Source organism: Pleurodeles waltl, chromosome 11 (genome assembly GCF_031143425.1).
Source record: "Pleurodeles waltl isolate 20211129_DDA chromosome 11, aPleWal1.hap1.20221129, whole genome shotgun sequence".
In the NCBI taxonomy this organism is placed as follows: Eukaryota; Metazoa; Chordata; class Amphibia; order Caudata; family Salamandridae; genus Pleurodeles; species Pleurodeles waltl.
The window spans coordinates 451190269-451334447 of NC_090450.1; positions in this window are offsets into that span (position 1 = coordinate 451190269).

The following is a 144179-nucleotide window of genomic DNA, read 5'->3' on the forward strand; positions in this document are numbered from 1 at the left end:
GGCAACGACGTGAGCTGTGGCTGGAAAAAGGGGCCACAGCGAGCCCCACAGTGGGAAAAACGGACCACGGCTCCAACTGAGGTCCGAACCAGTTCCTCTGCCCGGGCATGACAAGTCCAGGTGCTGTTGTAGAGTTGCTGGAAGGCTTTGATGTCCCTGAGACTTCTGAACAGAAAGCATGCAGACAAGCCATTGGAGTTACTCTGGGTTCAAGTGGTGTAGGTCCAGTCCTTCTCTCTCATGCACAGAGGGCAGCAGGCAGGTCAGCACAGCAGAAAAGCAATTCTTCCAGAATAGCAGTCCATCAGTGTAGCAGTCCTTCAGCAGGACATCAGTCCTTCTTCCTGACAGAGCATCCACAGGTCGAGAAGTGTGCTGGTTTTGTAGGGTCAGATGTCCAGGTCTATAGCCAGTGTTGCCTATGAAGTGGGTGTGATTTCGAAGAGGGATATTTGAAGTGCACAGAGATCCTCCCTTCCTGTCCTGGCTCCACACTCACTAGAGGGGGTTAAGCAGTCCTTTGTGTGGGAGCACAGCACTGCCTATTCAACTGTAAGTGTCAACTTCTTCCTCCCATCCTTCCCAGGATGACTCATCAACATGCAGATGGCCACTCAGTCACAACTATCCTTCCTTTGTGTGAGTCTCTCTAGAAGTAATGTAAGAAATCAAGGGGCATATTTATGAAAAGTGGTGCTGCATCTAATACAGCACTACATTTCTTGGGCCCTTTAACGCCTCCCTACCACCACCATGTGTGCCCTGTATTTAATATACTACTAATACCATGGCTGTAGTTAGTGAACTAGTGTCAGAATTTTTGTCACTAGTTCGGCGCTTTGCAGGATTAGCATAAAGGATGTTGACGCTAACCCTGCAAAGCACCCAGAGGCCCATTGAAACCAAAGGGAGCCTCCTTTAAAGCCTGCTCTGAACATACATTATAAATCCCAGAAATCTTTGTGTCATTTTTATGGCCTCCCCTAATGGGGGAATGCCCCTTTTGCATACATTATGCCTGGCACAGGCATAATGTAGCGCAAAGGATTACAAAGTGGCGCAATGCATGCATTGTGCCACTTTCTAAATATGGCATGGCAATTTTGGCCTCGCTGGACGACATTAGCGTAAAAAAAAATGAAGCTCTTCTTCCAAACGTTCTTTTAAGGTTCTTTTGAGGTCCACAGTTCACCCCAAGGATCCAGAAGCTCTGAGATGCTCCTTGGGAGGTGTGGACTACAGCTCCCAGAATGCACCTAGCACAAACTCCTTTTTGGCCACTGGACAGTGATCAGCTGGTTGGTTTCTTCAGGAGCTGGTGCAGGGGACTCTGGATAGCAATTTTTCACATGTAGCAAACAGGGAGTCCCTTCTTAAACCAGTTGAAGTCAGGCAAAGTCCTTTTTGTGGTGAAGCCCAAGTGTGCAGCTGATGCAGTCCTCCAGAGTGCAGTGTCCAGGTGCAGGTCAGGGATCCAGCAGGGCAGTCCTTCTTCTTCTTTAGTTCTTCCTGGTAGGGATCTGGTAGAGAACTGAGATGTGGGTGCAGGTCTGCCAGTTTTATCCCTGTTCCTGGGTGAAACAGAGGGTGTCCTTGTTCTCCAATCAGGGGCAGGGTCCTTCCCCATGTGATGACCACCTCTTGGGAAGTGTGGCAAAAATCAATCCCAGGGAGCAACATTCCTCAAAAATCCATCATGGCTGAAAATGATTTTTGGTGGTTACATCTGGCTGAGCCCACCCACTGGTGTGGCTAAAAATCATAAACACACCCCTCTCCTGCCCTCTCCTACTCTAATCAAGGGGGCAACTAATTGTCTGGGTTTGCAGGATGTGAGGGTGTTACTGGGTTGCTCCAAATGTCCTTTCCTGCCTTTGAAGACCAGTTTGGCAGCACTCCCCCTTCCTTCTTCCCCATCTGCTGAGGGGAGATGTCCTCCCCCCAGGCACATCTATTTGTGTGGAGCCAGGCTACTTCAAACCTCATCAAGGCAGCCTGGCCAGGCAGCCAGAGGCTGGCCAATCAGAGCAAAGCAGCAAAAACACTGCAAGGCTGAAGTTGGCAGCTTTTCAGGTAAAGTTTAAAACTCTTTACCTGAACAAGTTATATAAAACCCCACAACTGGAAGTTGTGGGATTTATTATAACAATTAATTTGATGCCAAACTTGTAGTATCTGTTACTTAAGGAGAATTTTAAAATTAAAATAAAGTCTCCCCATTCTAGCCTATGGAGGCCATTCACTACAATGAGGGAAAAACCTCACCAATGCTTATAAAACTGTTTTATAAGGTCCCTGCTTATAGTTACATGGCACCCAGCCCTAGGGGCACATAGGGCACACGTTAGGAGTGACTTATATGTAAAAATAAGGTCGTTTAAGACTTTGGAACTACTTTTAATTCCAAAGTCGAATTTGCATGTAACTTGAATTTAAAAAGTGCCAGCAAGACAGGCCTGACTTTAAAATAACACTGGGCACCTCAGCAGTGCACCTATGGGTGCACTACCTACGCTAGGGTCCCTAAACCTACATGCACTACCATATACTAGGGACTTATAGGTAGGTTGACTCAGCCAATAATAATCAACCTAATTTGCATACTGATTTTACACAGAGCACAGGCCCTGGGACTGGATAGCAGTATCCTGGGCACCATCAGAGTCAGGAAAACACCAGCCAAAAGTGAAAAATGGAGGCAAAAAGTTAGGGGGCCTCTGCAATCATCACACAGGTGTGAGTTTGTAAATTCTTCATTAGATAAAGGAATAACACATAAGTTTATTAGTTAATTAAAACCATAAAACTTTTCTTTCCGCATATAAGTTTAACAGAACAATATTAGTGCAAAAGGCATTTACAGATCTTAATGAAAAAAAATATATGTATATATATATATAAAATTGCATTCAACGTAAAATTCTTTTTTTTTTTTTTTTCTTTAAAAAGAACTTACCAATGCTATATGACATTAATATTGATAGGGCAACAAAACAAACTTAGGGGGTCATTCTGACCTCGGCGGTAAAAGGCGCTTACCGCCAGTCAGAAGACCTCCATAACCCCGCCGCGGCCGCGGTAAACCGCCACGGTCATTCTGACCCGCAACAGCCAAACCGCCGAAAACCCGACATCCTCAATAATCCGCCACACCAAAGGTCAGCGAAAAAATGGCGATGACCAAACCTCCACCGTCACGCCAACAGAAATACGCCCATACCATTCCGACCCACAAATCCACGCGGCGGTCTTTCAAACGCGGTATTCCATTGGTGGTACACACCGCCGCGGTCAAAATACACACACACAGTGAAAACTCAGCAACATTGGTCACTTCGAAATACACACACCTGATACACATACTAACACCACTCCCACACACCCAACACAATATAAAACACACACCCACATCACCCACAAGCCCCTACCACCCGAAATCATTGACGAAGGCTAGAGACAGAGCACAGAATAGAGAATCCCACAACACAGAGGCACACAACACCATCACCCACACAGAATCCACGCACCAAACACCACACACCACCACATGCACCACACTCATCACCACAAACGCCACCCACACCTCAACCACACCACCCCATGGCACCCCAAAGACACCCCAGGTTCAGTGACGCAGAACTCAGGGTCATGGTGGAGGAAATAGTCCGTGTAGAGCCCCAGCTCTTCGGGGCACAGGTGCAGCACACCACAATTGCCAGGAAGATGGAGCTATGGCAAAGGATAGTGGACAGGGTCAACGCGGTGGGACAGCATCCACGCAATCGGGACGACATCAGGAAGAGATGGAACGACCTACGGGGGAAGGTGCGTTCCATGGTATCAAGGCACAACATAGCGGTGCAGAAGACTGGCGGCGGACCCCATCTACTCCCCCAGAATTTACCGCGTGGGAGGAGGAAGTCATGCACATCCTGCATCCTGAGGGCCTCGCTGGAGTAGGCGGAGGAATGGACTCTGGTAAGGCAAATCTTCACTACTGCTTCCCACCCCCACCCCACCTGAATGCCAAATCATACCCCCACCCTCACCCCCTCCCCCATCACACCAACCCCTAGCAAAAGCCTCACCATCACAACCCACCCATCCCAACACCAAGCCCTGCATGCGACCCCAAAGCATGGACACCCATCACCAAAGCATGCCCACTGCACACACACATCACCCCCACAAGCCACCCTCACAAAAGCCCCCACAAGGTAATGCCTGCACATTGGTACACGGACACCCACCCATCACACGAAATCCCACACACAGAAGCAATAACCATACCTTTATACCCCTGCAGGACCCGAACGCTACCACACCGCCACGGAGGGTCCAGAGATGTCCATCCCACCCCCAGAAGAGGCCCCCAGCGATGACAGCAGCTCTGTCTCCCTGGAGACAGACGACCAGCCCGGCCCATCGGGGACCTCTGGACAGTCGGTTCCCCACAGACAGCCACAGGCTACACCAGACCCAACCCCCTCTGGGAACACCAGCACAGCTCCCACCCAGCAGCCCCATGCCTCTGTCTCCAGGGCACGTCAATCAGCGGTGTGTCCACCACTACAGGGCACGCAGGTTGACCCACCACCCCAACAACAACAGGGACCTGGGGGCAGTGGTAGTGGGCACACCGGCCAGGGGACAGAGGCCCAGGGACACAGGGGAACTGGGAGGGCTGCTGAGCGACAGGGGGGGGACAGGCCCGGGGAACCGACTCTGCAAGAGGCCCTCTCCACCATCATGGGAGCATACCACCGCTCCCAGGAGACGATGGCGACGGTACTGGCCCGGTTCCAGGAGATCCAGGAACTGCAGGAGGAACGGTACATGGGGTTCAGGGAGGAACTGAGGAACATCGGTTCCGCAATGGGGACCATCATCCTGGCCCTTACCCAGATCGTCACCACATTGCGGGACCATGTGGCACCCCAAAGGGCCCCTGCCACTAGCCCAGGCCAGGAACAGCCTACCACCTCCGCGGGCGCCAGTGGACAGGAGGCCCCCACACAACGACAGGCCACCAGAACCCCACCTCCTGCAGAAGAAGAACCACCCCGCAAGCGGAACCTGAGATCTCACAAGAAGACAGAGTAGGATTGCAAGACCCCCGCCAGCCTAAGATACCCCCTGATGTCATCCCACTGTCCCACATTGTCACCCTGTCCAACCTTGAACTGCCCCTGCTCCATCCTTCCCCAGGCATATGGACAATGCACCTGTGCAACCGAGAACTGGACTCTGCCATGGACATTACTCCACCCCCACCCATCTCCGATTCCCAATCATTTACCTCTATCTAGCACTTTAAATAAATCACTTATTCCACTTAAATAAACAGGAGTCTGCTTGTATTCTTAACAAATGTATTACACATAACGGTTCAATAATCTCCAGTTACTTTGTGATGACAACATACCAATTTCAAAAAGCTTTAGTCCATGGGCAAACAAAGCTGAAGTCAGGCAGTGGGTCATACAGCTCTGAAAAGGAAAGGGAAAGTGACAAATCAGTTAACAGGAACTGGGGGGGAAACACAGACAGTGGAGACGCATGAGGCCTCAAGTAAATGTAAATTGGGGTGGCTGTTTCTTACCTGTGTGCTACTGAAAGTATTGTTGTATGACTGTATCCCTGTTGTCCGTGTCGTCCCCGTCCTCTTCCTCTTCTTCACTCTCCACAGGCTCCACAGCTGCAACAACACCACCACCTGGACCATCCTCCTGCAGAAAAGGCACCTGGCGTCGCAATGCAAGATTGTGAAGCATACAGCAGGCCACGATGATCTGGCACACCTTCTTTGGTGAGTACATGAGGGATCCCCCTGTCATATGCAGGCACCTAAACCTGGCCTTCAGGACCCCGAAGGTCCTTTCTATGATCCTCCTAGTTCGCCCATGGGCCTCATTGTAGCGTTCCTCTGCCCTTGTCCTGGGATTCCTCACTGGGGTCAGTAGCCACGACAGGTTGGGGTAACCAGAGTCACCAATTAGCCACACACGGTGTCTCTGTAGCTGTTCCATCACATAAGGGATGCTGCTATTTTGCATGACATACGCGTCATGCACTGACCCAAGGAACTTGGCATTTACATGGGAGATGTACTGGTCAGCCAAACAGACCACCTGGACATTCATCGAATGAAAACTCTTTCTGTTCCTGTATACCTGCTCACTGTCTTTGGGGGTAACCAAAGCCACATGGGTCCCATCAATGGCACCAATGATGTTGGGGATATGTCCAAGGGCATAGAAATCACCCTTCACTGTAGCCAATTCGCCCACCTCAGGGAAAATAATGTATCTCTGCATGTATTTCATCAGGGCAGACAACACTCTGGACAAAACCTTAGAAAACATAGGCTGAGACATCCCAGATGATATGGCCACTGTTGTCTGAAACGACCCACTTGCCAAAAAATGGAGTACTGACAGAACCAGCACCAGAGGGGGAATCCCTGTGGGTTGGCGGATGGGGTCATCAGGTCTGGCTCCAGCTGGGCACATAGTTCATGTATAGTTGCTCTGTCAAGCCGGTATGTAAGTATGATATGTCGTTCTTCCATTGTCGACAGGTCCACCAGCAGTCGGTACACAGGAGGATTCATCCTTCTCCTCGTTAGTCCCAGCGGACGGTGCCTAGGAAGGACAACATGGAGCACAGAGTCAAGCAACCCACAGGTTCGTTCACACAGCTTGCACAGTACACGAATCGCTATGCATGGAACGGCTTGTATGAGTGGCAATGCAAGGCCTAGGCCTGTGTGATGCAGTAGAAATCATGCCATGAGGGCCCTGGAAATGGCGGCTGCCTGACCTGTGAAGTGTGACAGTGGGATGTGAGGTCACTGCGCTGGCGTGGCACACCGTGGCGGTAGGCAGTCGAAGACCGCGGCGCAAAGCAGCATTGGTTAACATTGAACCCTATGGGTCTCAGGAGCCAATGACGATGTGCGCCGGCGGTCGCGGTACGCACCGCCGCGGGCGTGACCGCCATTTTCTATCTGATTAATCACTCGAGACCTGATCATCCACAGGAGAGGACCTATACTGCAAGTGCTGCTGTGACCTCGGTCTGGTAGATACAATGGCTGCTGCGACTGGGGAAAGGGCCCCTGCCTTCATTTCCGAAGAATTGGAGAAACTTGTTGATGGGGTCCTCCCCCAGTATGCGCTACTCTACGGTCCTCCAGACCAACAGGTTAGTACACAGGGTGCACGCTGAATGGGCTATGCCTGTGTTGAGTGGGGTGTATGTAAGATGGTGGGGAGGGGAGCGAATGAGGAGTGCAACGCACAACAGATGGGAACATGTGCCACATGGCAAGGTTGGGGAGGGGGGGCCACTCACATCTACCATGCTGAAAAGTGATGATATTTCCTTTCCCACCCTGTACATGTCAAATAGGTCAGCGCCCATCAGTAGGTCGACATTTGGCGTGCCATCGCCAAGGACGTCCGGGCCCTGGGGGTCCACCACAGACGGGGCACCCACTGCCGAAAGAGGTGGGAGGACATCCGCCGCGGGACCAGAAAGACCGCCGAGTCTCTGCTGGGGATGGCCTCCCAACGCAGGAGGGGTGCCAGCCGCCAATTGACCACCCTGATGTCCCGGATCCTGGCGGTGGCCTACCCCGATTTGGATGGGCGCGTGAGGACATCACAGCAGACACAAGGGGGTGAGTATCAGCACATTCTGCTATCTTTGCGCGCAGTGGAGGTGTCTGGGTGGGGGAGGAGGGCTGTGGGTAACTCAAGGCAAGGGCGCTTTCTGTAGGCTAGTCCCCTCCGTTAGCCATGGCCCTGTGTCTCCGCCCCCCACCTCTGTAGGGTGCCAAGTACAGCTATCCATGGTCCTGCATCACCCATGTGTGCATTTGTCGTCCATAGACCTGTAGGCCTAGTCACAAGAACTGAGTAGTGTACCCCGATTGCGCAGCGTAGTTCAGGGGGCTTCTGTGTCTGTCCTCTCCGCCAACGGTGTTGCCAATGCATGCACTCAACCTGTCTTCATTTTTCCCCCCCACCCATTTTCTTTTTCTTCCTGTGCATGTGTGCATTAGCATCATCAGGCGGAGGAGAAGTGGCATCGGCGCACGAGGGAGCTGCATCTCACATGGCCCCGGAGGGCCATGGAACGGACTCCGAGTTCACCAGTGAGACGGAGGGCGAGGGGAGCTCCACAACGGGGACCCGTGGAGACTTCAGAAACACCGACACGTCCTCGGAAGGGAGCTCCCTTGCGGTGGCGGCAACATCCGTGCCCACCGCAACTACAGGTACAGCCGCCACCCAGCGCACCAGCTCCGCCCTCCAAGCAGCCCCTCAGCGTTCACCCGGTGCCCACTCGCACACCAAGGCGGGCATCTCCTTCGCCCCAGGCACCTCAGGCCCTGCCCCAGTTACCCCTGCTGCCCTCAGTGAGGAGGTCATTGACCTCCTCCGGACGCTCATTGTTGGGCAGTCTACCCTTTTGAATGCCATCCAGGGGATGGAAAGGGAGGTGCATCTGAGCAATGCATACCTGGAGGGCATTCATTCGGGTCAGGCTGCCCATCAGCGATCGTTCAACGCTCTGGCCTCAGCACTGATGGCAGCCATTGTCCCTGTCTCCAGCCTCCCTCTTCTAACTCCCTCCACCCAGTCCCAGTCTCCTGTTCCTCAGCCTATCCCATCCACACCATCAGACCAGCCTGCACACACCTCAACACCCAAGGGCAGCTCATCCAGACATAAGCACCACAGATCCCACAAGCATTCACACAAACAACATCCAGATGCAGACATGCCAACAGTCACTACCACCTCTGTGTCCCCCTCCTCCTCGTCTCCCTCCTCCCTCCCTGTGACGTCTCCACTCACACCTGCATGCACACCACCATCAGCCAGTACTTACATCACCAGCACATCCTCAATTACAGTCAGCACACGTGCAGTCACCACCCCCACTGCCATTTACACGTCCCCTGTGTCCTCTCCCACTGTGTCTGTCACCCCCTCTTCCAAAGCACACAAACGCAGGCAGCCACCCACCCAACAGCCATCCACCTCACGACAGCCTCCAGCCCAAGCACCTGCACCCAAAGACAGCACACTTGACTCTCCTACAACCACATCCTCTTCCTCCACTCCCATACCCACTGCACCTACACGTTCCATCGCTCCTAAAAAACTTTTCCTCTCCAAAATTGACCTCTTTGCATCACCTGACCCACCCCCGCCATCTGGTAAGAGTCCAAAGAGCACCTCAGCCACCACCAGCCCTGCATCTAGTATCACCATAGTGCCGGGCTACTAGAGTCCACCAGCTCCTAGGGAAGGAACATCGGCCAGCAGCAAGGGGACAGCCAGCCCACCCCCTGGGAAGAGGACAAGAAAACTTAAGGGCCGGCGCAAAAAGCCTGAGACGGCTGCCACCATGGAGAGTGGCCTTGCCACGTCACCTGCCACATCATCTAAGGGAGGCAAGGGCCCGAGAGCTGCAGCGAAGGAGGGCAAGGGCAGCAGGGCGGAGAAGACATGCAGCAGCCGAGCGCACCAGGAGGGCCCCACCAGCCCCATACCGGGTGTGACGGACGACTCCCACGGGCACAAGACTCCATCACAGGAGGGCCCCGCTACCGCAAGGTCGGAGGGCGACTAAGCGGGGAGTCTTGGCCAGGTCTGGCTCCCTTGAAATACAGGACAAGCACCGCTGAAGAGGGCCCCGCCAAGACAGGCACCGCTGAACAGGGCCCCGCCGTGAGGAGCACCGCTGAAGAGGGCCCGCCAAGACAGGCACCGCTGAACAGGGCCCGCCGTGAAGAGCACCGCTGAACAGGGCCCCGCCAAGACAGGCACCGCTGAACAGGGCCCCGCCGTGAGGAGCACCACTGAAGAGGGCCCCGCCAAGACAGGCACCGCTTAAGAGGGCCCCGCCGTGAAGAGCACTGCTGAACAGGGCCCCGCCAAGACAGGCACCGCTGAACAGGGCCCCACCGTGAGGAGCACCGCTGAACAGGGCCCCGCCGTGAGGAGCACCGCTGAAGAGGGCCCCGCCAAGACAGGCACCGCTGAAGAGGGCCCCGCCAAGACAGGCACCGCTGAAGAGGGCCTCGCCGTGAAGAGCACCGCTGAACAGGGCCCCGCCGTCTCAAGCATCGCTCCGCTGGGCCCCTCCTGTCAAGCACCGCTCCGCTGGGCCCTTCATCTCAAGCACCGCTCCGCTGTGCCCTTCCTGTCAAGCACCGCTCCGCTGAGCCCTTCATCTCAAGCACCGCTCCGCTGGGCCCTTCCTGTCAAGCACCGCTCCGCTGGGCCCTTCCTGTCGAGCACCGCTCCGCTGGGCCCTTCCTGTCAAGCACCGCTCCACTGGGCACCGCCGTCTCAAGCACCGCTCCGCTGGGCCCTTCATCTCAAGCACCGCTCCGCTGGCCCCTTCCTGTCAAGCACCGCTCTGCTGGGCCCTTCCTGTCAAGCACCGCTCCGCTGGGCCCTTCCTGTCAAGCACCGCTCCGCTGGGCCCTTCCTGTCAAGCACCGCTCCGCTGGGCACCGCCGTCTCAAGCACCGCTCCGCTGGGCCGTTCCTGTCAAGCACCGCTCCGCTTGGCCCTTCATCTCAAGCACCGCTCCGCTGGGCCCTTCATCTCAAGCACCGCTCCGCTGGGCCCTTCCTGTCAAGCACCGCTCCGCTGGGCCCTTCCTGTCAAGCACCGCTCCGCTGGGTCCTTCATCTCAAGCACTGGGCCCTTCATCTCAAGCACCGCTCCACTGGGCACCGCCGTCTCAAGCACCACTCCGCTGGGCCCTTCCTGTCAAGCACCGCTCCGCTGGGCACCGCCGTCTCAAGCACCACTCCGCTGTGCCCTTCTTGTCAAGCACCGCTCCGCTGGGCCCTTACTGTCAAGCACCGCTCCGCTGGGCCCTTCATCTCAAGCACCGCTCCGCTGGGCAACGCCGTCTCAAGCACCGCTCCGCTGGGCCCTTCCTGTCAAGCACCGCTCCGCTGGGCCCTTCCTGTCAAGCACCGCTCCGCTGGGCACCGCCGTCTCAAGCACCGCTCCGCTGGGCACCGCCGTCTCAAGCACCGCTGGTCCATTGACAGTGCCTGTTCTGTGTCGATCAGGTGTTCACGAAGCACTCTGGGCACCATGCCTCCTCCAATACCAGTGGAGTCGGTTATCCATCTGATAGACTGTGGCTTTGCACTCCCCAGGATGGTACAGTGGGCATGGAGGCCCCTCGTGGATCTGGTGTCGTGGACTCATGTGGCTGAGGTGCCCCCCTTTCCCTTCCCCCTGAGGTGCCTGTTGTTTTCTCATCTGATGCCCCAGCAGTGTTCTCTCCAATGGTTTCCGGTCTCCTGTGTGGGCTTTGCCCATGTGTTTGTACACATTGGCCCACGGACTATGGATATTGAACAGACTGTGCAGGACTTATTGACTATGTTTATACTTTGCACTATGTTCATTATTTATTTTGTATATTTCATATGACATATTTACCATGACTTAAATGAACCTATTTTATACATAAATTTTAAACTTCATTTGTATTATGTCTTTGCATTCTTCCGGGAGGTTTGGGGGGTGTCACTCTGACTTGTTGCTCTGCATTGGTGTGTAGGTATTGGGGGGGTGGGTTGGGGGGGTGGGTGTATCGCGTATGTGTGTGCCCGTAAGCTTTCCTCCTTCCCCCTCCCCTGTGTCGTAGGTGCAGTACTCACCGTTGTCGTCTGCGCCGGCGTTCGTACTCCTGGTAGATGAGCAGGTAGACAATAGCCGGTAGGATGTGTAATTCGGGCTCCATGCTGTCCTCCTTCCTCGTGGAGTGTGTATAGGTGAGTGTTTTCCCGTTCGTAGTCTGTTTCCGCCGTGTTTTTATCGGCGGGGCTCCCGCCCCGGAAAAGGTGGCGGATTGGTGAGTTGTGATAGGGTGGGCGGTACATTGTCTGCCGTCCGCCTGTTGGCGGTGACCGCCGCGCTGTTTGTCGGTCCCGCCGTGGCGGTCGGAGTGTTAATGTGGCGGGCTGTGTTGGCGGTTCCCGCCAGGGTCAGAATTCCATTTTTTGGACCGCCTGCCTGTTGGCGGGGTGGCCGCCGCTTTATCACCGACCACCAGGGTTGGAATGACCCCCTTAGTATAGTAAAGGCAAATATAACTTTAAAAGGTCCTGTGTTTAAATGAAATTATATATGAAAATGTTCTTCTACATTGAAATGTAGAAGAGAATAGAAATAGACCAATGAGACATTTTTGTAAAAAATTTGACAAATTGGGAAGAGATCTTCTGTTGATTATGTTTGCCCCTACTTAAGTCTAATTGTTAGTACCAGACTTTATTACCAACCTGCTCAGCAACCCGAATCAACTACCTCAAAGCCTTCCTTTCTTTTATATATTCCAAGTGGGCTATAGGAATTTTGCTATCGTTTCTACCCTCCCTATGGCTTGGTTATTTCGAGAGGCTGTGATTTTGAGAGAGAAAATTTCCAAAAATTGAACCAGCCTAATGTTCAATATTGTGTTTTGGGGGTTAAAAGCTGCAATTAATGCTTATCTGCAGGATCTAATTCTTAAGCTGTTTAGTTCTTTTTTCAGCAAGAGTCTCCTTTCAACCGCGAACGCTGGACACTTGCAGACCACATGCACCAAGTTTTCTTCTGATAGATGACAGAGACAGCACTCCTGGAGGCCTACTTGCCGCTCCTTCTTCCATTTTGGCAATAGGTCTAGTGTTGGGACTTCACCCAGCCTAAGTCAGAGAAAGGAATGCTTTATTTTCCGTGAGTAGGAGCCAGCCATAAGTAGTGATTCTTTAAACATTTTGTAGGAGTTAAGGATCAACCAACTATGCTCCCTTTTGGTCCGTAAGTCCCTATCTTCTAGCCAGCTCTGTAGTTTGCTTGCTTTATTCACGGCTTTATTGAATGCAGTGATGGGTTGAGACCGATCCCATACCTCGTCTAAGTTCAAAAGACTCTTACTTTTTTCTAGATGCCTTATGTAGTTGCCACTCCCTCTTTCTAGGATAATTTCCTGCCAGACTAGATAGGCTAAGGACCCTTTTAATGCACAACTCAGTTTGTAGCAGCATTTAATGTATGCCGTGGGTCGGGCTAATGACTGTTTGACCAGCATGAATTCCAGTCTGACCTGGGCTGGCGAGGCCCGCCCGGGGAGCCGAAAAACACGCTTATAGGTCTTTATCAGAAGCTTATCCAGTAGACCTACTTCCATCCCCCTCATTATTTCGGTCCCATAGGTGATAGTTGGAAGTAGTTTCGCTCTCATTACGGCTGTTAATGAGTTCAGAGCCTGACCGCAGGTTGAATTGGCTAGCTTACAAAAGGCATAAGTGAGGGCCTGCGTCTTACTTTTTATTGCTTCTTTTTGTGGTGAGTAATTACCTCTGGCGTCCACCACAAATCCTAGGTATCTATATGATGTTACTTTCTCTAGGGTTTTCCCATTCATATGCCATTTACTTCGGCTGGTTGGCCTGAGGTTTAAGATAATCATTTTAGACTTTTTATCATTGATTTCTAAATCATTAGATCCTGAGTATTCTTCTAATGCCTTTAACAATTTCTGCATGACTATTCTGGAATTGCTGATTAGTAGTAGGTCGTCTGCATATAGCAGATTGGAAATTTGTTGACCGCCCAGTGAGGGAGAGTGGGAGGAATGACCATTTAACTTAGTGGGGAGAACTGCTATGCCCAGGTTGGACAGTGTTGGGGCCAATACACAGCCTTGCTTCACACCCAATGTTGTTTTGACTGCACTGGATAGGTGAGAGCCTTCCCCCAATTTCACCTTCACCCAAGTATCAGAGTATATCATTTTGATGGCATTTAAAATCGAATGTGACAGCCCCTACAGTAGTAATTTAGCCCACAATTTACTGCGGGAGACACAGTCAAAAGCAGCTTTAAAGTCCACAAAACATAAATAGGTTGGAGTCCCTTTTGCTTTTGCTCTATTTATGATCAGACCTAGCCCCTTAAGGTTTGTTATTGTTCCTTGGTGCTTACTGAAGCTGGTTTGGTTAAGGGGTAAAATTTTGTTACCTGTGATCCAGGCTTCCAGGTGAGTTAGCACACAGCAGGAAAAGTACTTGAGGTCAATGTCTAAAAGGCTGATTAGTCTGTATTTACTTGGGGAGAGCGCGCTCCCACCCTTATATATGGGGTGGATTATTGAACCTTTCCAAGATGCCGGGACGTTGCCTGTTGTGAGCACCTCGTTGAACATTGCAGTCAGGAAATTGGTCCACCTTTCCGTTTCTTGTTTGAATAATGCTTGGGGTAAGCCATTAGGGCCGGGGGCGCAGTCCGTTTGTGACTTTCCAATGATTTTTAACAGTTCTGGTGCTGTGAATTTCAAAGGATCAGGGATATTGGATTCCCAGCCAATCTTGTGCCCCTGCATTTGAGGGCCTTCTTCGATGGGCGGTTCTTTTAGATGGGACTTTAAATGGGATGCCCATACTTCCTCTGCTATATTTGCATTATTGCCTGCTTTTGCGCCATTGTCTATTGTGTTGATGATTTTTCAAAATCTTTTGGAGTCTGAGGTTTTGATCGCAAAATGTAGTTGGGCCCACAGGGCCTCCTGTTGGCCTTTTTAAAGGTCTATAGATCCCTTTTGTACCATTTCCTTTGCTCTCTCAACGCGGTCAATATTGATCCGTTATCTGGACTTTTATGCAGTGACCTTAACAGTTTACCTACCGCTGCTTTCCTTTTACGCACTGACAGCGGTAAGAGTGAACTTTGGAGGTGTTTCAATGGTGCTCCCTTTCTCGTGTTTTTTCAGGAATCTTTTTTTACGAGGTCGGTGGCAAAAGACTCCCATACTGTTGTCAGCTTTGCCCCACTTGTTGGTATTGACTCTAGCTTCATTAGATAAAGGAGTATTGTGTATCATATATAGAAAGGCCTGAGAGGAGGAATCTTGGCAACAAAGGAGTGATTTAATGAGCAGAAGAAGCCTCCTATTCATCGCGTATCAAGAACAAAGGTGCTCAAGGTTAACTTGGTCCTTCGAGCTCTGTGAGATGGGAAATTCATTGAATTTTGCAAATGCGCCTGATAGGAAAGATAAATAATTAGGGTTTTTGGTGACACATTTAGAGATATGAATGCTCCTGGATCTTTCAATTTTAGGTTATTGTTCACACTGTTAGAATAATGGCAGATGGCTTTGGATTTGGAGAGGTACAGACCTCTCCGCATTCCTTTACCCTTTCAGTGTGTAGCTTTATGCTAACACTGATTTCCTTTTTCAGAAGACTTCTACTAGAGGCTTCATTATGCTGATTGCTACCTTGTTTTATTCCTCAATCATTTGAAACCTTGTCCTGTACTTCCCAAAGTTAGCTTAGAACCTGAATTAGATGAGCCCAGATTTGTATATGTTTAGGAGTGTTCCATTAAGGAATATCAATTACTGTTTCTTAGTGTCTGTACTGCTGTGACAGTATTCTTTATATGCCTTATACAATTGAGACTGATTTTATTCTGGCATTTCAATTTTCTGGTTCTGATTTTGTATTTTTATAATTTGATTCTGATATGCACCTATATTGGATTGATTATTAATTTGTAATAAACCTACTAAACCTCCCATAGTGATTCCATGTCCTCATTTTGTGGCCAACTGGGCTTCATGAAATTTCAAATTTTAAATTTGTTGTTAACTTCCTTGCCTCCCAGTCAGTTACGACATCCATTGGATGAAGATAACCTTCTGCTTCCATGTGCACTCTTGCAGCCACTAGTAGCATTTAGGGGCATATTTATACTCCGTTTGCGCCGAATGTGCGTCAAAAATTTTGACGCACTTTCAGCGCAAACGTTGCCCCATATTTAAACCCTGACGCCCGATCCGGCGCACCAGGAAAATGGCACTATGTGCGCCAGTTTTTGGAAGCGGCACCCCGCCCTGCGTTAATGACATGCAGGGTAGGCGTTCCCGTCCAAAAACAGACGCACATAGCGGTGCGTGGTATTTATGCTCCAGGGCAAAAATCACTTCCGCGCGGCAGGCGGCGCAAAAAAATGGCGCAAAGCACGAATAGCGTGAAATTTTAACGCCTGGGTCAGGGCAGGCGTTAAAATGGGGCAAACACACCTGTACTTAATCAGAACACACAGAACAAACAACAGAGCAGCAGAGCAGCAACAGGGAGACATGGAGGTGCTTTTTCTTCAACGTGCACGTAGACGCAGAGCCCTGCAGCAACAACAGCAGCCACAACAACAACAGCAGGGACCCCAAAGACAGCGCAGAAGGCAGGAGAGGATATTCCGCCCACGAACAACCCTGCATGGCCTCAGGGAACGAGACATCATCCAGAGGTACCGGTTGAACTGGCAGGCCATTCAGCAGCTGCTGACAAATATTGAACAGCAATTGGCCCCCACTTTAGTGACTCCACGCACTATGCCAACCGAAACAAAGCTGCTTGCTGTACTTCACCTGCTGGCAAGTGGCTCCTTTCAGACAACTGGTGCCCTGGTTGGTGGAATCTCACAACCATCTTTCTCCGCATTCCTGCCTAAAGTACTGGATGCCATCATTGGACTGACACCCCGCCACATCTGCTTCCCTAACACAGTGCAGAAGCAGCAGGAAACAAAACAGGGGTTATACGCCATCAGTGGCTTTCCGCACGTCCTTGGTGCAATCGACTGCACACACGTACGCCTTGTGCCACCTGCTGCGAGTGAACACCTCTACCGCAACAGGAAGCACACACATTCCATCAACGTGCAGGCCATAGTCGATCACCAAGGACTGATCAGCAACATTGTGGCTAAATATCCTGGGAGTGTACATGACGCATTCATCTTCCGTCACTGCACCATCAACCAACACTTCCAGGATGGACGGTATGGCAATGGACTACTTGTTGGTAAGGACAAAAATCTACTTATATACTCACTGCACAGAAACCCTCTAGGATAAACAACACATACACCACAATAGCAACACCTAGACAGGAACACACTGAGGTACTCACATCACTAGCCATGTGTCACAAGTCACCATTGAACCTCTCACACATTTGAATTTACTCCACAGCTTAGTGTGAAGACATTCATGACTGTGGTTGCCTAAATGTCACCTTGCAAATTGGAAGTCTCACAATAACCTGTACACTAATACAATGCATAACTTTTAAGGGATGGGATGGCCTGGCTATGTTCATATGAACGTTTCTAATACCCTTTCATGTTTCAACTCTGCATGGAACTATCATCACACCCCCAGTGAGGACACACGGACACCTGTGTCACAAGTCACAATGCAAGGGAGGGCACACTGTACTTGAGAAACCAATACATCCTGCTGACAAACAGTTAGACAACAAACACTTGCTCAGCCAAGGGAAAAAAACAATGCCAAAGTTTCCATCAACAACCATAGGTTGTCACATTAGTACACAAAATAGTCACAGACAACACAACACAACTACTGCCATCAAAGATACGTACAACAGTGACTCCTACATCTAATTGATACCATTCTGTGTTTCTCTTTCAGCTGATCAGGGGTATGGCATCCAGCCTTGGCTAATGACACCATATGGGAACCCAAATACTGCTGCTGAGCGGGCATACAATGACGCCCACAAGAGGACCTGCAGCATTGTGGAGAGGACCTTTGGGATCCTAAAGTCAAGGTTCCGCTGCCTTGACATCACTGGCGGAAGCCTACTCTACTCCCCAGAGATGGTCTGCAAAATCATACTCACTTGTGCCATATTACACAATATTTGTGTACAAAGGAACATTCCCCTCCTTGAACCGGACCCAGACATGCCTGAGGATGATGATGAGGAGGATGCTGGCCTGCAACAGGAGGGGGAACAACCTAACACCGCAGCAGGAGTGCGTAGGCGCCAACAGCTTGTGAACAATTTTTTTACTTAAGTTATTATAATCACTTGTATTCCACACTTGTAAATAAACACAGATAACAAACACCACATCATGCTTTGGCCTATTCATTTCTGACCACCTTTAGTTTGAAATAGCTGAAGATGAATGTCGTCTCATTGATCAAGAATGCCATTAAAATTCATCACACCAAAAATAAACATCACAACTGTATGCACAGAGGGTAGGATGTGACATGTTACATTACCATACATAGAGCCCAACAAGAGTACAAATGTGACAATTACACATGCCGGATCCAAACAACTGAAACAGTCTCTCATCCAGCCCAAAATTGGAGATCATTTGAAAGTCACATCACACGTGTTCAGAGACAGGATGGGACCATCCATGTGTACGTGAACATGTCATCAATGGCTTCTCTCAAGTGTATGATGTGAGCAATACACAATTGCAACAACATCAGCTGCCAGTAACTCAGGAGGAGACCTTGAAGTTACAGTGACAACATACACACAGACAGGTCATACTGGATCCACATTCCCACACACATGTACACATATGTCATACAACCAACCTAATATTTGAAAGTAGACCATCACAGTTGTGTCCCAGTTTGAACCTAGCAGGAAGATTGTAACATGACACTAAACCAGTTTATGCAGAAAGGGACACAGACAAGCAAAACAATCTTCGCATTATCACATCGTGAACGCTGAGAGTCTTGCAAACTTAGGGGGTCATTCTGACCCTGGCGGTAATTACCGCCATGGCGGAGGTCGGCGGTAGCACCGCCAACAGGCTGGCGGTGCACCGATGGGCATTCTGACCGCGGCGATTCAGCCGCGGCCAGAAACGGGAAGTCGGCGGTGTACCGCCGACTTCCCGCTGCCCTTGAGAATCCGCCATGGTGGCGGAGCGCGCTCCGCCGCCATGGGGACTCTGACACCCCCTACCGCCATCCTGTTCCTGGCGGGTCTCCCGCCAGGAACAGGATGGCGGTAGGGGGTGCCGCGGGGCCCCTGGGGAACCCCTGCAGTGCCCATGCCAATGGCATGGGCACTGCAGGGGCCCCCGTAAGAGGGCCCCACAAAGAATTTCAGTGTCTGCTTTGCAGACACTGAAATTCGCGACAGGTGCAACTGCACCCGTCGCACCTTCCCACTCCGCCGGCTCCATTCTGAGCCGGCTTCCTCGTGGGAAGGGTGTTTCCCGCTGGGCTGGCGGGCGGACTTTTGGCGGTCGCCCGCCAGCCCAGTGGGAAAGCCAGAATGACCGCCGCGGTCTTTCGGCGGGAACCGCTTGGCGGGCGGCGACTGCCGACCTCCGCGGTCAGAATGACCCCCTTAGTCATATGAAAATGGTATGCAACTTAGCTCCAAATCATCATTACTGCAAACGTCAAATGGGCTAATGAGATGAATGAATGGTCAACAGTCATTCATACCATATGGCCTTACATTCGCCCGCTGCTGCAGGTTTGCCAGGATATGATAAAAATACTCCATGGATACAGTAGCTATTCTGGATGGTCAAATCCTAGGGTGCTGGGGGCCTAACTCCACCTCTACCACCCCCAAAACATACAAGAATCATGTACTTGTGAACTAAACACATGCATAAGGCACATGTGTGGCCTCCATGTCCCAAGTCCTACACAAATATGAAACACAAAATCATAATGGGACATGGTCAGCCCCATAAAAACTGAAAGTGACTCTCCCACTCCCTGTTAGGACTACAGATAAAAGCATCCCTATCATAAAGGTGGGGACATTTTGGAGACGGAATACATAATGGTATCAAAAACATCATTTCAAAATAGCCATCAGCAATTACACCAAATATGTTGTCAAATATGGTCAATACATTAGTTAACGTATCCCAAACATCACAGTGTGAAGGCCGTCTATTCATAAAAGTACGGACATTTGTCATATACAAACACAAATGTGTCTCACATCGCACCGTTTGACCATGACAAATCACCTTTCCAAAGCTAAACACATGAAGACATTTGGATAAATTTGCTCCATATTCTACGCATACAGCATGGCCGTCATAATTTGTTCACGTACATGAGTGCACACAATGCAGAGTCAGATACAAATGTATCCAAAAGTGTCTTGATATTTCACCTTCAAATTATTATTTACATCCACAATATTTTTGACTCTGCATCATGTGCACTACTGTACGTGTAAAAAAAACACGCCCATGATGTATGCGTGGTGAAATTGACGCTACATGCACAATATGTTGGTCATTTCATGTACAGTATTAATTATTAATATTCATATCATATTTTTTCACTCCGCATCATGTGCACCACTGTACGTGTAAAGAAAACGACGCCCATGATGTATGCGTGGTGAAATTGACGCTACATGCACAATATGTTGGTCATTTCATGTACAGTATTAATTATTAATATTCATATCATATTTTTTCACTCCGCATCATGTGCACCACTGTACGTGTAAAAAAAACGACGCCCATGATGTATGCGTGGTGAAAATGACGCTACATGCACAATATGTTGGTCATTTCATGTACAGTATTAATTATTAATATTCATATCATATTTTTTCACTCCGCATCATGTGCACCACTGTACGTGTAAAAAAAACGACGCCCATGATGTATGCGTGGTGAAATTGACGCTACATGCACAATATGTTGGTCATTTCATGTACAGTATTAATTATTAATATTCATATCATATTTTTTCACTCCGCATCATGTGCACTACTGTACGTGTAAAAAAAACGACGCCCATGATGTATGCGTGGTGAAATTGACGCTGCATGCACAATATATTGGTCATTTCATGTACAGTATTAATTATTAATATTCATATTTTTTCACTCCGCATCATGTGCACTGTAATGCGTCATAAAAAATTGACGCACAACTGTGTATGCGTGAAAATATGACGCATAACGGGAAAATAAAAACGGCGGCCATTTTATGCAGGAAGTGATGTAATAGGATATCCTGTTTACAAAATCTGTACTGGGAGGTAACTTTCACTTTCACTTTGCAGTCTCAGATTTCTCTAGACTGTGTGGTTGTGTGAAAGGTGTTGTCCTGTGTTTTACTGCTCTAGTGTCCTGTGTGCCTTGTATTTTGTCTTAGTGTCAATCTATTATTGTTGTATCACATTGTCTCAGTCTGTTTAGTGTTATTTTGTCTATACCTGTGATAGTTTGTATTGTCTGTGGGAGTCTGTTGTGGGTAGCATAGTTTGGGGGGTTAGTTGGGCTATTTTTCTACTTCTCCTTTTTCTTTCACACCTCTACCTTTCCCCATTTCCCCCTTTATATTTTATATTTTGTTGGTACATTCTTATCCCTCTCAATATGTCAGGTAGGCCTCGCCTGTCCAGGATGGGGGAAGACGAATTGGGGGGGTTCATATGGCTCGTAAGCCATTTCCTCCCACTAATACTGGAAGCTGGGGGCCGTGTGATACAGGGGTATCACACGGAGGCCAGGAAAATCCGGGGGGAGAAGGTGCGCCATCACCTGGTCCGGGTCTATGGGAGTCTCAGGAATGTACACCAACTCAAGCACCACTGGGCAGATCTGATCACCAGGGAACAGGACCTGCTGGACCACCTGGGACTCCAGATTGGTGGCCATGTTGGTGAGTAAAAAACAATTACATGGGAATGACAGAAATCGGTGTGTGAACATGTGATGATTGTTAGCGAATCTGCAAAATAAGTAGCTGAGTGTGTGTAATGCCAGGGAAACCTAGGCCCATGGTTATACACATTAATCCCCATTCTTGCAACACATGTACACGCAATGACAGCTTTATAAATTCAACATCTATTTGTATTATGCTAAGTCGCCCCCTCTCTGCGTCCCAAAATGTTTCAAATGCTGCGCTACAAAGGTATACATATGTGTCCTAATGTGTATTTGTTGCAGAATGTGTATGAAGACCTATGCTACCAGTCCGATGGATCATTTTTGCAACACATACCAGATGCCTGTAGCTGCATGTAATGTAGTGTTGCCTTTGTGTCAGAAATGCAACACGTGAACGGCTCCATTTGTACTCCACTGGTCATAATGGCCAGTGAGTACGTCATGTAGAAACAACATACCTACAGATGCAGACGCCATAGCTAGACAGAAAATTGGAAACACATGATGATGCTATACATGTGTGTTGCCGTCACGTCACATGAAGTCAGTCATGTTGTTCACACATATGTCACATGTGTGTCTGGTTGCTGTCTGTTGACCCTGTCCAAATAGCCTGTTTTATTGTGAGTGGTCATGCAGTCCTCATGGAACCAGTTTTGGAATGTCTCTCGGGGATGCACATGCTGAGATGTATGGATAACATTATTGTTGGGGCATACTAATGGAGGATTAACTTGGACGACACCTGACTGTCCTGACCACTGCATGAGTGTAGTAGGGTGTGACACTGGAGCAGGAGACTCATCCAATGTTAATGTTGAATACAAAGTGATCCATGCAGGATGAGCATGTGTGAAAGTCTATCATTACCATGTCATTTTCACACAGTGTCATTGTAACAGAAATCTTTTGTCCGTTCACCCAGTCTGAGTATAATCTTTGTTTCATGCTTTACAGGTGGACCAGCCCCGTACACCGTGGGAGAGGTGGCCCATTTTGACGACCCCGATACCTACAGTGAGTGTCGCCTGAGTGCTATTTACATTGTTTGGTAATGACTCATGATGGATTACTGTGTGTTCAAGAGAATTCATGATTTGATGTGCTGGCCGTTCATTTGCTTTGTTCTTTTAGTGTGATATCAAATTAGAATTATGTTTCTGCCAAGCAATACGTAGTCATCTCTCAGATTGAGGGGCTGTAGCCCATTCAATTAGGGCGGCAATTGGGAATGGTATGACTCATTTCGAATAGACTGGTCAATGTTAGATTTGGTCAGGGACTTGCCATGAACTGAGTCTGCATATCAGACTGACAGTCTCCCAGATAGCTTAGGCACATGGCATTGATGACAAGTGCTTCTTCCTAGTTGAGGATGGACTGTGTACACTGTAGGTTGGATCTTCCATGGGCATGTACTTCCACAAGGTGAACTCGAAGTGTGTGTGACTTGAGTGCAATGCCCTAGGTGTTCAGTTGAATCATGTGAATGGGTGTACTACCTCCCCTGTGTGTGTTGTTAAACATGCCTCACTAATAGTATGTTATGTTGGGCTAAGTCATAACATTTTGACATGTGTGGACCTGGGATGTGACAAGGTTGGGCTGACTACAACGTGTTGCTAGCCCTTCATAGGTGTTGTGTGTGAAGGCACATAATTGTTGCACTTTCTGTACACTCCTGGGTGTGCATTGAACATGGGATTGTTGGTTGTTCTTCCCACACCACCCACAAAGACTGGGATGTTACTGTGAAACAGGGTACCTAGGACTGTAGCAACCAGTATGTTACACGTACTTAACACCTTTTGTGACTTGAGTTAGTACCTTGGGCCAGAGTGAGAAAAATGTCTACACGTTGCAAATGGCATAAATATCTGTGTGGGATTTGCAAACGTCTGTTTCCTAATCCAAAATGTCTTTGGTGGTCATGTACATATGAGTAAAATGCTTTTCAAAATTGATATAATGAAGAGTTTTACCAGACCTACTTGCAAATCACAGTGGTAGGCAATCCCATTTGCAACCGAGTACGTGGTTGCAAAGTGAGTAGCTGTTATCATCCACTTGAAGTGGATGGTAACCACCTTGCTGACTGGAAGGGGTCCTCATTGTAAAGCTTCAGCCTTTGTGAGTGGACTAAAAGAATCATGCGCAAAAAAGCCAGTGGTCTAAGGGACAAATAATTACAGTGAAAATTTCCAAGTACAATTGTTGTGATTTAAAAATAATTGCTGCTCATTTTTCTTTCCGGTAAACGGCCTACACTTGGGGAGAAATAACTTGCTTAATTTAAAACAGTCACGTCTATGGAGTTCTGCTGGTCCCAGCAGGCCACCATCCCCGTGAGTGCCCATGTTGCTAAGGTGGGGCAACCTGGAACCCACATCATTGATGTTCATGAGGTGGGTTTTATGGACCCCATAGCGACTCGCAGACGGTGTCAGAGACACCGTTCTGCTTTGCAATTTGCTAGTTGATTTTCCTAATTTCCTACATCTGACACCTAGTGTGGACACATGATTCTGGGCCAGGGGTTCAATCTTAGCACACAACTAATTAAAAATGCTATTGAGTGAGGAGTGTGAGTGTAATCACATAGAATGACATATGTACTGAAGTCAGTATGCGGAAGAGCTGGTGCCATAATGTCAAATGCCTTAGGTATGATTTGGATGAGTAGTTTAGGGTGATGTCATCCATCATGTAGAGACATGGATATGCTAGGTGTGATATGACCTTAGGGATGCATGATTCACATGTACTTCCTCTGAGCATTTCCGTGAACTATGTTGTAACAATTGCTGCATACAATATATTTCTAGTAATGGACAAATGAGCCATTGTGGGATTCAACCCACTGTAAATTCAATGCTCAATATTTCCCTTTTCTCTTCACAGCTGCAAACCTGAGTGCCGCAGAGCGCAACAATTTTGAGCACAGGGCAATGAGGTACAGGCACATCCTGCAGGTGCAGTGTGGGTATCGGAGGATGGCCCGCAGATACAATTCCGATCGGGCCTCCGGGGCGTGGTATGCCACACCACAGGCTCCACCAACAGTGCCACCTACAACCACCAGGTCTGCCCAAGGGGACCCAGCGACGGACCAGCCATCTTCCTCAAGACCTGGACCCAGCCGTGTGTTGGGAGCAGGGCTGTCCCGTGGCCACTCCACTCCAGCGACAATCTCCACCTCCACCGGCACGCAGACCAGCAGTGACCCTCCAATTGACCCTGCAGCCTTCCAGGCATTGTCTAGGAAACTGGACAGGTTAATTCAAAAGGTGGACAACCTGACGGAGGACATGGCGGAGGTTAAAAAGAAGGTGCACTCCATCCGGCGCACACTTCAGAGGGCAAATCTTTAGTTCTTTTGCCCTCCTGAACTTTTACCCCTCCCCTCTCCCCTCTTTCCTCTTTTCATACTGTTAGTTGGGTTTGGGGGGTTAGTTATAGGATAAGTATAGGTAATTAGCTTAGTTAGTGTTAGGTAAGAGGGTGGGGGGTCCTTATACTTTCTATCTAATATTTTTGTGTGGGTGGGTGGGTGGGGGCAATGTTGGGATTCCTGTTTAATAAAAAAAAATAAAAAAATAAAAAAATATATAAAAAATAAAAAATAAAAAAAAATATATGTTTGTTTAGGATAGTATAGTATGTGTGTAGGTTAGTAAGTGTTGTCCTGCATGTGTCTTGTCTCTTAATGGTGGGTGGGGGGTTGATGTTTAGATCGTTTTGTTACATGTGTAGAGTAAGTTTAGCTTAGGTTAGTTAGGAACAGTTGTGGGTTAGTAGTAGTCAGGTTAGATTAGTGTAGGTTTACCTTTCCCTTAGTTGCCTCTTTTATTACTACTTTTAAATAAAAAATTTGTTAACCCTTTACCTGATGCGTTAGGTGCTACCTTTTCATGGCCTTGACATCAGTGTAGCAGAAATGTTAAGTATGACATTTGTGTTCCATGCTCCCTATCCCCAGGCTTATGAGGTTTAACATGCCAGCTACCCGTGTGCTAACTTGGTAAGTATCCACCATGTTGGAGAGCCACCATTGGTAGTGGGCATTGATCATCAAGGTTTGGGGTTGGTATGTATCCTACTTCACAAAGAGTGCTTCCAGTCTTGTTATTGTAGGTAAATAGATAGGTCGGACAGCATTGTGAAGTTCAGGGAGAGCTTTATAGATGATGATTTGTTCACACTCTTGTCTTGTTGCTATCATTGCTGACCTACATCATGTGTGTACTGATTCAGCATGACTTTCCTTCATGGAAGTATACGCCGTAAGGGTGATTGATGCAGTGTAATTTGTTTATCATTCCTTTCATTCTACAGCATAATTTCAAATTTTAGTATTGCATGGTGCCTACATTTCTCAGCCACCATTAGTTGTGTAGAATAGCTATAGATGGTGCATCATTCTGTCCAACACAGCATGATTGTGTGTGCTTAGTCCCTTCATCAGTTATTTTCCTCAGTATAGTAAAGCTATGATGCAATCCTGGCCACTGCACAGATGATTCAGTATACATGTAATCAGGACAGTAGTATAGAGAATCAACATGGTTTCCACACAGCCACTTTGGAGTTATCTACTGCACAGTTGAATTTTGAAATGACACAGAGACACAATAGGTGTGCAAGTGATATTTATTTATAAGTGGTGTTGTGCAAAATGTCCATTCACCATGTTTGCTGACTCCTTTCTGGTGCATTATTACATGGTGATCCTACAGAAGGGGTGTGGATGATGCTCCTGACATGCTGGGGTGATGTCACAGACAGTGCAGAGGAACATGAAATGCCAAATGGTAGGAGAGAAACATTCACTGGCAAGGTGGACAAGTCAGACCGTGGATTGCCGAACAGTCATTGAGGTTAGTTGTAGTGAGACTGGCATGTGTCAAAACGTAGGACCTTGGTCAGAGTAGGGCATGGTGCAGGGACTAGGGCTTCCGGGTACTCTTGCGTGTGAATGTTATCTGTTCCATGTCTTCTTCTTCTGATGTGTGTGTTGCCTGGTGTGTCCTTGTTGTTGTTGGTTGTGAAGGGGCAACACACACCTCAGTGTTAGAAGACATGGAGGCAGACATCCCGGGGGCTGATCCCTGTTGAGTAAGGAAGGGCAGTACTGCAGCAAGGAGGGCCTGCTGGTTTTTCAGAATGGCAGCCACATCCCGATTGTAGGCAGCCAGGTCGGCCCTGAGGGGTTCTATGTTGCATTCGTGCACACGTTGAGTGGCTTGCAGTTTGAGTTGTTGTGTCAACTGGATGACAGCTGTGCCAATTTCCTTCAGTGTTTTTGAAATGTCCTCCAAGAGAAAATTTCTGGCTTGCATTGCAGCTGCCTGATCAGCAGTTGACAACATGCACGAACGCACCCCCTCAAGGCTGGCTGCCATATTTTGCATCCCCACCCGCACCTCCTTGGCCAGCTCCCACTGGACCCCAACGACAGTTCTTTCGAAGCTGGTGCCAGTGTCGTCAGAGTCCTCAGCTGTGTTGGAGCTGGCAGGTCTTACAATTGGGGTGGCGGGTGGTTCTACTGTGGTGGCTGCTTCTTCTGTGCTCCTCCTTGTGACTGAAGGTGGGGTTTGGAGGCTTTCAAGGACCATGTCAATGGTCTCTTGTGGGAGGTTGATGGTGTCGTCATCCATGTCATCAGGGAACTCATGGACAGGCAGATCAGCAGGAGATCCGTGTTCCTCTGCAATGAAACAGGGTACAATTAGTGTGTCTGTGTTGTGACAATTTTGCAGCAAGATACAAGCCTTTGGATGCCTTAACATTGTACTCTGTGTTTGTCTAGGTATCTGCTGTACGTCATAGGTCATTGTTGTAGGCCTATGGCCCACCTGTGTGTCACATGTTTGATATGGATCTTTCAGACATGTCTGCCAGGTCGCCTCTAGGTGTTGCTTTGTAATTATTTAGGAATAGGTGTTTTTTTCTCCAACTCCTCACTCGGTGTTTCACTATTGTTATGGAGGGACATTTTGTAGGGTGGGCTCTCATTATCCAACATGTGATTCTTGGCTTTCTAGGCAGCAGGATAGCTAATGGTGTGGGGGACTAAGTTTGACCCACTTGAAAATAACTCTGTCACCCAGATATTCAATTTAGCTAAGACTAACTAGCAGTGCCTCTGGTCTCCCACATCAAAGGAATGTTTAGACATCCGAGCGCATGACATCTTTGGAACTTCTCAGGGAAGTGGTGGTTACTCAGGTCCTACACATTTGTATCTTTTCCGGTAGGTTCCCATACACAAATGACATAGACAGTATTAGTTTGATATGAAGTTTCATTGTACAACTGACTTGTAGGAATTTAGGTGTGAGCCCCATTTACACAAACAATACACACTGTTAGAATTGAAATAGTCCGCAGGAGAGTAATACATTAGTACACAGCTTTCATGGTGCCTAACTGTTTCTACTCTCCCCCTGCATGTTCTATGTATAGCACAGCTTGTTAGGTTTGGAGGTTGCCTGTCAGAATCACAGGGGAGACATCATCCCTCATATCAGAGGAATGGGCTAGGATCTGGTTGTGCATCAGCAGCAAGGCAGGCAGCATCTAGTTGTTATTTTCTGTTTGGAAACTCCCCCATGCGTGTCTTGGGACAAGGGAGTGAATGTAAAAGACATATGTCATGGTGATGACAAAGTTTCCATAAGCAGGAATGCCAAACCTTGACCCCTACCACATCTATCAGCAACGTACCAGACGGTATCCTTGACTGGGGCACAGAGTGAATATGTTCTGGCAAACTCCAGTGCAGAAGTAGGCAAAACAGTGTGATTTGACTAATTGACAACACCTTAGGACTGACTATTTGCTACATTAACTGATAGGAAGGGCAATGAGAATCATTTAGTGCAAATTGCTCTGAGGCACTTAGATGTGAGCAAATGAGTATAAGTACATTCAGGGTAAGATGCACAAAGGCCTCCAGCCTGAGGCTAATGCGCAAAGTATACGTTTCACTTGCCACACTACACTTTGACTGACTGTGGGTGTTGTGACTGCCCTGCCAGAACACTTGCCTCTCAGGCCCTGCCCCATACACTTTTTATTCACATTGCATGATCTGTACATGTAACGTGGCATTACCTATGCATGTCAATGTTAGGATGTGGTATGGATGTAAACATTCTTGATGTTTTGAGATGGTGTTGGGTGATGTGTTTTGAATTGGATTGGCCTGTTTATCGTATGAAGGTCCTATTTGTTTGTCCGACTTTGCAGGTGTGTTTCAGTGACCAGTTGCCTGTGTCCCCTCCTCAATGTTGTTGTCTGAGCAGTATGACATTAGTGATGTAGCCTTGTTAGCCAGACACGTGAGGGACCCTGACGTATGCAGCATGTGTGTATTGTTAGTGCTGTGTGGCTCCTATTGCTGTTTACTTAGGCTTATGTATGTGTCAGTTATGGACATTCGGCATTTGAGTGTACTGGTACCTTTGTCTTATTTCTAGGAGTAATTGCAGATGTCACCCTCACCCCCTAATTTAGGTATGTATGTTCCAGGGTGGGGTTTCTGCCATTTGGTACTATAGCTGCACAGAGATGAGAGGTGTTATTGTCAACTGTGTTTGCAGTTAGGTTACAGTTGTTGTATTTGCTACTGCATTACAGATAGGGACCTAGTTGATGTAGAATAGATTTTGCAATACAAGTGCCTGGATGTGGATTTGAGGTAGTGTCCTTCCCACCTGTCACTGCTTTCCCTTGGCTCTCTTGTTGTAATTACAGGATGTCCCCGTGGGACTGTTGTGGTTGCTGTATTTTGTCGTGCCCCAGCTTCGGTCAGTACTGGGCATGCCCCCCTGCCGTGCCCCTTTCCCCATGCCACTTCATATATGTGCTGACTTACATGCATTGTGTAGTATGTATCCCCCCCCTGCTTACAGTCCCCATTATTGTATTATGATTCCCCATGCGACTTACCCTGCATGTGCGTAGTGTCGTGGTAGTTTGCGCTGTCCAGTCCTTGAATCCCTGTGACGATCTCCTCCGGGATGACGGCTGCGACCATCTCCTCCATGTGGTCCAGGGCCTCCTGTTGTGCTGGACTCCCCCCTCCAGTCTGCATTGCTGCCTTCCTGTTCCTGGCCATTTTCCCTTTGGTCCTACGTTTGCAGTCATGCCAGCGTTTCTTACACTCAGTGACTGTCCGGCGTTCTTCAGCCACACTGTTAATCTTGTCCACAATTTGTTTCCAGATGGCCTCTCTCCTACTGAGTGGCAATTTTGAGGAGATGAAAAGTTGGTGCTGGTGTTCCGTCACCTCTTTCACCAGGATTTCCTGCTCCTCTGCACTGAAGCGACACTTTCTTTTTTTTTTTTAAATGTCCTGGGTCCTGTATGCTTCCTCCTGGCTGGTTCCTGGTCTGCTCTCATCCTCCTGGGGTCTGTTGGGGCATCTAGGATCCATTTTGGGTCTCCTCTCCTGAAAGGGCAGTTTTCGCGCAAAAATGTGACGCTATTGCGTGAAAAAACCCAGCGTTTTCACGATTGCACTGTCGTAAATCGACCCACAGTGATGTGCGTTGCATTTACGTTGGTTTCCTTTACGACAGACCGACGCTGTGTGCGTCACGAAATAATGACTCCCACCTGTTGGTTGCGCCGCCGTACGTCAAAGTATAAATTTGACGCCCGCATGGCGCATCCAAATGGCGTTAGACGGCGCAAATGTTTTTGACGCAAAATTGCGTTAGCGCAATTTTGCGTCAAAAAGTATAAATATGGCCCTTAATTTATATGTCTTGGGCAAATACAGTGCACTTTTCTTGAGACTTATAAGTAAATTATATATGCCTATTGTGGACGCACCAATGTTATCATGTGTTCATAGGCATGAGCACATGCAATTTAGCACTGGTTAGCAGTGGTAACGTGCCCAGAATCTTATGGCTGTAGGTCTAACAACAGATATATCAACATGACTAAAATACATTTAGTTTTGGATGAATACATCGTAAAATAACTTAATCTAGCAACTGACAGTACTCTAAATGGTAATCGTTCGTTGGAATGGTCTTTAGAACTAGGAGCAGCTCAATCTCCAGGTCAGACATTAAAAAGTGTTAGGGTATGGTTCAACCAAGAGCTCTCCACTGCATAACAAATCGCAAATGTTAAAACATCAAAGATCACATGATAATGCTCAGCTAACTATGGACACTGATTGCCACGTTTCATAGCGACCCCAGAAAACATTTCCACATTTCACAGGGACCCATAAAATCTTTTCCATTATAAACCCGACCTTTGGGGATTATCTTGATTCATTTTGTGTAATGTGTGAATTTTGAGTTACAAAAATATTGAAAGGGGAAATATGTAGTATTCGTGTAGATGTGCAGAACATAATATCCTATTTATCACCCATGTAGGCTATTGGAAGGGACTATGATTCATTTTAGACAAAGCCTCAAGAGGGGGACAATGTCCCTCCCTTCGCTCAATAAGGGAAAAACATTGCCTATTACACCATGCATCTGTATTTGTTTCTTAATAAAGATATTTAAATAAATCATGGACACTAAGGATTAAATTTGTTCAATGAGGTAAAATTATAATGAAGAGGCTTCATGACTATCAGGAGAGTTGCTTCTCTTTATAAATTAATTGTACCATGTAATATGACTCACAAAACAATGTTTTTTTTTGGTGTAGCATTCACTGGACTGTGTAGTATAAAACACGTGAATGTGTTTATTGTATATTACCTAGTGCTAGACACCACAAGGTAGTTATAATTTGGTCTACTTTTCCATAGAGACAGTGTTTTTTAGTTTACTAGTAATTTTGGCCTCTATTAACGAATCTTCACGGAACGTTCCAAATAAAAAGTTCATCCACCTCAGCTCCTCCTGGAACGTTTTGGGGTGATCCAACAAGTGTGTACACCCAACACACTAAGGGGGTCATTCTGACCCTGGCGGCCGGTGACTGCCAGGGTCACCGACCACGGGAGCACCGCCAACAGGCTGGCGGTGCTCCCAAGGGCATTCTGACCGCGGCGGTTCAGCCACGGCCAGAAAGGGTAAACCGGCGGTCTCCCGCCGGTTTACCACTGCCCTACAGAATCCTCCATGGCGGCGGAGCGCGCTCCGCCGCCATGGGGATTCTGACACCCCCTACCGCCATCCTGTTCCTGGCGGGTCTCCCGCCAGGAACAGGATGGCGGTAGGGGGTGCCGCGGGGCCCCTGGGGGCCCCTGCAGTGCCCATGCCAATGGCATGGGCACCGCAGGGGCCCCCGTAAGAGGGCCCCACAAAGTATTTCAGTGTCTGCAAAGCAGACACTGAAATACGCGACGGGTGCAACTGCACCCGTTGCACCTTCCCACTACGCCGGCTCCATTCGGAGCCGGCGTCCTCGTGGGAAGGTAGATTTGCCCTGGGCTGGCGGGCGGCCTTTTGGCAGCCGCCCGCCAGCCCAGGGCAAATCTCAAAATACCCTCAGCGGTCTTGTGACCGCGGAGCGGTATTTTGACGGGGGAACATTGGTGGGCGGCGGAGAATCACCCCCTAAATCTGGGAGAAGTTTCTCTCCTAACTAAGTGGTCAAATGACAGCCTTTGTATACTGAATTTTATTAGAAATTGGAATTTCTGACATAAGTTGAGAGATGTCTGACACAGATTATGTGTGTCAAGGAGTGCGTCACAGGCATTTCACTATGGACCTATGTCAGACCTGTCAGCCTTAGGCTTGTCTTCCCACAAACATTTTGCCTGCTTGCCTTCCATTTTTTCTGATTACTTTTCTTTGACCTTAGGACTCTGAGCACTTTATCATTGCTGACGTGTGCTAAAGAGCATGTGCTCTCTCCCCTAAACATGGTTTGTTTGGTACATCCACAATTGGCATACTAAATTCACTTATAAGTCCCTAGTAAAGTACACTACATGCGCCCAGGGCCTGTAAATTAAATACTACTAGTGGGACTGCAGCCTTGGGGCTGGACTGTTCCCATGGAGAAATGGGTCAAGACTGATTTGCAACTGGCTGGTTCCAAACTGGGTGGCATAGTGGGCAAAACAAACGATGGATTAAACCCAGATATTTGTGACTGGGGGTGAATGTTTGCACTTTACAGTATTCCGTCCACCATCTGTCCTTTTTTTACTTTTGTTGCCCTAAGTGGGAAGGATGTGCCCAGCTGTGGGTTCCATGCTCACTGCGCCACTGGATTCAAGCTAGTCTGGCTGATGAGAGGTGAAACCTCGAAACTGGTCCCAGAATGCTTGCATCTAGTCTAGGGAGGACCTAGCCTGGCAGTTCGGGCTGGACTGTTCCCTTGGGGAACAAGGTCAAGACTTATTTGCAAATAGCTGGGTCCATACTGGGGTGGCGTGGTGGGCAAAAAACAATGGATTAAACCCAGATCTCTGTGACTGCGGGTAAATGTTTGCATTGTTCAGCATTTCGTCCATCATCTGTTCTTTTTGCTTTTGTTGCCATAAGTGGGAAGGGTATGCCCACACATGGGTTCTGTGCTCACTGCACCACTGGATTCAAGCTATCATGGCTGATGAGGGGTGAAACCCGAAACCAGTCCCAGAATGTTTGATTCTGATCCAGGGAGGACCTGGCCTGGCAGTTTGGCTGGGCTGTTCCCATAGGGGACAGGGTCAAGACTAATTTGGATATGGCTGGGTCCAAACTGGGGTGGCATGATGGGCAACAAAATGATAGCTTAAACCCAGATCTCTGTGATTGGGGGTGAATATTTGCATTGTTCAGCATTCTGTCCATCATCTGTTCTTTTTGCTTTTGTTGCCCTAGGTGGCAAGGGTATCCCAGATGTGGGTCTCATGCTCACTGCACCTCTGAATTCAAGCAGGCCTGGCTGAAACCCCGAAACTGGTCCTAGGATGCTTGATTCCGGTCCAGGGAGGATCTAGACTGGAAGTTCAGGCTGGACTGTTCTCATGGGGAACAGTGTCAAGACTGATTTCTATATGGCTGGATCCAAACTGGGTTGGTGTGGTGGGCAAAAAAATAATGGATTAAATCCTGATCTTTGTGACTGGGGGTGAATGTTTGCATTGTTCAGCTTTCTGTCCCTCATCTATTCTTTTTGCTTTTGTTGCCCTAAGTGGGAAGGGTATGCCCAGGCATGGGTCCTGTGTGTGCTGTGCAACTGGATTCAATCTAGCCTCGCTAATGAGGGTTGAAACCCTGAAACTGGTTTCAGGATTCTTGAGTCCAGTCCCGGAAGGACCTGATCTGGCAGTTCGGTCTGGACTGTTCCCATTGGGAACAGGGTCAAGACTGATTTGCATATGGCTGGGTCCACACTGGGGTGGCGTAGTAGGAAAGAAAAAACGATGGATTATTGTGACTAGGGGTGAATGTTTGCATTGTTCAGCGTCTGTTCATCATCTGTTCTTTTTACTATTGGTGCATTACTTGCGGTACCCACTGAAGAAGCCCTTAAACATGTCTCAGGCCTGCCATTGCAGTGCTTGTATGTGCAGTTACACCGCCATGTTGACTTGGCATTTAAAACGCTGTGCCAAGCCTTAAACTCTACTTTTATTACACATAATTCACCCTTACTGTAAGCCCTGGGTAGTCCATAGGGCAGGAAGCTATGTGATTAAAAAGCAGGACATATACTTCAAGTTTTACATGCCCTGGTACTGAAAAACTCTCAAATTTGTTTTTCACTACTGTGAGGCCCACCCATCTCATAGGGTAGCAGTGGGGATTCCTCAATACATTCAATGAGTTGTTTTTCCCAGTTGAGGAAGCCCTGTGTGCCTGGAGCCTGTCTCCAATACACGTCTTGTGTGGGGTGACTGTTGGACGCATGTATTCCCTCTGGATAGCCACACACAAAGGCAGGTTAGGAGTACCTGATGGGTCATCATCATTCTGATGGGCCATCCTGGATAGGATGGGATGGAGGGGTTGACACTTATATAAGAATTGGCAGTGTCCTCACCTCACACAAAGGGTTGCATAGCCCTCTGTAATGACCCTCGAGCTAAGGCAGGAAGGGAGGTCCTCTGTGCACTTCAAAGCCCTTCTTTGAGGTCTCCTCCACTTCAAAGGCACCACTAGGTATAAGAACTGGACTTTTGACCCTGCTATCTCAGTACGTTTGGAACTGTAGATACAATCCCAGGAAGAAGGACTGCTGTGCTGCTACAAGGACTGCTACTCTGGAAGAACTGCTTTCTTGCTGTGCTGATCTGCTGCTGCTTCCCTCCTTGCCTGGGTGAGCAGGACTGGACATACAACACTTGGACCCAGAACCAGAGTGACTTCAAGGGCTTGCTGGCTTACCTCTTGTTCTTCTGAATTCTCAGGGACACAAAATACTTCCAACTCATCACCTACATCACCGGGCCTTTGCTTGCTGTAAGTCTTGCCCTGCCAAGTGGTGCCAATCCAGTCCTGGACCCTTGGAAGTGGGCATAAAGTGCTGCTCCAGTACAGTTCCATGCATCAATTCTGATGCACTGCTTGGAACTGGTGAATCTCAATCGACTCCATCACTGCTGCTGCGAGGATCGCAGACACCACAACACTGTCAACGACGGTGCATCACTGCTGCTGTGAGGATCAAGATTTGGGGTTGATGCCAGCTCATTGCCTCCCTTGCTCTTTGTATCTCGTTTTTGACATTGACGCAACTCCGTACAAAGATACTGTTTAATCAGGCCAAGGCTGGTCCCTGTATCTGACCCGTGCTCCATCGTGGTCTGCCTAACTTTTCAGGTTTGATCCTGTCTAGCATGAACAATTAGCCCCGGTTGGTGCTTTACACTTCTAAGCACTACAGCTCTGTTTATTCTTTAAAAAATTATATCTCAAGTTCTGCTAATTGGATTGTTTCTTTTTTGGTCTTGTTATGTTGATTTAATTAGGATCTAATTTCCTAACCTGGCATAGTATGTTTTTGTGTAGTGCTTTCACTGTTTTACTGTCTGAAGTCAATTTACTGTACAACACTCCACTCTAAGCTATTCCACTGTATGCCACTCCACGATATGCATCTCCATTCTATGTCAGTTCAGTGTAGATCACTCCACTGTACACCACTCCATTCTCTGTTAGCTCATTGGATACCATTCCACCCAATGCCACTCCACTATATGCTATTTCACTCTACCCCAATTTACTGTACACCATTCCAGTCTACATCACCCCACTGTACACCACTCCACTCTACACTATTCTATTATACACCATTCCACTCTACGCTATTACACTGTACACAACTTCAATCTTTGTCCCTCTACTGTATTGTATTCCACTCTACCCCAATCCACTTTAAGCTACTCCACTCCATGCAATTACACATTACCACACCCCACAATACACCGCTCCAGTCTACACCACTTCACTGCAATCCACTCCACTGTGCACTAACATACTATACACTGTTACACTTTATGCCACTTCACTGTATGCCACTCCTTTCTATGGCACTCCAGTGTACTCTCCTCCACTCTAAATAACTCACTTCAACAAAATTCCACTACACTCTACTAGGCTGTACTCCACTCTATCCGTGTACACTCCACTGTACAAATATGCATTTGACTCTGAGCAAATATGCATTTGACTCTGAGCAAATATGCATTTGACTCTGAGCCTACTCTACTCTACAACAGTTTCCTTGGAACTTCACTATGCCACTTCAATGTGTACTACCCTTACTCTATGCTAATCCACTGTATTCACCTTCACTCTATGCCACTCCACTGTACAGCACTTCACTCTATGATATTCCACTCCACTCATCTACACTACACTGTATGCAATTCCACTATATGCTACTCCACTTAATGGTTATCTACTCTAAGGCACTAAAGTGCTGCCACTCTACTCTATGCTGCTCCATCATATGACACTCTCTCCTATTCTATATATCTCCACTCTCTAAAAGTCCACCACACTTCATGGGAGTCTATGACATTCTACTCCACACTATCCATGTACACTCCACTTTCCAACTCTATACTCCACTCTATGCCCATACAGTCCAATGTACAACTCTCCACTCTACTTGAACAAGACCCCACTCCAATTTATAACAGTTTACTACCTATGCTATGCCAGTACACTCCACTCCATGCCATTCTACTCTACGACACATCAATACACTCTAATGTACTTTACTCCACACTATTGTATACCACTCCACTTAGCTCTACTCCACTGTATAAAATTTACCTCACTCTACGCTATACACAATCCTGTATACACAGCTCTGCTGTTTCACACACTTCTGTACTCTTTGCAACTCCACTCTACAACACTCTGCTACACTGTATGCCACTAACAGATACCTTCTTCCTGTCTATACCCATTCACTTCACTGTATAACACTGTACTATACTGTATGGCACTGTACAACACTTTACACTACTCTACGATATTCTAGTCCCCTATAAGACAATCTATGCAACTCTTTCAATGCCACTGCACCTCACTTCATTTCACTCTGCTCTGACATAGTACTACACTCTATTCCACTATTCCACTGAATGCCACTCCACTCTACGCCACTCTATACCTGTGTACTCTATAACACTGTATGCCAATCCTCTCTACCACACTCTACAACACTGCAGTGTACTGTAGAGCACTCCACTCTAGAAAAAATAACTACATTGTATGCCACTCTACTGTAGTCTACATCACTTTCCAATAATGTACAACATTCAACTAAACTGTTCTGTAGAACACGGTACTCCAGTTTATGACACTTTACTTGACGATATGCTATGCCACTCCACTGTGCTGCACTCAATGCCACTTTAATCTATGACACGTCATCCGCCCTATGACACTTAACTCCACTTTACAGTATCTCACTCCAATGTCCTCCACTCCACTATACTCCACTCTACTACACTTTATCCCACTCTACACCACTGTACTGTACTCGGCTACGCAACTCCACTCTACAGCACTATACTACACTCTATGCAACTCTATGACACTCTACTCCACTCTCTTCCCATCCGTCATATGCCTATGTACTTAGCTGTGTGACACTTGACAACACACCACTCAACTACTTATAACGATACACCACTCAACTATATGACGAGGTACTCCACTCTACAACACTCTCCTCCACTGTACTCTATGACACTCCACTTGATGATACTCCACTCTTTGACACTCTACTTCACCCTGCTCCACTCTAAATCATTCTACTCCACTCTATGAAAGCCTCAACACCCTACTCTACTGTTGAACCCACCATTCCACTGTGTAACTCACTGCTCTAGTGTACAATACTTGACTCCACTATATAAGACACCATGCCACTACACTACATAACACTTTGCTACACTGTACGATACACTACTACATTCTACTCCTCTCAATTCCAATCTACAAAACCTCAAGTCTATGAGAATACACTTTACAACACTCTCACCACTATAAATAGTACAACAGTTCGCAGAACAACTTTCAACCTGTGACCATGTACTCTTGATTTCAAACACATCTTATTGAAATTCAAAGAAAAAACTAAGTATAGTTAGGAAAACGTATTTTCAACATATAAACCAAGTTTAAAATACAGAAACTTTAAAAATTCTAAAGCTATAGTTGTAACTTTGATTTACAATGTGTCCACCACCTTCAAATTATTATAAGTAGCTGACCTTGTTACACATTCTTTTCAGCTCACTGAAACATTCTACTAAATAAAACTAAGCTTTAACCTTTGTTATTTTAATTGTTACAGTTAATTCATTTAACTGTAACTGGTGAATTTCAGTGAGTTTTTAGTTTACAATGTTACATTTTAAATGACATTTCCACCTACCATCACCTTAACCTTTGTTTTTTCAGTGAATTTCTGAACTTTTTTTATTTTAAAGAAAGATGTAATTACCGTAGTATTACCGTAGTATTACCATGCGTGAGTCTAACATCACTTTAACTTGATTTTTTCCAGTAAATTTCTGAGTTTTTTAAATGTGAAGTAACACGATAAAGGCATCTATGTAAGGTGAGTTTTGTCAGTAGTCAAACATATAAAAGAAAAGCCTATTGGCTCTATTATGGGCTCAGCACATCAAGACACATAAACATACATAAACCAGACTTTGTCAATGAATCATCACAATATTTTCTCGACAGTTATAAACCAATGTATACCAAAGTGCATACATGGCAATGATTATTCTTTCTTATGAATGTAATTTAAATAAAGCGTTTTGCTCAAACGTCATCCCCATATTCAGGTGAAGAACACACACCTCCAGCTCGGAGTGCTTTAAAAATATAGCAAACTCACCATGGGGTCGTGTTCTCAAGGACCCAAGAGTCTTACTGCAACTTATTTTCAGATGTTCCTCAGGGGCTGCTGTACTATGTGCAGCCCCTCCAATATCAAAAACATATTTTGGTAGGGCCCCTGTCCCTTCTTGGACACCTGGAGAGTAAAATTATTAAACTTTATAGCCCTTACAGGGCATTATGGGGCACTACCTCGCAGGAGCAGTCAGTATGAAATGAGTCGCTACTCCGCTCATTTCACACATTTCCTGCCTTTTTTCAAATAATGTTTTATATTTAGGCACTGTTAGAAATTGGCCTTTAGTTTGCAGAGGTATACACCCTTGTCCAAGTAGGGACCACAATCCCAGGCCAGGTAAGTCACAGCACAACCCAAATTATCCTATGCTCATTCTCTGGTACCTTGGCACAGAGCATTCAAGCTTAATTTATAAGGCAATATGTAAAGTATTTGTGCAATAACTCTTAAGGTAGCACAGTAAGAACACCACCCACTTTTAGAAAAATAGATAATATTCATCTGAATAAAATAAGATCAAAACAATGAAGATACAATGTATACAAGTGAAGGCATGGATTTTTAAAGATTAAATCCGACTAAAGCACTTAGAAACTCAATAGCTCCAACTGGGGCTATCACGCCGTCATTGACAAAGTCGTTCCCAATAATCAGATGCCACAGGCGCTGGCCACGGAGTCACATGGACCCCCAGGCACAGTATCTTTGAAAATAAATAAACAAAGACATTGCACTGATTCGTGGAGATGAAGCATCACTGGAGCCACTGCAGTGTCAGTCCCTTATGGCATCCCCAGTTGAGGAGTCAGTTCCGTATTGCGAGACAGGGGAGATGAGGCGTCAGTTCTATCTGGTTGCAGAGAGAGCTGGTGCGGCATGGGTGGCCTACTGACCCGGCGGGGTCGATGAATCCAGTAGGTCAGGATGTGATGAGAAAAGTTTGCAGTGTCGCAATTTCACTGCTTGCCATCAGGGTGTTGCGGCGACGCCAGACTTGCATTGTGGAACGCAGTTGTTGCGTACAGCGAGGCCCACAGAGCAGGCGGTGTTACGTATCAGGCAGCAACAGCGGTGCTGGAGTCACCAAATTCAATGCTGAAGTCACTGAAGTCAAAAAGAAAACTACCTAGAAGCTAGTAGGTGAAGTCTTTGTTGGCCCTGAGACTTCAGAACAGGAGGCAAGCTCAATGTTGCATTGACATCTTCTGCCCATTGACTGTGTATGGACACCCACTGGCTCTGTACATCTTTTGGGGTTGCGTTCCTAAGGACTATTCCTGTGAACATCCTAATTATCTGAATATGTAAATAAAAGCACTTAGTGCAACCTGTGTGTTCTATGTGTGTTTGAGTTAAGTCTAAGTTGAACATGGTGTGTTGTGTGAGGAAGGGACACCTTCCTGCACATAAACAATCATCCATGGCATTTTGCTTCTTCTATGTGTGCTCCTGAATGCAGCATACCTAGAAAAAGCAAAAAAAGTGGGGGAATGAAAGCATTCCTCATCGTTTTGTCATGCAGATGCCACCCCGGGGTGGAGTTAGTTTTTGTCGCTGCCACAGTTTTAAAATTTCTCGTAAATCTGAGGCAGCGTCAAAAGTAATGGGTATTGCGGTGGAATACCCACTGCAACACCCATTGCATGCCCCTCTGATGCAGAAAACTGGGTCGGAGGGGCCCATCTTTACAAAAAGTAGTGTTACACCGCCTAGTAAATATGGAGCAGTGGTTAGCGCCACTGGAGCATCACAAAAAGTGATCCTCTGGTGGTGCTAAGGGCTCTTAAATATGCCCCATAGTCTTTCCGTCATTACTGTGGTGTAATTCTCTCCCTCCCGTTTGGAGTAGTCACACACATCGGACAGAGATTGCAATGTGAGCAACAACAGTAGATCTGAAATGCACTAGTTAGGTATCCCATACCCAGAAATGTTCACCTATGAATACACCACCACATATGTTCATAGACTATGGCATTTTTGGCATTGCTGTTCGGTCAGACCATCAATCATGGGGTCCCTCAGTGAGAGAAATTATATCCACCTAGACATTAGTCAGAGGCGACTGCAAAACAAGAAAAAGTCCCCAGAGGAAATGACAATCAATCAACACACCCTTTCAATCCAATGACTATTCACCAATACACCACCTTAACTGTACTATGTCACCCAATCACTCGCTCCAATGATTGGTCTCAGATAAAGGAATCAGTAAAATTATTAAATTTAATTAAATAATCTCTTAAAACTCCAAGGTCCCTCGAAAATAAAAAAATTCCCCAAAATGAATAAAAACATAAAAATGTTAAAAAAGCTCAACATATAAAAACCATCACATGGGAGAAACAAAAAGACAGAGCATCCGTTTTCATCTATTGTCTTCCAGCTGTCCCAATTTTGGTATGTACAGGCCAATTGATTCTTGTACAGAATCCCTATTTGAAATTATGCCCATTCCAATCGGTTCAGCAGTCCAATTAGCGTCAACGCGTTTCGGTGGTCATATAGAAATTCTTCCACCACCTTCTTCAGGACAAATGAATATACTCCCAACGTATACTGTTCAGGTCTGCATGCCAACATAAATCAAACAGATCACTGCTGATAAAACACAACAAGACCACCTCCTTCTTCAAGTCTTGCTTTTTGCTCCATATTATTCAAGGAAATAGATAGTAAATAGTATCAAGGAATCCCCTTGTCTGTCCAGCCTCCTTCGATTGATATATAGGGACCAGTATCATTCAATTGAATATCTGTCCCTAATCCAAATCGCGAGCCTCTGTACTCGTCCTTTTCTTTTTTTCTTTCTTTGGACAGACAAGGGGATTCCCTGATACTATTTACTATCTATCAACAATGATACCCCTAAAGACGTACACCCGACCAAACAGCACAAAACAATACAATATACAATTACAAAGGACAATGTACGCTTTAGGAACACTACAGGAACAGCAGACAATACAACAAACTCCAAAAACACACTCCTCACTCCAGCACAACCAAACCACACCCGCTCTCTAGCCCAGACAATTGGGCTGTGAATAAAAGAGAAAATGAAAGTTACTTTACAGTTCCTGTTTTGCAGCATGGCTGATCCATTGCATCACTTCCTGTGTTGATGTGTCACGTTTTAAGCTGGTGTGTTATATTTTTCTTACACTTCCAGCCAATACGTGGTTTTAATAAAAGGCCTGACAAAGCACCATGCTGTAGTTCAGACATGTTGGATGGGATGCGTCATTTTCAGCTTATGCAACGGCTATAAAAACATGCATTAGGCAAATGCTTCTTTATTTTTGACAAAATGATGCAAATGTGTGTTTTTCTAAATAATGTGATGTACCAAGCATATCAACATTTACAGGGATTGCTATGTCTCCTATGAATTGCTGAGGTGACCTGCTTACTGTCTTTGCATGTGTGTATTGTGTGTGTTGACAGTGTACATATATGAGAGTGCATACATTATTGGGATCATACTATGGATAGGGCCCAATCCTTCTAGTTCAATGGTACACCTTACAAGAGGTGCCCCATGTGCCTAATAAGTAATGACACCCGAATACAATGCACTAGCTACCCCTAGGGAGGCTGCAACCTTGCCCTGGCATGGGGCCAGCACACCTACATCTAAGATAGTGCTGCCTTCTGCCAATCTGTGTCATGTACCAAAGTGCAGGTAGCAGGCTGTGGGACAACTTGGTGGGGGGATTACAATTCCCCTTGCAGGCAAGTGCTGTGATTGCCTGGACCTTCCTGGAAGAGATTGTAGGGATGGGGCCATTTGCCCCCATTCTACCCTCGAGGGGATTCACATCAGAGTACGCACTGCCAGTGCACCTCCATAGAGTGACTTTGCCTCTAGTACCACAACTTACATATGGTGTACAGTCCGCATCAGAGTGATTTGGACATTAACATGGGTCCATGCACCCATGCGCAGGAGGGTGCACCCTCTGTTGATGCCACAGCTAGTTTAAGTGCCCCTATCCCACAGCTTTGTCATGAATATTGGCACAAGCATGTGCAGCACCTGCAGGCATTTTCAGGGAACACAGGGGACCACAAAGTGTGTTCAAAAGCCCATTGTGCACCTGCAGCATTTCTAACAAACAGCTCTTGGTGTGAATACTGTGCCACTTAAAGTGTCATTTTCAGATTGACTAGCATGTGAAAGTGCCCATGGTAGTCACATTTTTATCACTTAATGGGCACATGATTCTCACTCATGCTCATGATGCAATGCTAGACCACCATGCATGCCCTGGCATGACCTCCCAAATATTGAGGACTGCAAGGCAGTGTACATCCCACCATTATTGCACTCTGCATCAAAGTGGTGTTGCTTGTGCGTAGTTGTGGGTGTTCACATGCAACATCCATGTAGTTTGACACTGTGATAGGTAACAAGACTCACGTGGACCTAGCACAGTCCCAAAATTGTCAGACATCCCTAGTAGAGCCTAAACAATGATGTACACATTGATGTGACCTTGGCTCATCTGTTACCATATGTCCTGCATTCTGTTGCTCAGCATTGGCCATGTAGGATTAATCTATGAATGGTTTATGTGCAGGAAACTGCTGAGAGAACTGTTATGCAAGTTGACAGCAGATTGGGTAAAGGTGTAGACGTTTTCTACAGCCCCATATTGCCATGCATAAGTTTACATGAGTCACCCTTATTATCCGTGGAGATTGCCATGCAATAATGCACCAGCAAGATCCCTGCAAAACACCTGTTACACAGAGTAACACTAGGGAGCCTCTTGGAATGTGTTCATTTACTACACAGCTATGAGTCCAGGATGAACCACATGGCTAGACTTTGCATGGCCTCATGGATATTGTTGAGAGGCTTGTGCCACCAGATGGGCCAAGAATGGTGTGACACCAGTGTCACTAGCCTGTGGTACCTAGACCCATATATGTATAACTTGCTATCCTAGGATGCCTTGTGGTTGTAGTATACCCACTCAGGGAGGGACCGACATTGTGTGTTTCAGCCACTCTAAAGTGTAAATGGCAAGCAGGTCCCAAACTGTCTCTCTACATTTGCTATGTATGTGAGGTGGCATTAATAACACATGTTGATATCTACATACCAACAGTTATCAGGGAGCCTTCAAAAACACATACCTTAACATGTTGTACTACACAAACATCGGCTAAATGGCCTTGTGTTTTGGAGGATATATGATGCACATTTACATTGCCACAGGCCTACTCTATGATTTGTGAATCAGGAGGCCAGCTTGTCTAGCCACACCTAGTTAGGTGCAGTCCAATCATAAATATGTTAGGCATTGGCATCTATCACCATGTGTGTCTATAATGTTTGATTACTTGTGGTTTTGTGACCCTTGACCCTGCTTCAGGCAGGTCGCTCCTCTTTCACCGCTGCCTCTGCTTCAGTTGCCCAGGTTTTGGTTTTAATTACTTTCATTTTTGTTCCCGCTCCCCCGGCCCATGCCGCTGCATCCCTGCGGTCCCGCCCCCCTCCCTCCACTTAGGTTGTTCCTTTTCCTGCCGCTGCGTCCCTGCGGCCCCACCCCTGCTCTCCCATTCGCTGTCTCCCCTTCCTCCTCCCTGTTGCCACTCCCTCCCACCTCCCCTCATATGGCAGTCGCGACGCGGAAGGGAGAGCGACCCTTGACCCTGCTTCAGGCAGGTCACTCCCCTTTCACCGCTGCCTTTAGTCCAGGTGCCCAGGTTTTGGTTTTAATTACTTTCTTTTTTGTTCCTGCTCCCCCGGCCCTTGCCGCTGAGTCCCCGCGGCCCCACCCCCCCTCTCCACTTCAGTTTTTCCTTTTCCCACCGCTGTGTCCCTGTGGCCCGACCACCTGCTCTCCCATTCGCTGTCTCCCCTCCCTTCTCCCTGCTGCCACTCCCTCCCACCTCCCCTCATATGGCAGCCGCGGCACGGACGTGCAGCAGATGCGTGCAGTGGGTGCACCGCTGGCGCGCCAAAGGCGCGCCTAAGGCAAGCCCGTCTGCGCCCGTCCGCGCCCAGCACCAGTCCCCCTGGCTCACGCGCTCCCTGCACCACCAATCACCGCTACACAGCCAATGACCTCCACGCCCTCAATCCAGGACGCTCCTCCATCTACTTCCAGTCCACTCCGAAGCACACCAAAGGACCCTTCTCCTGCAGAGCCTGCAAGTTCACCTGCACCCTAACCACCAAGCTCCGACACAGAGCCACAGACAACCACCTCAGCTGCATTCTGCTCAACACCGGCTCCGTCCACAAGCACGCAATCAAACTATGGGACCTACTGACCTCATCATCACCCGACGTCGCATTTCTCACCGAAACCTGGATGAATTTGGCCTCGGAATCAGACATAGCTATAGCCATACCTGACGGCTACAAGATCACTAGAAGAGACCACACCAACAAACCAGGAGGAGGAGTCGCCATAGTCCACAAAAGCACCATCAGAGTATCCACCAGCTCCCACGACACCATCAACTCCGCCGAGCACCTCCATTTCAAAATCCACATCAACGCCAACACCACCCTCTGAGGAACACTGGTCTACAGACCGCTGGGCCCCCGACCTCACTTCTGCGATGACATCGCCGACATCATCGGCGCCCAAGCCCTCACCTGACTACATCCTCCTTGGTGACCTGAACTTCCACCTAGAAAACAACAAAGATATCAACACCACCAACCTACTTGACAACCTCGCCAACCTCGGCCTCAAACAACTCGTCACATCGCCCACCCACACCGCAGGACACACACTCAACCCCATCTTCTCAGCCAGCAACCACGTCTCCTTCAGCCACACCACCGAACTCCACTGGACCGACCATCGCTGCATCCATTTCTCATTTCAGAAGCAGGTCACTCACCACCTCACCACTCAACCCCCCCTCCACTATTGGATCAGAATCTCAACAGAACAGCTGATCTCCACCCTCACCCAACCACCTCAGATGCCACCAACCTGCATCAATGGATAGACGACTGTGCCAACACCCTCGCGCCACTCAAGCAACCCTCGGACATCCACCACAGAGCCAAGGCCAGCTGGTTCACCCCCAACCTACAGGCCTCCAAACAGGAATGCCAAAAAATTGAGAAGACCTGGCGCCTTGTACCTACCAAATCCAACCACATCGCCCCTAAGACCGCCATCCGCACGCATCACCAGCTGATCCGCACCACCAAAAGAACCTACTACAAAAGCCGCATAGAAACCAACGCTCACAACAACAGAGAGCTCTTCGGCATCATCAAAGAACTCTCCAACCCCAGGCCCTGCTCCTACGAACCCCCGCCGTCACAGGAGCTCTGCAACTTCCTCACCACTTACTTTCATTGGAAGATTGAAGACATCCACAACAGCTTCAAACCCTCTATGCGCCTAGACCCACGTCAACAATGAAGACACCATCAACACCATGGCCTCCATCCACTCCGGCTCCCCCTCGGACCCCTGCCCACACCAGATCTTCAACAAAGCCAGCGACATCATCGCCCCCCCATCTCTGCACTATCATCAACAGCTCCTTCGAGACAGCCACCTTTCCGGAGAGCTGGAAACACGCCCACGGCAACGCCCTGTTGAAGAAACCCAAGGCTGACCCAGATGACCCCATCTCCCTCCTCTCCATTCCCAGCGAAGGTCATTGAGAAAATCGTGAACAGCCAACTATCCCGCTTCCTGGAAGACAGCAAAGCGCTCGATACCTCCCAGTCCGGATTTAGCAAGAACCACAGCACTGAGACCGCACTCATTGCTGCTACAGATGACATGAGGACCATGCTCGACAAAGGCGAAACCGCAGCGTTCATCCTCCTGGACCTCTCCGCAGCCTTTGACACCGTTTGTCACCACACCCTTCGAACACGCCTCCACAATGCCAGGATCCACGGCAAGGCCCTTGAATGGATCTCCTCATTCCTCTCCGGCAGAACCCAGGGAGTCCACCTTCTGCCTTACCTTTCCGAATCCTCCAAAACCATCTGTGGCGATCCTCCCTCAGCCCAACACTTTTCAACGTTTACATGGCTCCTCTCGCCAACATTGCAAGATCCCACCACATCAACATAGAATCCTACGCAGACGACACCCAGCTGATCATCTCCCTCATGAAAGACCTTACAACAGCACAAAACAACCTCCACAATGGACTACATGCCATCGCCAACTTGATGGAATCAAGCCGCCTCAAGTTAAACACAGACAAAACAGAAATCCTCATCTTCAGAAGCAACCCCTCTGCTTGGAATGATTCCTGTTGGCCTACCTCCCTATGAGCCGCACCCACAACCCACCACCCAAGTACGAAACCTGGGAATCATCTTGGACTCAGCACTTAGCATGACTCAGCAGGTCAACGCAGTCTCCTCTTTCTGCTACAACACCCTTCGCGTGCTCTGCAAGATTTTCAAGTGGATTCCCATTGAAACAAGAAAGACTGTCACCTACGCCCTGGTCAGCAGCCGACTGGACTACAGCAACGCACTCTATGCAGGAACCACGGGCAAACTACAAAAGTAAATGCAACGTATCGAAAACGCCTCTGCCCGATTCATCCTAAACGTCCGCATGCTGCGACCACATCTCTGCCCACCTCAGAGACCTACACTGGCTGCCCGTATCGAAGAGGATTACCTTCAAACTACTCACCTACACACTCAAAGCCCTCCACAACTCAGGCCCGGCCTACCTCAACGACAGACTCACCTTCCACACTCCCATCTGCCAGCTCCGCTCCGCCAGCCTCGCCCTCGCCTCCGTCCCCCGCATTCGCCGCACCACCGCCGGAGGAAAATCCTTCTCTCACCTCGCCGCCAAGACCTGGAACTCCCTACCGCTCCACCTACGCCAGACCCAGGACCTTCTGACTTTCAGGAAATGCCTCAAAACATGACTATTCGACCAGTAGCTCCCCACGTGCCTTGAGACCCTAATGGGTGAGTAGGGCGCTTTATAAATTACGTGATTGATTGATTGATTGATTGATTGATTGATGGGTATACATTCAGACACAATGTTCACCTGCGAATTGCTATCCACATTCAAACACCATATCTTGGGATGTATCAGTGCCTGGCACCTGGGGTGGATGAACTTCGATTTTTGTGATTTCTTATGGACAATTGTATGTGGATCACTTCACAGTTACCATACCATGAGTAAACTCTGCCATTCTCCCCAAGTATGAGGCCGTACAAATGGCTAGCTGTACAAGAGACACACACAGTAACTGCATACTATCTAAGTTACCACACCATGATCTTTGTGTTTGGCAATGGAGGACTATTTGGTACAGTTTGTTGTCATGCACACTATTTTGGATGTACCAGATGTTGTTTAGTGCTGTTTGTCGCACATAGCTACATACCTCTTCTGTGTGGCAAATACTAGCAGATGTGATGTGAGTGTTCAGATGTTTACTGTGACTATGAAGTTAAGTTGCTTACACACTAATAGTGCTTATAGGTTTATTTTCATTTTGGTACACCATTTCATTTAGTCATAATTTTGTGAAATTGTGAAAGTCATTCATGCATTTGTGAAATATTTGTATAATATAATAATATATAATAATCCATGCTGTTGCTACTGATGAGACATTTAGGGGCTGCTCCTCATCTTCCCCATCGTCCAGAACTTCCTGAACCTCATTGTCATCAGGCTACGGCACATGTGTCTGTGTACAAATATTATGCAATATGCAGCACACTAGTATTATTTGAAAAACCATCAGTGGCAAAAAGAGTAATTGGCCCCTAGACATATACAGTGTCCTGAAGTGGACTTGAGGATTTCAAAAGTCCTCTCTACGATGGTCCTGCTTAGGGCCAAATGTAAGCTCTACTGGGCTTCTGTATTGTGGTGTTCATGAGGAGTCATCACCCATGGCTGAAGACAATATCCTTGGTCAGCTGCAACAGCAAGGAGGGGTAAAAGTAGTAAATAGTCATGACAGATTATGGCCCCACATTGATATACATTCTGTTGTGTCCTGATTGACTCATACACTTCGCCATCAGAATGAGAGATTGTTTGCCATACACGCAAGTTGATTTAAGACTTTAACGACACTGTACTACACCTACAGGTCTACTGTTCTCTGTGGTACATTTACTATTTGTCATAATTATGAGTGTGAATGCCATGAAGGTGGTGATTTGTCACCAGTAAGAAGAGTCAGTTAGCCATTAAGGAGTCAAATCTCTCACACTCAACTATTGTCTCTATAACTAATATTTTCATACAAAAGCCTCAGGTTTTGGCCTTAAATTATTTATTTTTACTCAAGCAACAGGATTACAGGGATGTCATCACTTTTCAGACAAAAGCATCACATTTGGGTCTAAGGCATCATTTTTTTGACTCAAACAACTGGATTACAGGGATGGCATCACTTTTCTTTCAAAAACATCACGTTTGGGCCTAAAGCATAATTTCTTTGCCTCAAGCAACAGGATTACAGGAGTGGCATCAATCTTCATACAAAGCATCACATTTGGGACTAAAGCATAATTTTGTGACTCAAGCAACAGTATAACAGGGATGGCGTCACCTTTTTTACATAATCACCACATTTGGGCCCAAGGCATCACTTTTTTGACACAATCAACAGGTTTACTGGGATGCATCACCGTTCATACAAAAGTGACACATTTGGACCCAAAGCATCATCTAATGGACCATGGAAGTCGCATGGGCACACCCCCACAATGGACATGGATTACCTCCCTTGCACACATTGATGATAGCCAAAATTCTGCCTGCCATGCATTGCTCTGTGCCTTTACACATGCAACATCTGTAAAAGTAGCTTTAGATGTATTCACATGTATGGCTGGGGAATTTGCAATGATATGTAAAATGAGGCATGGTGCATGTATGTGGAACAGCGCTCATGCTGAAGTTCCTATCTGTGTAGGCAGACACTGAGATGTGTATTGTGTCACTCATTTCTAAATGTTAATGGGTCTGTTAGGTACTTGAGTTTTGCTTACTTACAAATAGGCCATTCCCATATTGTCTATTGTGGAATCAATCAAGGGGATTTTGCCACCACATTTTTGAATAACCCAAAATGGGCAACAATGGTCTGGACATTGATGGAGTGGGTGTCATTCCTGTTGCAATAAAGGTGGGCAGTTGCAGCAGGAGGAGCCTATTGCACATGCTTGCAGTACATCGCACCCAGCACATGAGGGAACCCAGTGATGGCATAAAGTCCTTGTTTGATCTCCCGCTGCAGTTGCTGAGTTTTGGGGAAGAGGATGTAGTGGGTTGTCAGACAGATGGTGGCATACAGGACAGAGAGTAGGAACGAGAAGAATGATGGTTGAGAGATTCTCCCCATTTGAGCTGCTGTTGTCTGAAAGGATTCTAAGGCCAGCCTGTGAAATACACCTATAAGCTTTGTCTGTGGACGGATGTTGGTAACCCTGTCTGCTGTAGCCTGGAGGCTTGGCACAATCAGATGTAGCAGCTGTATCATAGCAGCTGTATTATGGACTCTCTCCTTAGATGGTAATGGGAAATTACCTCTTCCTCCCTGAGTCTAATTAGTGATGTACACTGTTGATATATGCATTCCCTTTTCCCTTGCTGTCTCCATGGTGCAGGTGGTGGTGATAGTGGTGGTGATGGTGGAGGTGATGATGCCCCTGGTGCCCAGTTTGTGCTCAGAAATGGCACAAGCTGGTGCTAAACTTTTTGGTGCAAAACTGCGTTATTGCAGCTTTGCATCAAAAAGTATTAATATGCCACTTGGTGTCAGCAAAATAAACCGGGACAAATTCAGCTTATTTCACGGATGCTGCCCCCTATCCCAGATCCAGATCAATATTAGCTGCTAGTGATCCCCATCATTTTCTGCACTGATTACCTGAAATGAGTACAGAAGGAGAAAGTGGAAACTGATAATGAAGAGGTAAGAGATGTCATTTGATGTATGGAAATGGAGTATTTCAGGTGTGGAGTTCAAGGGGGTTCGACACGCCTAGCCTCACCTCTCCCAGAAGGGCTTGCAAAACTCATCATAACCCAGCATCCTGCTGCACGCATGTAGTGCTGCTGTCTTTTGTTATTCGCATATATGTGACCATCGATCTGTGTGCTCTGGAGACAGGCCAAGGATTGCATGTGCATTTAGACTGAACTCCTTAATGACATAATGGAAAGCACTGCGAGAAACCTGTACCACTTTCAGCTCAATGTTGTCATGACTGCAGTAATATCTGGGGTAATTAGCAGTGCATGGCAAGGGAGCGAGTCATAATTTCCTTAGAGCTTGTGCTACAGTTACTTGAAATAACTCTAAGTATAACAGCTGAATTTCTAAGATTTTGTGCAAATAAATTCAGAGCCTAACTATAACGTCCCTGTAGCCTTTGGTTTTTAAGTGAATCTCTATCTATCTATCTATCTATCTATCTATCTATCTATCTATCTATCTATCTATCTATCTATCTATCTATCTATCTATCTATCTATCTATCTATCTATCCATCTATCTATCTATCGATCTATCTATCTAACTATGTATCTATCTATCTTTCTATATTTATAGAGAGAGAGAGAGAGAGAGAGAGAGAGAGAGTGAGGGAGATATCAGGATATAGATATAGAACAAAAGTTAAAGAGACATTATACTTATGTGAAAATGGCATTATAAACCCAAAAAAAAACCACTGAATTGCACCAGTTATAGTTCAGCGCACTAACTATATCTTGAAACTCCCCGGTGCTTGGCTTATGTCCTTAGGAACTCACATATTATATCACTTATGGCATGTTCAATTAGATCATTTGTGATATCACTCATGGCATCTCACATCACATCATTGATGACATTACTGATAACATTATTCAATGACTCTGAGAGTTTGCTATACTGTTGAATATATTTAGTAAAGCACTTCTATGTCACATTTCATATGTATTTTCTAGTGCTAATGAGTGTACATTTTTGTAACAAGCTTGCCCACCTAATGAGGCTTGGGTGTCTGGAAGGAGTGGGCTTTCCGTGAAGAGTAGTGTACTGAGTGAAGGGTGTGTATAATAGTGGCTTTGCTAAGTATTGAGGCTTGGGTGTCTAGAGAGAGTGGGATCTCTGTGAACAACTGTGCACAGGGCAAAGGCTGTATGCAATGTTGGCTTTGCCACTGAATGTGGCTTTGCTATCTGGAGGAAGTTGGTCTTCTGGAGGTGTTGAGCACAGGCCAAAAACTGTGCATAGTAGGAGTTTCGCTATCTAATAGGGCTTGGGCGCATCTCAAAGAAGTTTTGGGCTGTATGGGTTAAGGACTTGGCTACCTAAAGGGACTTGGGGATTGTGAGGGAGGAAGCTCTGTGTGAAGTGTTGTGCACCGGGGGACGATTGTTTGTAGTATAAATTTGGCCACCTATCTGGAGAAAGTGAATTCCCGTGTAGAGCTGTGTACATAGCAAAGCCTGTACATAGCAGGGTCTTGGTCTGCTATTGTGGCTTAGGTGGCTTGAGGGAATGGCCCACTGTGAAGAACTGTACTGGTTTGTAGAGTAAATTGCATAGGAGTTGGATAGATAATGTGATCAGTAATGTCATCCAGGATTGCATCAATGATGCAATTTGGAATGTCATCAGTAATGTCATCAATTATCTTGTTGAACATGTCATGAGTGATATAATGTGTAAGGTCATAAGCAGTGCACGGCAGGGTCACAGGTTATAGTTAGCACATGGAATTATAGCAGGTGAATTTTAAGTTTGAGCCTAGTGCTTTTCTAATTTGGTTTAATAAACAGGAGAGCTTGAGTCTTTTTCTGTAAAATTTGTTTCGATTTTAAGTTTCATGACCCTACAGAAGTACTGCAGGTGTATCGGTAGACCTGTCAGACACACATTAATCAAATCTGATTGGCTGAAATCACTGTCTTGCTCCATTTACATGTAGCTCCCACCCTTTCCTCTTCATTTGGAAGAGCACTTTGGTGTTACAACAACTGATGCTGGGCCCATGTGCTTCTATTGCATTTTTTGCAATCTTTTTGATGATCAAACAATGGTTTTAGGGTCAGAGAGGAAGATTTTTCAGAGCTGTAAATTAAGGCAACTGAAGCCACCATGGAAACTCTTCTGTGGAAATGTTTTGAAATTCTGCCCAGAGAGAAGAAATTCTCCTCAAAATGTGTGACCTGTAAAATCTGAAAGAAGCAGTTCTCCTGGGGGACTCTGGAGAAATATAGTTAAGAAATGTATAGTTTGTGGAAGCACATGTGTTCCATACATCCATCTCAAAGTTGGCTAGAGCTGAGCACCAGAGACATCTGGAAGAGGTGTCCACCTCATCATCTGAACTTTCCATAGTACTTGGTAATGCTGTGCCCATCATAGTCGTTCAGGACTAGTCAAACCATAATCTTGCTTATGAGTCCTACACATCACCTAAAGCAGGAGGTACAGGAAGATAGTTTATGCAGGAGAGCAGAGCCAGTCTGTCAGGGACAAGTTGGTGTCGGAACATCAGAGTTCCAAAATGAAGCACTTTCCTTTGGTTCCTCTCCAAGTTCTGAGGTCCTGTTTTTAAGTTGAATGCACAAAAAATTGAAAAATGGCAACAAAACATAAAAGCACAAAAAAATAAAAATGTTTGTTTACAAAACCAACTATTCCAGATTAAAAATAGAACATTCTTATATTATTTTTCATGTGTATCTTTGTATGTTGGTATCTCATAATAAGTCTGTTGTGGCAGTCTATGGATATTAATTAAAGGTAAGTCTACTTATATAAGTGTAACTACAACCAAACACTTATACCAATAAGTTTATCTTACATTCATAAAGGTTTTTGCCTCAGGCTTGAATGAAGTAAAATACTATTTGATTGGCTCATAACCAACACTAATTCACATCTCACATTAATTTGCATCCAGGGAGTGATTCATTGATGTTGAATGATGATTGCCATGCATTCACTCATAGATTGTAATACAAACCCATATTTACAGTGACTTGTAAACATGGACTTGTGTCTAGGTCCTGCACCTCGCTGAGGCTATCATGAGAAAGAGAAGTATTTGTGGTTCCCTTTATTTTAAACCCTACGGTGCCTGGGGCGAGGTGGCCTCGTCCTCGCACACGGTTCCCATGTGCCGGGGATGAGACCAGCTCATCCTGCACCAGGCCTACTGGGGTGATCTAGCGCTCCCCCCTTCGGCCTCCCTCTCACATCCCCCAGTCGGGGATGTAAGGGGAATCGCTTCCCCTTCCACCCCTGACCCCCACCTCAGCAATCTGATAACGTCAGCACGCTCCTGCTGCTGGAGACACGCTGGAAGTGATGCTTGGCTGGCGGTGTGCGTAGAGTGGCGCTTGGCTGGTGGTGTGCATGAGGTGGCACTTGGCTGGCTGTGTGCATGGAGTGGCGCTTGGCTGGCAGTGCCAGCCAAACGCCAGTCCACACACTCCCATCAGCTGGTGTGCTTCTTTTATCAGGCATGTGGGCGTATGTAAGTGATAGGCCTTTGAGTGGCGCTGTCTGTCGGTTCAAGTGTTGTAATGTGCTGGGCCTGTGGCTGGCGGCGTGAATGGTCTTGTGCATTTCATGTATGAAAGATGTGTGATTGGACTGTAAAGCGGTTGGTGCCTCGTTGTGGCTTTACAGCTCACGAGTTGTGAGTCATTGTTTCAGTTTCTTGGCCTTTCAGTTATTAACAGTGCATTTCAATGTTGTGAAATCTCGTTAATAAAATTTGATCTGATGAACCATCACTCACCCTCGTGCCAAAGCCAACCAGTATGTGTGGGAAAAATGACAAAACCTGCTCTGCTGTAATCAGGCGTTGCAGCACACCCCTGGCACGCTGGGTATCTTGGGTGGGACCCCGATGATAAAGCATGCCACCAACTTGGTTGGTGGGTGAGGGGCCTTTTCAACATAACCTAAGTGCATTTCTTTTCACAATTTTAGTGTTTGGAACATCACAGAAGTACGTGGACACATCAAAATGATCTATTAAAAAACAACATGTGTTTGGGGGGGGGGCCTATGTTTTTTGTCCCGGTTGAAGCCTTCATCTAGGGAAACCTACCAACGCCAGACATCTTTTCAAACTAGAAACCCCAGGGAATCCAGGGAGTTGTAGCTTGTGTGGATCCCCCAAAATTTTCTTGCACAGACTCCTTTGCAAACCTCATAATTTGCCTAAAAAAGCATATGTTCCTCACTTTTCTTTGTTGGATCACCGGTCCGGCACAAACTTCCTACCACCTAGTGTTCCCCTCAGTCTCCCAGGTGAAATGATACCTCACTTGTGCGGGTCTCCAAAGCAGAGTCAGCCTAAAGATGTATAAAAGAAAAAGATGTGCTTATCAACTCGCTGTGCTATCCACTCAATTTCTACAGAAATGTTTGGGTTTGGCAGGTTTCCCTATATGGCTACTGAGCTCAGGACCAAAAACACAGGTGCCCCCCGCAAAAACAGGTAGTTTTGTATTTGATAATTTTGATGTGTCCACATGGTGTTTTGGGGCATTTCCTTTCGCAGGCACTAGGCCTACCCACTGAAGTGAGGTACCATTTTTAACGGGAGACTTGGGAGAAAAATTTGTGGAAGGAAATTTGTAGCTCCTTTCAGAGTCCAGAACTTTCTGTCACCGCAATGTAAGGAAAAAATATTTTTTTGCCAAATGTTGAGGTTTGCAAAGGATTCTGGGTAACAGAACCTGGTGGGAGCCCCATAAGTAACCCCATCTTGGATTCCCCTTGGTGTCTAGTTTTCAGAAATGCACAGGGTTTGTGGGTTTCCCTAGGTGCCGGCTGAGCTAGAGGCTAATATACACAGCTGGGCACTTTGCAAAAAACAGCTCCGTTTGCTTCAGGAAAATTTGATGTGTCCATGATGTGTTTTCTTGGCATTTCTTGTCATGGTCACTAGGCCTACCCACACAAGTGAGGCACCATTTTTATCGGGAGACTTGGGAGAATGCTGGGTTCTAGTAAATGTGTGGCTCCTCTCAGATTCTAGAACTTTCTGTCACCGAAATGTGAGGAAAAAGTGTTTTTTTGCAAACTTTTGAGGTTTGCAAAGGATTCTGGGTAACAGAACCTGGTGATAGCCCCACAAGTCACCCCATCCTGGATTCCCCTAGGTGTCTAGTTTGAAAAAATAAACAGGTTTGGTAGGTTTCCCTAGGTGCCAGCCGTGCAAGAGGCCAAAATCCACAGCTAGGCATTTTGCAAAAAAAAGGTTTGTTTTCTTTGGGAAAATGTTATGTGTCCACACTGTGTTTTGGGGCATTTCCTTTCGCAGGCACTAGGCCTACCCACACAAGTGCGTTACCATTTTTATTGGGAGACTCAGGGGAATGATGGGTGGAAGGAAATTTGTTGCTCCTCTCAGATTCCGGACCTTTCAGTCAGCGAAATGTGATGAGAAAGTGTTTTTTGGGCCAAATTTTGAGGTTTGCAAAGGATTCTGGATAACACAACATGCTGAGAGCCCCACAAGTCACCCCATCTTAGATTCCTCTTGGCCTCTAGTTTTGAAACATGCACAGGTTTGGTAGGTTTCCCTAGGTGCCGGCTGAGCAAGAGGCCAAAATTCACAGCTAAGCACTTTGCAAATAACAACTATTTTTTCTTTGTGAAAATGTGATGTGTCCACGCTGTGTTTTGGGGCATTTCTTGTCGCAGGCACTAGGCCTATCCACACAACTGAGGGACCATTTTTATTGGGAGACTTCTAGGAACGCTGGGTGGAAGGAAATTTGTGGCTCCTCTCAGATTCCAGAACTTTCTGTCACTGAAATGTGAGGAAAAAGTGTTTTTGTTGCCAAATTTTAAGGTTTGCAAAGGATTCTGGGTAACAAAACCTGGTGAGAGCCCCATAAGTCACCCCATCTTGGATTCCCCTTGGTGTCTAGTTGGTTTTCCTAGGTGATGGCTGAGCTAGAGGCCAAAATCCACAGCTAGGCACTTTGCAAAAATCAGCTCTGTTTTCTTTGGGAAAATATGATGTGTCCATGCTGTGTTTTGGGGCATTTCCTCCCACGGGCACTAGGCCTATCCACACAAGTGAGGTACCATTTTTATCAGGTGACTTGGGAGAATGCTGGGTGGAAGGAAATGTGTTTCTCCTCTCAGATTGCAGAAGTTTCTGTCACCGAAATTTGATGAAAAAGTGTCTTTTGCCAAAATTTGAGGTTTGCAAACGATTCTGGGTAATAGAACCTAGTGAGAGCCCCACAAGTCACCACATCCTGGATTCCCCTAGGTGTCTAGTTTTAAAAAATAAACAGTTTTTGTAGGTTTCCCTAGGTGCCGGCTGTTCAAGAGGCCAAAATCCACAGCTCGGCATTTTGCAAAAAACAGGTCTGTTTTCTTTGGGAAAATGTGATGTGTCCACGTTGTGTTTTGGGGCATTTCCTTTCTTGGGCAGTATGCTTACCCACACAAGTGATGTACCATGTTTATCAGGAGACTTGGAGGAATGCTGGGTGGAAGTAAATTTGTGGCTCCTCTCAGATTCCAGAACTTTCTGTCACCGAAATGTGAGGAAAAAGTGTTTATTTTGCCAAACTTTGAGGTTTGCAAAGGATTCTGGATAACAGAACCTGGTGAGAGCCCCATAAGTCACCCCCATCCTGGATTCCCCTAGGTGTCTAGTTTTAAAAAATGCACAGGTTTTTTAGGTTTCCCTAGGTGCTGGCTGAGCAAGAGGCCAAAATCCAAAGCTAGGCATTTTGCAAAAAACAGGTCTGTTTTCTTTGGGAAAGTGTGATGTGTCCATGTTGTGTTTTGGGGCATTTCCTGTCACGGGCACTTGGCCTACCCACACAAGTGATGTACCATTTTTATTGGGAGACTCGGGGAATGATGGGTGGAAGGAAAATTGTTGCTCCTCTCAGATTCCAGAACTTTCTGTCAGCGAAATGTGATGACAAAGTATTTTTTTGCCACATTTTGAGGTTTGCAAAGGATTCTGGGTCACACAACATGCTGAGAGCCCCACGAGTCACCCTATCTTAGATTCCCCTTGGCGTCTAATTTTCAAACATGCACAGGTTTGGTAGGTTTCCCTGGGTGCCGGCTGAGCTAGAGGCCAAAATCCACAGCTAAGCACTTTGCAAAAAAACAACCCTGTTTTCTTTGTGAAACTTTAATGTGTCCACACTGTGTTTTGGGGCATTTCTTGTGGCAGACACTAGGCCTACCCACACAAGGGAGGTACCATTTTTATCGGGAGACTTCTAGGAACGATGGGTGGAAGGACATTTGTGGCTCCTCTCTGATTCTGGAACTTTCGTTCACCGAAATGTGAGGAAAAAGTGTTTTTTGGCCAAATGTTGAGGTTTGCAAAGGATTCTGGGTAACAGAACCTGGTGAGAGCCCCATAAGTCACCCCATCCTGGATTCCCCTTGGTGTCTAGTTTTAAAAAATAAACAGGTTTGGTAGTTTTCCCTATGTGCCGGCTGAGCAAGAGTCCAAAATCCACAGCTAGGCACTTTGCAAAAAAAAGCTCTGTTTCTTTTGGGAAAATATGGTGTGTCCACGCTGTGTTTTGGGGCATTTCCTGTCATGGGCACTAGGCCTACCCACACATGTGAGGTATCATTTTTATTGGGAGAGTCGAGGGAATGATGGATGGAAGGAAATGTGTTGCTCCTCTCAGATTCCAGAACTTTCTGTCAGCCAAATGGGATGAAAAACTGTTTTCTTTTTCCAAATTGAGAGGTTTGCAAGAAATTCTAGGTAACACAACATGCTGAGAGCCCCACAAGTCATCCCATCTTGGATTCCCCTTGGTGTCTAGTTGTCAAACATCCACAGGTTTGGTTGGTTTCCCAAGGTGCCGGCTGAGCTAGAGCTCAAAATCCACAGCTAGGCACTTTGCAAAAAACAGCTCGTTTTTTGGGGGGAAAATGTGATGTATCCACGCTGTGTTTTGGGGCATTTCCTGTTGCGGGCACTACATCTACCCACACAAGTGAGGTATCATTTTTAACAGGAGATTTGGGAGGATGCTGGGTGGAAGGAAATTAGTGTCTCCTCTCAGATTCGAGAACTTTCTGTCACCGAAATGTGAGGAAAAGGTGTGTTTTTAAGCCAAATTATGAGGTTTGCAAAGGATTCTGGGTAACAGAACCTGGTGATAGCCCCACAAGTCACCTCATCTTGGATTGCTGTTAGTGTCTAGTTTTAAAAAATGCACAACTTTGGTAGGTTTCCCTAGGTGCTGGCTGAGCTAGAGGCCAAAATCCACAGCTAGGCACTATGCAAAAAACAGTTCTTTTTTTTGGGGGGGGGAATGTGATTTGTCCACGTTGTATTTAGTGGCATTTCCTGTCACGGGCAGTATGCCTAACCACATAAGTGAGGTACCATTTTTATCAGGAGACTTGGAGGAATGCTGGGGTGGAAGGAAATTTGTGGCTCCTTGTGAGCGGGTAGTTGGATATAAAGCACTCGAAAACCGCAGTAAGCTGAAGAAAGGTTTATGTTTATTGAAAGTTGAAGATGTAGGAGAAACCAGGTGAGTATTTGGTTGTATGACTTGAGGGTGGGGATCTTCTTGTTATTCTATCTTCACTCTTCGTTTCTGTCTCTTTGGTTCACAGGCCATTACCGGGAAGTGCATGTGGAGAGAAGAGGAGACAGCGGTAAGTGTACATGCCACCGACTCAGTTTAGTTTTAGTCCTTTCTTTTCCCCTAACTCTCTGCACCTCTTATTACAAATATTTAGTGAAAAATCACAAAAGTTGTCTTTCTTCAGTATTTTTACTTTTATCCTTCCTACTTTCCTAGTATGTGGACCTAAACATGGATTTGCCGGCCTTAGATTTGTATTGTCTATATGGACTCGGGTATGTATTATAATCGTTTCCTTCCCCGCCTTTTCTCTGATCTTTGTCTGCTTCCTCTTTTCCAGCCCCCCCTCCTTTCTTCCTCCGTTTTCGTATGGGTTAAGTGTTCTCGTTTTGTTTTTCTTTTCCACCCATTATTCCACACCTTCCGTCCTCCCTCCTTCCCTTCGTTTTCGTATTGATTATGAGTCCTCGGTTTGTTTTCCTTCCCCTCCCGCCGTTCCACACTTTCCGACCTCCCTCCTTGTACCCCCTGTCTCTCATTCGCACACTCGTTCAGGGACGTAGTCCCACGCACCTGGATGGCCACGCTTCTCCTGAAGCGTGGCGGGATGCAGCCACTCATCTCCCCGGTTGCCTGGCTCGGGTTCTCCGGACGCTCGTCTTTCTTCTGCAGCTTCATGGCGTGTAGGAGACCGCCGTCTCCTACTCCTTGGCGACTTACGATCCTGGTCCTTCACCTTCACGTCTCGGTCGCTGGGTGTGTCTTCATTTACGAAAGGGTTCACCGTGCTCCCCTCCTCACCTGGGAGTACCTCCAAGGCTTGTGTGTCCGTGAAAGTCTGCCGCGGTAGTTTTGAAGTGTCAGCGCACCGCCACTGCCGGTTCTTCCACCAATCACGATCAGGGAACCTCAGAGCACCAGGGGCAGAGTCAGCCCAAGCAGACGCGGTGTGTGGGCGATCCGAGACCAGCCCGTCACATACACTCCCCCTAGAGAGCGGCCTGTCGACACGCTTGGAGACCAGATAGCGGGAAAGGAAATCAGCGGTCACCAACTGTTTCCCCGGAAGATGCTGTATCCGAAAGGAATAAGGCTGTAGGGAAAGGAACCAGAGGAGAACACGAGAATTTGAGTCCTTATGATGGGCAAGCTAAGTCAGAGGAGCGTGATCAGTAATCAAAGTAAATGTCCTGCCCGACAGATAATAACAGAGGGATTCAATAGCCCACTTAATCGCCAAACATTCCTTCTCTATAGTCGGATAATGTACTTCCCGTGGTAGAAGCTTCCTGCTGATAAACAGAATGGGATGGAGGGTATCATCATCCTGCGGTTGGGCCAACACCGCTCCCAAACCAATGTCAGAGGCATCAGTCATTAAGACAAAGGGCTTACAGAAATCAGGACAGCAAAGGACAGGTTCAGACATGAGGGCTGTTTTTAACTGAGCAAAGCTCTGCAAGGCAGAATCTGAGGGAGGACCAACGGTATTGGGATATGAGTTTTTGAGCAGTTCAGTAAGGGGTTCCACTACTGTGGAGAAATTGGGAATAAAACGTCTATAATACCTAATCAAACCCAGGAATGCTCTGATATCTTTTTTTCTCTTCGGGAAGGACATTCGTGAGATGGCGTCAATTTTTTCTACTTGAGGTCTAATTAGACCATTCCCCACAATATACCCAGGTATTTGATACTAGTCAGTTCAAGTCTACATTTCTCGGGATTGGCAGTTAACTGGGCCTTACGTAGTGTTTGTAATATAGTATTGAGGTGTGTCAAGTGTTCCTCCCAACTGTTGCTATAAATAACAATGTCATTGAGATAGGCAGCAGCGTACTGCTTAAAGGGCCATAAGATTTCGTCCATGAGTCTTTGGAAGGTGGCAGGGGCCCCATGTAGTCCACAAGGGAGGACAGTAAACTGATATAAACCAGAGGAGGTGGCAAATGCTGTTTTTTCTTTATCTTCCTTTCTTAAGGTTATTTGCCAATACCCCTTGGTGAGATCCAAAGTGGAGAGGAATTTAGCTTGGCCTAATCTTTCAATAAGCTCGACTATCCTAGGCATAGAATATGCATCCAAATAGGTTAAGTCGTTAACTGCCCTGTAATCTACACAAAATCGGTGCTGCCATCTGGCTTGGGTACCAATACGACTGGCGAGCACCATGGGCTGACTGATGGTTCTATTATACCGGCTGCCAGCATGGCTTGGACTACCTCTTCAATGACCTTTTGCTTGGCTTCTGGTATACAGTAGGGACGTTGTCGTGAGACAGTGTTCATTTTGAGTCTAATGGGATGTTGGACTAGGGTGGTTCTGCCGGGATATTTAGAGAAGACATCTTGATTGTGCTGTACTATATGAGTTAGTTGTTTGTGATACTCTCTTTCAAGAGTGGAATTGATCCATGGTTGTGCCTGACAAGACAGGCCCTGGTGAGGTAACATGGGATAGGGAATGTCCTCAGTAACCTCCGTGTTAATAAAGTGAATGGAAGTACCTCCTGTGGGTTCTAACCATTTTTTTAGTAGGTTAATGTGATAGATCTGTTCCCGTCCATTTCCTTGGGGAATGGCCAACTTATAGGTGGTGGGATTTATCTGCGCTATTACTTCAAATGGTCCTTGCCATTTGGCCAGTAATTTATTCTCAGTGCTAGGGAGTAAAACTAGAGCTTTGTCTCCTACAGCTAAGGTGCGCACTGCGCTTCTGGTGTCATAATTTTGCTTTTGTTTATTTTGAGCTTCCTGTAGGGTAGCATGAGCCTCCTCCCATACTGTATGAAGGTTCTCCCTTAATTCCTGTGTATAGGTCAAGAGGTCTTTTACCTCTTCCTCCGTGTCCTCCCACTGTTCGGCTAACATATCTAACAAGGTGCGTGGCTGACGACCGAACAGCATTTAAAAAGGGCTGTGATCTAAAGAGGCTTGTACATGAGTACGTATAGCATACAGAACCAGAGGTAGTTTTTTCTCCCAATCCTTGCCAGCCTCAGATATACTCTTTCGGAGCAAGGATTTAATGGTTTTGTTGTATCGTTCCTCTAACCCATCGGTTTGAGGATGATACACCGATGTACGAATTTGCTTTACTCAAAGCAAACGACATACTTCAGCCATTAACCGAGACATAAAAGGAGTTCCTTGGTCCGTCAATATTTCTTTTGGAAAACCCACCCATGAAAAGAACTCTATCATTGCCTGGGAGATAGCTTTAGTGTGCATACTGGAAAGGGGTATGGCCTCTGGATATCGTGTGGCATAGTCCACTAGGACTAGAACATATTGTCTACCTCGAGTGGAAGGGGTGAGGGGCCCGATAAGGTCCATTCCAACCCTGGTAAAGGGAATGTCAATAATCGGAAGAGGTTGTAGGGGTGCGGGTTTTTGTGGAGAGGGGTTATACAACTGGCATTTGGGACACTCTAAAAAATGCTTCCTTATTTCACTATAAACCCCTGGCCAATAAAATCGTCTAAGGATAGCTTCCTCAGTTTTTTCTCTCCCTAAATGCCCTTCTCCGTTATCCCCATGGACTAATTGTAACACTTGTTGGCGGTGACTTTTAGGCACTACTAACTGCAGGGCGTTCCCTCTAGAGGGGTTGGGATTTCTATATAACAGGTTATTACGAATCAAGAACCTGGGACCTACCCCTGTTGCTGCACCAGCCTCGGCCTGTTGCCATGCATGTTTTAAAGTGGGGTCTTCATTCTGATACTGTTGAAAATCCCCAGTGATCGAGTAAATCTTTCCCCTTGGAGCAGGATTGTCTACTGATGTATAGTGCTGTATATACGCCCGTCGTTGCTCTCTTTTTTCTCTCCTGATGAGGATATTCGTTTCCCGTGTGGGTTCTTCAGTGGTGATATCACTAGGTGCCTCCGCCCACCAACCCCTCAGAAGGTGTTCTTGCCCGGCTTTCTCTAATAATGAAGGGAAATCCTCATAATCAGTCCCAAGGATTATGTCTTTGTCTAGGGTGGAGAGTACCCCGACTCGAAGATTCTCGATTTGTTCTCTCCATTTAACGTGTACGGTGGCAAGGGGATAGTAACGTTGATCCCCATGTACACAGGTGATGAGAACCTGGGACCCGGGTTCTTCCTGCCCTGGCAACACTAAATCCTTACGGATCACGCTCTGACTACACCCGGAGTCGATGAGAGCCCATCTTTCTATGTTATTAACAAAGATAGGGAGAGTATATTTTGGTTTTTCTCCTCCAGTCCAGATCACTCTCCCCTTTGTCAGCCCTATCTCCATGGGTTCCTCAACATCTTTTTTTTGGGGGCAATATCGGGCTATATGGCCCCATTCTGAGCAATTGTAGCATTGAGGACCAGAGCCTCTATATCCAGAGGGTCTGGGGCTCCCTGGTTGTGCTCTTTCCGGTCCATGGACTCCGGCTGTCCGAGATTGTTGTTGTCTAGGAAGGACTGGTCGGATCGTAGAAGGAGGAGTCCTGCTAACTGTAGCCCGGAAATCAGAACCTCTATGGTACGAACAGGCAAGATCTACTGCTGTTTCATTTGTAAGTCCAGGATGCTGGCGTACCCAGTTCCGAGTGGTAGGAGGTATAGCATCCAAGTACTGTTCTAATACTATTATATCAAACATTTCTTCTCTGGTCCTCTCTGTAGGTTGCAACCATCTTCCAGCTGAATGCTGGACTCTAAAGTACAAGGTACGGGGATTTTCCTGGTGTTGCCATTTTAATTGCCTAAACTTCGTGCGATAACTCTCACTGTCCAAACCCACTCTTTCTAGGATAGTTTTCTTTATGTCTTTATATGGCAAGTTCCCACTCGGATTTATAGCTTGATACGTTGTTTGCAGGTGGCCGGTGAGTAGGGGAGCGATATATTGACCCCATTTATCTTCAGGCCAATTAGCAGTACTGGCCACTCTTTCAAAGTTAGTGAAGAAAGAGTCGGGGTCTTCCGAGTCCTGGTATCGTTGTAGCACACTACTTGGAACTGTGGGGTGCACTTTTGTGTGGGTGATGGTGTCGGTAAGCTTACCCAATGCCGTTTTGTGTACCAGTTGATTATTAGCCATAATCGTCGCCTGGCTTTTTAGCGCTGTTTGTAATGCCTCCCGTTCCTCCTTGGCTGCTTTCATTTGTTGTTCCCATATCAACTGAAGATGTCTTTGCCCCTCAGCCAATTGGGCTATGACATCTGCCGTAGTTGCCTTCTCTTCCATAGTTGTGGACTCCTTTCCTATGTTTGGAAATCCCACTTCTGACACCACTTGTGAGCGGGTAGTTGGATATAAAGCACTCGAAAACTGCAGTAAGCTGAAGAAAGGTTTATGTTTATTGAAAGTTGAAGATGTAGGGTAACCAGGTGAGTATTTGGTTGTATGACTTGAGGGTGGGGATCTTCTTGTTATTCTATCTTCACTCTTCGTTTCTGTCTCTTTGGTTCACAGGCCATTCCCGGGAAATGCATGTGGAGAGAAGAGGAGACAGCGTTAAGTGTACATGCCACCCGACTCAGTTTAGTTTTATTCCTTTCTTTTCCCCTAACTCTCTGCGCCTCTTATTACAAACGTTTAGTGAAAAATCACAAAAGTTGTCTTTCTTCAGTATTTTTACTTTTATCCTTCCTACTTTCCTAGTATGTGGACCTAAACATGGATTTGCCGGCCTTCGATTTGGATTGTCTATATGGACTCGGGTATGTATTATAATAGTTTCCTTCCCCGCCTTTCCTCTGATCTTTGTCTGCTTCCTCTTTTCCAGCCCCTCCCGCTCCTTTCTTCCATTTTCGTATGGGTTAAGTGTTCTCGTTTTGTTTTCCTTTTCCACCCGTTATTCCACACCTTCCATCCTCCCTCCTTCCCTTCGTTTTCGTATTGATTATGAGTCCTCGGTTTGTTTTCCTTCCCCTCCTGCCGTTCCACACTTTCCGACCTCCCTCCTTGTACTCCCTGTCTCTCATTCGCACACTCGTTCAGGGACGTAGTCCCACGCACCTGGACAGCCACACTTCTCCTGAAGCGTGGCGGGATGCAGCCACTCGTCTCCCCGTTGCCTGGCTCGGGTTCTCCAGATGCTCGTCTTTCTTCTGCAGCTTCAGGGCGTGTAGGAGACCGCCGTCTCCTACTCCTTGGCGACTTCCGATCCTGGCCCTTCACCTTCACGTCTCGGTCGCTGGGTGTGTCTTCATTTACGAAAGGGTTCACCGCACTCCCCTCCTCACCTGGGAGTACCTCCAAGGCTTGTGTGTCCGTGTAAGTCTGCCGCGGTAGTTTTGAAGTGTCAGCGCACCGCCACTGCCGGTTCTTCCACCAATCACGATCAGGGAACCTCAGGGCACCAGGGGCAGAGTCAGCCCAAGCAGAAACGGAGTGTGGGCGATCTGAGACTAACTCGTCACACTCCTCTCAGATTTAAGAACTTTCTGTGAGCAAAATGTGAGGAAGATGTGATTTTTTGCCAAATGTTGAGGTTTGCAAAGGATTCTGGGTAACAGACCCTTGTGAGAACCCCACCAGTCACACCATTGTGGATTCCCCTTGGTGTCTAGTTTTAAAAAATGCACAGGTTTATTTTGTTTCCCTAGATGCCAGCTGAGCTAGAGGCCACAATCCACAGCTAGGCAGTTTGCAAAAAAAACCTCTGTTTTCTTTGGGAAAATGTGATGTGTCCACAGTGTGCTTTTGGGCATTTCCTGTCGTGAGCACTACACCTACCCACACAAGTGAGGTATGATTTCATCAGAAGACTTAGGAGAATGCTATGTGGAAGGACAAGTGTGGCTTCTCTCAGATTCCAGAACTTTCTGTAACCGAAATGTGAGGAAAAAGTGTTTTTTTGCCAAATTGTGAGGTTTGCAAGGGATTCTGGGTAACAGAACCTGGTGAGAGCCCCACAAGTCACCCCATCCTGGATTCCCCTAGGTGTCTAGTTTGGAAAAATAAACAGGTTTGGTAGGTTTCCCTAGGTGCCAGCTGTGCAAGAGGCCAAAATCCACAGCCAGGCATTTTGCAAAAAACAGGTCTGTTTTCTATGGGAAAATGAGATGTATCCACGTTGTGTTTTAGGGCATTTCCTGTCGCTGACACTAGGCCTACCCACACAAGAGAGGTATCATGTTTACTGGAAGGCTCGGGGGAATGATGGGTGGAAGGAAATGTATTGCTCCTCTCAGATTCCAGAACTTTCTGTCAGCGAAATTTGATGAAAAACTGTTTTTTTTTTGTCCAAATTGTGAGGTTTGTAAAGGATTCTGGGTAACACAACATGCTGAGAGCCCCACAAGTCACCCCATCTTAGATTTCCCTTGACGTCTAATTTTCAAACATGCACAGGTTTGGTAGGTTTCCCTAGGTGCCGGCAGAGCTAGAGGCCAAAATCCACAGCTAGGCACTTTGCAAAAAACAGTTCTTTTTTGGGGGGGGAAATGTGATGTGTCCACGTTGTGTTTGGGGTCATTTATTGTCACGGGCAGTATGCCTACCCTCAGAAGTGAGGTACTATTTTTATAAGGAGACTTGGGGAAATTCTGAGTGGAAGGAAATGTGTGGCTCTTCTCAGATTGCCAAAGTTTCTGTCACTGAAATGTGAGGAAGAATTGTTTTTTTGGCCAAATTGTGAGATATGCAAAGGATTCTGGGTAATAGAACCTGGTGAGAGCCCCACAAGTCACCCCACCCTGGATTCCCCTAGGTGTCTAGTTTGAAAAAATAAACAGGTTTGGTAGGTTTCCCTAGGTGCCGGCCGTGCAAGAGGCCAAAATCCAAAGCCAGGCATTTTGCAAAAAACAGGTCTGTTTTCTATGGGAAAATGTGATGTGTCCACGTTGTGTTTTGGGGCATTTCCTGTCGCGGGCACTAGGCCTACCCACACAGGTGAGGTACCATTTTTACTGGGAGGCTCGGGAGAATGATGGGTGGAAGGAAATTTGTTGCACCTCTCAGATTCCAGAACGTTCTGTCAGCGAAATGTGCTGAAAAACTGCTTTTTTTGTCCAAAGTGTGAGGTTTGCAAAGGATTCTGGTTAACACAACATGCTGAGAGCCCCACAAGTCACCCCATCTTAGATTTCCCTTGGCGTCTAATTTTCAAACATGCACAGTTTTGGTAGGTTTCCCTAGGTGCCAGCTGAACTAGAGGCCAAAATCCAAAGAAAAACACCTTGCAAAAAACAACTCTGTTTTCTTAGTGAAAATGTGATGTGTCCACGCTGTGTTTTGGGGCATTTCTTGTCACGGGCACGAGGCCTACCCACACAACTGAGGTACCATTTTTATTGGGAAACTTCTAGTAACGCTGGGTGGAAGGAGATTGTGGCTCATCTCAGATTCCAGAACTTTCTGTCATCGAAATGTGGGAAAAAAGTGTTTTTTTTGCCACATTTTGAGGTTTGCAAAGGATTCTGGGTAACAGAATCTGGTAAGAGATCCACAAGTCACCCCATCTTGGATTCCCCTTGGTGTCTAGTTGGCAAAAATCCACAGGTTTGGTTGGTTTTCCTAGGTGCCGGCTGAGCTAGAGTTCAAAATCCACAGCTAGGCACTTTGCAAAAAACAGCTCTGTTTTCTTTGGGAAAATATGATGTATCCACGCTGTGTTTTTGGGCATTTCCTGTTGCGGGCACTAGGCATACCCACACAAGTGAGGTATCATTTTTATCAGGAGATTTGGGAGGATGCTAGCTGGAAGGAAATTAGTGGCTCCTCTCAGATTCCAGAACTTTCTGTAACCGAAATGTGAGGAAAAGGTGTGTTTATAAGCCAAATTCTGAGGCTTGCAAAGGATTCTGGGTAACAGAACCTGGTGATAGCCCCACAAGTCACCCCATCTTGGATTGCTGTTAGTGTCTAGTTTTAAAAAATGCACAGGTTTGGTATGTTTCCCCAGGTGCTGGCTGAGCTAGAGGCCAAAATCCACAGCTAGGCACTATGCAAAAAACAGTTCTTTTTTTTGGGGGGGGGGGGGAGTGTGATTTGTCCACGTTGTATTTAGGGGTATTTCCTGTCACGGGCAGTATGCCTACACACACAGGTGAGGTACCATTTTTATCAGGAGACTTGGAGGAACGCTGGGTGGAAGGACATTTGTGGCTCCTCTCAGATTCCAGAACTTTCTGTCAGCAAAATGTGAGGAAGAAGTGATTTTTTGCCAAATGTTGAGGTTTGCAAAGTACTCTGGGTAACAGAACCTGCCGAGAGCCCCACAAGTCACACCATCGTGGATTCCCCTTGGTGTCTAGTTTTCAAAAATGCACAGGTTTATTTTGTTTCCCTAGATGCCAGCTGAGCTAGAGGCCACAATCAACAGCTAGGCAGTTTGCAAAAAAAACCTCTGTTTTCTTTGGGAAAATGTGATGTGTCCACAGTGTGCTTTTGGGCATTTCCTGTCGTGAGCACTACGCCTACCCACACAAGTGAGGTATGATTTCATCAGGAGACTTAGGAGAATGCTGGGTGGAAGGACAAGTGTGGCTGCTCTCAGATTCCAGAACTTTCTGTAACCGAAATGTGAGGAAAAAATTGTTTTTTTTGCCAAATTGTGAGGTTTGCAAGGGATTCTGGGAAACAGAACCTGGTGAGAGTCCCACAAGTCACCCCATCCTTGATTCCCCTAGGTGTCTAGTTTGGAAAAATAAACAGGTTTGGTAGGTTTCCCTAGGTGCCAGCTGTGCAAGAGGCCAAAATCCACAGCCAGGCATTTTGCTAAAAACAGGTCTGTTTTCTATGGGTAAATGAGATGTATCCACGTTGTGTTTTAGGGCATTTCCTGTCGCTGACACTAGGCCTACCAACACAAGTGAGGTATCATTTTTACTGGAAGGCTCGGGGGAATGATGGGTGGAAGGAAATGTGTTGCTCCTCTCAGATTCCAGAACTTTCTGTCAGCGAAATGTGATGAAAAACTGTTTTTTTTTTGTCCAAATTGTGAGGTTGCAAAGGATTCTGGGTAACACAACATGCTGAGAGCCCCACAAGTCACCCCATCTTAGATTTCCCTTGGCGTCTAATTTTCAAACATGCACAGTTTTGGTAGGTTTCCCTAGGTGCCAGCTGAACTAGAGGCCAAAATCCAAAGAAAAGCACCTTGCAAAAAACAACTCTGTTTTCTTTGTGAAAATGTGATGTGTCCACGCTGTGTTTTGGGGCATTTCTTGTCACGGGCACGAGGTCTACCCACACAACTGAGGTACCATTTTTATTGGGAAACTTCTAGGAACGCTGGGTGGAAGGAGATTGTGGCTCATCTCAGATTCCAGAACTTTCTGTCATCGAAATGTGGGGAAAAAGTGTTTTTTTTTTGCCACATTTTGAGGTTTGCAAAGGATTCTGGGTAACAGAATCTGGTAAGAGATCCACAAGTCACCCCATCTTGGATTCCCCTTGGTGTCTAGTTGGCAAAAATCCACAGGTTTGGTTGGTTTTCCTACGTGCCGGCTGAGCTAGAGTTCAAAATCCACAGCTAGGCACTTTGCAAAAAACAGCTCTGTTTTCTTTGGGAAAATATGATGTATCCACGCTGTGTTTTGGGGCATTTTCTGTTGCGGGCACTAGGCATACCCACACAAGTGAGGTATCATTTTTATCAGGAGATTTGGGAGGATGCTGGCTGGAAGGAAATTAGTGGCTCCTCTCAGATTCCAGAACTTTCTGTCACCGAAATGTGAGGAAAAGGTGTGTTTTTAAGCCAAATTATGAGGTTTGCAAAGGATTCTGGGTACCAGAACCTGGTGATAGCCCCACAAGTCACCCCATCTTGGATTGCTGTTAGTGTCTAGTTTTAAAAGATGCACAGGTTTGGTAGGTTTCCCCAGGTGCTGGCTGAGCTAGAGGCCAAAATCCACAGCTAGGCACTATGCAAAAAACTGTTCTTTTTTTTTGGGGGGGGGGGGAATGTGATTTGTCCACGTTGTATTTAGGGGCATTTCCTGTCATGGGCAGTATGCCTACCCACACAGGTGAGGTACCATTTTTATCAGGAGACTTGGAGGAACGCTGGGTGGAAGGAAATTTGTGGCTCCTCTCAGATTCCAGAACTTCCTGTCAGCAAAATGTGAGGAAGAAGTGATTTTTTGCCAAATGTTGAGGTTTGCAAAGTACTCTGGGTAACAGAACCTGCTGAGAGCCCCACAAGTCACACCATCGTGGATTCCCCTTGGTGTCTAGTTTTCAAAAATGCACAGGTTTATTTTGTTTCCCTAGATGCCAGCTGAGCTAGAGGCCACAATCAACAGCTAGGCAGTTTGCAAAAAAAACCTCTGTTTTCTTTGGGAAAATGTGATGTGTCCACAGTGTGCTTTTGGGCATTTCCTGTTGTGAGCACTACGCCTACCCACACAAGTGAGGTATGATTTCATCAGGAGACTTAGGAGAATGCTGGGTGGAAGGACAAGTGTGGCTGCTCTCAGATTCCAGAACTTTCTGTAACCGAAATGTGAGGAAAAAGTGTTTTTTTGCCAAATTGTGAGGTTTGCAAGGGATTCTGGGTAACAGAACCTGGTGAGAGCCCCACAAGTCACCCCATCCTGGATTCCCCTAGGTGTCTAGTTTGGAAAAAATAAACAGGTTTGGTAGGTTTCCCTACGTGCCAGCTGTGCAAGAGGCCAAAATCCACAGCCAGGCATTTTGCAAAAAACAGGTCTGTTTTCTATGGGAAAATTAGATGTATCCACGTTGTGTTTTAGGGCATTTCCTGTCGCTGACACTAGGCCTACCCACACAAGTGAGGTATCATTTTTACTGGAAGGCTCGGGGGAATGATGGGTGGAAGGAAATGTGTTGCTCCTCTCAGATTCCAGAACTTTCTGTCAGCGAAATGTGATGAAAAACTGTTTTATTTTGTCCAAATTGTGAGGTTTGCAAAGGATTCTGGGTAACACAACATGCTGCGAGCCCCACAAGTCACCCCATCTTAGATTTCCCTTGACGTCTAATTTTCAAACATGCACAGGTTTGGTAGGTTTCCCTAGGTGCCGGCTGAGCTAGAGGCCAAAATCCACCGATAGGCACTTTGCAAAAAACAGTTCTTTTTTGGGGGGGAAATGTGATGTGTCCACGTTGTGTTTGGGGTCATTTATTGTCACGGGCAGTATGCCTACCCTCAGAAGTGAGGTACTATTTTTATAAGGAGACTTGGGGAAATTCTGAGTGGAAGGAAAAGTGTGGCTCTTCTCAGATTGCCAAAGTTTCTGTCACCAAAATGTGAGGAAGAAGTGTTTTTTTGGGCCAAATTGTGAGATATGCAAAGGATTCTGGGTAATAGAACCTGGTGAGAGCCCCACAAGTCACCCCACCCTGGATTCCCCTAGGTGTCTAGTTTGAAAAAATAAACAGGTTTGGTAGGTTTCCCTAGGTGCTGGCCGTGCAAGAGGCCAAAATCCACAGCCAGGCATTTTGCAAAAAACAGGTCTGTTTTCTATGGGAAAATTTGATGTGTCCACGTGGTGTTTTGGGGCATTTCCTGTCGCGGGCACTAGGCCTACCCACACAAGTGAGGTACCATTTTTACTGGGAGGCTCGGGAGAATGATGGATGGAAGGAAATTTGTTGCACCTCTCAGATTCCAGAACGTTCTGTCAGCGAAATGTGATGAAAAACTGTTTTTTTGGTCCAAATTGTGAGGTTTGCAAAGGATTCTGGGTAACACAACATGCTGAGAGCCCCACAAGTCACCCCATCTTAGATTTCCCTTGGCGTCTAATTTTCAAACATGCACAGTTTTGGTAGGTTTCCCTAGGTGCCAGCTGAACTAGAGGCCAAAATCCAAAGAAAAGCACCTTACACAAAACAACTCTGTTTTCTTTGTGAAAATGTGATGTGTCCACGCTGTGTTTTGGGGCATTTCTTGTAACGGGCACGAGGCCTACCCACACAACTGAGGTACCATTTTTATTGGGAAACTTCTAGGAACGCTGGGTGGAAGGAAATTGTGGCTCATCTCAGATTCCAGAACTTTCTGTCATCGAAATGTGGGGAAAAAGTGGTTTTTTTGCCACATTTTGAGGTTTGCAAAGGATTCTGGGTAACAGAATCTGGTAAGAGATCCAAAAGTCACCCCATCTTGGATTCCCCTTGGTGTCTAGTTGTCAAAAATCCACAGGTTTGGTTGGTTTTCCTAGGTGCCGGCTGAGCTAGAGTTCAAAATCCACAGCTAGGCACTTTGCAAAAAACAGCTCTGTTTTCTTTGGGAAAATATGATGTATCCACGCTGTGTTTTTGGGCATTTCCTGTTGCGGGCACTACACCTACCCACACAAGTGAGGTATCATTTTTATCAGGAGATTTGGGAGGATGCTGGCTGGAAGGAAATTAGTGGCTCCTCTCAGATTCCAGAACTTTCTGTCACCGAAATGTGAGGAAAAGGTGTGTTTTTAAGCCAAATTATGAGGTTTGCAAAGGATTCTGGGTAACAGAACCTGGTGATAGCCCCACAAGTCACCTCATCTTGGATTGCTGTTAGTGTCTAGTTTTAAAAAATGCACAACTTTGGTAGGTTTCCCTAGGTGCTGGCTGAGCTAGAGGCCAAAATCCACAGCTAGGCACTATGCAAAAAACAGTTCTTTTTTTTGGGGGGGGGGGGGAATGTGATTTGTCCACGTTGTATTTAGTGGCATTTCCTGTCACGGGCAGTATGCCTAACCACATAAGTGTGGTACCATTTTTATCAGGAGACTTGGAGGAATGCTGGGGTGGAAGGAAATTTGTGGCTCCTTGTGAGCGGGTAGTTGGATATAAAGCACTCGAAAACCGCAGTAAGCTGAAGAAAGGTTTATGTTTATTGAAAGTTGAAGATGTAGGAGAAACCAGGTGAGTATTTGGTTGTATGACTTGAGGGTGGGGATCTTCTTGTTATTCTATCTTCACTCTTCGTTTCTGTCTCTTTGGTTCACAGGCCATTCCCGGGAAGTGCATGTGGAGAGAAGAGGAGACAGCGGTAAGTGTACATGCCACCCGACTCAGTTTAGTTTTAGTCCTTTCTTTTCCCCTAACTCTCTGCACCTCTTATTACAAATGTTTAGTGAAAAATCACAAAAGTTGTCTTTCTTCAGTATTTTTACTTTTATCCTTCCTACTTTCCTAGTATGTGGACCTAAACATGGATTTGCCGGCCTTAGATTTGTATTGTCTATATGGACTCGGGTATGTATTATAATCGTTTCCTTCCCCGCCTTTTCTCTGATCTTTGTCTGCTTCCTCTTTTCCAGCCCCCCCTCCTTTCTTCCTCCGTTTTCGTATGGGTTAAGTGTTCTCGTTTTGTTTTCCTTTTCCACCCATTATTCCACACCTTCCGTCCTCCCTCCTTCCCTTCGTTTTCGTATTGATTATGAGTCCTCGGTTTGTTTTCCTTCCCCTCCCGCCGTTCCACACTTTCCGACCTCCCTCCTTGTACCCCCTGTCTCTCATTCGCACACTCGTTCAGGGACGTAGTCCCACGCACCTGGACGGCCACGCTTCTCCTGAAGCGTGGCGGGATGCAGCCACTCATCTCCCCGGTTGCCTGGCTCGGGTTCTCCGGACGCTCGTCTTTCTTCTGCAGCTTCAGGGCGTGTAGGAGACCGCCGTCTCCTACTCCTTGGCGACTTACGATCCTGGTCCTTCACCTTCACGTCTCGGTCGCTGGGTGTGTCTTCATTTACGAAAGGGTTCACCGTGCTCCCCTCCTCACCTGGGAGTACCTCCAAGGCTTGTGTGTCCGTGAAAGTCTGCCGCGGTAGTTTTGAAGTGTCAGCGCACCGCCACTGCCGGTTCTTCCACCAATCACGATCAGGGAACCTCAGAGCACCAGGGGCAGAGTCAGCCCAAGCAGACGCGGTGTGTGGGCGATCCGAGACCAGCCCGTCACATACACTCCCCCTAGAGAGCGGCCTGTCGACACGCTTAGAGACCAGATAGCGGGAAAGGAAATCAGCGGTCACCAACTGTTTCCCCGGAAGATGCTGTATCCGAAAGGAATAAGGCTGTAGGGAAAGGAACCAGAGGAGAACACGAGAATTAGAGTCCTTATGATGGGCAAGCTAAGTCAGAGGAGCGTGATCAGTAATCAAAGTAAATGTCCTGCCCGACAGATAATAACAGAGGGATTCAATAGCCCACTTAATCGCCAAACATTCCTTCTCTATAGTCGGATAATGTACTTCCCGTGGTAGAAGCTTCCTGCTGATAAACAGAATGGGATGGAGGGTATCATCATCCTGCGGTTGGGCCAACACCGCTCCCAAACCAATGTCAGAGGCATCAGTCATTAAGACAAAGGGCTTACAGAAATCAGGACAGCAAAGGACAGGTTCAGACATGAGGGCTGTTTTTAACTGAGCAAAGCTCTGCAAGGCAGAATCTGAGGGAGGACCAACGGTATTGGGATATGAGTTTTTGAGCAGTTCAGTAAGGGGTTCCACTACTGTGGAGAAATTGGGAATAAAACGTCTATAATACCTAATCAAACCCAGGAATGCTCTGATATCTTTTTTTCTCTTCGGGAAGGACATTCGTGAGATGGCGTCAATTTTTTCTACTTGAGGTCTAATTAGACCATTCCCCACAATATACCCCAGGTATTTGATACTAGTCAGTCCAAGTCTACATTTCTCGGGATTGGCAGTTAACTGGGCCTTACGTAGTGTTTGTAATATAGGCCCTCATTCTGACCCTGGCGGTCGGTGATAATGCGGCGGCCAAGCCGCCAACAGGCCGGCGGTCCAAAATATGCAATTCTGACCCTGGCGGGAACCGCCAACGCAGCCCGCCGCATTAACACTCCGACCGCCACGGCGGCACAAACAAACAGCGCGGCGGTCCCCGCCAACAGCCAGGCGGCAGACAATGTACCGCCCACCCTATCACGACCCACCAATCCGCCACCTTTTCCGGGGCGGGAGCACCGCCGATAAAAACACGGCGGAAACAGACTACGAACGGGAAAACGCTCACCTCTACGCACTCCACGCGAGATTCCGGCAGTATGGAACCCGAGTTGCAGGTCATCCCCGCACTCCTATACCTGCTCCTGTACCAGGAGCACGCCCGGCGGAGCGGAAGACATCGGTGAGTACTGCACCTACGACACAGGGGAGGGAAAAGATTACCGGCACACACCCACCCACCCATACCCACTACAACACACACATCAATGCATTCCCACAGATCACTGTCAAAACCCACAAACCCCCCCCTCCGAAATAATGCAAAGACCAAAAGAAGAGATCATAAACGGGCAGATATATTGAAATATGGACACCAGTAATCCCAATAAATAAATAAACTATGTACAAAATATATACAGCTACTAAATGTAGTCCAACCACTGTCCGTGGACCACAGGGGTCCTGTGCAAAGGGGCAAGGCCCAGTCCCGCGACAAGAACTCCACGGAGAGAACACTGCAGGGGCATCAGAAAGAAAATAGGACAGGCACCTCAGGGGGAAGGGAAGGGGGGGCACCTCAGCCACTTGAGTACACGACGCCAGATCCACGAGGGGACTCCATGACCACTGGCCCATCCTGGGGAGTGCAAAGCCACAGTCCATACAGTCCATACAGTGGGTGGCCTGCCCACTGGGCCATCCTGGGGAGTGCAAAGCCACAGTCCATACAGTCCATACAGTGGGTGGCCTGCCCACTGGGCCATCCTGGGGAGTGCAAAGCCACAGTCCATACAGTCCATACAGTGGGTGGCCTGCCCACTGGGCCATCCTGGGGAGTGCAAAGCCACAGTCCATACAGTCCATACAGTGGGTGGCCTGCCCACTGGGCCATCCTGGGGAGAGCAAAGCCACAGTCCAAACAGTCCATAACAGACCCCACTGCCACTGGAGGAGGCATGTTGGCCAGAGGACATCCTGCAGCCCTGCCCGAGACAGATCCTGCCCTGCCACGTCTGCCAAAGGGCCAGCGCTTCTTGCCTTGAAGGGCCCAGTTCAGCGCTTCTTGCCTTGAAGGGCCCAGTTCAGCGGGTCTTGCCTTGAAGGGCCCAGTTCAGCGGTGCTTGAGACGGCGGGGCCCAGCGGAGCGGTGCTTGAGACGGCGGGGCCCAGTTCAGCGGTTCTTGAGACGGCGGGGCCCAGTTCAGCAGTGCTTGAGACGGCGGGGCCCAGCGGAGCGGTGCTTGAGACGGCGGGGCCCAGTTCAGCGGTTCTTGAGACGGGGGGCCCAGTTCAGCGGTGCTTGAGACGGCGGGGCACAGTTCAGCGGGGCTTGAGACGGCGGGGCCCAGTTCAGCGGTGCTTGAGACGGCGGGGCCCAGTTCAGCGGTTCTTGAGACGGCGGTCCCCAGCGGAGCGGTGCTGGAGACGGCGGGGCCCAGTTCAGCGGTGCTTGAGACGGCGGGGCCCAACGGAGCGGTGCTTGAGACGGCGGGGCCCAGTTCAGCGGTGCTTGAGACGGCGGGGCCCAGTTCAGCGGTGCTTGAGACGGCGGGGCACAGCGGAGCGGTGCTTGAGACGGCGGGGCCCAGTTCAGCGGTTCTTGAGACGGCGGGGCCCAGCGGAGCGGTGCTGGAGACGGCGGGGCCCAGTTCAGCGGTTCTTGAGACGGCGGGGCCCAGTTCAGCGGTGCTTGACACGGCGGGGCCCAGTTCAGCGGGGCTTGAGACGGCGGCCGGTCTATGGCCAACTGCTCATTGCCTGGTGGTGCCCTCCTGGGCAGCGGGGATGGTGCTCCTTCAATGCCCACCTGGGCTGTGGGTGGTGGGGCCCTCCTGGCCAGCTGGGCTGGGTGCTCCCTGGGCAGCGGCTATGGGGGTGGTGGGCTCCTCCTGGGCAGCAGGCCTGCAGCCTGACCTCTCCGACTTGCTGCCCTTGCCTCTCCTTAGTCGGGGAGTCTGTGGCCCTTTCCTCCCTTTGGAGCTGTGGCTGGTGACTGTCTCTGGGTGGTGTCCGGGGGGGATGTAGAAGTCGGGCTCCTGCGGCGCCCCTTCCGCCTTCTGCTCCTCTTCCCAGGGGGTGGGCTGGCTGTCCCCTTGCTGCTGGGCGAAGATCCAGACATGCGGGCTGGTGGGCTCCAATACCCCTGCACCCTTGTCAAGGGGGCTGCAGGGCTGGTGGTGGCTGAGGTGCTCTTCTTACCCTGACGAGAAGGAGGGGGGGGGCTCAGGGTCAGGAAAGAAGTTAGCAGTGGCGAGGAAGAGTTTCTTGGGACAATGGAGAGTGGTAGGTACAGTGGGAATGGGAGTGGAGGGAGAGGATGTGGTTGTAGGTGAGTCACGTTTGCTGTCTTTGGGTGCAGGTGCAGGAGGGATAGGCTGTCGTGAGGTGGATGGCTGTTGGGTGGGTGGGTGGCTGCGTTTGTGTGGTGTGGAAGAGGGGGGTGACAGACACAGTGGGAGAGGACACAGGGGACGTGTAAATGGCAGTGGGGGTGGTGACTGCACGTGTGCGGACTGGAGTGGAGGGTGTGCTGGTGATGGAAACACTGGCTGATGGTGAGGTGAATGGAGGTGTGAGTGTAGACGTCACAGGGAGGGAGGAGGGAGACGAGGAGGTGGGGGTCACAGAGGTGGTAGTGACTGTTGGCATGTCTGCATCGGAATGTTGCGTGTGTGAATGTCTGCGTGATCTGTGGTGCTTATGTTTGGATGAGCTTCTCTTGGGTGTTGAGGGTGTGTGCAGGCTGGTCTGATGGTGTGGGGTGGGACAGGCAGAGGAACAGGAGACTGGGAGGAGGGAGTTAGTAGAGGGAGGCAGGAGACAGGGACAATGGCTGCCGTCAGTGCTGAGGCCAGAGCCTGGAACGATCGCTGATGGGCAGCCTGACCCGAATGAATGCCCTCCAGGTACGCATTGCTGCGATGAACCTCCCTCTCCACCCCCTGGATGGCATTCAAAAGGGTAGTCTGCCCAACAATGAGCGTTCGGAGGAGGTCAATGACCTCCTCACTGAGGGCAGCGGGGGTAACAGGGGCAGGGGCCTGAGGTGCCTGGGGCGAAGGAGATGCCCGGCTTCCTGGCAGAGCGGGCACGGGGCGAACGCTGAGGGGCTGCTGGGAGGGCGGAGATGGGTGCGCTGGGTGGCGGCTGTACCTGTAATGGCGGGGGGCACGGATGGTGCCACCCCCGCAAGGGAGCTCCCTTCCGAGGACGTGTCCGTGTCACTGCAGGGTCCAGTCGTCCCCGTTGTGGAGCTCCCCTCGTCCTCCGTCTCACTGGTCCAGTCTGACTCTGTGGCATGGCCCTCCTGGGCCATGTGAGATGCAGCTCCCTCCTGCCCCGATGCCACTTCTCCTCCGCCTGATGATGCTGATGCACACAAGCACAGAAAGACAAACAAAAAGGGGGGGGGCGAGAGAGAAATAAAGGGATATTGAGTACATGGATCTCCGGTACAGTTAGCGGACATGACAGACACAGATGCCCCCTGCACTAAGTTGCGCACTTGGGGTCCGCTACGCATTCCGTGGAACATGCCCTACACGCCTAACTGCACCCATGGATGACACGGCCCAGGGATGGCTGTACTGACAAACTACTGAGGGTGGTGGCTGGGGACACAGGGGCTTACGGGGGTGCCCAGCCTACAGATATCGCCCTGGCCTAGGGGGACCCACAGCCCTCCTCCCCCACCCAGACACCTCCACTGCGCGACAACAGAGTAGATAATGCTTGTACTCACCCCCTTGTGTCTGCTGTGCTGCCCTCACGCGCCCATCCAAATCAGGGTAGGCCACCGCCAGGATCCGGAACATCAGGGGGGTCAGTTGACGGCAGGCACCCCGCCTACGTTGGGAGGCCATCCCCAGCAGAGACTCGGCGGTCTTCTTGGTCCCGCGGCGGATGTCCTCCCACCTCTTGCGGCAGTGGGTGCCCCGTCGATGGTGGACCCCCAGGGTCCGGACTTCCTTGGCGATGGCACGCCAAATCCCGATCTTCTCATGGGCGCGGACCTATGTGACACGTACAGGGAGGGAGAAATACCACGTTCAAGTTTGTCTGCATTTTCGTTGCCAGTGGCCCAACGCCCCCCATCCCCGCCAGGCCCCCCCGCCATGCCCCCCACCAGGCCCAACATGCCCCCCATCCCCGCCAGGCCCCCCGCCAGCCCCAACATGCCCCCCCATCCCCGCCAGGCCCCCCGCCAGCCCCAACATGCCCCCCCATCCCCGCCAGGCCCCCCACCAGGCCCAACATGCCCCCCATCCCCGCCAGGCCCCCCGCCAGCCCCAACATGCACCCCCATCCCGCCAGGCCCCCCGCCATGCCCCCCACCAGGCCCAACATGCCCCCCATCCCCGCCAGGCCCCCCGCCAGCCCCAACATGCCCCCCCATCCCCGCCAGGCCCCGCGCCAGCCCCAACATGCCCCCCTATCCCCGCCAGGCCCCCGCCATGCCCCCCACCAGGCCCAACATGCCCCCCATCCCCGCCAGGCCCCCCGCCAGCCCCAACATGCCCCCCCATCCCCGCCAGGCCCCCCGCCAGCCCCAACATGCCCCCCCATCCCCGCCAGGCCCCCCGCCAGGCCCCCAAGCCAGGCCCAACGCCCCCCATCCCCGCCAGGCCCCCCGCCATGCCCCCCACCAGGCCCAACATGCCCCCCCCCATCCCCGCCAGGCCCCCCGCCAGCCCCAACATGCCCCCCCATCCCCGCCAGGCCCCCCGCCAGGCCCCCAAGCCAGCCAGTGGCCCCAAATCCAGATTGAATTAAACTCACTTGTTGGTCTGGAGGACCGTAGAGTAGCGCATACTGGGGGAGGACCCCATCCACAAGTTTCTCCAACTCCTCTCCAGTGAAGGCAGGGGCCCTTTCCCCAGGCGCAGCAGCCATTGTCCCTTCCAGACCGAGGTCACAGCAACACTTGCAGTATAGGTCCTCTCCTGTGAAAGTTCAAGTCGCAAGTGGATAAGTAGATAGAAAATGGCGGTCACGTCCGCGGCGGTGCGTACCGCGGCGGTGCGTACCGCCACCGCCGGAGCCCTTCGCCATTGGCTCCTGAAACCCATAGGCTTCAATGTTAACCAATGCGGCTTCGCGCCGCGGTCTTCGCCCGCCGCCCGCCGCGGTGTGCCACGCCAGCGCATTGACCTCACATCCCATTGTCACACTTCACAGGTCAGGCAGCCGCCATTTCGAGGGTCCACATGGCTCAATTTCAACTGCGTCACACAGGCCTAGGCCTTGCATAGCCACTCAGACACGCCATTCACTGCATAGAGAATCGTTTACTGTGCTAGCTGTGAGTACGTACCTGTGGGTTGCTTGACTGTGTGCTCCATGTTGTCCTTCCTAGGCACCGTCCGCTGGGTTTGGCGAGGAGACGGATGAATCCTCCCGTGTACCGACCGCTGGTGGACCTGTCGACAATGGAAGAACGCCACATTATCCTGACCTACCGTCTTAACCGTGCCACTATACATGAACTGTGTGCCCAGCTGGAGCCCGACCTGATGTCCCCCATCCGCCAACCCACAGGGATTCCCCCTCTGGTGCAGGTCCTGTCAGTACTCCATTTCTTGGCAAGTGGTTCATTTCAGACAACAGTGGGAATTGCTTCTGGGATGTCTCAGCCCATGTTTTCGAAGGTGTTATCCAGAGTGTTGTCTGCCCTGATGAAATACGTGAGGAGCTACATCATTTTCCCTGAGGTGGGCGAATTGGCTGCAGTGAAGGGTGATTTCTACACCCTTGGACATATTCCCAACGTCATTGGTGCCATTGATGGGACCCATGTGGCTTTGGTTCCCCCAAGAGACAGGGAGCAGGTGTACAGGAACAGAAAAAGTTACCATTCAATGAACATCCATGTGGTGTGTTTGGCTGACCAGTACATCTCGCATGTAAATGCCAAATTCCCAGGGTCAGTGCATGACGCCTACATCCTGAGGAATAGCAGCATCCCTTACGTGATGGAACAGCTAGAGAGACACCGTGTATGGCTATTGGGGGACTCTGGGTACCCCAACCTGTCGTGGCTACTGACCCCAGTAAGGAATCCCCGGACCAGGGCAGAGGAACGGTACAATGAGGCCCATGGGCGTACTAGGAGGGTGATCGAACGCACCTTTGGCCTCCTAAAGGCCAGGTTTCGGTGCCTGCATATGACAGGTGGATCCCTAATGTACTCACCTAAGAAGGTGTGTCACATCATCGTGGCCTGCTGCATGCTTCACAACCTGGCTTTGCGCCGCCAGGTGCCTTTCCTGCAGGAGGATGGTCGAGACGGTGGTGTTGTGGCAGCGGTGGAACCTGAGGAGAGTGACGAGGAGGAAGACGACGGGGCTGAAACAGACAACTGGGACAGAATCATTGAACAGTACTTCCAATAGGACACAGGTAACAATTCAAAGATAATTTAGTAAATGTGAACTACTCTCCTGCACCTCTGCTGCCTGTCTATTTGCCCCAGTGTATGATGACTGAGTTGTGGCTTTTCCCTCCCTATTTCAGATCTGGGGTCCCCACTACGAGTCCTGTGCTTCGTTTCCCCATGGACTACAGCTTTGTGGCAGCTGTTTGTTGACTTCACTATGTACAAGGACATATTTGCACTGTCATGTCAATTACAATATTTTGAAATCACAGCCAGACTCCAGATAGTTTTGTGCAAAATAGGTGTTTATTTAAGTGCTCAAAATGGGATGGGTGGTTTCAAGTGGGTGGGGGCTATGGTGAAGGAATGTCCATGGCAGAGTCCAGAGTAACAGTCACACAGGTGCATTGTCCAGAGGCCTGTGGAGAGATGGAGCATGGGCAGTTCAAGGATGGACAGGGTGACAATGTGGGACAGTGGGATGACATCAGGTGGTATCCTTTGCTGGCGGGGGTCTTGACATCCTACTCTGTCTTCTTGCGAGATCTCAGGGCCCTCTTGCGGGGTGGTTCTTCTCCTGCAGGAGGTGGGGGTCTGGTGGGCTGCTGCTGTGCGGGGGCCTCCTGTCCACTAGCGCCGGCGGAGGTGGTTGGCTGTTCTTGGTCCAGGCTAGTGGCAGGGGCCCTTGGGTGTTGTTGAGTGTCCGTCCTGGTGTTGATGAGGTCCTGCAGCAGCCCTACCATGGTAACCAGGGTGGAGGTGAGGGCTCTGATGTCCTCCCTGTACCCCCGATAGTGTTCCTCCTGCAGTACCTGGATCTCCTGGAACCGGGCCAGTACCGTCGCCATCGTCTCCTGGGAGCGGTTGTATGCTCCCATGATGGTGGTGAGGGCCTCGTGGAGAGTGGGTTCCCTGGGCCCGTCCCCCCCCTGTCGCACAGCTGCCCTCCGAGTTGCCCTGTTTCCCTGGGCCTCTGCCCCCTGGCCGGTGTGCCCACTACCACTGCCCCCAGGTCCCTGTTGTTGTTGGGGTGGTGGGTTATCCTGGGTGCCCTGTAGTGGTAGACACACCGCAGATTGACGCGCCCTGGAGACAGAGGCATGGGCCCGCTGGGTGGGAGCTGTGCTGGTGTTCCCAGAGGGGTTTGGGTCTGTAGTGGCCTGGGCCTGTGTGAGGGGAACCGACTGTCCAGAGGTCCCCGATGGTCCGGGCTGGTCATCGGTGTCCAGGTCGACAGAGCTGCTGTCATCGCTGACGGCCTCTTGGGTGGGGGGTGTGGAGAATTCTGGGCCCTCCGCGGCGGTGTGTTGACGGTCGGGTCCTGCAGGGGTATAGAGGTATGGTTATAGTTTCAATGTGTGGCATATGGGTGTATCTGTGGGTTCCCGTGTCCCCAAGTGCTGGCATTCGTGTGTGGGGGCTTTGGTGAGGGTGGCTTGTGGGGGGGATGTGTATATGCATTGGGCATGCTTTGGTGATGGGTGTCCATGCTTAGTGGACGCATGCAGGCCTAGGTTTTTGGATGTGTGGGTTGTGATGGTGAGACATTGGCAGAAATAGGTGTGCTGGGGGTGGGGGTGAGGATGGTGGTGGGGGTGAGGATGGTGGTGGGGGTGAGGATGGGGGTGGGGGTGAGGGTGGGGTTCGAGGATGGGGGTGAGGGTTGGGGTATGATTTGGCATGCAGGTGGGGGGGAAGCAGTAGTGAAGCTTCAACTTACCAGTATCCATTCCTCCGCCGACTCCTGCGAGGCCGTCAGGATGCAGGATGTTCAAGACTTCCTCCTCCCATGTTGTAAATTGTGGGGGTTGAGGTGGGGGTCCTCCGCCAGTCTTCTGCACGGCGATGTTGTGCCTGGATACCATGGAACGCACCTTCCCCCGTAGGTCGTTCCATCGCTTCCTGATGTCTTCCCGATTTCTGGTGTGCTGTCCCACAGCGTTGACCCTGTCGACAATCCTCTGCCATAGCTCCATCCTCCGGGCAATGCTGGTGTATTGGATCTGTGTGCCGAACAGCTGGGGCTCTACCCGAACGATTTCCTCCACCATGACCCTGAGTTCTTCGTCTGAGAAGCGGGGGTGTCTTTGGGGTGCCATGGGGTGGTGTGTATGATGTGTGGGGTGGAGTATGTGTAGTTAAGTGTGTTGAGTGTGGTGGTGTGCCTGAGGGCAGCGGGGGTAACAGGGGCAGGGCCTGAGGTGCCTGGGGCGAAGGAGATGCCCGGCTTCCTGGCACAGCGGGCACGGGGCGAACGCTGAGGGGCTGCTGGGAGGGCGGAGATGGTGCGCTGGGTGGCGGCTGTACCTGTAATGGCGGGGGGCACGGATGGTGCCACCCCCGCAAGGGAGCTCCCTTCCGAGGACGTGTCCGTGTCACTGCAGGGTCCAGTCGTCCCCGTTGTGGAGCTCCCCTCGCCCTCCGTCTCACTGGTCCAGTCTGACTCTGTGGCATGGCCCTCCTGGGCCATGTGAGATGCAGCTCCCTCCTGCCCCGATGCCACTTCTCCTCCGCCTGATGATGCTGATGCACACAAGCACAGAAAGACAAACAAAAAGGGGGGGGGAGAGAGAAATAAAGGGATATTGAGTACATGGATCTCCGGTACAGTTAGCGGACATGACAGACACAGATGCCCCCTGCACTAAGTTGCGCACTTGGGGTCCGCTACGCATTCCGTGGAACATGCCCTACACGCCTAGAGTTGACAACTGCACCCATGGATGACACGGCCCAGGGATGGCTGTACTGACAAACTACTGAGGGTGGTGGCTGGGGACACAGGGGCTTACGGGGGTGCCCAGCCTACAGATATCGCCCTGGCCTAGGGGGACCCACAGCCCTCCTCCCCCACCCAGACACCTCCACTGCGCGACAACAGAGTAGATAATGCTTGTACTCACCCCCTTGTGTCTGCTGTGCTGCCCTCACGCGCCCATCCAAATCAGGGTAGGCCACCGCCAGGATCCGGAACATCAGGGGGGTCAGTTGACGGCAGGCACCCCGCCTACGTTGGGAGGCCATCCCCAGCAGAGACTCGGCGGTCTTCTTGGTCCTGCGGCGGATGTCCTCCCACCTCTTGCGGCAGTGGGTGCCCCGTCGATGGTGGACCCCCAGGGTCCGGACTTCCTTGGCGATGGCACGCCAAATCCCGATCTTCTCATGGGCGCGGACCTATGTGACACGTACAGGGAGGGAGAAATACCACGTTCAAGTTTGTCTGCATTTTCATTGCCAGTGGCCCAACGCCCCCCATCCCCGCCAGGCCCCCTGCCATGCCCCCCACCAGGCCCAACATGCCCCCCATCCCCGCCAGGCCCCCCGCCAGCCCCAACATGCCCCCCCATCCCCGCCAGGCCCCCCGCCAGCCCCAACATGCCCCCCCATCCCCGCCAGGCCCCCCGCCAGCCCCAACATGCCCCCCTATCCCCGCCAGGCCCCCCGCCAGGCCCCCCACCAGGCCCAACATGCCCCCCATCCCCGCCAGGCCCCCCGCCAGCCCCAACATGCCCCCCCATCCCCGCCAGGCCCCCCGCCATGCCCCCCACCAGGCCCAACATGCCCCCCATCCCCGCCAGGCCCCCCGCCAGCCCCAACATGCCCCCCCATCCCCGCCAGGCCCCCCGCCAGCCCCAACATGCCCCCCTATCCCCGCCAGGCCCCCGCCATGCCCCCCACCAGGCCCAACATGCCCCCCATCCCCGCCAGGCCCCCCGCCAGCCCCAACATGCCCCCCCATCCCCGCCAGGCCCCCCGCCAGCCCCAACATGCCCCCCCATCCCTGCCAGGCCCCCCGCCAGGCCCCCAAGCCAGGCCCAACGCCCCCCATCCCCGCCAGGCCCCCCGCCATGCCCCCCACCAGGCCCAACATGCCCCCCCATCCCCGCCAGGCCCCCCGCCAGCCCCAACATGCCCCCCCATCCCCGCCAGGCCCCCCGCCAGGCCCCCAAGCCAGCCAGTGGCCCCAAATCCATATTGAATTAAACTCACTTGTTGGTCTGGAGGACCGTAGAGTAGCGCATACTGGGGGAGGACCCCATCCACAAGTTTCTCCAACTCCTCTCCAGTGAAGGCAGGGGCCCTTTCCCCAGGCGCAGCAGCCATTGTCCCTTCCAGACCGAGGTCACAGCAACACTTGCAGTATAGGTCCTCTCCTGTGAAAGTTCAAGTCGCAAGTGGATAAGTAGATAGAAAATGGCGGTCACGTCCGCGGCGGTGCGTACCGCGGCGGTGCGTACCGCCACCGCCGGAGCCCTTCGCCATTGGCTCCTGAAACCCATAGGCTTCAATGTTAACCAATGCGGCTTCGCGCCGCGGTCTTCGCCCGCCGCCCGCCGCGGTGTGCCACGCCAGCGCATTGACCTCACATCCCATTGTCACACTTCACAGGTCAGGCAGCCGCCATTTCGAGGGTCCACATGGCTCAATTTCAACTGCGTCACACAGGCCTAGGCCTTGCATAGCCACTCAGACACGCCATTCACTGCATAGAGAATCGTTTACTGTGCTAGCTGTGAGTACGTACCTGTGGGTTGCTTGACTGTGTGCTCCATGTTGTCCTTCCTAGGCACCGTCCGCTGGGTTTGGCGAGGAGACGGATGAATCCTCCCGTGTACCGACCGCTGGTGGACCTGTCGACAATGGAAGAACGCCACATTATCCTGACCTACCGTCTTAACCGTGCCACTATACATGAACTGTGTGCCCAGCTGGAGCCCGACCTGATGTCCCCCATCCGCCAACCCACAGGGATTCCCCCTCTGGTGCAGGTCCTGTCAGTACTCCATTTCTTGGCAAGTGGTTCATTTCAGACAACAGTGGGAATTGCTTCTGGGATGTCTCAGCCCATGTTTTCGAAGGTGTTATCCAGAGTGTTGTCTGCCCTGATGAAATACGTGAGGAGCTACATCATTTTCCCTGAGGTGGGCGAATTGGCTGCAGTGAAGGGTGATTTCTACACCCTTGGACATATTCCCAACGTCATTGGTGCCATTGATGGGACCCATGTGGCTTTGGTTCCCCCAAGAGACAGGGAGCAGGTGTACAGGAACAGAAAAAGTTACCATTCAATGAACATCCAAGTGGTGTGTTTGGCTGACCAGTACATCTCGCATGTAAATGCCAAATTCCCAGGGTCAGTGCATGACGCCTACATCCTGAGGAATAGCAGCATCCCTTACGTGATGGAACAGCTAGAGAGACACCGTGTATGGCTATTGGGGGACTCTGGGTACCCCAACCTGTCGTGGCTACTGACCCCAGTAAGGAATCCCCGGACCAGGGCAGAGGAACGGTACAATGAGGCCCATGGGCGTACTAGGAGGGTGATCGAACGCACCTTTGGCCTCCTAAAGGCCAGGTTTCGGTGCCTGCATATGACAGGTGGATCCCTAATGTACTCACCTAAGAAGGTGTGTCACATCATCGTGGCCTGCTGCATGCTTCACAACCTGGCTTTGCGCCGCCAGGTGCCTTTCCTGTAGGAGGATGGTCGAGACGGTGGTGTTGTGGCAGCGGTGGAACCTGAGGAGAGTGACGAGGAGGAAGACGACGGGGCTGAAACAGACAACAGGGACAGAATCATTGAACAGTACTTCCAATAGGACACAGGTAACAATTCAAAGATAATTTAGTAAATGTGAACTACTCTCCTGCATCTCTGCTGCCTGTCTATTTGCCCCAGTGTATGATGACTGAGTTGTGGCTTTTCCCTCCCTATTTCAGATCTGGGGTCCCCACTACGAGTCCTGTGCTTCGTTTCCCCATGGACTACAGCTTTGTGGCAGCTGTTTGTTGACTTCACTATGTACAAGGACATATTTGCACTGTCATGTCAATTACAATATTTTGAAATCACAGCCAGACTCCAGATAGTTTTGTGCAAAATAGGTGTTTATTTAAGTGCTCAAAATGGGATGGGTGGTTTCAAGTGGGTGGGGGCTATGGTGAAGGAATGTCCATGGCAGAGTCCAGAGTAACAGTCACACAGGTGCATTGTCCAGAGGCCTGTGGAGAGATGGAGCATGGGCAGTTCAAGGATGGACAGGGTGACAATGTGGGACAGTGGGATGACATCAGGTGGTATCCTTTGCTGGCGGGGGTCTTGACATCCTACTCTGTCTTCTTGCGAGATCTCAGGGCCCTCTTGCGGGGTGGTTCTTCTCCTGCAGGAGGTGGGGGTCTGGTGGGCTGCTGCTGTGCGGGGGCCTCCTGTCCACTAGCGCCGGCGGAGGTGGTTGGCTGTTCTTGGTCCAGGCTAGTGGCAGGGGCCCTTGGGTGTTGTTGAGTGTCCGTCCTGGTGTTGATGAGGTCCTGCAGCAGCCCTACCATGGTAACCAGGGTGGAGGTGAGGGCTCTGATGTCCTCCCTGTACCCCCGATAGTGTTCCTCCTGCAGTACCTGGATCTCCTGGAACCGGGCCAGTACCGTCGCCATCGTCTCCTGGGAGCGGTTGTATGCTCCCATGATGGTGGTGAGGGCCTCGTGGAGAGTGGGTTCCCTGGGCCCGTCCCCCCCCTGTCGCACAGCTGCCCTCCGAGTTGCCCTGTTTCCCTGGGCCTCTGCCCCCTGGCCGGTGTGCCCACTACCACTGCCCCCAGGTCCCTGTTGTTGTTGGGGTGGTGGGTTATCCTGGGTGCCCTGTAGTGGTAGACACACCGCAGATTGACGCGCCCTGGAGACAGAGGCATGGGCCCGCTGGGTGGGAGCTGTGCTGGTGTTCCCAGAGGGGTTTGGGTCTGTAGTGGCCTGGGCCTGTGTGAGGGGAACCGACTGTCCAGAGGTCCCCGATGGTCCGGGCTGGTCATCGGTGTCCAGGTCGACAGAGCTGCTGTCATCGCTGACGGCCTCTTGGGTGGGGGGTGTGGAGAATTCTGGGCCCTCCGCGGCGGTGTGTTGACGGTCGGGTCCTGCAGGGGTATAGAGGTATGGTTATAGTTTCAATGTGTGGCATATGGGTGTATCTGTGGGTTCCCGTGTCCCCAAGTGCTGGCATTCGTGTGTGGGGACTTTGGTGAGGGTGGCTTGTGGGGGGGATGTGTATATGCATTGGGCATGCTTTGGTGATGGGTGTCCATGCTTAGTGGACGCATGCAGGCCTAGGTTTTTGGATGTGTGGGTTGTGATGGTGAGACATTGGCAGAAATAGGTGTGCTGGGGGTGGGGGTGAGGATGGTGGTGGGGGTGAGGATGGTGGTGGGGGTGAGGATGGGGGTGGGGGTGAGGGTGGGGTTCGAGGATGGGGGTGAGGGTTGGGGTATGATTTGGCATGCAGGTGGGGGGGAAGCAGTAGTGAAGCTTCAACTTACCAGTATCCATTCCTCCGCCGACTCCTGCGAGGCCGTCAGGATGCAGGATGTTCAAGACTTCCTCCTCCCATGTTGTAAATTGTGGGGGTTGAGGTGGGGGTCCTCCGCCAGTCTTCTGCACGGCGATGTTGTGCCTGGATACCATGGAACGCACCTTCCCCCGTAGGTCGTTCCATCGCTTCCTGATGTCTTCCCGATTTCTGGTGTGCTGTCCCACAGCGTTGACCCTGTCGACAATCCTCTGCCATAGCTCCGTCCTCCGGGCAATGCTGGTGTATTGGATCTGTGTGCCGAACAGCTGGGGCTCTACCCGAACGATTTCCTCCACCATGACCCTGAGTTCTTCGTCTGAGAAGCGGGGGTGTCTTTGGGGTGCCATGGGGTGGTGTGTATGATGTGTGGGGTGGAGTATGTGTAGTTAAGTGTGTTGAGTGTGGTGGTGTGTGTTGTTTTGTGTGTGGATAGTGTGTGGGTGATGGTGTTGAGTGGCTGTGGCTGCTAGTTTGTGGATGGTGGTGTCTCGCTCTGGCCTTCTTTCAGAATTTTTGGTCGTAGGGGTTTGTGGGTGATGTGGGTGTGTGTTTTATATTGTATAGTGTGTTTGGGAGTGGTGTGTGTATGTGTATCAGGTGTGTGGTATTCAAATCGGCCAATGTGGCTGAGTTTTGTTCGTTTGTGTGTATTCTGACCGCGGCGGTGTGTCCCGCCAATGGAATACCGCGTTTGAAAGACCGCCGCGTGGATTCGTGGGTCGTAATGGCATGGGCGTATTTCTGTTGGCGTGACGGTGGAGGTTTTGTCACCTCCACTTTTCCACCGACCACTGGTCTGGCGGTCTGTTGTGGCAGTCGGATTTTCGGAGGTTTGCCTTCTGCGGGTCAGAATGACCGTGGCGGGTTTCCGCGACCGCGGCAGGATTATGGAGGATTTCTGACCGGCGGTAGGCGCCTTTTACCGCCGAGGTCAGAATGACCACCATAGTATTGAGGTGTGTCAAGTGTTCCTCCCAACTGTTGCTATAAATAACAATGTCATTGAGATAGGCAGCAGCGTACTGCTTAAAGGGCCATAAGATTTCGTCCATGAGTCTTTGGAAGGTGGCAGGGGCCCCATGTAGTCCAAAAGGGAGGACAGTAAACTGATATAAACCAGAGGAGGTGGCAAATGCTGTTTTTTCTTTATCTTCCTTTCTTAAGGGTATTTGCCAATACCCCTTGGTGAGATCCAAAGTGGAGAGGAATTTAGCTTGGCCTAATCTTTCAATAAGCTCGTCTATCCTAGGCATAGAATATGCATCCAAATAGGTTAAGTCGTTAACTGCCCTGTAATCTACACAAAATCGGGTGCTGCCATCTGGCTTGGGTACCAATACGACTGGCGAGCACCATGGGCTGACTGATGGTTCTATTATACCGGCTGCCAGCATGGCTTGGACTACCTCTTCAATGACCTTTTGCTTGGCTTCTGGTATACGGTAGGGACGTTGTCGTGAGACAGTGTTCATTTTGAGTCTAATGGGATGTTGGACTAGGGTGGTTCTGCCGGGATATTTAGAGAAGACATCTTGATTGTGCTGTACTATATGAGTTAGTTGTTTGTGATACTCTCTTTCAAGAGTGGAATTGATCCATGGTTGTGCCTGACAAGACAGGCCCTGGTGAGGTAACATGGGATAGGGAATGTCCTCAGTAACCTCCGTGTTAATAAAGTGAATGGAAGTACCTCCTGTGGGTTCTAACCATTTTTTTAGTAGGTTAATGTGATAGATCTGTTCCCGTCCATTTCCTTGGGGAATGGCCAACTTATAGGTGGTGGGATTTATCTGCGCTATTACTTCAAATGGTCCTTGCCATTTGGCCAGTAATTTATTCTCAGTGCTAGGGAGTAAAACTAGAGCTTTGTCTCCTACAGCTAAGGTGCGCACTGCGCTTCTGGTGTCATAATTTTGCTTTTGTTTATTTTGAGCTTCCTGTAGGGTAGCATGAGCCTCCTCCCATACTGTATGAAGGTTCTCCCTTAATTCCTGTGTATAGGTCAAGAGGTCTTTTACCTCTTCCTCCGTGTCCTCCCACTGTTCGGCTAACATATCTAACAAGGTGCGTGGCTGACGACCGAACAGCATTTAAAAAGGGCTGTGACCTAAAGAGGCTTGTACATGAGTACGTATAGCATACAGAACCAGAGGTAGTTTTTTCTCCCAATCCTTGCAGCCTCAGATATACTCTTTCGGAGCAAGGATTTAATGGTTTTGTTGTATCGTTCCTCTAACCCATCGGTTTGAGGATGATACACCGATGTACGAATTTGCTTTACTCAAAGCAAACGACATACTTCAGCCATTAACCGAGACATAAAAGGAGTTCCTTGGTCCGTCAATATTTCTTTTGGAAAACCCACCCATGAAAAGAACTCTATCATTGCCTGGGAGATAGCTTTAGTGTGCATACTGGAAAGGGGTATGGCCTCTGGATATCGTGTGGCATAGTCCACTAGGACTAGAACATATTGTCTACCTCGAGTGGAAGGGGTGAGGGGCCCGATAAGGTCCATTCCAACCCTGGTAAAGGGAATGTCAATAATCGGAAGAGGTTGTAGGGGTGCGGGTTTTTGTGGAGAGGGGTTATACAACTGGCATTTGGGACACTCTGAAAAATGCTTCCTTATTTCACTATAAACCCCTGGCCAATAAAATCGTCTAAGGATAGCTTCCTCAGTTTTTTCTCTCCCTAAATGCCCTTCTCCGTTATCCCCATGGACTAATTGTAACACTTGTTGGCGGTGACTTTTAGGCACTACTAACTGCAGGGCGTTCCCTCTAGTGGGGTTGGGATTTCTATATAACAGGTTATTACGAATCAAGAACCTGGGACCTACCCCTGTTGCTGCACCAGCCTCGGCCTGTTGCCATGCATGTTTTAAAGTGGGGTCTTCATTCTGATACTGTTGAAAATCCCCAGTGATCGAGTAAATCTTTCCCCTTGGAGCAGGATTGTCTACTGATGTATAGTGCTGTATATACGCCCGTCGTTGCTCTCTTTTTTCTCTCCTGATGAGGATATTCTTTTCCCGTGTGGGTTCTTCAGTGGTGATATCACTAGGTGCCTCCGCCCACCAACCCCTCAGAAGGTGTTCTTGCCCGGCTTTCTCTAATAATGAAGGGAAATCCTCATAATCAGTCCCAAGGATTATGTCTTTGTCTAGGGTGGAGAGTACCCCGACTCGAAGATTCTCGATTTGTTCTCTCCATTTAACGTGTACGGTGGCAAGGGGATAGTAACGTTGATCCCCATGTACACAGGTGATGAGAACCTGGGACCCGGGTTCTTCCTGCCCTGGCAACACTAAATCCTTACGGATCACGCTCTGACTACACCCGGAGTCGATGAGAGCCCATCTTTCTATGTTATTAACAAAGATAGGGAGAGTATATTTTGGTTTTTCTCCTCCAGTCCAGATCACTCTCCCCTTTGTCAGCCCTATCTCCTTGGGTTCCTCAACATCTTTTTTTTGGGGGCAATATCGGGCTACATGGCCCCATTCTGAGCAATTGTAGCATTGAGGACCAGAGCCTCTATATCCAGAGGGTCTGGGGCTCCCTGGTTGTGCTCTTTCCGGTCCATGGACTCCGGCTGTCCGAGATTGTTGTTGTCTAGGAAGGACTGGTCGGATCGTAGAAGGAGGAGTCCTGCTAACTGTAGCCCGGAAATCAGAACCTCTATGGTACGAACAGGCAAGATCTACTGCTGTTTCATTTGTAAGTCCAGGATGCTGGCGTACCCAGTTCCGAGTGGTAGGAGGTATAGCATCCAAGTACTGTTCTAATACTATTATATCAAACATTTCTTCTCTGGTCCTCTCTGTAGGTTGCAACCATCTTCCAGCTGAATGCTGGACTCTAAAGTACAAGGTACGGGGATTTTCCTGGTGTTGCCATTTTAATTGCCTAAACTTCGTGCGATAACTCTCACTGTCCAAACCCACTCTTTCTAGGATAGTTTTCTTTATGTCTTTATATGGCAAGTTCCCACTCGGATTTATAGCTTGATACGTTGTTTGCAGGTGGCCGGTGAGTAGGGGAGCGATATATTGACCCCATTTATCTTCAGGCCAATTAGCAGTACTGGCCACTCTTTCAAAGTTAGTGAAGAAAGAGTCGGGGTCTTCTGAGTCCTGGTATCGTTGTAGCACACTACTTGGAACTGTGGGGTGCACTTTTGTGTGGGTGATGGTGTCGGTAAGCTTACCCAATGCCGTTTTGTGTACCAGTTGATTATTAGCCATAATCGTCGCCTGGCTTTTTAGCGCTGTTTGTAATGCCTCCCGTTCCTCCTTGGCTGCTTTCATTTGTTGTTCCCATATCAACTGAAGATGTCTTTGCCCCTCAGCCAATTGGGCTATGACATCTGCCGTAGTTGCCTTCTCTTCCATAGTTGTGGACTCCTTTCCTATGTTTGGAAATCCCACTTCTGACACCACTTGTGAGCGGGTAGTTGGATATAAAGCACACGAAAACTGCAGTAAGCTGAAGAAAGGTTTATGTTTATTGAAAGTTGAAGATGTAGGGTAACCAGGTGAGTATTTGGTTGTATGACTTGAGGGTGGGGATCTTCTTGTTATTCTATCTTCACTCTTCGTTTCTGTCTCTTTGGTTCACAGGCCATTCCCGGGAAATGCATGTGGAGAGAAGAGGAGACAGCGTTAAGTGTACATGCCACCCGACTCAGTTTAGTTTTATTCCTTTCTTTTCCCCTAACTCTCTGCGCCTCTTATTACAAACATTTAGTGAAAAATCACAAAAGTTGTCTTTCTTCAGTATTTTTACTTTTATCCTTCCTACTTTCCTAGTATGAGGACCTAAACATGGATTTGCCGGCCTTCGATTTGGATTGTCTATATGGACTCGGGTATGTATTATAATAGTTTCCTTCCCCGCCTTTCCTCTGATCTTTGTCTGCTTCCTCTTTTCCAGCCCCTCCCGCTCCTTTCTTCCATTTTCGTATGGGTTAAGTGTTCTCGTTTTGTTTTCCTTTTCCACCCGTTATTCCACACCTTCCATCCTCCCTCCTTCCCTTCGTTTTCGTATTGATTATGAGTCCTCGGTTTGTTTTCCTTCCCCTCCTGCCGTTCCACACTTTCCGACCTCCCTCCTTGTACTCCCTGTCTCTCATTCGCACACTCGTTCAGGGACGTAGTCCCACGCACCTGGACAGCCACGCTTCTCCTGAAGCGTGGCGGGATGCAGCCACTCGTCTCCCCGTTGCCTGGCTCGGGTTCTCCAGACGCTCGTCTTTCTTCTGCAGCTTCAGGGCATGTAGGAGACCGCCGTCACCTACTCCTTGGCGACTTCCGATCCTGGTCCTTCACCTTCACGTCTCGGTCGCTGGGTGTGTCTTCATTTACGAAAGGGTTCACCGCACTCCCCTCCTCACCTGGGAGTACCTCCAAGGCTTGTGAGTCCGTGAAAGTCTGCCGCGGTAGTTTTGAAGTGTCAGCGCACCGCCACTGCCGGTTCTTCCACCAATCACGATCAGGGAACCTCAGGGCACCAGGGGCAGAGTCAGCCCAAGCAGAAACGGAGTGTGGGCGATCTGAGACTAACTCGTCACACTCCTCTCAGATTTAAGAACTTTCTGTGAGCAAAATGTGAGGAAGATGTGATTTTTTGCCAAATGTTGAGGTTTGCAAAGGATTCTGGGTAACAGACCCTTGTGAGAACCCCACCAGTCACACCATTGTGGATTCCCCTTGGTGTCTAGTTTTAAAAAATGCACAGGTTTATTTTGTTTCCCTAGATGCCAGCTGAGCTAGAGGCCACAATCCACAGCTAGGCAGTTTGCAAAAAAAACCTCTGTTTTCTTTGGGAAAATGTGATGTGTCCACAGTGTGCTTTTGGGCATTTCCTGTCGTGAGCACTACACCTACACACACAAGTGAGGTATGATTTCATCAGGAGACTTAGGAGAATGCTATGTGGAAGGACAAGTGTGGCTTCTCTCAGATTCCAGAACTTTCTGTAACCGAAATGTGAGGAAAAAGTGTTTTTTTGCCAAATTGTGAGGTTTGCAAGGGATTCTGGGTAACAGAACCTGGTGAGAGCCCCACAAGTCACCCCATCCTGGATTCCCCTAGGTGTCTAGTTTGGAAAAATAAACAGGTTTGGTAGGTTTCCCTAGGTGCCAGCTGTGCAAGAGGCCAAAATCCACAGCCAGGCATTTTGCAAAAAACAGGTCTGTTTTCTATGGGAAAATGAGATGTATCCACGTTGTGTTTTAGGGCATTTCCTGTCGCTGACACTAGGCCTACCCACACAAGAGAGGTATCATGTTTACTGGAAGGCTCGGGGGAATGATGGGTGGAAGGAAATGTATTGCTCCTCTCAGATTCCAGAACTTTCTGTCAGCGAAATTTGATGAAAAACTGTTTTTTTTTTGTCCAAATTGTGAGGTTTGCAAAGGATTCTGGGTAACACAACATGCTGAGAGCCCCACAAGTCACCCCATCTTAGATTTCCCTTGACGTCTAATTTTCAAACATGCACAGGTTTGGTAGGTTTCCCTAGGTGCCGGCAGAGCTAGAGGCCAAAATCCACAGCTAGGCACTTTGCAAAAAACAGTTCTTTTTTGGGGGGGGAAATGTGATGTGTCCACGTTGTGTTTGGGGTCATTTATTGTCACGGGCAGTATGCCTACCCTCAGAAGTGAGGTACTATTTTTATAAGGAGACTTGGGGAAATTCTGAGTGGAAGGAAATGTGTGGCTCTTCTCAGATTGCCAAAGTTTCTGTCACTGAAATGTGAGGAAGAAGTGTTTTTTTGGCCAAATTGTGAGATATGCAAAGGATTCTGGGTAATAGAACCTGGTGAGAGCCCCACAAGTCACCCCACCCTGGATTCCCCTAGGTGTCTAGTTTGAAAAAATAAACAGGTTTGGTAGGTTTCCCTAGGTGCCGGCCGTGCAAGAGGCCAAAATCCACAGCCAGGCATTTTGCAAAAAACAGGTCTGTTTTCTATGGGAAAATGTGATGTGTCCACGTTGTGTTTTGGGGCATTTCCTGTCGCGGGCACTAGGCCTACCCACACAAGTGAGGTACCATTTTTACTGGGAGGCTCGGGAGAATGATGGGTGGAAGGACATTTGTTGCACCTCTCAGATTCCAGAACGTTCTGTCAGCGAAATGTGCTGAAAAACTGCTTTTTTTGTCCAAAGTGTGAGGTTTGCAAAGGATTCTGGGTAACACAACATGCTGAGAGCCCCACAAGTCACCCCATCTTAGATTTCCCTTGGCGTCTAATTTTCAAACATGCACAGTTTTGGTAGGTTTCCCTAGGTGCCAGCTGAACTAGAGGCCAAAATCCAAAGAAAAACACCTTGCAAAAAACAACTCTGTTTTCTTAGTGAAAATGTGATGTGTCCACGCTGTGTTTTGGGGCATTTCTTGTCACGGGCACGAGGCCTACCCACACAACTGAGGTACCATTTTTATTGGGAAACTTCTAGTAACGCTGGGTGGAAGGAGATTGTGGCTCATCTCAGATTCCAGAACTTTCTGTCATCGAAATGTGGGAAAAAAGTGTTTTTTTTGCCACATTTTGAGGTTTGCAAAGGATTCTGGGTAACAGAATCTGGTAAGAGATCCACAAGTCACCCCATCTTGGATTCCCCTTGGTGTCTAGTTGGCAAAAATCCACAGGTTTGGTTGGTTTTCCTAGGTGCCGGCTGAGCTAGAGTTCAAAATCCACAGCTAGGCACTTTGCAAAAAACAGCTCTGTTTTCTTTGGGAAAATATGATGTATCCACGCTGTGTTTTTGGGCATTTCCTGTTGCGGGCACTAGGCATACCCACACAAGTGAGGTATCATTTTTATCAGGAGATTTGGGAGGATGCTAGCTGGAAGGAAATTAGTGGCTCCTCTCAGATTCCAGAACTTTCTGTCACCGAAATGTGAGGAAAAGGTGTGTTTATAAGCCAAATTCTGAGGTTTGCAAAGGATTCTGGGTAACAGAACCTGGTGATAGCCCCACAAGTCACCCCATCTTGGATTGCTGTTAGTGTCTAGTTTTAAAAAATGCACAGGTTTGGTAGGTTTCCCCAGGTGCTGGCTGAGCTAGAGGCCAAAATCCACAGCTAGGCACTATGCAAAAAACAGTTCTTTTTTTTTTTTGGGGGGGGGGGAGTGTGATTTGTCCACGTTGTATTTAGGGGCATTTTCCTGTCACGGGCAGTATGCCTACCCACACGGGTGAGGTACCATTTTTATCAGGAGACTTGGAGGAACGCTGGGTGGAAGGACATTTGTGGCTCCTCTCAGATTCCAGAACTTTCTGTCAGCAAAATGTGAGGAAGAAGTGATTTTTTGCCAAATGTTGAGGTTTGCAAAGTACTCTGGGTAACAGAACCTGCTGAGAGCCCCACAAGTCACACCATCGTGGATTCCCCTTGGTGTCTAGTTTTCAAAAATGCACAGGTTTATTTTGTTTCCCTAGATGCCAGCTGAGCTAGAGGCCACAATCAACAGCTAGGCAGTTTGCAAAAAAAACCTCTGTTTTCTTTGGGAAAATGTGATGTGTCCACAGTGTGCTTTTGGGCATTTCCTGTCGTGAGCACTACGCCTACCCACACAAGTGAGGTATGATTTCATCAGGAGACTTAGGAGAATGCTGGGTGGATGGACAAGTGTGGCTGCTCTCAGATTCCAGAACTTTCTGTAACCGAAATGTGAGGAAAAAGTGTTTTTTTGCCAAATTGTGAGGTTTGCAAGGGATTCTGGGAAACAGAACCTGGTGAGAGCCCCACAAGGTACCCCATCCTGGATTCCCCTAGGTGTCTAGTTTGGAAAAATAAACAGGTTTGGTAGGCTTCCCTAGGTGCCAGCTGTGCAAGAGGCCAAAATCCACAGCCAGGCATTTTGCTAAAAACAGGTCTGTTTTCTATGGGTAAATGAGATGTATCCACGTTGTGTTTTAGGGCATTTCCTGTCGCTGACACTAGGCCTACCCACACAAGTGAGGTATCATTTTTACTGGAAGGCTCGGGGGAATGATGGGTGGAAGGAAATGTGTTGCTCCTCTCAGATTCCAGAACTTTCTGTCTGCGAAATGTGATGAAAAACTGTTTTTTTTTGTCCAAATTGTGAGGTTGCAAAGGATTCTGGGTAACACAACATGCTGAGAGCCCCACAAGTCACCCCATCTTAGATTTCCCTTGGCGTCTAATTTTCAAACATGCACAGTTTTGGTAGGTTTCCCTAGGTGCCAGCTGAACTAGAGGCCAAAATCCAAAGAAAAGCACCTTGCAAAAAACAACTCTGTTTTCTTTGTGAAAATGTGATGTGTCCACGCTGTGTTTTGGGGCATTTCTTGTCACGGGCACGAGGTCTTCCCACACAACTGAGGTACCATTTTTATTGGGAAACTTCTAGGAACGCTGGGTGGAAGGAGATTGTGGCTCATCTCAGATTCCAGAACTTTCTGTCATCGAAATGTGGGGAAAAAGTGTTCTTTTTGCCACATTTTGAGGTTTGCAAAGGATTCTGGGTAACAGAATCTGGTAAGAGATCCACAAGTCACCCCATCTTGGAATCCCCTTGGTGTCTAGTTGTCAAAAATCCACAGGTTTGGTTGGTTTTCCTAGGTGCCGGCTGAGCTAGAGTTCAAAATCCACACCTAGGCACTTTGCAAAAAACAGCTCTGTTTTCTTTGGGAAAATATGATGTATCCACGCTGTGTTTTTGGGCATTTTCTGTTGCGGGCACTAGGCATACCCACACAAGTGAGGTATCATTTTTATCAGGAGATTTGGGAGGATGCTGGCTGGAAGGAAATTAGTGGCTCCTCTCAGATTCCAGAACTTTCTGTCACTGAAATGTGAGGAAAAGGTGTGTTTTTAAGCCAAATTATGAGGTTTGCAAAGGATTCTGGGTACCAGAACCTGGTGATAGCCCCACAAGTCACCCCATCTTGGATTGCTGTTAGTGTCTAGTTTTAAAAGATGCACAGGTTTGGTAGGTTTCCCCAGGTGCTGGCTGAGCTAGAGGCCAAAATCCACAGCTAGGCACTATGCAAAAAACAGTTCTTTTTTTTGGGGGGGGGGGGGGGGGGAATGTGATTTGTCCACGTTGTATTTAGGGGCATTTCCTGTCACGGGCAGTATGCCTACCCACACAGGTGAGGTACCATTTTTGTCAGGAGACTTGGAGGAACGCTGGGTGGAAGGAAATTTGTGGCTCCTCTCAGATTCCAGAACTTCCTGTCAGCAAAATGTGAGGAAGAAGTGATTTTTTGCCAAATGTTGAGGTTTGCAAAGTACTCTGGGTAACAGAACCTGCTGAGAGCCCCACAAGTCACACCATCGTGGATTCCCCTTGGTGTCTAGTTTTCAAAAATGCACAGGTTTATTTTGTTTCCCTAGATGCCAGCTGAGCTAGAGGCCACAATCAACAGCTAGGCAGTTTGCAAAAAAAACCTCTGTTTTCTTTGGGAAAATGTGATGTGTCCACAGTGTGCTTTTGGGCATTTCCTGTCGTGAGCACTACGCCTACCCACACAAGTGAGGTATGATTTCATCAGGAGACTTAGGAGAATGCTGGGTGGAAGGACAAGTGTGGCTGCTCTCAGATTCCAGAACTTTCTGTAACCGAAATGTGAGGAAAAAGTGTTTTTTTGCCAAATTGTGAGGTTTGCAAGGGATTCTGGGTAACAGAACCTGGTGAGAGCCCCACAAGTCACCCCATCCTGGATTCCCCTAGGTGTCTAGTTTGGAAAAAATAAACAGGTTTGGTAGGTTTCCCTAGGTGCCAGCTGTGCAAGAGGCCAAAATCCACAGCCAGGCATTTTGCAAAAAACAGGTCTGTTTTCTATGGGAAAATGAGATGTATCCACGTTGTGTTTTAGGGCATTTCCTGTCGCTGACACTAGCCCTACCCACACAAGTGAGGTATCATGTTTACTGGAAGGCTCGGGGGAATGATGGGTGGAAGGAAATGTGTTGCTCCTCTCAGATTCCAGAACTTTCTGTCAGCGAAATGTGATGAAAAACTGTTTTTTTTTGTCCAAATTGTGAGGTTTGCAAAGGATTCTGGGTAACACAACATGCTGAGAGCCCCACAAGTCACCCCATCTTAGATTTCCTTTGACGTCTAATTTTCAAACATGCACAGGTTTGGTAGGTTTCCCTAGGTGCCGGCTGAGCCAGAGGCCAAAATCCACAGCTAGGCACTTTGCAAAAAAACCGTTCTTTTTTGGGGGGGGAAATGTGAAGTGTCCACGTTGTGTTTGGGGTCATTTATTGTCATGGGCAGTATGCCTACCCTCAGAAGTGAGGTACTATTTTTATAAGGAGACTTGCGGAAATTCTGAGTGGAAGAAAATGTGTGGCTCTTCTCAGATTGCCAAAGTTTCAGTCACCAAAATGTGAGGAAGAAGTGTTTTTTTGGCCAAATTGTGAGATATGCAAAGGATTCTGGGTAATAGAACCTGGTGAGAGCCCCACAAGTCACCCCACCCTGGATTCCCCTAGGTGTCTAGTTTGGAAAAATAAACAGGTTTGGTAGGTTTCCCTAGGTGCCGGCCGTGCAAGAGGCCAAAATCCACAGCCAGGCATTTTGCAAAAAACAGGTCTGTTTTCTATGGGAAAATTTGATGTGTCCACGTGGTGTTTTGGGGCATTTCCTGTCGCGGGCACTAGGCCTACCCACACAAGTGAGGTACCATTTTTACTGGGAGGCTCGGGAGAATGATGGGTGGAAGGAAATTTGTTGCACCTCTCAGATTCCAGAACGTCTGTCAGCGAAATGTGATGAAAAACTGTTTTTTGGTCCAAATTGTGAGGTTTGCAAAGGATTCTGGGTAACACAAAATGCTGAGAGCCCCACAAGTCACCCCATCTTAGATTTCCCTTGGCGTCTAATTTTCAAACATGCACAGTTTTGGTAGGTTTCCCTAGGTGCCAGCTGAACTAGAGGCCAAAATCCAAAGAAAAGCACCTTGCACAAAACAACTCTGTTTTCTTTGTGAAAATGTGATGTGTCCACGCTGTGTTTTGGGGCATTTCTTGTCACGGGCACGAGGCCTACCCACACAACTGAGGTACCATTTTTATTGGGAAACTTCTAGGAACGCTGGGTGGAAGGAAATTGTGGCTCATCTCAGATTCCAGAACTTTCTGTCATCGAAATGTGGGGAATTTTTTTTTTTTTGCCACATTTTGAGGTTTGCAAAGGATTCTGGGTAACAGAATCTGGTAAGAGATCCACAAGTCACCCCATCTTGGATTCCCCTTGGTGTCTAGTTGTCAAAAATCTACAGGTTTGGTTGGTTTTCCTAGGTGCCGGCTGAGCTAGAGTTCAAAATCCACAGCTAGGCACTTTGCAAAAAACAGCTCTGTTTTCTTTGGGAAAATATTATGTATCCACGCTGTGTTTTTGGGCATTTCCTGTTGCGGGCACTACACCTACCCACACAAGTGAGGTATCATTTTTATCAGGAGATTTGGGAGGATGCTGGCTGGAAGGAAATTAGTGGCTCCTCTCAGATTCCAGAACTTTCTGTCACCGAAATGTGAGGAAAAGGTGTGTTTTTAAGCCAAATTATGAGGTTTGCAAAGGATTCTGGGTAACAGAACCTGGTGATAGCCCCACAAGTCACCCCATCTTGGATTGCTGTTAGTGTCTAGTTTAAAAAAATGCACAGGTTTGGTAGGTTTCCCCAGGTGCTGGCTGAGCTAGAGGCCAAAATCCACAGCTAGGCACTATGCAAAAAACAGTTCTTTTTTTTTTGGGGGGGGGGAATGTGATTTGTCCACGTTGTATTTAGGGGCATTTCCTGTCACGGGCAGTATGCCTACCCACACAGGTGAGGTACCATTTTTATCAGGAGACTTGGAGGAACGCTGGGTGGAAGGAAATTTGTGGCTCCTCTCAGATTCCAGAACTTTCTGTCAGCAAAATGTGAGGAAGAAGTGATTTTTTGCCAAATGTTGAGGTTTGCAAAGTACTCTGGGTAACAGAACCTGCTGAGAGCCCCACAAGTCACACCATCGTGGATTCCCCTTGGTGTCTAGTTTTCAAAAATGCACAGGTTTATTTTGTTTCCCTAGATGCCAGCTGAGCTAGAGGCCACAATCAACAGCTAGGCAGTTTGCAAAAAAAACCTCTGTTTTCTTTGGGAAAATGTGATGTGTCCACAGTGTGCTTTTGGGCATTTCCTGTCGTGAGCACTACGCCTACCCACACAAGTGAGGTATGATTTCATCAGGAGTCTTAGGAGAATGCTGGGTGGAAGGACAAGTGTGGCTGCTCTCAGATTCCAGAACTTTCTGTAACCGAAATGTGAGGAAAAAGTGTTTTTTTTGCCAAATTGTGAGGTTTGCAAGGGATTCGGGGTAACAGAACCTGGTGAGAGCCCCACAAGTCACCCCATCCTGGATTCCCCTAGGTGTCTAGTTTGGAAAAATAAACAAGTTTGGTAGGTTTCCCTAGGTGCCAGCTGTGCAAGAGGCCAAAATCCACAGCCAGGCATTTTGCAAAAAACAGGTCTGTTTTCTATGGGAAAATTAGATGTATCCACGTTGTGTTTTAGGGCATTTCCTGTCGCTGACACTAGGTCTACCCACACAAGTGAGGTATCATTTTTACTGGAAGGCTCGGGGGAATGATGGGTGGAAGGAAATGTGTTGCTCCTCTCAGATTCCAGAACTTTCTGTCAGCGAAATGTGATGAAAAACTGTTTTTTTTTGTCCAAATTGTGAGGTTTGCAAAGGATTCTGGGTAACACAACATGCTGCGAGCCCCACAAGTCACCCCATCTTAGATTTCCCTTGACGTCTAATTTTCAAACATGCACAGGATTGGTAGGTTTCCCTAGGTGCCGGCTGAGCTAGAGGCCAAAATCCACCGCTAGGCACTTTGCAAAAAACAGTTCTTTTTTGGGGGGGAAATGTGATGTGTCCACGTTGTGTTTGGGGTCATTTATTGTCACGGGCAGTATGCCTACCCTCAGAAGTGAGGTACTATTTTTATAAGGAGACTTGGGGAAATTCTGAGTGGAAGGAAATGTGTGGCTCTTCTCAGATTGCCAAAGTTTCTGTCACCAAAATGTGAGGAAGAAGTGTTATTTTGGCCAAATTGTGAGATATGCAAAGGATTCTGGGTAATAGAACCTGGTGAGAGCCCCACAAGTCACCCCACCCTGGATTCCCCTAGGTGTCTAGTTTGAAAAAATAAACAGGTTTGGTAGGTTTCCCTAGGTGCTGGCCGTGCAAGAGGCCAAAATCCACAGCCAGGCATTTTGCAAAAAACAGGTCTGTTTTCTATGGGAAAATTTGATGTGTCCACGTGGTGTTTTGGGGCATTTCCTGTCGCGGGCACTAGGCCTACCCACACAAGTGAGGTACCATTTTTACTGGGAGGCTCGGGAGAATGATGGATGGAAGGAAATTTGTTGCACCTCTCAGATTCCAGAACATTCTGTCAGCGAAATGTGATGAAAAACTGTTTTTTTGGTCCAAATTGTGAGGTTTGCAAAGGATTCTGGGTAACACAACATGCTGAGAGCCCCACAAGTCACCCCATCTTAGATTTCCCTTGGCGTCTAATTTTCAAACATGCACAGTTTTGGTAGGTTTCCCTAGGTGCCAGCTGAACTAGAGGCCAAAATCCAAAGAAAAGCACCTTACACAAAACAACTGTTTTCTTTGTGAAAATGTGATGTGTCCACGCTGTGTTTTGGGGCATTTCTTGTAACGGGCACGAGGCCTACCCACACAACTGAGGTACCATTTTTATTGGGAAACTTCTAGGAACGCTGGGTGGAAGGAAATCGTGGCTCATCTCAGATTCCAGAACTTTCTGTCATCGAAATGTGGGGAAAAAGTGTTTTTTTTTGCCACATTTTGAGGTTTGCAAAGGATTCTGGGAAACAGAATCTGGTAAGAGATCCACAAGTCACCCCATCTTGGATTCCCCTTGGTGTCTAGTTGTCAAAAATCCACAGGTTTGGTTGGTTTTCCTAGGTGCCGGCTGAGCTAGAGTTCAAAATCCACAGCTAGGCACTTTGCAAAAAACAGCTCTGTTTTCTTTGGGAAAATATGATGTATCCACGCTGTGTTTTTGGGCATTTCCTGTTGCGGGCACTACACCTACCCACACAAGTGAGGTATCATTTTTATCAGGAGATTTGGGAGGATGCTGGCTGGAAGGAAATTAGTGGCTCCTCTCAGATTCCAGAACTTTCTGTCACCGAAATGTGAGGAAAAGGTGTGTTTTTAAGCCAAATTATGAGGTTTGCAAAGGATTCTGGGTAACAGAACCTGGTGATAGCCCCACAAGTCACCCCATTTTGGATTGCTGTTAGTGTCTAGTTTTAAAAAATGCACAGGTTTGGTAGGTTTCCCCAGGTGCTGGCTGAGCTAGAGGCCAAAATCCACAGCTAGGCACTATGCAAAAAACAGTTCTTTTTTTTGGGGGGGGGGGAATGTGATTTGTCCACGTTGTATTTAGGGACATTTCCTGTCACGGGCAGTATGCCTACCCACACAGGTGAGGTACCATTTTTATCAGGAGACTTGGAGGAACGCTGGGTGGAAGGAAATTTGTGGCTCCTCTCAGATTCCAGAACTTTCTGTCAGCAAAATGTGAGGAAGAAGTGATTTTTTGCCAAATGTTGAGGTTTGCAAAGTACTCTGGGTAACAGAACCTGCTGAGAGCCCCACAAGTCACACCATCGTGGATTCCCCTTGGTGTCTAGTTTTAAAAAATGCACAGGTTTATTTTGTTTCCCTAGATGCCAGCTGAGCTAGAGGCCACAATCAACAGCTAGGCAGTTTGCAAAAAAAACCTCTGTTTTCTTTGGGAAAATGTGATGTGTCCACAGTGTGCTTTTGGGCATTTCCTGTCGTGAGCACTACGCCTACCCACACAAGTGAGGTATGATTTCATCAGGAGACTTAGGAGAATGCTGGGTGGAAGGACAAGTGTGGCTGCTCTCAGATTCCAGAACTTTCTGTAACCGAAATGTGAGGAAAAAGTGTTTTTTTTGCCAAATTGTGAGGTTTGCAAGGGATTCGGGGTAACAGAACCTGGTGAGAGCCCCACAAGTCACCCCATCCTGGATTCCCCTAGGTGTCTAGTTTGGAAAAATAAACAAGTTTGGTAGGTTTCCCTAGGTGCCAGCTGTGCAAGAGGCCAAAATCCACAGCCAGGCATTTTGCAAAAAACAGGTCTGTTTTCTATGGGAAAATTAGATGTATCCACGTTGTGTTTTAGGGCATTTCCTGTCGCTGACACTAGGCCTACCCACACAAGTGAGGTATCATTTTTACTGGAAGGCTCGGGGGAATGATGGGTGGAAGGAAATGTGTTGCTCCTCTCAGATTCCAGAACTTTCTGTCAGCGAAATGTGATGAAAAACTGTTTTTTTTTGTCCAAATTGTGAGGTTTGCAAAGGATTCTGGGTAACACAACATGCTGCGAGCCCCACAAGTCACCCCATTTTAGATTTCCCTTGACGTCTAATTTTCAAACATTCACTGGTTTGGTAGGTTTCCCTAGGTGCCGGCTGAGCTAGAGGCCAAAATCCACCGCTAGGCACTTTGCAAAAAACAGTTCTTTTTTGGGGGGGAAATGTGATGTGTCCACGTTGTGTTTGGGGTCATTTATTGTCACGGGCAGTATGCCTACCCTCAGAAGTGAGGTACTATTTTTATAAGGAGACTTGGGGAAATTCTGAGTGGAAGGAAATGTGTGGCTCTTCTCAGATTGCCAAAGTTTCTGTCACCAAAATGTGAGGAAGAAGTGTTTTTTTTGGCCAAATTGTGAGATATGCAAAGGATTCTGGGTAATAGAACCTGGTGAGAGCCCCACAAGTCACCCCACCCTGGATTCCCCTAGGTGTCTAGTTTGAAAAAATAAACAGGTTTGGTAGGTTTCCCTAGGTGCTGGCCGTGCAAGAGGCCAAAATCCACAGCCAGGCATTTTGCAAAAAACAGGTCTGTTTTCTATGGGAAAATTTGATGTGTCCACGTGGTGTTTTGGGGCATTTCCTGTCGCGGGCACTAGGCCTACCCACACAAGTGAGGTACCATTTTTACTGGGAGGCTCGGGAGAATGATGGATGGAAGGAAATTTGTTGCACCTCTCAGATTCCAGAACGTTCTGTCAGCGAAATGTGATGAAAAACTATTTTTTGGGTCCAAATTGTGAGGTTTGCAAAGGATTCTGGGTAACACAACATGCTGAGAGCCCCACAAGTCACCCCATCTTAGATTTCCCTTGGCGTCTAATTTTCAAACATGCACAGTTTTGGTAGGTTTCCCTAGGTGCCAGCTGAACTAGAGGCCAAAATCCAAAGAAAAGCACCTTACACAAAACAACTCTGTTTTCTTTGTGAAAATGTGATGTGTCCACGCTGTGTTTTGGGGCATTTCTTGTAACGGGCACGAGGCCTACCCACACAACTGAGGTACCATTTTTATTGGGAATCTTCTAGGAACGCTGGGTGGAAGGAAATTGTGGCTCATCTCAGATTCCAGAACTTTCTGTCATCGAAATGTGGGGAAAAAGTGTTTTTTTTGCCACATTTTGAGTTTTGCAAAGGATTCTGGGTAACAGAATCTGGTAAGAGATCCACAAGTCACCCCATCTTGGATTCCCCTTGGTGTCTAGTTGTCAAAAATCCACAGGTTTGGTTGGTTTTCCTAGGTGCCGGCTGAGCTAGAGTTCAAAATCCACAGCTAGGCACTTTGCAAAAAACAGCTCTGTTTTCTTTGGGAAAATATGATGTATCCACGCTGTGTTTTTGGGCATTTCCTGTTGCGGGCACTACACCTACCCACACAAGTGAGGTATCATTTTTATCAGGAGATTTGGGAGGATGCTGGCTGGAAGGAAATTAGTGGCTCCTCTCAGATTCCAGAACTTTCTGTCACCGAAATGTGAGGAAAAGGTGTGTTTTTAAGCCAAATTATGAGGTTTGCAAAGGATTCTGGGTAACAGAACCTGGTGATAGCCCCACAAGTCACCCCATCTTGGATTGCTGTTAGTGTCTAGTTTTAAAAAATGCACAGGTTTGGTAGGTTTCCATAGGTGCTGGCTGAGCTAGAGGCCAAAATCCACAGCTAGGCACTATGCAAAAAACAGTTCTTTTTTTGGGGGGCGGGGGGGAATGTGATTTGTCCACGTTGTATTTAGGGGCATTTCCTGTCACGGGCAGTATGCCTACCCACACAGGTGAGGTACCATTTTTATCAGGAGTCTTGGAGGAACGCTGGGTGGAAGGAAATTTGTGGCTCCTCTCAGATTCCAGAACTTTCTGTCAGCAAAATGTGAGGAAGAAGTGATTTTTTGCCAAATGTTGAGGTTTGCAAAGTACTCTGGGTAACAGAACCTGCTGAGAGCCCCACAAGTCACACCATCGTGGATTCCCCTTGGTGTCTAGTTTTCAAAAATGCACAGGTTTATTTTGTTTCCCTAGATGCCAGCTGAGCTAGAGGCCACAATCAACAGCTAGGCAGTTTGCAAAAAAAACCTCTGTTTTCTTTGGGAAAATGTGATGTGTCCACAGTGTGCTTTTGGGCATTTCCTCTTCGTGAGCACTACGCCTACCCACACAAGTGAGGTATGATTTCATCAGGAGACTTAGGAGAATGCTGGGTGGAAGGACAAGTGTGGCTGCTCTCAGATTCCAGAACTTTCTGTAACCGAAATGTGAGGAAAAAGTGTTTTTTTGCCAAATTGTGAGGTTTGCAAGGGATTCGGGGTAACAGAACCTGGTGAGAGCCCCACAAGTCACCCCATCCTGGATTCCCCTAGGTGTCTAGTTTGGAAAAATAAACAGGTTTGGTAGGTTTCCCTAGGTGCCAGCTGTGCAAGAGGCCAAAATCCACAGCCAGGCATTTTGCAAAAAACAGGTCTGTTTTCTATGGGAAAATTAGATGTATCCACGTTGTGTTTTAGGGCATTTCCTGTCGCTGACACTAGGCCTACCAACACAAGTGAGGTATCATTTTTACTGGAAGGCTCGGGGGAATGATGGGTGGAAGGAAATGTGTTGCTCCTCTCAGATTCCAGAACTTTCTGTCAGCAAAATGTGATGAAAAACTGTTTTTTTTTGTCCAAATTGTGAGGTTTGCAAAGGATTCTGGGTAACACAACATGCTGAGAGCCCCACAAGTCACCCCATCTTAGATTTCCCCTGACGTCTAATTTTCAAACATGCACAGCTTGGTAGGTTTCCCTAGGTGCCGGCTGAGCTAGAGGCCAAAATCCACCGCTAGGCACTTTGCAAAAAACAGTTCTTTTTTGGGGGGGAAATGTGATGTGTCCACGTTGTGTTTGGGGTCATTTATTGTCACGGGCAGTATGCCTACCCTCAGAAGTGAGGTACTATTTTTATAAGGAGACTTGGGGAAATTCTGAGTGGAAGGAAATGTGTGGCTCTTCTCAGATTGCCAAAGTTTCTGTCACCAAAATGTGAGGAAGAAGTGTTTTTTTGGCCAAATTGTGAGATATGCAAAGGATTCTGGGTAATAGAACCTGGTGAGAGCCCAACAAGTCACCCCACCCTGGATTCCCCTAGGTGTCTAGTTTGAAAAAATAAACAGGTTTGGTAGGTTTCCCTAGGTGCCGGCCGTGCAAGAGGCCAAAATCCACAGCCAGGCATTTTGCAAAAAACAGGTCTGTTTTCTATGGGAAAATTTGATGTGTCCACGTGGTGTTTTGGGGCATTTCCTGTCGCGGGCACTAGGCCTACCCACACAAGTGAGGTACCATTTTTACTGGGAGGCTCGGGAGAATGATGGATGGAAGGAAATTTGTTGCACCTCTCAGATTCCAGAACGTTCTGTCAGCGAAATGTGATGAAAAACTGTTTTTTTGGTCCAAATTGTGAGGTTTGCAAAGGATTCTGGGTAACACAACATGCTGAGAGCCCCACAAGTCACCCCATCTTAGATTTCCCTTGGCGTCTAATTTTCAAACATGCACAGTTTTGGTAGGTTTCCCTAGGTGCCAGCTGAACTAGAGGCCAAAATCCAAAGAAAAGCACCTTACACAAAACAACTCTGTTTTCTTTGTGAAAATGTGATGTGTCCACGCTGTGTTTTGGGGCATTTCTTGTAACGGGCACGAGGCCTACCCACACAACTGAGGTACCATTTTTATTGGGAATCTTCTAGGAACGCTGGGTGGAAGGAAATTGTGGCTCATCTCAGATTCCAGAACTTTCTGTCATCGAAATGTGGGGAAAAAGTGTTTTTTTTGCCACATTTTGAGGTTTGCAAAGGATTCTGGGTAACAGAATCTGGTAAGAGATCCACAAGTCACCCCATCTTGGATTCCCCTTGGTGTCTAGTTGTCAAAAATCCACAGGTTTGGTTGGTTTTCCTATGTGCCGGCTGAGCTAGAGTTCAAAATCCACAGCTAGGCACTTTGCAAAAAACAGCTCTGTTTTCTTTGGGAAAATATGATGTATCCACGCTGTGTTTTTGGGCATTTCCTGTTGCGGGCACTACACCTACCCACACATGTGAGGTATCATTTTTATCAGGAGATTTGGGAGGATGCTGGCTGGAAGGAAATTAGTGGCTCCTCTCAGATTCCAGAACTTTCTGTCACCGAAATGTGAGGAAAAGGTGTGTTTTTAAGCCAAATTATGAGGTTTGCAAAGGATTCTGGATAACAGAACCTGGTGATAGCCCCACAAGTCACCCCATCTTGGATTGCTGTTAGTGTCTAGTTTTAAAAAATGCACAGGTTCGGTAGGTTTCCCCAGGTGCTGGCTGAGCTAGAGGCCAAAATCCACAGCTAGGCACTATGCAAAAAACATTTCTTTTTTGGGGGGAAGGTATGTGATTTTTCCACGTTGTATTTAGGAGCATTTCCTGTGACGGGCAGTATGCCTACCCACACAAGTGAGGTACCATTTTTATCAGGAGACTTGGAGGAACGCTGGGTGGAAGGACATTTGTGGCTCCTCTCAGATTCCAGAACTTTCTGTCAGCAAAATGTGAGGAAGAATTGATTTTTTGCCAAATGTTGAGGTTTGCAAAGTACTCTGGGTAACAGAACCTGGTGAGAGCCCCACAAGTCACACCATCGTGGATTCCCCTTGGTGCCCCAAAACAAAACTTGGTGCCAGCTGAGCTAGAGGCCACAATCCACAGCTAGGCAGTTTGCAAAAAAAAACTCTGTTTTCTTTGGGAAAATGTGATGTGTCCACAGTGTGCTTTTGGGCATTTCCTGTCGTGAGCACTACGCCTACCCACACAAGTGAGGTATGATTTCATCAGGAGACTTAGGAGAATGCTGGGTGGAAGGACAAGTGTGGCTGCTCTCAGATTCCAGAACTTTCTGTAACCGAAATGTGAGGAAAAAGTGTTTTTTTGCCAAATTGTGAGGTTTGCAAGGGATTCTGGGTAACAGAACCTGGAGAGAGCCCCAAACATCACCCCATCCTGGATTCCCCTAGGTGTCTAGTTTGGAAAAATAAACAGGTTTGGTAGGTTTCCCTAGGTGCCAGCTGTGCAAGAGGCCAAAATCCACAGCCAGGCATTTTGCAAAAAACAGGTCTGTTTTCTATGGGAAAATGAGATGTATCCACGTTGTGTTTTAGGGCATTTCCTGTCGCTGACACTAGGCCTACCCACACAAGTGAGGTATCATTTTTACTGGAAGGCTCAGGGGAATGATGGGTGGAAGGAAATGTGTTGCTCCTCTCAGATTCCAGAACTTTCTGTCAGCGAAATGTGATGAAAAACTGTTTTTTTTTGTCCAAATTGTGAGGTTTGCAGAGCATTCTGGGTAACACAACATGCTGAGAGCCCCACAAGTCACCCCATCTTAGATTTCCCTTGACGTCTAATTTTCAAACATGCACAGGTTTGGTAGGTTTCCCTAGGTGCCGGCTGAGCTAGAGGCCAAAATCCACCGCTAGGCACTTTGCAAAAAACAGTTCTTTTTTGGGGGGGAAATGTGATGTGTCCACATTGTGTTTGGGGTCATTTATTGTCACGGGCAGTATGCCTACCCTCAGAAGTGAGGTACTATTTTTATAAGGAGACTTGCGGAAATTCTGAGTGGAAGGAAATGTGTGGCTCTTCTCAGATTGCCAAAGTTTCTGTCACCGAAATGTGAGGAAGAAGTGTTCTTTTGGCCAAATTGTGAAATATGCAAAGGATTCTGGGTAATAGAACCTGGTGAGAGCCCCACAAGTCACCCCACCCTGGATTCCCCTAGGTGTCTAGTTTGAAAAAATAAACAGGTTTGGTAGGCTTCCCTAGGTGCCGGCCGTGCAAGAGGCCAAAATCCACAGCCAGGCATTTAGCAAAAAACAGGTCTGTTTTCTATGGGAAAATGTGATGTGTCCACGTTGTGTTTTGGGGCATTTCCTGTCGCGGGCACTAGGCCTACCCACACAAGTGAGGTACCATTTTTACTGGGAGGCTCGGGAGAATGATGGGTGGAAGGAAATTTGTTGCACCTCTCAGATTCCAGAACGTTCTGTCAGCGAAATGTGATGAAAAACTGTTTTTTTTTGTCCAAATTGTGAGGTTTGCAAAGGATTCTGGGTAACACAACATGCTGAGAGCCCCACAAGTCACCCCATCTTAGATTTCCCTTGGCGTCTAATTTTCAAACATGCACAGTTTTGGTTGGTTTCCCTAGGTGCCAGCTGAACTAGAGGCCAAAATCCAAAGAAAAGCACCTTGCAAAAAACAACTCTGTTTTCTTTGTGAAAATGTGATGTGTCCACACTGTGTTTTGGGGCATTTCTTGTAACGGGCACGAGGCCTACCCACACAACTGAGGTACCATTTTTATTGGGAAACTTCTAGGAACGCTGGGTGGAAGGAAATTGTGACTCATCTCAGATTCCAGAACTTTCTATCATCGAAATGTGGGGAAAAAGTGTTTTTTTTGCCACATTTTGAGGTTTGCAAAGGATTCTGGGTAACAGAATCTGTTAAAAGATCCACAAGTCACCCCATCTTGGATTCCCCTTGGTGTCTAGTTGTCAAAAATCCACAGGTTTGGTTGGTTTTCCTAGGTGCCGGCTGAGCTAGAGTTCAAAATCACAGCTAGGCACTTTGCAAAAAACAGCTCTGTTTTCTTTGGGAAAATATGATGTATCCACGCTGTGTTTTTGGGCATTTCCTGTTGCGGGCACTACACCTACCCACACATGTGAGGTATCATTTTTATCAGGAGATTTGGGAGGATGCTGGCTGGAAGGAAATTAGTGGCTCCTCTCAGATTCCAGAACTTTCTGTCACCGAAATGTGAGGAAAAGGTGTGTTTTTAAGCCAAATTATGAGGTTTGCAAAGGATTCTGGGTAACAGAACCTGGTGATAGCCCCACAAGTCACCCCATCTTGGATTGCTGTTAGTGTCTAGTTTTAAAAAATGCACAGGTTCGGTAGGTTTCCCCAGGTGCTGGCTGAGCTAGAGGCCAAAATCCACAGCTAGGCACTATACAAAAAACATTTCTTTTTTGGGGGGAAGGTATGTGATTTTTCCACGTTGTATTTAGGAGCATTTCCTGTGACGGGCAGTATGCCTACCCACACAAGTGAGGTACCATTTTTATCAGGAGACTTGGAGGAACGCTGGGTGGAAGGAAATTTGTGGCTCCTCTCAGATTCCAGAACTTTCTGTCAGCAAAATGTGAGGAAGAATTGATTTTTTGCCAAATGTTGAGGTTTGCAAAGTACTCTGGGTAACAGAACCTGGTGAGAGCCCCACAAGTCACACCATCGTGGATTCCCCTTGGTGCCCCAAAACAAAACTTGGTGCCAGCTGAGCTAGAGGCCACAATCCACAGCTAGGCAGTTTGCAAAAAAAAACTCTGTTTTCTTTGGGAAAATGTGATGTGTCCACAGTGTGCTTTTGGGCATTTCCTGTCGTGAGCACTACGCCTACCCACACAAGTGAGGTATGATTTCATCAGGAGACTTAGGAGAATGCTGGGTGGAAGGACAAGTGTGGCTGCTCTCAGATTCCAGAACTTTCTGTAACCGAAATGTGAGGAAAAAGTGTTTTTTTGCCAAATTGTGAGGTTTGCAAGGGATTCTGGGTAACAGAACCTGGTGAGAGCCCCACAAGTCACCCCATCCTGGATTCCCCTAGGTGTCTAGTTTGGAAAAATAAACAGGTTTGGTAGGTTTCCCTAGGTGCCAGCTGTGCAAGAGGCCAAAATCCACAGCCAGGCATTTTGCAAAAAACAGGTCTGTTTTCTATGGGAAAATTAGATGTATCCACGTTGTGTTTTAGGGCATTTCCTGTCGCTGACACTAGGCCTACCAACACAAGTGAGGTATCATTTTTACTGGAAGGCTCGGGGGAATGATGGGTGGAAGGAAATGTGTTGCTCCTCTCAGATTCCAGAACTTTCTGTCAGCAAAATGTGATGAAAAACTGTTTTTTTTTGTCCAAATTGTGAGGTTTGCAAAGGATTCTGGGTAACACAACATGCTGAGAGCCCCACAAGTCACCCCATCTTAGATTTCCCCTGACATCTAATTTTCAAACATGCACAGGTTTGGTAGGTTTCCCTAGGTGCCGGCTGAGCTAGAGGCCAAAATCCACCGCTAGGCACTTTGCAAAAAACAGCTCTTTTTTGGGGGGGAAATGTGATGTGTCCACGTTGTGTTTGGGGTCATTTATTGTCACGGGCAGTATGCCTACCCTCAGAAGTGAGGTACTATTTTTATAAGGAGACTTGGGGAAATTCTGAGTGGAAGGAAATGTGTGGCTCTTCTCAGATTGCCAAAGTTTCTGTCACCAAAATGTGAGGAAGAAGTGTTTTTTTGGCCAAATTGTGAGATATGCAAAGGATTCTGGGTAATAGAACCTGGTGAGAGCCCAACAAGTCACCCCACCCTGGATTCCCCTAGGTGTCTAGTTTGAAAAAATAAACAGGTTTGGTAGGTTTCCCTAGGTGCCGGCCGTGCAAGAGGCCAAAATCCACAGCCAGGCATTTTGCAAAAAACAGGTCTGTTTTCTATGGGAAAATTTGATGTGTCCACGTGGTGTTTTGGGGCATTTCCTGTTGCGGGCACTAGGCCTACTCACACAAGTGAGGTACCATTTTTACTGGGAGGCTCGGGAGAATGATGGATGGAAGGAAATTTGTTGCACCTCTCAGATTCCAGAACGTTCTGTCAGCGAAATGTGATGAAAAACTGTTTTTTTGGTCCAAATTGTGAGGTTTGCAAAGGATTCTGGGTAACACAACATGCTGAGAGCCCCACAAGTCACCCCATCTTAGATTTCCCTTGGCGTCTAATTTTCAAACATGCACAGTTTTGGTAGGTTTCCCTAGGTGCCAGCTGAACTAGAGGCCAAAATCCAAAGAAAAGCACCTTACACAAAACAACTCTGTTTTCTTTGTGAAAATGTGATGTGTCCACGCTGTGTTTTGGGGCATTTCTTGTAACGGGCACGAGGCCTACCCACACAACTGAGGTACCATTTTTATTGGGAATCTTCTAGGAACGCTGGGTGGAAGGAAATTGTGGCTCATCTCAGATTCCAGAACTTTCTGTCATCGAAATGTGGGGAAAAAGTGTTTTTTTTTGCCACATTTTGAGGTTTGCAAAGGATTCTGGGTAACAGAATCTGGTAAGAGATCCACAAGTCACCCCATCTTGGATTCCCCTTGGTGTCTAGTTGTCAAAAATCCACAGGTTTGGTTGGTTTTCCTATGTGCCGGCTGAGCTAGAGTTCAAAATCCACAGCTAGGCACTTTGCAAAAAACAGCTCTGTTTTCTTTGGGAAAATATGATGTATCCACGCTGTGTTTTTGGGCATTTCCTGTTGCGGGCACTACACCTACCCACACATGTGAGGTATCATTTTTATCAGGAGATTTGGGAGGATGCTGGCTGGAAGGAAATTAGTGGCTCCTCTCAGATTCCAGAACTTTCTGTCACCGAAATGTGAGGAAAAGGTGTGTTTTTAAGCCAAATTATGAGGTTTGCAAAGGATTCTGGATAACAGAACCTGGTGATAGCCCCACAAGTCACCCCATCTTGGATTGCTGTTAGTGTCTAGTTTTAAAAAATGCACAGGTTCGGTAGGTTTCCCCAGGTGCTGGCTGAGCTAGAGGCCAAAATCCACAGCTAGGCACTATGCAAAAAACATTTCTTTTTTGGGGGGAAGGTATGTGATTTTTCCACGTTGTATTTAGGAGCATTTCCTGTGACGGGCAGTATGCCTACCCACACAAGTGAGGTACCATTTTTATCAGGAGACTTGGAGGAACGCTGGGTGGAAGGACATTTGTGGCTCCTCTCAGATTCCAGAACTTTCTGTCAGCAAAATGTGAGGAAGAATTTATTTTTTGCCAAATGTTGAGGTTTGCAAAGTACTCTGGGTAACAGAACCTGGTGAGAGCCCCACAAGTCACACCATCGTGGATTCCCCTTGGTGCCCCAAAACAAAACTTGGTGCCAGCTGAGCTAGAGGCCACAATCCACAGCTAGGCAGTTTGCAAAAAAAAACTCTGTTTTCTTTGGGAAAATGTGATGTGTCCACAGTGTGCTTTTGGGCATTTCCTGTCGTGAGCACTACGCCTACCCACACAAGTGAGGTATGATTTCATCAGGAGACTTAGGAGAATGCTGGGTGGAAGGACAAGTGTGGCTGCTCTCAGATTCCAGAACTTTCTGTAACCGAAATGTGAGGAAAAAGTGTTTTTTTGCCAAATTGTGAGGTTTGCAAGGGATTCTGGGTAACAGAACCTGGAGAGAGCCCCAAACGTCACCCCATCCTGGATTCCCCTAGGTGTCTAGTTTGGAAAAATAAACAGGTTTGGTAGGTTTCCCTAGGTGCCAGCTGTGCAAGAGGCCAAAATCCACAGCCAGGCATTTTGCAAAAAACAGGTCTGTTTTCTATGGGAAAATGAGATGTATCCACGTTGTGTTTTAGGGCATTTCCTGTCGCTGACACTAGGCCTACCCACACAAGTGAGGTATCATTTTTACTGGAAGGCTCAGGGGAATGATGGGTGGAAGGAAATGTGTTGCTCCTCTCAGATTCCAGAACTTTCTGTCAGCGAAATGTGATGAAAAACTGTTTTTTTTTGTCCAAATTGTGAGGTTTGCAGAGCATTCTGGGTAACACAACATGCTGAGAGCCCCACAAGTCACCCCATCTTAGATTTCCCTTGACGTCTAATTTTCAAACATGCACAGGTTTGGTAGGTTTCCCTAGGTGCCGGCTGAGCTAGAGGCCAAAATCCACCGCTAGGCACTTTGCAAAAAACAGTTCTTTTTTGGGGGGGAAATGTGATGTGTCCACATTGTGTTTGGGGTCATTTATTGTCACGGGCAGTATGCCTACCCTCAGAAGTGAGGTACTATTTTTATAAGGAGACTTGCGGAAATTCTGAGTGGAAGGAAATGTGTGGCTCTTCTCAGATTGCCAAAGTTTCTGTCACCGAAATGTGAGGAAGAAGTGTTCTTTTGGCCAAATTGTGAAATATGCAAAGGATTCTGGGTAATAGAACCTGGTGAGAGCCCCACAAGTCACCCCACCCTGGATTCCCCTAGGTGTCTAGTTTGAAAAAATAAACAGGTTTGGTAGGCTTCCCTAGGTGCCGGCCGTGCAAGAGGCCAAAATCCACAGCCAGGCATTTTGCAAAAAACAGGTCTGTTTTCTATGGGAAAATGTGATGTGTCCACGTTGTGTTTTGGGGCATTTCCTGTCGCGGGCACTAGGCCTACCCACACAAGTGAGGTACCATTTTTACTGGGAGGCTCGGGAGAATGATGGGTGGAAGGAAATTTGTTGCACCTCTCAGATTCCAGAACGTTCTGTCAGCGAAATGTGATGAAAAACTGTTTTTTTTTGTCCAAATTGTGAGGTTTGCAAAGGATTCTGGGTAACACAACATGCTGAGAGCCCCACAAGTCACCCCATCTTAGATTTCCCTTGGCGTCTAATTTTCAAACATGCACAGTTTTGGTTGGTTTCCCTAGGTGCCAGCTGAACTAGAGGCCAAAATCCAAAGAAAAGCACCTTGCAAAAAACAACTCTGTTTTCTTTGTGAAAATGTGATGTGTCCACGCTGTGTTTTGGGGCATTTCTTGTAACGGGCACGAGGCCTACCCACACAACTGAGGTACCATTTTTATTGGGAATCTTCTAGGAACGCTGCGTGGAAGGAAATTGTGGCTCATCTCAGATTCCAGAACTTTCTGTCATCGAAATGTGGGGAAAAAGTGTTTTTTTTGCCACATTTTGAGGTTTGCAAAGGATTCTGGGTAACAGAATCTGGTAAGAGATCCACAAGTCAACCCATCTTGGATTCCCCTTGGTGTCTAGTTGTCAAAAATCCACAGGTTTGGTTGGTTTTCCTATGTGCCGGCTGAGCTAGAGTTCAAAATCCACAGCTAGGCACTTTGCAAAAAACAGCTCTGTTTTCTTTGGGAAAATATGATGTATCCACGCTGTGTTTTTGGGCATTTCCTGTTGCGGGCACTACACCTACCCACACATGTGAGGTATCATTTTTATCAGGAGATTTGGGAGGATGCTGGCTGGAAGGAAATTAGTGGCTCCTCTCAGATTCCAGAACTTTCTGTCACCGAAATGTGAGGAAAAGGTGTGTTTTTAAGCCAAATTATGAGGTTTGCAAAGGATTCTGGGTAACAGAACCTGGTGATAGCCCCACAAGTCACCCCATCTTGGATTGCTGTTAGTGTCTAGTTTTAAAAAATGCACAGGTTCGGTAGGTTTCCCCAGGTGCTGGCTGAGCTAGAGGCCAAAATCCACAGCTAGGCACTATGCAAAAAACATTTCTTTTTTGGGGGGAAGGTATGTGATTTTTCCACGTTGTATTTAGGAGCATTTCCTGTGACGGGCAGTATGCCTACCCACACAAGTGAGGTACCATTTTTATCAGGAGACTTGGAGGAACGCTGGGTGGAAGGAAATTTGTGGCTCCTCTCAGATTCCAGAACTTTCTGTCAGCAAAATGTGAGGAAGAATTTATTTTTTGCCAAATGTTGAGGTTTGCAAAGTACTCTGGGTAACAGAACCTGGTGAGAGCCCCACAAGTCACACCATCGTGGATTCCCCTTGGTGCCCCAAAACAAAACTTGGTGCCAGCTGAGCTAGAGGCCACAATCCACAGCTAGGCAGTTTGCAAAAAAAAACTCTGTTTTCTTTGGGAAAATGTGATGTGTCCACAGTGTGCTTTTGGGCATTTCCTGTCGTGAGCACTACGCCTACCCACACAAGTGAGGTATGATTTCATCAGGAGACTTAGGAGAATGCTGGGTGGAAGGACAAGTGTGGCTGCTCTCAGATTCCAGAACTTTCTGTAACCGAAATGTGAGGAAAAAGTGTTTTTTTGCCAAATTGTGAGGTTTGCAAGGGATTCTGGGTAACAGAACCTGGTGAGAGCCCCACAAGTCACCCCATCCTGGATTCCCCTAGGTGTCTAGTTTGGAAAAATAAACAGGTTTGGTAGGTTTCCCTAGGTGCCAGCTGTGCAAGAGGCCAAAATCCACAGCCAGGCATTTTGCAAAAAACAGGTCTGTTTTCTATGGGAAAATTAGATGTATCCACGTTGTGTTTTAGGGCATTTCCTGTCGCTGACACTAGGCCTACCAACACAAGTGAGGTATCATTTTTACTGGAAGGCTCGGGGGAATGATGGGTGGAAGGAAATGTGTTGCTCCTCTCAGATTCCAGAACTTTCTGTCAGCAAAATGTGATGAAAAACTGTTTTTTTTTGTCCAAATTGTGAGGTTTGCAAAGGATTCTGGGTAACACAACATGCTGAGAGCCCCACAAGTCACCCCATCTTAGATTTCCCCTGACATCTAATTTTCAAACATGCACAGGTTTGGTAGGTTTCCCTAGGTGCCGGCTGAGCTAGAGGCCAAAATCCACCGCTAGGCACTTTGCAAAAAACAGCTCTTTTTTGGGGGGGAAATGTGATGTGTCCACGTTGTGTTTGGGGTCATTTATTGTCACGGGCAGTATGCCTACCCTCAGAAGTGAGGTACTATTTTTATAAGGAGACTTGGGGAAATTCTGAGTGGAAGGAAATGTGTGGCTCTTCTCAGATTGCCAAAGTTTCTGTCACCAAAATGTGAGGAAGAAGTGTTTTTTTGGCCAAATTGTGAGATATGCAAAGGATTCTGGGTAATAGAACCTGGTGAGAGCCCAACAAGTCACCCCACCCTGGATTCCCCTAGGTGTCTAGTTTGAAAAAATAAACAGGTTTGGTAGGTTTCCCTAGGTGCCGGCCGTGCAAGAGGCCAAAATCCACAGCCAGGCATTTTGCAAAAAACAGGTCTGTTTTCTATGGGAAAATTTGATGTGTCCACGTGGTGTTTTGGGGCATTTCCTGTTGCGGGCACTAGGCCTACTCACACAAGTGAGGTACCATTTTTACTGGGAGGCTCGGGAGAATGATGGATGGAAGGAAATTTGTTGCACCTCTCAGATTCCAGAACGTTCTGTCAGCGAAATGTGATGAAAAACTGTTTTTTTGGTCCAAATTGTGAGGTTTGCAAAGGATTCTGGGTAACACAACATGCTGAGAGCCCCACAAGTCACCCCATCTTAGATTTCCCTTGGCGTCTAATTTTCAAACATGCACAGTTTTGGTAGGTTTCCCTAGGTGCCAGCTGAACTAGAGGCCAAAATCCAAAGAAAAGCACCTTACACAAAACAACTCTGTTTTCTTTGTGAAAATGTGATGTGTCCACGCTGTGTTTTGGGGCATTTCTTGTAACGGGCACGAGGCCTACCCACACAACTGAGGTACCATTTTTATTGGGAATCTTCTAGGAACGCTGGGTGGAAGGAAATTGTGGCTCATCTCAGATTCCAGAACTTTCTGTCATCGAAATGTGGGGAAAAAGTGTTTTTTTTGCCACATTTTGAGGTTTGCAAAGGATTCTGGGTAACAGAATCTGGTAAGAGATCCACAAGTCACCCCATCTTGGATTCCCCTTGGTGTCTAGTTGTCAAAAATCCACAGGTTTGGTTGGTTTTCCTATGTGCCGGCTGAGCTAGAGTTCAAAATCCACAGCTAGGCACTTTGCAAAAAACAGCTCTGTTTTCTTTGGGAAAATATGATGTATCCACGCTGTGTTTTTGGGCATTTCCTGTTGCGGGCACTACACCTACCCACACATGTGAGGTATCATTTTTATCAGGAGATTTGGGAGGATGCTGGCTGGAAGGAAATTAGTGGCTCCTCTCAGATTCCAGAACTTTCTGTCACCGAAATGTGAGGAAAAGGTGTGTTTTTAAGCCAAATTATGAGGTTTGCAAAGGATTCTGGATAACAGAACCTGGTGATAGCCCCACAAGTCACCCCATCTTGGATTGCTGTTAGTGTCTAGTTTTAAAAAATGCACAGGTTCGGTAGGTTTCCCCAGGTGCTGGCTGAGCTAGAGGCCAAAATCCACAGCTAGGCACTATGCAAAAAACATTTCTTTTTTGGGGGGAAGGTATGTGATTTTTCCACGTTGTATTTAGGAGCATTTCCTGTGACGGGCAGTATGCCTACCCACACAAGTGAGGTACCATTTTTATCAGGAGACTTGGAGGAACGCTGGGTGGAAGGAAATTTGTGGCTCCTCTCAGATTCCAGAACTTTCTGTCAGCAAAATGTGAGGAAGAATTTATTTTTTGCCAAATGTTGAGGTTTGCAAAGTACTCTGGGTAACAGAACCTGGTGAGAGCCCCACAAGTCACACCATCGTGGATTCCCCTTGGTGCCCCAAAACAAAACTTGGTGCCAGCTGAGCTAGAGGCCACAATCCACAGCTAGGCAGTTTGCAAAAAAAAACTCTGTTTTCTTTGGGAAAATGTGATGTGTCCACAGTGTGCTTTTGGGCATTTCCTGTCGTGAGCACTACGCCTACCCACACAAGTGAGGTATGATTTCATCAGGAGACTTAGGAGAATGCTGGGTGGAAGGACAAGTGTGGCTGCTCTCAGATTCCAGAACTTTCTGTAACCGAAATGTGAGGAAAAAGTGTTTTTTTGCCAAATTGTGAGGTTTGCAAGGGATTCTGGGTAACAGAACCTGGAGAGAGCCCCAAACGTCACCCCATCCTGGATTCCCCTAGGTGTCTAGTTTGGAAAAATAAACAGGTTTGGTAGGTTTCCCTAGGTGCCAGCTGTGCAAGAGGCCAAAATCCACAGCCAGGCATTTTGCAAAAAACAGGTCTGTTTTCTATGGGAAAATGAGATGTATCCACGTTGTGTTTTAGGGCATTTCCTGTCGCTGACACTAGGCCTACCCACACAAGTGAGGTATCATTTTTACTGGAAGGCTCAGGGGAATGATGGGTGGAAGGAAATGTGTTGCTCCTCTCAGATTCCAGAACTTTCTGTCAGCGAAATGTGATGAAAAACTGTTTTTTTTTGTCCAAATTGTGAGGTTTGCAGAGCATTCTGGGTAACACAACATGCTGAGAGCCCCACAAGTCACCCCATCTTAGATTTCCCTTGACGTCTAATTTTCAAACATGCACAGGTTTGGTAGGTTTCCCTAGGTGCCGGCTGAGCTAGAGGCCAAAATCCACCGCTAGGCACTTTGCAAAAAACAGTTCTTTTTTGGGGGGGAAATGTGATGTGTCCACATTGTGTTTGGGGTCATTTATTGTCACGGGCAGTATGCCTACCCTCAGAAGTGAGGTACTATTTTTATAAGGAGACTTGCGGAAATTCTGAGTGGAAGGAAATGTGTGGCTCTTCTCAGATTGCCAAAGTTTCTGTCACCGAAATGTGAGGAAGAAGTGTTCTTTTGGCCAAATTGTGAAATATGCAAAGGATTCTGGGTAATAGAACCTGGTGAGAGCCCCACAAGTCACCCCACCCTGGATTCCCCTAGGTGTCTAGTTTGAAAAAATAAACAGGTTTGGTAGGCTTCCCTAGGTGCCGGCCGTGCAAGAGGCCAAAATCCACAGCCAGGCATTTAGCAAAAAACAGGTCTGTTTTCTATGGGAAAATGTGATGTGTCCACGTTGTGTTTTGGGGCATTTCCTGTCGCGGGCACTAGGCCTACCCACACAAGTGAGGTACCATTTTTACTGGGAGGCTCGGGAGAATGATGGGTGGAAGGAAATTTGTTGCACCTCTCAGATTCCAGAACGTTCTGTCAGCGAAATGTGATGAAAAACGGTTTTTTTTTGTCCAAATTGTGAGGTTTGCAAAGGATTCTGGGTAACACAACATGCTGAGAGCCCCACAAGTCACCCCATCTTAGATTTCCCTTGGCGTCTAATTTTCAAACATGCACAGTTTTGGTTGGTTTCCCTAGGTGCCAGCTGAACTAGAGGCCAAAATCCAAAGAAAAGCACCTTGCAAAAAACAACTCTGTTTTCTTTGTGAAAATGTGATGTGTCCACGCTGTGTTTTGGGGCATTTCTTGTAACGGGCACGAGGCCTACCCACACAACTGAGGTACCATTTTTATTGGGAAACTTCTAGGAACGCTGGGTGGAAGGAAATTGTGACTCATCTCAGATTCCAGAACTTTCTATCATCGAAATGTGGGGAAAAAGTGTTTTTTTTGCCACATTTTGAGGTTTGCAAAGGATTCTGGGTAACAGAATCTGTTAAAAGATCCACAAGTCACCCCATCTTGGATTCCCCTTGGTGTCTAGTTGTCAAAAATCCACAGGTTTGGTTGGTTTTCCTAGGTGCCGGCTGAGCTAGAGTTCAAAATCACAGCTAGGCACTTTGCAAAAAACAGCTCTGTTTTCTTTGGGAAAATATGATGTATCCACGCTGTGTTTTTGGGCATTTCCTGTTGCGGGCACTACACCTACCCACACATGTGAGGTATCATTTTTATCAGGAGATTTGGGAGGATGCTGGCTGGAAGGAAATTAGTGGCTCCTCTCAGATTCCAGAACTTTCTGTCACCGAAATGTGAGGAAAAGGTGTGTTTTTAAGCCAAATTATGAGGTTTGCAAAGGATTCTGGGTAACAGAACCTGGTGATAGCCCCACAAGTCACCCCATCTTGGATTGCTGTTAGTGTCTAGTTTTAAAAAATGCACAGGTTCGGTAGGTTTCCCCAGGTGCTGGCTGAGCTAGAGGCCAAAATCCACAGCTAGGCACTATACAAAAAACATTTCTTTTTTGGGGGGAAGGTATGTGATTTTTCCACGTTGTATTTAGGAGCATTTCCTGTGACGGGCAGTATGCCTACCCACACAAGTGAGGTACCATTTTTATCAGGAGACTTGGAGGAACGCTGGGTGGAAGGAAATTTGTGGCTCCTCTCAGATTCCAGAACTTTCTGTCAGCAAAATGTGAGGAAGAATTGATTTTTTGCCAAATGTTGAGGTTTGCAAAGTACTCTGGGTAACAGAACCTGGTGAGAGCCCCACAAGTCACACCATCGTGGATTCCCCTTGGTGCCCCAAAACAAAACTTGGTGCCAGCTGAGCTAGAGGCCACAATCCACAGCTAGGCAGTTTGCAAAAAAAAACTCTGTTTTCTTTGGGAAAATGTGATGTGTCCACAGTGTGCTTTTGGGCATTTCCTGTCGTGAGCACTACGCCTACCCACACAAGTGAGGTATGATTTCATCAGGAGACTTAGGAGAATGCTGGGTGGAAGGACAAGTGTGGCTGCTCTCAGATTCCAGAACTTTCTGTAACCGAAATGTGAGGAAAAAGTGTTTTTTTGCCAAATTGTGAGGTTTGCAAGGGATTCTGGGTAACAGAACCTGGTGAGAGCCCCACAAGTCACCCCATCCTGGATTCCCCTAGGTGTCTAGTTTGGAAAAATAAACAGGTTTGGTAGGTTTCCCTAGGTGCCAGCTGTGCAAGAGGCCAAAATCCACAGCCAGGCATTTTGCAAAAAACAGGTCTGTTTTCTATGGGAAAATTAGATGTATCCACGTTGTGTTTTAGGGCATTTCCTGTCGCTGACACTAGGCCTACCAACACAAGTGAGGTATCATTTTTACTGGAAGGCTCGGGGGAATGATGGGTGGAAGGAAATGTGTTGCTCCTCTCAGATTCCAGAACTTTCTGTCAGCAAAATGTGATGAAAAACTGTTTTTTTTTGTCCAAATTGTGAGGTTTGCAAAGGATTCTGGGTAACACAACATGCTGAGAGCCCCACAAGTCACCCCATCTTAGATTTCCCCTGACATCTAATTTTCAAACATGCACAGGTTTGGTAGGTTTCCCTAGGTGCCGGCTGAGCTAGAGGCCAAAATCCACCGCTAGGCACTTTGCAAAAAACAGCTCTTTTTTGGGGGGGAAATGTGATGTGTCCACGTTGTGTTTGGGGTCATTTATTGTCACGGGCAGTATGCCTACCCTCAGAAGTGAGGTACTATTTTTATAAGGAGACTTGGGGAAATTCTGAGTGGAAGGAAATGTGTGGCTCTTCTCAGATTGCCAAAGTTTCTGTCACCAAAATGTGAGGAAGAAGTGTTTTTTTGGCCAAATTGTGAGATATGCAAAGGATTCTGGGTAATAGAACCTGGTGAGAGCCCAACAAGTCACCCCACCCTGGATTCCCCTAGGTGTCTAGTTTGAAAAAATAAACAGGTTTGGTAGGTTTCCCTAGGTGCCGGCCGTGCAAGAGGCCAAAATCCACAGCCAGGCATTTTGCAAAAAACAGGTCTGTTTTCTATGGGAAAATTTGATGTGTCCACGTGGTGTTTTGGGGCATTTCCTGTTGCGGGCACTAGGCCTACTCACACAAGTGAGGTACCATTTTTACTGGGAGGCTCGGGAGAATGATGGATGGAAGGAAATTTGTTGCACCTCTCAGATTCCAGAACGTTCTGTCAGCGAAATGTGATGAAAAACTGTTTTTTTGGTCCAAATTGTGAGGTTTGCAAAGGATTCTGGGTAACACAACATGCTGAGAGCCCCACAAGTCACCCCATCTTAGATTTCCCTTGGCGTCTAATTTTCAAACATGCACAGTTTTGGTAGGTTTCCCTAGGTGCCAGCTGAACTAGAGGCCAAAATCCAAAGAAAAGCACCTTACACAAAACAACTCTGTTTTCTTTGTGAAAATGTGATGTGTCCACGCTGTGTTTTGGGGCATTTCTTGTAACGGGCACGAGGCCTACCCACACAACTGAGGTACCATTTTTATTGGGAATCTTCTAGGAACGCTGGGTGGAAGGAAATTGTGGCTCATCTCAGATTCCAGAACTTTCTGTCATCGAAATGTGGGGAAAAAGTGTTTTTTTTGCCACATTTTGAGGTTTGCAAAGGATTCTGGGTAACAGAATCTGGTAAGAGATCCACAAGTCACCCCATCTTGGATTCCCCTTGGTGTCTAGTTTGGTTGGTTTTCCTATGTGCCGGCTGAGCTAGAGTTCAAAATCCACAGCTAGGCACTTTGCAAAAAACAGCTCTGTTTTCTTTGGGAAAATATGATGTATCCACGCTGTGTTTTTGGGCATTTCCTGTTGCGGGCACTACACCTACCCACACATGTGAGGTATCATTTTTATCAGGAGATTTGGGAGGATGCTGGCTGGAAGGAAATTAGTGGCTCCTCTCAGATTCCAGAACTTTCTGTCACCGAAATGTGAGGAAAAGGTGTGTTTTTAAGCCAAATTATGAGGTTTGCAAAGGATTCTGGATAACAGAACCTGGTGATAGCCCCACAAGTCACCCCATCTTGGATTGCTGTTAGTGTCTAGTTTTAAAAAATGCACAGGTTCGGTAGGTTTCCCCAGGTGCTGGCTGAGCTAGAGGCCAAAATCCACAGCTAGGCACTATGCAAAAAACATTTCTTTTTTGGGGGGAAGGTATGTGATTTTTCCACGTTGTATTTAGGAGCATTTCCTGTGACGGGCAGTATGCCTACCCACACAAGTGAGGTACCATTTTTATCAGGAGACTTGGAGGAACGCTGGGTGGAAGGAAATTTGTGGCTCCTCTCAGATTCCAGAACTTTCTGTCAGCAAAATGTGAGGAAGAATTGATTTTTTGCCAAATGTTGAGGTTTGCAAAGTACTCTGGGTAACAGAACCTGGTGAGAGCCCCACAAGTCACACCATCGTGGATTCCCCTTGGTGCCCCAAAACAAAACTTGGTGCCAGCTGAGCTAGAGGCCACAATCCACAGCTAGGCAGTTTGCAAAAAAAAACTCTGTTTTCTTTGGGAAAATGTGATGTGTCCACAGTGTGCTTTTGGGCATTTCCTGTCGTGAGCACTACGCCTACCCACACAAGTGAGGTATGATTTCATCAGGAGACTTAGGAGAATGCTGGGTGGAAGGACAAGTGTGGCTGCTCTCAGATTCCAGAACTTTCTGTAACCGAAATGTGAGGAAAAAGTGTTTTTTTGCCAAATTGTGAGGTTTGCAAGGGATTCTGGGTAACAGAACCTGGAGAGAGCCCCAAACGTCACCCCATCCTGGATTCCCCTAGGTGTCTAGTTTGGAAAAATAAACAGGTTTGGTAGGTTTCCCTAGGTGCCAGCTGTGCAAGAGGCCAAAATCCACAGCCAGGCATTTTGCAAAAAACAGGTCTGTTTTCTATGGGAAAATGAGATGTATCCACGTTGTGTTTTAGGGCATTTCCTGTCGCTGACACTAGGCCTACCCACACAAGTGAGGTATCATTTTTACTGGAAGGCTCAGGGGAATGATGGGTGGAAGGAAATGTGTTGCTCCTCTCAGATTCCAGAACTTTCTGTCAGCGAAATGTGATGAAAAACTGTTTTTTTTTGTCCAAATTGTGAGGTTTGCAGAGCATTCTGGGTAACACAACATGCTGAGAGCCCCACAAGTCACCCCATCTTAGATTTCCCTTGACGTCTAATTTTCAAACATGCACAGGTTTGGTAGGTTTCCCTAGGTGCCGGCTGAGCTAGAGGCCAAAATCCACCGCTAGGCACTTTGCAAAAAACAGTTCTTTTTTGGGGGGGAAATGTGATGTGTCCACATTGTGTTTGGGGTCATTTATTGTCACGGGCAGTATGCCTACCCTCAGAAGTGAGGTACTATTTTTATAAGGAGACTTGCGGAAATTCTGAGTGGAAGGAAATGTGTGGCTCTTCTCAGATTGCCAAAGTTTCTGTCACCGAAATGTGAGGAAGAAGTGTTCTTTTGGCCAAATTGTGAAATATGCAAAGGATTCTGGGTAATAGAACCTGGTGAGAGCCCCACAAGTCACCCCACCCTGGATTCCCCTAGGTGTCTAGTTTGAAAAAATAAACAGGTTTGGTAGGCTTCCCTAGGTGCCGGCCGTGCAAGAGGCCAAAATCCACAGCCAGGCATTTTGCAAAAAACAGGTCTGTTTTCTATGGGAAAATGTGATGTGTCCACGTTGTGTTTTGGGGCATTTCCTGTCGCGGGCACTAGGCCTACCCACACAAGTGAGGTACCATTTTTACTGGGAGGCTCGGGAGAATGATGGGTGGAAGGAAATTTGTTGCACCTCTCAGATTCCAGAACGTTCTGTCAGCGAAATGTGATGAAAAACTGTTTTTTTTTGTCCAAATTGTGAGGTTTGCAAAGGATTCTGGGTAACACAACATGCTGAGAGCCCCACAAGTCACCCCATCTTAGATTTCCCTTGGCGTCTAATTTTCAAACATGCACAGTTTTGGTTGGTTTCCCTAGGTGCCAGCTGAACTAGAGGCCAAAATCCAAAGAAAAGCACCTTGCAAAAAACAACTCTGTTTTCTTTGTGAAAATGTGATGTGTCCACGCTGTGTTTTGGGGCATTTCTTGTAACGGGCACGAGGCCTACCCACACAACTGAGGTACCATTTTTATTGGGAATCTTCTAGGAACGCTGCGTGGAAGGAAATTGTGGCTCATCTCAGATTCCAGAACTTTCTGTCATCGAAATGTGGGGAAAAAGTGTTTTTTTTGCCACATTTTGAGGTTTGCAAAGGATTCTGGGTAACAGAATCTGGTAAGAGATCCACAAGTCACCCCATCTTGGATTCCCCTTGGTGTCTAGTTGTCAAAAATCCACAGGTTTGGTTGCTTTTCCTATGTGCCGGCTGAGCTAGAGTTCAAAATCCACAGCTAGGCACTTTGCAAAAAACAGCTCTGTTTTCTTTGGGAAAATATGATGTATCCACGCTGTGTTTTTGGGCATTTCCTGTTGCGGGCACTACACCTACCCACACATGTGAGGTATCATTTTTATCAGGAGATTTGGGAGGATGCTGGCTGGAAGGAAATTAGTGGCTCCTCTCAGATTCCAGAACTTTCTGTCACCGAAATGTGAGGAAAAGGTGTGTTTTTAAGCCAAATTATGAGGTTTGCAAAGGATTCTGGGTAACAGAACCTGGTGATAGCCCCACAAGTCACCCCATCTTGGATTGCTGTTAGTGTCTAGTTTTAAAAAATGCACAGGTTCGGTAGGTTTCCCCAGGTGCTGGCTGAGCTAGAGGCCAAAATCCACAGCTAGGCACTATGCAAAAAACATTTCTTTTTTGGGGGGAAGGTATGTGATTTTTCCACGTTGTATTTAGGAGCATTTCCTGTGACGGGCAGTATGCCTACCCACACAAGTGAGGTACCATTTTTATCAGGAGACTTGGAGGAACGCTGGGTGGAAGGAAATTTGTGGCTCCTCTCAGATTCCAGAACTTTCTGTCAGCAAAATGTGAGGAAGAATTGATTTTTTGCCAAATGTTGAGGTTTGCAAAGTACTCTGGGTAACAGAACCTGGTGAGAGCCCCACAAGTCACACCATCGTGGATTCCCCTTGGTGCCCCAAAACAAAACTTGGTGCCAGCTGAGCTAGAGGCCACAATCCACAGCTAGGCAGTTTGCAAAAAAAAACTCTGTTTTCTTTGGGAAAATGTGATGTGTCCACAGTGTGCTTTTGGGCATTTCCTGTCGTGAGCACTACGCCTACCCACACAAGTGAGGTATGATTTCATCAGGAGACTTAGGAGAATGCTGGGTGGAAGGACAAGTGTGGCTGCTCTCAGATTCCAGAACTTTCTGTAACCGAAATGTGAGGAAAAAGTGTTTTTTTGCCAAATTGTGAGGTTTGCAAGGGATTCTGGGTAACAGAACCTGGTGAGAGCCCCACAAGTCACCCCATCCTGGATTCCCCTAGGTGTCTAGTTTGGAAAAATAAACAGGTTTGGTAGGTTTCCCTAGGTGCCAGCTGTGCAAGAGGCCAAAATCCACAGCCAGGCATTTTGCAAAAAACAGGTCTGTTTTCTATGGGAAAATTAGATGTATCCACGTTGTGTTTTAGGGCATTTCCTGTCGCTGACACTAGGCCTACCAACACAAGTGAGGTATCATTTTTACTGGAAGGCTCGGGGGAATGATGGGTGGAAGGAAATGTGTTGCTCCTCTCAGATTCCAGAACTTTCTGTCAGCAAAATGTGATGAAAAACTGTTTTTTTTTGTCCAAATTGTGAGGTTTGCAAAGGATTCTGGGTAACACAACATGCTGAGAGCCCCACAAGTCACCCCATCTTAGATTTCCCCTGACATCTAATTTTCAAACATGCACAGGTTTGGTAGGTTTCCCTAGGTGCCGGCTGAGCTAGAGGCCAAAATCCACCGCTAGGCACTTTGCAAAAAACAGCTCTTTTTTGGGGGGGAAATGTGATGTGTCCACGTTGTGTTTGGGGTCATTTATTGTCACGGGCAGTATGCCTACCCTCAGAAGTGAGGTACTATTTTTATAAGGAGACTTGGGGAAATTCTGAGTGGAAGGAAATGTGTGGCTCTTCTCAGATTGCCAAAGTTTCTGTCACCAAAATGTGAGGAAGAAGTGTTTTTTTGGCCAAATTGTGAGATATGCAAAGGATTCTGGGTAATAGAACCTGGTGAGAGCCCAACAAGTCACCCCACCCTGGATTCCCCTAGGTGTCTAGTTTGAAAAAATAAACAGGTTTGGTAGGTTTCCCTAGGTGCCGGCCGTGCAAGAGGCCAAAATCCACAGCCAGGCATTTTGCAAAAAACAGGTCTGTTTTCTATGGGAAAATTTGATGTGTCCACGTGGTGTTTTGGGGCATTTCCTGTTGCGGGCACTAGGCCTACTCACACAAGTGAGGTACCATTTTTACTGGGAGGCTCGGGAGAATGATGGATGGAAGGAAATTTGTTGCACCTCTCAGATTCCAGAACGTTCTGTCAGCGAAATGTGATGAAAAACTGTTTTTTTGGTCCAAATTGTGAGGTTTGCAAAGGATTCTGGGTAACACAACATGCTGAGAGCCCCACAAGTCACCCCATCTTAGATTTCCCTTGGCGTCTAATTTTCAAACATGCACAGTTTTGGTAGGTTTCCCTAGGTGCCAGCTGAACTAGAGGCCAAAATCCAAAGAAAAGCACCTTACACAAAACAACTCTGTTTTCTTTGTGAAAATGTGATGTGTCCACGCTGTGTTTTGGGGCATTTCTTGTAACGGGCACGAGGCCTACCCACACAACTGAGGTACCATTTTTATTGGGAATCTTCTAGGAACGCTGGGTGGAAGGAAATTGTGGCTCATCTCAGATTCCAGAACTTTCTGTCATCGAAATGTGGGGAAAAAGTGTTTTTTTTGCCACATTTTGAGGTTTGCAAAGGATTCTGGGTAACAGAATCTGGTAAGAGATCCACAAGTCACCCCATCTTGGATTCCCCTTGGTGTCTAGTTGTCAAAAATCCACAGGTTTGGTTGGTTTTCCTATGTGCCGGCTGAGCTAGAGTTCAAAATCCACAGCTAGGCACTTTGCAAAAAACAGCTCTGTTTTCTTTGGGAAAATATGATGTATCCACGCTGTGTTTTTGGGCATTTCCTGTTGCGGGCACTACACCTACCCACACATGTGAGGTATCATTTTTATCAGGAGATTTGGGAGGATGCTGGCTGGAAGGAAATTAGTGGCTCCTCTCAGATTCCAGAACTTTCTGTCACCGAAATGTGAGGAAAAGGTGTGTTTTTAAGCCAAATTATGAGGTTTGCAAAGGATTCTGGATAACAGAACCTGGTGATAGCCCCACAAGTCACCCCATCTTGGATTGCTGTTAGTGTCTAGTTTTAAAAAATGCACAGGTTCGGTAGGTTTCCCCAGGTGCTGGCTGAGCTAGAGGCCAAAATCCACAGCTAGGCACTATGCAAAAAACATTTCTTTTTTGGGGGGAAGGTATGTGATTTTTCCACGTTGTATTTAGGAGCATTTCCTGTGACGGGCAGTATGCCTACCCACACAAGTGAGATACCATTTTTATCAGGAGACTTGGAGGAACGCTGGGTGGAAGGACATTTGTGGCTCCTCTCAGATTCCAGAACTTTCTGTCAGCAAAATGTGAGGAAGAATTGATTTTTTGCCAAATGTTGAGGTTTGCAAAGTACTCTGGGTAACAGAACCTGGTGAGAGCCCCACAAGTCACACCATCGTGGATTCCCCTTGGTGCCCCAAAACAAAACTTGGTGCCAGCTGAGCTAGAGGCCACAATCCACAGCTAGGCAGTTTGCAAAAAAAAACTCTGTTTTCTTTGGGAAAATGTGATGTGTCCACAGTGTGCTTTTGGGCATTTCCTGTCGTGAGCACTACGCCTACCCACACAAGTGAGGTATGATTTCATCAGGAGACTTAGGAGAATGCTGGGTGGAAGGACAAGTGTGGCTGCTCTCAGATTCCAGAACTTTCTGTAACCGAAATGTGAGGAAAAAGTGTTTTTTTGCCAAATTGTGAGGTTTGCAAGGGATTCTGGGTAACAGAACCTGGAGAGAGCCCCAAACGTCACCCCATCCTGGATTCCCCTAGGTGTCTAGTTTGGAAAAATAAACAGGTTTGGTAGGTTTCCCTAGGTGCCAGCTGTGCAAGAGGCCAAAATCCACAGCCAGGCATTTTGCAAAAAACAGGTCTGTTTTCTATGGGAAAATGAGATGTATCCACGTTGTGTTTTAGGGCATTTCCTGTCGCTGACACTAGGCCTACCCACACAAGTGAGGTATCATTTTTACTGGAAGGCTCAGGGGAATGATGGGTGGAAGGAAATGTGTTGCTCCTCTCAGATTCCAGAACTTTCTGTCAGCGAAATGTGATGAAAAACTGTTTTTTTTTGTCCAAATTGTGAGGTTTGCAGAGCATTCTGGGTAACACAACATGCTGAGAGCCCCACAAGTCACCCCATCTTAGATTTCCCTTGACGTCTAATTTTCAAACATGCACAGGTTTGGTAGGTTTCCCTAGGTGCCGGCTGAGCTAGAGGCCAAAATCCACCGCTAGGCACTTTGCAAAAAACAGTTCTTTTTTGGGGGGGAAATGTGATGTGTCCACATTGTGTTTGGGGTCATTTATTGTCACGGGCAGTATGCCTACCCTCAGAAGTGAGGTACTATTTTTATAAGGAGACTTGCGGAAATTCTGAGTGGAAGGAAATGTGTGGCTCTTCTCAGATTGCCAAAGTTTCTGTCACCGAAATGTGAGGAAGAAGTGTTCTTTTGGCCAAATTGTGAAATATGCAAAGGATTCTGGGTAATAGAACCTGGTGAGAGCCCCACAAGTCACCCCACCCTGGATTCCCCTAGGTGTCTAGTTTGAAAAAATAAACAGGTTTGGTAGGCTTCCCTAGGTGCCGGCCGTGCAAGAGGCCAAAATCCACAGCCAGGCATTTTGCAAAAAACAGGTCTGTTTTCTATGGGAAAATGTGATGTGTCCACGTTGTGTTTTGGGGCATTTCCTGTCGCGGGCACTAGGCCTACCCACACAAGTGAGGTACCATTTTTACTGGGAGGCTCGGGAGAATGATGGGTGGAAGGAAATTTGTTGCACCTCTCAGATTCCAGAACGTTCTGTCAGCGAAATGTGATGAAAAACTGTTTTTTTTTGTCCAAATTGTGAGGTTTGCAAAGGATTCTGGGTAACACAACATGCTGAGAGCCCCACAAGTCACCCCATCTTAGATTTCCCTTGGCGTCTAATTTTCAAACATGCACAGTTTTGGTTGGTTTCCCTAGGTGCCAGCTGAACTAGAGGCCAAAATCCAAAGAAAAGCACCTTGCAAAAAACAACTCTGTTTTCTTTGTGAAAATGTGATGTGTCCACGCTGTGTTTTGGGGCATTTCTTGTAACGGGCACGAGGCCTACCCACACAACTGAGGTACCATTTTTATTGGGAATCTTCTAGGAACGCTGCGTGGAAGGAAATTGTGGCTCATCTCAGATTCCAGAACTTTCTGTCATCGAAATGTGGGGAAAAAGTGTTTTTTTTGCCACATTTTGAGGTTTGCAAAGGATTCTGGGTAACAGAATCTGGTAAGAGATCCACAAGTCACCCCATCTTGGATTCCCCTTGGTGTCTAGTTGTCAAAAATCCACAGGTTTGGTTGGTTTTCCTATGTGCCGGCTGAGCTAGAGTTCAAAATCCACAGCTAGGCACTTTGCAAAAAACAGCTCTGTTTTCTTTGGGAAAATATGATGTATCCACGCTGTGTTTTTGGGCATTTCCTGTTGCGGGCACTACACCTACCCACACATGTGAGGTATCATTTTTATCAGGAGATTTGGGAGGATGCTGGCTGGAAGGAAATTAGTGGCTCCTCTCAGATTCCAGAACTTTCTGTCACCGAAATGTGAGGAAAAGGTGTGTTTTTAAGCCAAATTATGAGGTTTGCAAAGGATTCTGGGTAACAGAACCTGGTGATAGCCCCACAAGTCACCCCATCTTGGATTGCTGTTAGTGTCTAGTTTTAAAAAATGCACAGGTTCGGTAGGTTTCCCCAGGTGCTGGCTGAGCTAGAGGCCAAAATCCACAGCTAGGCACTATGCAAAAAACATTTCTTTTTTGGGGGGAAGGTATGTGATTTTTCCACGTTGTATTTAGGAGCATTTCCTGTGACGGGCAGTATGCCTACCCACACAAGTGAGGTACCATTTTTATCAGGAGACTTGGAGGAACGCTGGGTGGAAGGAAATTTGTGGCTCCTCTCAGATTCCAGAACTTTCTGTCAGCAAAATGTGAGGAAGAATTGATTTTTTGCCAAATGTTGAGGTTTGCAAAGTACTCTGGGTAACAGAACCTGGTGAGAGCCCCACAAGTCACACCATCGTGGATTCCCCTTGGTGCCCCAAAACAAAACTTGGTGCCAGCTGAGCTAGAGGCCACAATCCACAGCTAGGCAGTTTGCAAAAAAACTCTGTTTTCTTTGGGAAAATGTGATGTGTCCACAGTGTGCTTTTGGGCATTTCCTGTCGTGAGCACTACGCCTACCCACACAAGTGAGGTATGATTTCATCAGGAGACTTAGGAGAATGCTGGGTGGAAGGACAAGTGTGGCTGCTCTCAGATTCCAGAACTTTCTGTAACCGAAATGTGAGGAAAAAGTGTTTTTTTGCCAAATTGTGAGGTTTGCAAGGGATTCTGGGTAACAGAACCTGGTGAGAGCCCCACAAGTCACCCCATCCTGGATTCCCCTAGGTGTCTAGTTTGGAAAAATAAACAGGTTTGGTAGGTTTCCCTAGGTGCCAGCTGTGCAAGAGGCCAAAATCCACAGCCAGGCATTTTGCAAAAAACAGGTCTGTTTTCTATGGGAAAATTAGATGTATCCACGTTGTGTTTTAGGGCATTTCCTGTCGCTGACACTAGGCCTACCAACACAAGTGAGGTATCATTTTTACTGGAAGGCTCGGGGGAATGATGGGTGGAAGGAAATGTGTTGCTCCTCTCAGATTCCAGAACTTTCTGTCAGCAAAATGTGATGAAAAACTGTTTTTTTTTGTCCAAATTGTGAGGTTTGCAAAGGATTCTGGGTAACACAACATGCTGAGAGCCCCACAAGTCACCCCATCTTAGATTTCCCCTGACATCTAATTTTCAAACATGCACAGGTTTGGTAGGTTTCCCTAGGTGCCGGCTGAGCTAGAGGCCAAAATCCACCGCTAGGCACTTTGCAAAAAACAGCTCTTTTTTGGGGGGGAAATGTGATGTGTCCACGTTGTGTTTGGGGTCATTTATTGTCACGGGCAGTATGCCTACCCTCAGAAGTGAGGTACTATTTTTATAAGGAGACTTGGGGAAATTCTGAGTGGAAGGAAATGTGTGGCTCTTCTCAGATTGCCAAAGTTTCTGTCACCAAAATGTGAGGAAGAAGTGTTTTTTTGGCCAAATTGTGAGATATGCAAAGGATTCTGGGTAATAGAACCTGGTGAGAGCCCAACAAGTCACCCCACCCTGGATTCCCCTAGGTGTCTAGTTTGAAAAAATAAACAGGTTTGGTAGGTTTCCCTAGGTGCCGGCCGTGCAAGAGGCCAAAATCCACAGCCAGGCATTTTGCAAAAAACAGGTCTGTTTTCTATGGGAAAATTTGATGTGTCCACGTGGTGTTTTGGGGCATTTCCTGTTGCGGGCACTAGGCCTACTCACACAAGTGAGGTACCATTTTTACTGGGAGGCTCGGGAGAATGATGGATGGAAGGAAATTTGTTGCACCTCTCAGATTCCAGAACGTTCTGTCAGCGAAATGTGATGAAAAACTGTTTTTTTGGTCCAAATTGTGAGGTTTGCAAAGGATTCTGGGTAACACAACATGCTGAGAGCCCCACAAGTCACCCCATCTTAGATTTCCCTTGGCGTCTAATTTTCAAACATGCACAGTTTTGGTAGGTTTCCCTAGGTGCCAGCTGAACTAGAGGCCAAAATCCAAAGAAAAGCACCTTACACAAAACAACTCTGTTTTCTTTGTGAAAATGTGATGTGTCCACGCTGTGTTTTGGGGCATTTCTTGTAACGGGCACGAGGCCTACCCACACAACTGAGGTACCATTTTTATTGGGAATCTTCTAGGAACGCTGGGTGGAAGGAAATTGTGGCTCATCTCAGATTCCAGAACTTTCTGTCATCGAAATGTGGGGAAAAAGTGTTTTTTTTGCCACATTTTGAGGTTTGCAAAGGATTCTGGGTAACAGAATCTGGTAAGAGATCCACAAGTCACCCCATCTTGGATTCCCCTTGGTGTCTAGTTGTCAAAAATCCACAGGTTTGGTTGGTTTTCCTATGTGCCGGCTGAGCTAGAGTTCAAAATCCACAGCTAGGCACTTTGCAAAAAACAGCTCTGTTTTCTTTGGGAAAATATGATGTATCCACGCTGTGTTTTTGGGCATTTCCTGTTGCGGGCACTACACCTACCCACACATGTGAGGTATCATTTTTATCAGGAGATTTGGGAGGATGCTGGCTGGAAGGAAATTAGTGGCTCCTCTCAGATTCCAGAACTTTCTGTCACCGAAATGTGAGGAAAAGGTGTGTTTTTAAGCCAAATTATGAGGTTTGCAAAGGATTCTGGATAACAGAACCTGGTGATAGCCCCACAAGTCACCCCATCTTGGATTGCTGTTAGTGTCTAGTTTTAAAAAATGCACAGGTTCGGTAGGTTTCCCCAGGTGCTGGCTGAGCTAGAGGCCAAAATCCACAGCTAGGCACTATGCAAAAAACATTTCTTTTTTGGGGGGAAGGTATGTGATTTTTCCACGTTGTATTTAGGAGCATTTCCTGTGACGGGCAGTATGCCTACCCACACAAGTGAGGTACCATTTTTATCAGGAGACTTGGAGGAACGCTGGGTGGAAGGACATTTGTGGCTCCTCTCAGATTCCAGAACTTTCTGTCAGCAAAATGTGAGGAAGAATTGATTTTTTGCCAAATGTTGAGGTTTGCAAAGTACTCTGGGTAACAGAACCTGGTGAGAGCCCCACAAGTCACACCATCGTGGATTCCCCTTGGTGCCCCAAAACAAAACTTGGTGCCAGCTGAGCTAGAGGCCACAATCCACAGCTAGGCAGTTTGCAAAAAAAAACTCTGTTTTCTTTGGGAAAATGTGATGTGTCCACAGTGTGCTTTTGGGCATTTCCTGTCGTGAGCACTACGCCTACCCACACAAGTGAGGTATGATTTCATCAGGAGACTTAGGAGAATGCTGGGTGGAAGGACAAGTGTGGCTGCTCTCAGATTCCAAAACTTTCTGTAACCGAAATGTGAGGAAAAAGTGTTTTTTTGCCAAATTGTGAGGTTTGCAAGGGATTCTGGGTAACAGAACCTGGAGAGAGCCCCAAACATCACCCCATCCTGGATTCCCCTAGGTGTCTAGTTTGGAAAAATAAACAGGTTTGGTAGGTTTCCCTAGGTGCCAGCTGTGCAAGAGGCCAAAATCCACAGCCAGGCATTTTGCAAAAAACAGGTCTGTTTTCTATGGGAAAATGAGATGTATCCACGTTGTGTTTTAGGGCATTTCCTGTCGCTGACACTAGGCCTACCCACACAAGTGAGGTATCATTTTTACTGGAAGGCTCAGGGGAATGATGGGTGGAAGGAAATGTGTTGCTCCTCTCAGATTCCAGAACTTTCTGTCAGCGAAATGTGATGAAAAACTGTTTTTTTTTGTCCAAATTGTGAGGTTTGCAGAGCATTCTGGGTAACACAACATGCTGAGAGCCCCACAAGTCACCCCATCTTAGATTTCCCTTGACGTCTAATTTTCAAACATGCACAGGTTTGGTAGGTTTCCCTAGGTGCCGGCTGAGCTAGAGGCCAAAATCCACCGCTAGGCACTTTGCAAAAAACAGTTCTTTTTTGGGGGGGAAATGTGATGTGTCCACATTGTGTTTGGGGTCATTTATTGTCACGGGCAGTATGCCTACCCTCAGAAGTGAGGTACTATTTTTATAAGGAGACTTGCGGAAATTCTGAGTGGAAGGAAATGTGTGGCTCTTCTCAGATTGCCAAAGTTTCTGTCACCGAAATGTGAGGAAGAAGTGTTCTTTTGGCCAAATTGTGAAATATGCAAAGGATTCTGGGTAATAGAACCTGGTGAGAGCCCCACAAGTCACCCCACCCTGGATTCCCCTAGGTGTCTAGTTTGAAAAAATAAACAGGTTTGGTAGGCTTCCCTAGGTGCCGGCCGTGCAAGAGGCCAAAATCCACAGCCAGGCATTTTGCAAAAAACAGGTCTGTTTTCTATGGGAAAATGTGATGTGTCCACGTTGTGTTTTGGGGCATTTCCTGTCGCGGGCACTAGGCCTACCCACACAAGTGAGGTACCATTTTTACTGGGAGGCTCGGGAGAATGATGGGTGGAAGGAAATTTGTTGCACCTCTCAGATTCCAGAACGTTCTGTCAGCGAAATGTGATGAAAAACTGTTTTTTTTTGTCCAAATTGTGAGGTTTGCAAAGGATTCTGGGTAACACAACATGCTGAGAGCCCCACAAGTCACCCCATCTTAGATTTCCCTTGGCGTCTAATTTTCAAACATGCACAGTTTTGGTTGGTTTCCCTAGGTGCCAGCTGAACTAGAGGCCAAAATCCAAAGAAAAGCACCTTGCAAAAAACAACTCTGTTTTCTTTGTGAAAATGTGATGTGTCCACGCTGTGTTTTGGGGCATTTCTTGTAACGGGCACGAGGCCTACCCACACAACTGAGGTACCATTTTTATTGGGAATCTTCTAGGAACGCTGCGTGGAAGGAAATTGTGGCTCATCTCAGATTCCAGAACTTTCTGTCATCGAAATGTGGGGAAAAAGTGTTTTTTTTGCCACATTTTGAGGTTTGCAAAGGATTCTGGGTAACAGAATCTGGTAAGAGATCCACAAGTCACCCCATCTTGGATTCCCCTTGGTGTCTAGTTGTCAAAAATCCACAGGTTTGGTTGCTTTTCCTATGTGCCGGCTGAGCTAGAGTTCAAAATCCACAGCTAGGCACTTTGCAAAAAACAGCTCTGTTTTCTTTGGGAAAATATGATGTATCCACGCTGTGTTTTTGGGCATTTCCTGTTGCGGGCACTACACCTACCCACACATGTGAGGTATCATTTTTATCAGGAGATTTGGGAGGATGCTGGCTGGAAGGAAATTAGTGGCTCCTCTCAGATTCCAGAACTTTCTGTCACCGAAATGTGAGGAAAAGGTGTGTTTTTAAGCCAAATTATGAGGTTTGCAAAGGATTCTGGGTAACAGAACCTGGTGATAGCCCCACAAGTCACCCCATCTTGGATTGCTGTTAGTGTCTAGTTTTAAAAAATGCACAGGTTCGGTAGGTTTCCCCAGGTGCTGGCTGAGCTAGAGGCCAAAATCCACAGCTAGGCACTATGCAAAAAACATTTCTTTTTTGGGGGGAAGGTATGTGATTTTTCCACGTTGTATTTAGGAGCATTTCCTGTGACGGGCAGTATGCCTACCCACACAAGTGAGGTACCATTTTTATCAGGAGACTTGGAGGAACGCTGGGTGGAAGGAAATTTGTGGCTCCTCTCAGATTCCAGAACTTTCTGTCAGCAAAATGTGAGGAAGAATTGATTTTTTGCCAAATGTTGAGGTTTGCAAAGTACTCTGGGTAACAGAACCTGGTGAGAGCCCCACAAGTCACACCATCGTGGATTCCCCTTGGTGCCCCAAAACAAAACTTGGTGCCAGCTGAGCTAGAGGCCACAATCCACAGCTAGGCAGTTTGCAAAAAAAAACTCTGTTTTCTTTGGGAAAATGTGATGTGTCCACAGTGTGCTTTTGGGCATTTCCTGTCGTGAGCACTACGCCTACCCACACAAGTGAGGTATGATTTCATCAGGAGACTTAGGAGAATGCTGGGTGGAAGGACAAGTGTGGCTGCTCTCAGATTCCAGAACTTTCTGTAACCGAAATGTGAGGAAAAAGTGTTTTTTTGCCAAATTGTGAGGTTTGCAAGGGATTCTGGGTAACAGAACCTGGTGAGAGCCCCACAAGTCACCCCATCCTGGATTCCCCTAGGTGTCTAGTTTGGAAAAATAAACAGGTTTGGTAGGTTTCCCTAGGTGCCAGCTGTGCAAGAGGCCAAAATCCACAGCCAGGCATTTTGCAAAAAACAGGTCTGTTTTCTATGGGAAAATTAGATGTATCCACGTTGTGTTTTAGGGCATTTCCTGTCGCTGACACTAGGCCTACCAACACAAGTGAGGTATCATTTTTACTGGAAGGCTCGGGGGAATGATGGGTGGAAGGAAATGTGTTGCTCCTCTCAGATTCCAGAACTTTCTGTCAGCAAAATGTGATGAAAAACTGTTTTTTTTTGTCCAAATTGTGAGGTTTGCAAAGGATTCTGGGTAACACAACATGCTGAGAGCCCCACAAGTCACCCCATCTTAGATTTCCCCTGACATCTAATTTTCAAACATGCACAGGTTTGGTAGGTTTCCCTAGGTGCCGGCTGAGCTAGAGGCCAAAATCCACCGCTAGGCACTTTGCAAAAAACAGCTCTTTTTTGGGGGGGAAATGTGATGTGTCCACGTTGTGTTTGGGGTCATTTATTGTCACGGGCAGTATGCCTACCCTCAGAAGTGAGGTACTATTTTTATAAGGAGACTTGGGGAAATTCTGAGTGGAAGGAAATGTGTGGCTCTTCTCAGATTGCCAAAGTTTCTGTCACCAAAATGTGAGGAAGAAGTGTTTTTTTGGCCAAATTGTGAGATATGCAAAGGATTCTGGGTAATAGAACCTGGTGAGAGCCCAACAAGTCACCCCACCCTGGATTCCCCTAGGTGTCTAGTTTGAAAAAATAAACAGGTTTGGTAGGTTTCCCTAGGTGCCGGCCGTGCAAGAGGCCAAAATCCACAGCCAGGCATTTTGCAAAAAACAGGTCTGTTTTCTATGGGAAAATTTGATGTGTCCACGTGGTGTTTTGGGGCATTTCCTGTTGCGGGCACTAGGCCTACTCACACAAGTGAGGTACCATTTTTACTGGGAGGCTCGGGTGAATGATGGATGGAAGGAAATTTGTTGCACCTCTCAGATTCCAGAACGTTCTGTCAGCGAAATGTGATGAAAAACTGTTTTTTTGGTCCAAATTGTGAGGTTTGCAAAGGATTCTGGGTAACACAACATGCTGAGAGCCCCACAAGTCACCCCATCTTAGATTTCCCTTGGCGTCTAATTTTCAAACATGCACAGTTTTGGTAGGTTTCCCTAGGTGCCAGCTGAACTAGAGGCCAAAATCCAAAGAAAAGCACCTTACACAAAACAACTCTGTTTTCTTTGTGAAAATGTGATGTGTCCACGCTGTGTTTTGGGGCATTTCTTGTAACGGGCACGAGGCCTACCCACACAACTGAGGTACCATTTTTATTGGGAATCTTCTAGGAACGCTGGGTGGAAGGAAATTGTGGCTCATCTCAGATTCCAGAACTTTCTGTCATCGAAATGTGGGGAAAAAGTGTTTTTTTTGCCACATTTTGAGGTTTGCAAAGGATTCTGGGTAACAGAATCTGGTAAGAGATCCACAAGTCACCCCATCTTGGATTCCCCTTGGTGTCTAGTTGTCAAAAATCCACAGGTTTGGTTGGTTTTCCTATGTGCCGGCTGAGCTAGAGTTCAAAATCCACAGCTAGGCACTTTGCAAAAAACAGCTCTGTTTTCTTTGGGAAAATATGATGTATCCACGCTGTGTTTTTGGGCATTTCCTGTTGCGGGCACTACACCTACCCACACATGTGAGGTATCATTTTTATCAGGAGATTTGGGAGGATGCTGGCTGGAAGGAAATTAGTGGCTCCTCTCAGATTCCAGAACTTTCTGTCACCGAAATGTGAGGAAAAGGTGTGTTTTTAAGCCAAATTATGAGGTTTGCAAAGGATTCTGGATAACAGAACCTGGTGATAGCCCCACAAGTCACCCCATCTTGGATTGCTGTTAGTGTCTAGTTTTAAAAAATGCACAGGTTCGGTAGGTTTCCCCAGGTGCTGGCTGAGCTAGAGGCCAAAATCCACAGCTAGGCACTATGCAAAAAACATTTCTTTTTTGGGGGGAAGGTATGTGATTTTTCCACGTTGTATTTAGGAGCATTTCCTGTGACGGGCAGTATGCCTACCCACACAAGTGAGATACCATTTTTATCAGGAGACTTGGAGGAACGCTGGGTGGAAGGACATTTGTGGCTCCTCTCAGATTCCAGAACTTTCTGTCAGCAAAATGTGAGGAAGAATTGATTTTTTGCCAAATGTTGAGGTTTGCAAAGTACTCTGGGTAACAGAACCTGGTGAGAGCCCCACAAGTCACACCATCGTGGATTCCCCTTGGTGCCCCAAAACAAAACTTGGTGCCAGCTGAGCTAGAGGCCACAATCCACAGCTAGGCAGTTTGCAAAAAAAAACTCTGTTTTCTTTGGGAAAATGTGATGTGTCCACAGTGTGCTTTTGGGCATTTCCTGTCGTGAGCACTACGCCTACCCACACAAGTGAGGTATGATTTCATCAGGAGACTTAGGAGAATGCTGGGTGGAAGGACAAGTGTGGCTGCTCTCAGATTCCAGAACTTTCTGTAACCGAAATGTGAGGAAAAAGTGTTTTTTTGCCAAATTGTGAGGTTTGCAAGGGATTCTGGGTAACAGAACCTGGAGAGAGCCCCAAACGTCACCCCATCCTGGATTCCCCTAGGTGTCTAGTTTGGAAAAATAAACAGGTTTGGTAGGTTTCCCTAGGTGCCAGCTGTGCAAGAGGCCAAAATCCACAGCCAGGCATTTTGCAAAAAACAGGTCTGTTTTCTATGGGAAAATGAGATGTATCCACGTTGTGTTTTAGGGCATTTCCTGTCGCTGACACTAGGCCTACCCACACAAGTGAGGTATCATTTTTACTGGAAGGCTCAGGGGAATGATGGGTGGAAGGAAATGTGTTGCTCCTCTCAGATTCCAGAACTTTCTGTCAGCGAAATGTGATGAAAAACTGTTTTTTTTTGTCCAAATTGTGAGGTTTGCAGAGCATTCTGGGTAACACAACATGCTGAGAGCCCCACAAGTCACCCCATCTTAGATTTCCCTTGACGTCTAATTTTCAAACATGCACAGGTTTGGTAGGTTTCCCTAGGTGCCGGCTGAGCTAGAGGCCAAAATCCACCGCTAGGCACTTTGCAAAAAACAGTTCTTTTTTGGGGGGGAAATGTGATGTGTCCACATTGTGTTTGGGGTCATTTATTGTCACGGGCAGTATGCCTACCCTCAGAAGTGAGGTACTATTTTTATAAGGAGACTTGCGGAAATTCTGAGTGGAAGGAAATGTGTGGCTCTTCTCAGATTGCCAAAGTTTCTGTCACCGAAATGTGAGGAAGAAGTGTTCTTTTGGCCAAATTGTGAAATATGCAAAGGATTCTGGGTAATAGAACCTGGTGAGAGCCCCACAAGTCACCCCACCCTGGATTCCCCTAGGTGTCTAGTTTGAAAAAATAAACAGGTTTGGTAGGCTTCCCTAGGTGCCGGCCGTGCAAGAGGCCAAAATCCACAGCCAGGCATTTTGCAAAAAACAGGTCTGTTTTCTATGGGAAAATGTGATGTGTCCACGTTGTGTTTTGGGGCATTTCCTGTCGCGGGCACTAGGCCTACCCACACAAGTGAGGTACCATTTTTACTGGGAGGCTCGGGAGAATGATGGGTGGAAGGAAATTTGTTGCACCTCTCAGATTCCAGAACGTTCTGTCAGCGAAATGTGATGAAAAACTGTTTTTTTTTGTCCAAATTGTGAGGTTTGCAAAGGATTCTGGGTAACACAACATGCTGAGAGCCCCACAAGTCACCCCATCTTAGATTTCCCTTGGCGTCTAATTTTCAAACATGCACAGTTTTGGTTGGTTTCCCTAGGTGCCAGCTGAACTAGAGGCCAAAATCCAAAGAAAAGCACCTTGCAAAAAACAACTCTGTTTTCTTTGTGAAAATGTGATGTGTCCACGCTGTGTTTTGGGGCATTTCTTGTAACGGGCACGAGGCCTACCCACACAACTGAGGTACCATTTTTATTGGGAATCTTCTAGGAACGCTGCGTGGAAGGAAATTGTGGCTCATCTCAGATTCCAGAACTTTCTGTCATCGAAATGTGGGGAAAAAGTGTTTTTTTTGCCACATTTTGAGGTTTGCAAAGGATTCTGGGTAACAGAATCTGGTAAGAGATCCACAAGTCACCCCATCTTGGATTCCCCTTGGTGTCTAGTTGTCAAAAATCCACAGGTTTGGTTGGTTTTCCTATGTGCCGGCTGAGCTAGAGTTCAAAATCCACAGCTAGGCACTTTGCAAAAAACAGCTCTGTTTTCTTTGGGAAAATATGATGTATCCACGCTGTGTTTTTGGGCATTTCCTGTTGCGGGCACTACACCTACCCACACATGTGAGGTATCATTTTTATCAGGAGATTTGGGAGGATGCTGGCTGGAAGGAAATTAGTGGCTCCTCTCAGATTCCAGAACTTTCTGTCACCGAAATGTGAGGAAAAGGTGTGTTTTTAAGCCAAATTATGAGGTTTGCAAAGGATTCTGGGTAACAGAACCTGGT